This window comes from Gymnoscopelus braueri, assembly GCF_963280865.1.
Source record: "Gymnoscopelus braueri genome assembly, chromosome: 22".
NCBI lineage: Eukaryota > Metazoa > Chordata > Actinopteri > Myctophiformes > Myctophidae > Gymnoscopelus > Gymnoscopelus braueri.
This window is the reverse complement of record NC_137624.1, coordinates 39,109,860-39,254,038: the sequence shown is the minus strand read 5'-3', so window position 1 is coordinate 39,254,038 and position 144,179 is coordinate 39,109,860. Positions and strand designations below refer to the sequence as shown.

Below are 144,179 nucleotides of genomic sequence, written 5' to 3'. Positions count from 1 at the left end.
TAGTTCAACATGCTCGTTGACGTGGAACGTGCGTCTGACGAGCGAAAACAATATTGAAGAAAATATAATGCCTGGGGCTAAATAGAACATGGAACTGGCTGACGAAAATAATTAGTTTTCCCCACAAAGAGCTTTGTTGCTGCAGTTGAAGCCAGCTCAACAGGGATTGTAGCTTTGTAGATTTTGTAGCAGCTACAAAACGTTGGTCATCGCTTTGTACCTTCATGTTGCTGGCTTCCATTCAGTGGTGATGTTGACAGCAAATTTTGATTCAGTTTTAGTCATGGTCTTTTGAATATAATTCCATGTAGTTTCAGTCATATTTTAGTCACCTGAAATGTCGACTAAAGTCGACTAAATCTACAGTTGATTTAGTCGACTAAAATGTAATTTGTGGCGGTGCCTTGATGGCGTCGTAATGGCTGATTTTACACTTGCTGAAATAGCCGATCTACAAGCTTGTAGATCTGCTATTTTCCGAGTGCAACCAAACATAATCGACTTGTCTTTTAGTTCTACTGGATCTCTTCTCCACCATAGTGCCTCCCTAACATTTTCATCTAGTTTTTATTCGTTGACGAAATTGTCAATGTATTTAGTTTTAGTCGTCGTAGCTTAGTTTTTATTTAGTTTTCGTCAGTGAAAAAAAGGTAGTCGACGAACATTTTTCGGCATAGTTTTTAGTCGACAAAATCAACACCGCTTCCATTGAAAATGAATGGTAGACTGTAGCTTTGTGTCTGTCGGTGTGAACGGAGCATTAGGCTTCTGTTTAGTAGAACCTTCTACTTACACAATCTCCCTGCTTGGACACAATGGAGACGCTTCATGTATCTCGGAATCCTTAACGAGACTTGAGTTCATGCTGTCGATTCCTTGATCTGGACATTTGCAGCTATCACGTTGACCTGTTTTTGCATTAAATTAATTAAATGTTAAAACCATTATCTGTTCTAACTAACCAAACTAGCAGAGTGCATATCTCCACCAGGCCTGATTGCCTACGCAGGGCCGTGTTAGTCCAGCCCTGGGGCGGTGCCTCAGGTTAGCTGCGCGCGCGCACACACACACACACACACACACACACACACACACACACACACACACACACACACACACACACACACACACACACACACACACACACACACACACAGGGGCTTCTATAGAGAGCACCTCCAAAACACTTATGCTTTCTGTCGATCTGCCTTTTCTAGCCCATTGAGGCCCGAGGTTCCGATTCTACAAAAAGTCTTCTAAATCCTAACAGTTTAAAAAAAAAAACTAATGTTGCTATGTCAGTGGTTTTCAAACTTTTTAATGTCAAGGAACCCCAAAATGTATGTATTTGGCCGCGGACCCCCATCTCAAAATATTTTGTTCCAGGGACCCCCCCCCCCCCAGAAGCAAAGATTTGAGTTAAAAATGTTTGCTTTAACCCGTTTTGGGCGGGAACCCCTATTTGTAACTATACCTTTCAAGACGGGAACCCCTTTTGGGGTTCATGTTGCTATGTACAGTATATATAGCAACATAATTTTTTTGTAATTTTTAAATACATATTTGAAGTTTTTCAAGGATTTAGAAGGCGTTTTTAGAATCGGCCTCAGGTCTAAATGGGTTAAAACAATATATATTAAAAGATTTGCACACATTTTCACGATTTTTCAAAAATAGCAGATCTACAAGCTCATAGCGCGGCACTCGGTGCCGCGCTATGAGCTTGTAGATCTGCTATTTTTGAATAGCCAAAGTGTAAAATAATGCTTTTTTTTAGCTCAAATCAAAAAGTGACACAGATGCGTTCCAGGTCGTAATGGGCGAGTCTTACCTGTTCTTCTGATATCATAGATGAACTTTCCCAAATTTGACTCTGGATTCACGCATGGCTTCTTGCCGTCAGTTGTTGTCACACTGGAGATGGATAAATAAATATTAATGATGGACATGCAGCGTCTAAAATGAATGGCACCGCACAGGAATATGATATTAAGGCTGTTTAACCCATTGAGACCTGAAGCCGATTTTACATGTCTCCTAAATCTCAACAGTATTCTGAAAAACTTTTCTATATCAGTGGTGCTCAATCTTTTTCATGTCAAGGACCCCCAAAATTATATGTATTTAGCCGCGGACCCCCATCAAAATATTTTGTTCCAGGGACCCCCAGAAGCAAAGATTTGAGTTAAAAATGTTCGCTTTAAAAAAGTATATATTCAAAGATTTGCACACATTTTCACGATTTTTCAAAAATAGCAGATCTACAAGCTCGTAGCGCGGTGCCGCGCTATGAGCTTGTATATCTGCTATTTTTGAATAGCCAAAGTGTAAAATAATGCTTTTTAGCTCAAATCTAAAAATTACACAGTTCCAGGTCTTAAAGGGTTAAAAACATTCTACTTACACGATCTCCCTGCCTGGACAGAACTGAGACACTTTATATATCTTGTAGTTTTTGATGAGACTCGGGTGCATGGAGGCGATTCCTTGAGCTGGACATGTGCAATTACCACGTTCACCTGTGGAATGAAGGGACAAGACACTTGGTTGCATTAAAATAATTAAATATGTTTTTTTTTTAAACTAACAACAGTAGCATAATAAAGAACACAATAAATAATCACATATAACATCTCCTCAGAACTAAAGTAAACCAGCAGAACAAGATACAATGACAAGATTAGAGAGTAAAAATCTGTAATTTGTCTATAAAAATAGATGACAGAATTGTCAAATCTATTGTTTTTCAAACCAATCTAACCATGTTCGAAATTATATGGTATTATCCAATTATTAGAAAATGTTGATGTCTACTTGATGTTCTTCTAGAAAAGTGTGCTCCTCAGAGCACAGATCTCCACCAGGCCTGCTTGCCCTACCCAGGGCTGTGTCAGTCGTGGGCTGCAGCCATCAGGACACAAGGAATTGTTGCGGGGGGGGAATGGAGTTTGTACGACTGATGGTGCAATTGTTCATGTTTGTGGCCATGGGGGCACAAACAAATGCAGAATGTTGTACCGTATGTCATAGAAAGGCTGTTTCCCCAGCTTCCTCGCATCCTGACATCTACACCCCATTACGTACACAACCCTGGCTAGGCAACCCAGCCTGGCACTGATATGCGCTCCACTGAGCGGCCTTTTTTTTTTTTACCTGCTCTTTTGAGAATGATAAACTTTCCCAAGTTTGACTCTGGATTCACACATGGCTTCTTCCCGTCAGTTGTTGTCACACTGGAGATGGATAAAAAAATACGAATGATGTACAGCATGTAAAATGAATGGCATCTCACATGTAACACTGTGTCATCAGTGGCGAATTCGTACACATAATTAATTAACTCTTATATAATGCTTAATACACATTAACTCATACATTAATTCATCATGAATAATTAATGGTTAAGTCACTATGACTTAACCAAAGATAATATACTGTATCATTAGTTAATGGTCACACATGGTGGGTTTGTAGTTTTTTTGGGTCTCTTCTATGCCCAGGATGAGTGCTCATAGGCGGGTAGCAGTAGCGAGGAGAGTCTGTCTCTGGTGGTGGTTGTTGTTTCAAAACTTCCATGTGGTGCATGGCTGTGTGTTAGGCTGACGGGGGTTTCCCAAGTTGGACTGGCTCACTGGAGGGGGACCCCCAGCCTAGGTCATCGTTTTCATCGTTAGTTAATCATTACTTATGCCTCAATTAATTATGAACTAAATGTTAAGTCATTATCAATTAATTAATTATAAATTGTTAAAGCGTTACTGAGCATTCTACTCACGTGATCTCCCTGCGTGGACAGAATCGAGACGCTTCATATATCTGGTCATTCTTAAAGAGTCTTGGATGCATGGAGTTGATTTCTTGACCTGAACATTTGCAGATAGGTGTACCTGTGGCATGAAGGGACGAGCATTTCAAATAATTAAATACTAATACTCTTCCTCAAATGCTGGCGGAGATATATGTGCTCTGCTGAGCAACCTTTTCTAGTCTTACCCCTTGTTTTGAATTGATAAAGAGACTTTCCCAAGTCTGACTCTGGATTCACACATTTCATTTGTTTAGATGTTGTCACACTGGAGATGAATAATATAACATTAGTGATGGACAGCATGTATATTGAATGACACCTCACAGGAATATGACTTAGGCTGCTGTTTAGAACATTCTACTTACGTGATCTCCCTGGCTGGACATGATAGAGACGCTTCGTATACCTTCTCATCCTTAATGAGACTTAAGCTCATGGAGTCGATTCCTTGTTCTGGACATTTGCAGACATCTTTACCTGTGGAATGAAGGGACAAGACGCAATAGTTAGACAGATGGCGCAATTGTTCACGTTTGTGGCCATGGCCTGCTACAGTATGTCACAGAAATACTATTGCCCCAGCGTCTTCACATCCTGACGGCAGCACCCCCCGAATTACACAGCCCTGGCTAGGCAACCCAGCCTGGCGGAGATATGCTCTCCACAAGCTTACCTTTTCTGATACTGAGAAACGTTTCCAAAATTGACCCTGGTTTCACGCATCTCTTGCCGTTAGTTGTTGTCACACTGGAGATGGATAAAATAATATCAGTGATGGACAGTATGTAAAATGAATGTCACCTCACAGGAATATGACTTAGGCTGCTGTTTAGAACATACATGGGCAAGTGATTGATTGGTTGATTTTATTAGGCAAAAAGAATGTAAAACATTTACATTTACATTCACAGTTACATTTATAATACTTTTGTCTAAAAGGTCTGTCCAAAAAAGTCCTTGTGGACTTTTTCCCGTTGGGGTCCTTGGTATTCATTTCATAGACATATATAGCAGCAACCAAACAGTTCAAATATCAACATAAAAATACAGAGAAAAAATAACACTATTTACAAAAAAAGAAGGGGAAAAAAAAGAAAAAAGAAAAAAGCATGAAAAAAGAAATACATATATATATATATATATATATATATATATATATATATATATATATATATATATATATATATATATATATATATATGTACAAAAAAAGGGAGGGGGGGGTCGTCTGTCTGCAGCCTCCACCTTCACTTAATGCGGCCCGCAGGTTAATATAGGATTACTGATATATTATTGATTTCAGCTGTTACAATTCCAAACATGCAAACATGACCCGCTTTAATTACTTCAGTCTATATTATAGTAGCTTAATGACTAGCATTAAAATTCTATTGTCTTTTTTATGTCCAATGTATTTGTATTTAAGTTCAACATAAGTATAACTAAATGCATTTGAAATAAAATGAAAATGTTACTTTTCAGGATTCCAATTTAAAAATAGCAAAAACTGATTCAGGATTCAAATTCAAAAGTAGCAAAAATAGCCGATATACAAGCTCAAAACGCGTCGCACTCAGTGGCGTTCCCAGTAATTACATTTAGGGCAGGCGAGATTCCTCTGGGGAAACAAGTTAACAACAACACTACACTGACTACAAAACTGAAAAACGTTAAAAACAATATGCAAGTATAATCAATCAATCAATTCTTCAGCAGTGGTCTCTTCATGTTGTAGTTTAGTAATGAATGGCTCAAGCTGCTCTCAGAACCCCTTTTATGCCAGGTGAGTAGGTGATGGCCCAGACCCCCACCCCTGGTGGCACTCCTAGCACCCCATGAAGACAAAGGCTACATTTGTATCACTATAGGCGAGGGTCGCTCTGCTCAATGGATACGGTGGTTTAGTTTAGTTTATTAGTTTATTACGGATCCCCATTAGTCCTCACCACAGTGAAGACTATTCTTCCTGGGGTCCAAACATTCACACTTTACAATACAATTAAAACATAATACAATGTAATTCTCCCATTGCATAGTTAAAAACAAACAACAAAAAAAATGATTGAAGATTTTGATCTTCACAAATTCTATAAATGATTACATAGTATAGCACCTTTTAGTTTGCAAATCAAGAAATTAAACAAAACAAAAATAATTTCATTTTTTTTTAAATAAAATAGTATATACAATTAATCATAATTCAAACATTAAACAACTAACTAAATCTAACTGTTTGACTAATCACGGCTTCCTTCAATTTCTTTTTGAAGCTTGATTTATTGTCTATCCGTATTATATGTGGTGGTAGCCCATTCCAATATGTTCCTGCTCTATACATTACTGTTTTTTTAAGTGCATTAGTTCTAGGTATTAAAGCCAAAGTAAATTGACCACCCATAGCCTGTCTTGTGTCATAGCCATGTCTAGTATTGGTGGGTTGTATCTGTGACAACAAATGTGCAGGTTTACCAGTATGATAGATGTTAAATAAAAATGTCACTAGACTACAAGCCAACCTTTGATCCACTCTCATCCAAGACAGTGCAGCATGCATCCACTCAACACTACTCCTCCCAGAGCAGCGCAGAGCGAGACGTGCTGCTCTGTTCTGAGTGAGCTGAAGTTTGTCCAAGTCCTTTTTTGAAGCACTGGACCAAACCGTTGGGCAATAATCAAGACTGGACAAAACTAGTGATTGTAACACAAGTTTAACTGTTGAACCAGTCAACAGATGTACTCCTCTTCTTATCATTGAAATGTTACTACTCATTGTATTCACCATTTTGTTAATTTGCATCGTCCAAGACAGTGTTTCATCAATAATCACGCCCAACAATTTGGCCTCTTTAACCTGTTCAATAACAGCACCTTGTAAAACAAGACTTAGTTCAGGATTAGATCTCAGCATATATCTAGAACCCAGCATAATACTCTTTGTTTTTAAAACATTCAGCTTTAGCCTATTTTCACTAACCCAGTTAGAAACCAGCATTAACTCCTCTTGCAACAACATATTAACAGAAACAGAATTTCCACTTGATACATACATTGTAGTGTCATCTGCATAGATTTCCATACATGCACTGTTTAGTACATGTGGTAAATCATTAACAAAAATTGAATAAAGCAATGGGCCTAGACAACTTCCCTGGGGGACACCACATTGAGGGGTCACCATCTCTGATAATGTACCATTAAACACTACACATTGTTGCCTGTTAACCAAATAACTATTCATTAATTCAATAGCACTTTCTTTAAAATGATATGCTGATAACTTTCTGAGCAGCAACTCATGATCTATTATATCGAATGCTGCGCTAAAGTCCAAAAGCACAGCACCCACCATTGACTTCATGTCAATATTTTTAAGCCAGTTGTCAGTAAGCGCTGTGAGTGCTGTGCTTGTGGAATATCCAACCTTATATGCATGCTGACGCTCAGAGTTAATGCTGTGTTCTTCAAAGTAACATTGCATTTGTTTGTATATAACTTTCTCCATCAATTTACTTAGCACCGGTAGAATACTCACTGGCCTACTATTTGGACCAGTGAATGGTTCCCTACTGCTTTTTGGCAGTGGAGTAACCTTTGCAATTTTCCATAGCTGTGGATAAACACAATTTTCAATACATAAATTAAAAATATGGCATATCGGTGCCACAATACACGTGACTGCCAACTTCAGCAACCCACCATCTAAATGATCAACTCCGCATGGCTTATCACTTTTAATTGAAAATAAAAGCTTTTCTACCTCTTCTATTCCTATTCTCTTGAATTCAAAATTACAGACCTTGTCCTTCATTATCTTATTTTTTATAATTGAATCAGAAAGTCTGCCACTAACTGGTAGCATCTGATCTCGAATTGTGCTTACTTTATTAGTGAAAAAGTTATTCAAGTAATTTGCTATATCAACTGGTCTAGTGATAAACTTACCCTCCACCTCTATAAATGAAGGCACTTTGCCCATTTTATCCCTACCCACCGCTTCATTGAATATTGTCCACAATTTTTTACTGTCATATTTACATTCCTCAAATTTAAATTGATAGTGGTGTTTCTTCTTATGTCTATTCATTTTAGTAATTTTGTTCCGAAGGGCTCGATACTTTTGCCAGGTATCAGGGCAGCCAGATGCAATAGCAGACTGCTTAAGCAAATCTCTCTCTTTCATAAATTGTTTTAACTCATCATCAATCCAGGGGGCTTTGATCCTCCTAACAGTACGCTTTTTAATTGGGGCGTGTTTATCACAAATATTCGAAAATAAGGTTGTAAATATCATTAATGCAGTGTCTGTATCCTTACAGTCAAGAACTAAATCCCAATTCATATTTTTCAAATCTTTAACAAAATTATCCTCAGAAAATGCCTTATACATTCTTTTATTAATGATCTTAGGCCCACTTTTGGGCACCTTCGCTTTCCAAGTTGTTGCAATTATGTTATGATCGCTAAAACCCACATGTACAGAAATTGCTTTAGAGCATTTTTCTGGGGCATTTGTAAAAAAATGATCTATACATGAGGACGAGCGTGAACCGTCTCTATTAAAATGAATTCTAGTAGGCAGGTTCACAATCTGAGACAAATTGTATACAGTGGCTGCATCACTCAACTTTCTTTTCAAAGAACAATTACTAGAAAACCAATCCACATTCATATCTCCTGCAAATAATATTTCATAATTAGAATCGGTCACATTTTGCAACATCGTGCAAATATTATTCAAATAGTCAATACCAGAACTAGGTGGCCTATAGCAACAGCATGTTAAAATAGGCTTCATATGTGGTAAGTGCACTTGTAGCCATAGAGCTTCTACACCATTTATACCTAAGTCTTTTCTAATTTTTACAGGGATATGATCCTGAATGTAAAACGCTGTCCCTCCTCCATATTCATCTCTATCCAATCGAATAATGTCGTATCCTTGAATAGCCAACTCAGAATCCTGTATGTTTTCATCTAAGTGTGTTTCTGTGATAGCCATTACATGAATATTATTTTCATTCAAAATAGGACACAGCTCAGTGACCTTATTTCTTAGACTACATATGTTTAAATGTGCAAACCTTAACCCTTTTTTTGGTAATTTTATAGACATTTAGAAAAACTGAAAATTAAAAAAATAAGAAAAGAAAAACAGCACACAGTTAAAAACCTAAACATGACCTCCTCTAATCAGACCCACTATCTCTCCCCTGCTGGCGACCAGGGCGAATAATTAGCTTGTCACGTCGCAGAACAGCAAAAAGACCATTCTTTCTTGCCTCCATCATCTTTGGTAGTAGCTCTTTCCTCCTAAGTCTGACAGCTTCTGTATAATCTTCATTAATAAATATATTTTTACCTTTGAGTTTGTTTGCCCTTCCTAGCACTGTTTCCCTGTCCTTAAACCTCAGGAGCTTAACAACAATGGAGCGCGGCCTGTCATATTTTTTTCCAGACCCCTGTTCCCTGTTAGCCTCAGCTTGGGTACTGGACCTCGTGACAATTTTTCCTGTACGATGAGCCCTTTCAATCTCTATCTTAGTAGGGTCTAAATGGAGATTTTCTCTGAACATATCCTGCACTTTCAGTTCAGTGTCAGCCCATGTTTCACCATCAGTCTCTGGAATACCATCAATAATTAGGTTATTTCGCCTTGATTGACCCTCAAGATATTCTGATTTAGAATCAGTTGAGATGGAAGATTCCCCAAGTTTCCCAATGTCCTTATCAAATGTTTTGCAGTCCAAGGAAAGCCTGCTGCATGACTCTTTGAGTTGGTCCACATCCTTCTGTGTGAATTGGAGGCTAGTTTTAATCTCCTCCACCTCTTTCAAAATACCATCCAGTCTTTTGCTGGTGTTATCCATAATAGTGTTCACAAAGCACTTATAGCTGTCCTCAAGTTGTTTCAAGGATTCTCTAAAGAAGTCTTTTTGTTGCTCCAATAGCTCATGCACATGAGCCATTGATACATTTTTAGCCATAATGGAACTTCCTGACCTGGTGGCTAGCTGCTGCCTGCTGGTGGTGGCTGCTCCTCAGCCTGGCCAGGTGGTGCTAGCTGCTGCTGGGGTCCAGGTGGTGCTAGCTGCTGCTGGGGTCCAGGTGGTGCTAGCTGCTGCTGGGGTCCAGGTGGTGCTAGCTGCTGCTGGGGTCCAGGTGGTGCTAGCTGCTGCTGGGGTCCAGGTGGTGCTAGCTGCTGCTGGGGTCCAGGTGGTGCTAGCTGCTGCTGGTGGCTCGGCCTGGTGGTGTCGGCTGCTGCTGGTGGCTCGGCCTGGTGGTGTCGGCTGCTGCTGGTGGCTCGGCCTGGTGGTGCCAGCTGCTGCTGGTGGTGGCTCGGCCTGGTGGTGCCAGCTGCTGCTGCTGGTGGCTCGGCCTGGTGGTGTCGGCTGCTGCTGGTGGCTCGGCCTGGTGGTGCCAGCTGCTGCTGGTGGTGGCTCGGCCTGGTGGTGCCGGCTGCTGCTGGTGGCTCGGCCTGGTGGTGCCAGCTGCTGCTGGTGGTGGCTCGGCCTGGTGGTGCCGGCTGCTGCTGGTGGCTCGGCCTGGTGGAGCTAGCTGCTGCTGGTGGCTCAGCCTGGTGGAGCCAGCTGCTGCTGGTGGCTCAGCCTGGATGCTGCTAGCTGCTGTTGCTCCTGCAGAGGCCAGGTGGCCTGGTGCTGCTAGCTGCTGCTCTGCTCTCTGCTCTCTGCTCTGCTCTCTGCTCTCTGCTCTGCTCTGCTCTGCTCGGTGGTGATTAGCTGCCTGCCTGCGTGAATGGACGAGGAGGCGGGCTAATGGTCCGACAGCCACTATTCTGTTTGGATTTTTTTCACTGCCTGTTTTTCGGTCTTTTACTTTTTCTTTTCTAGGGGAGGTGAGATTTTTGCCTCTATGGTGCGTACGCCACTGGTCGCACTGCGACATGTTTTGAGCTTGTAGATTGGCTATTTTTGCTACTTTTGTGTGACATAGAATGGCGAAAAAAGTTAAAATACGGCGAGACAGTGAGTGCAATGTGGCCCTCTGGAGTGAGTGTGGAAATATAGTGGCCCTCTCCATCATCAAAGTTGCATCACCCCTGGTTTAGAACAGTCTACTTACGTGAACTCCCTGCGTGGACAGTATGCAGACGGATGATATTCCTCGGACTCAAATGGTGGATGCAGGGAGTCGAGTGCTTTACCTGAACAGTCAAGTCTGCAGTTAGTTCTAACTGTGGAATGAAGGGACAAGACACTTAGTTGCAGGAACAGTTGCATTAAAATAATGATATTAAAGCCTTTATCTGCGTTTGTTTTCAAACAACATTAGCTGCAAACAAACATAATGACAGCAAATTATTCTAAACAGAACTAAAGTAAACCAGCAGAACAACACACAATGAAAAGATTAGATACCAGCAGTAAAAATGTGTCTTTTGTTTATAAAAATAGAGCTCAAACTCCCCGCAATCTTATGCTGCTGAGTTTTGGACAAAATGTGTAGGAGTAGTGGCAAAAAAAGAAAAACGCTTGTGCTTGTGCTTCTGCCTGTCTGGCAGAAATGGGGGGGACTTTTACGTGGAGTTGCAAAAACGGATTGTCTGACAATACTGTTCAAGAGTTATATAGGTCAAAATGTGAAGTGGCCAGTGGCCTGCACTGATCAGTCCAGCGTTTCCTGTCCGTCTTAGCAGTTGGAATCAGTTCAGAGGCCTTGGTATGGTGTAACCATATGGTGTATTTATTCACCGTCAAACAGGGTAAAACTGACCAGCACAACACATGATTCTCCACTCAACGCACAGACTCTGGTCCACTGGCAGCTTTTTATGCTCAGCTGGACTAATGAGTCTGGACTGTACCATTCTAAGGGGTGTATTCGAGGGTGAGCATCTTACAATAAATGCACCAATGACTCACCTGTTAGAGAGTAGCCCCCACCATTCGTCCGGAATGTCTTCGTTTCTGAGGGGGAGTTTTACTATTAAATTGCGGTGCTATAGATAGACAACCGATATACTGTAGCCAAATACAAATACTCTGTAAAAACCTTTATCACAATACAAATACAAAATACTGAGAAATGTATTTGAGATATTAATATATTAATTTGGGGTGCTATAAATAGACAACCGATATACTGTAGCCACGCATAACCAAATATAACTCTATAATCAATAATAATCAGAGCCTATTCATTAATATGAGTTGGTAGAGATGGGTGAAAATATATCAAAACATATTATGATACAAATGACAAATACTTGGTCCAAAAATGTATCACAATACAAATACAAAATACCTGATTAGATTGCATATTTTGAAAATACATTTCATAAAAATGTATGCAGTGATTTGTCAATTCATAGAATGACTGCCAATTATTAAATTAATTAATCACAGGAGTAGAGCAACACCGCTGACTACAATGCTATATCATTAGGGGAGAACGGGGTAAGATGAGCCACTTCTCACTTTCAACTTGTCCTGGAAGCAAGGCAGAATGAGATGGATGTAGCAATTGAAATTATGAGTAAGCATCTATGAAAAAGAGCCATAAAAATATGACTTAAAAAAAGAAAAGTCATTCAGCATAATTTGAGTAGCAAAGAAATGATAACAAATATGAATAATGATTAATATTAGGACAATTGGCTCACTTTGACCCAGAGCATTTGGTTAATTTTGCCCCACAGCCACCATTTTAGACAGAATCGGCAAGAATAATACTTCAGGTAATTTCTTTGCTAAATTGTTCACATGGTGTTAAACATTGTCAAATCACCAACATGTATATATATATTTTTAGACCTGGGTAAATATGCTTTGATATAACAGTCATTATACCTGACCTGTAGAAATATTACTTTGACCAGAAAATAAAAGAAAGGAAAAAAAGGTTTAAGGTCACAGCCCATAAGACTTGAGGCCAATTCTACAAATGCCTTCTAAATCAGTAGGTCGCACACTTTCAGGATTTATCACAATACAAATACAAAATACCTGTCTGAGAAATGTAATAGATTGCGTATTTTGAAAATGCATTTAATGAAACATGATGCAATGATTAGTCAATTCATAGATTGACTGCCAAATATTAAATTAATTGGCTATGTCAGAATTTCTAAGAATAAATTGATCATACAAGCAGAGTGTTTTTCATGGTGTTCGGAGCAGGCAGTTAAAATGTTTACCACTGTGCGAGAGCGCAGGCCAGAGTGAGCTTTGTTATCGCCCCCCAAAACATTTTTTACAATTAAAAAAAAAACCTTTTTAAAATAGTTCAAATAGCCGGTCTACAAGCTCACAACATGTCGATGTAGATTGGCTAGTTGAACTACTTTAAAATGTTTTTCAAAATAGTAAAATATGGCTTATAAGTTTAGGGATAAGGGGTATGGAGGTGCGCAAGATAGGGCCCTACATGCACAATCCCACACAGAGCTGCCTCTACGGCTGTACTTCACAGTCAGCAAAACTGCTCTGCCAGCTTAATAATAATAATAATTATACTAATAGGCTAATAAGAAGAAGAAGAGGAGGAAGAAAAGTGCAGCAGCTTGATATAAGGTGCCAACTGACATTGAGTATGTGGGTGGCCCTTACATATGACCCTGATTTTTTTTGTGCCGTTTGAAATTTTTGAGCTTTTGAGAGAGACCATATACAAGCAGATGGCAGCATAATCAAAATGAATCTGTACCAATGCACCAGCACCAGCCAGCTGTGTATGGACTGGACTGTCAAGAAAAACAGCTTTTCTGGCCAAGAACTTAATTAATACGTTGATTTATCTTAACTTCTACATGGAGAGCTAGCAGGCAAATGATAAAGGTGATGACAGCTGGTTTCATGATGCTGACCATAGAGAGATGACTTCTGGTTGTTTCCAGTGTCGAGCCTATAATGTTGTGAATGGAGGAAATCACTCCTTTTCATGGTGGAAGGTGGAGCTTCTTCATAGACGTGTCTAGAGAACGCCCAGCCACTCACCAACACTGCTGTAGTCTAAATAAAATCAATGCTCCATTGCTCTTTTGGGAGAACTTAAGATTTCCTGGAAAGTCAGAATCGATCATATTTGAACAATCTTGTTCATAAAATAACTGTATCTTTAGTGTCTGCTTCAGGGGGGGTTTGTGATATCAGTCTGTGCCTGTGATTAGCCTACTCTGTATTACAGTATTACAGGAGTACTTTACATTACATTACATTACAGTCATTTAGCAGACGCTTTTATCCAAAGCGACTTACAATAAGTGCATTCAGCATAGGCAGGGAGCGAAATTACTAATCACCAGAACCACTTGCACAGAGCCACACCACTGAATACAATGCTACTGTATATCATTACAATAAATGTTGTTTTTATATCTTGAAGAGAAACAAATGTATAAAATGTTGCATTGAAAGTAATATTCACATTGATTTAATTCATCGCTGTATGGTTACGGAGCCCGCCTAGGACTCCGGCCTACGACTCCGGAGGTCCCGGAGGTCACAGGTACGATTCCAGCTGTAAATATAAAAAGACAAACAAAACAAGTTTTTACCTCCATCTCAAAATAATTTGTTCCAGGGACCCCCAGAAGCAAAGATTTGAGTTACAAATGTTCGCTTTAAAAATATATGTATTCAAAGATTTGCACAAATTTTCCTAGATTTTTCATAAATATCAGATCTACAAGCTCATAGCGCGGCACTCGGTGCAGCGCTATGAGCTTGTATATATGAGTTTGTATATATACCGCGCTATGAGCATATATCTTGTATGCTTTTTTTTTTGCTCAAATCTAAAAGTGACACAGATGCTTTCCAGGTCTTAATGGGTTAAACGCTGATCAAAGAAGACAAGAATCAATAGGAAGGAGTATAGCACAGTCAGAATCAGAATCAGTTTTTATTGTCACATCACAGGTTTACAAGGTAAAAAAGTGGGTGAAATTCTTTTTTGTACATCGTTCCCATCGCAACGTTAGTTTCCATAGAAAGAAGAGGGGGGGGGGGGAGAAGAAGAGGGTGGGGGGCAGAAGAAGAGGGTGGGGGGCAGGTGGGAAGGAGATCAAAACAAGAGAGCAACAGAAGGCCAGACAAGTTATCTACATATTTACAAATTACCTGAGATAATAAAAAAACTAAACTAAGGTGCCTGAGCATAGCAGCAATGTATTGTATACTGTGCATGTTATACTTATACTGTGCATGATAGACAATGGACGTTAAGGTGCTTAGAGGAAAAGGAGCACAATAAAAAAAAGACCAAAAAAAAAGTCAGTGCGTTATACAAGGGATTAAGGTGCAAAAGGTCAGTGCGTGTCCACCTAGAGTGGACTGACCCTAGTATAATCCGCAAGTAGCTCCATGAGGGAGTGCAACAAAAAGTCATTTGTACCTGGTGTAGTCCACAGGTGTGTCCGAGGGGGGGCTAAAGTCCAAGTCATTGTCCCTGGTATAATCCACAGGTGTGTTCAGGAAGAGCCAGAAAAGTCTGCGCCGCCTGCTGTCAGGCTGCTGAACAAGGCCCATGCCTCATCCAGGTTTATGCCCCATTCAGCATTCTGACAGCAGCTGGATTGAAACTACACCAAAACCTGGTGGTGGAACTCTTGATACTGCGGTAGAGCCCCTTGCCCGGTCGCGGTCGTTGTAGGGGGTTGAACAGTCTGTGACTTGGGTGGTGCTTGTCCTTGATGATGCGCTTGGCTTTGCTTGGCTTTCAGTGGGGCTCATAAACCTTGCTTATAAGCTTGCAATAATGCAGAAGGAATCAAATCACTTTGCTGCATAATGCTGTGTGTGTAAAGCCTGTATTGCTAAAATGACACATCTTGGGGACAGGATGTTACTGCAATACTCGCCCCTCCTCCCGTTTGTATGCGAGAGCTTGCGAAAACAAAGGAGGACAAAACAGAACCAGTGCAAAATGTCAGATATACAAATAAAAAATTATAAAAATAGAAATAAAGATACAAAAGAATCACAGGAATGGCTTGACATCAAACTCTTCATTGAGCCCACAAGGAGACATAGTATTGAGTGTGTATATATAAAAAGATTCTCGTTGGAGGGGTAGACGGCTATGGTCACCACCACGGGGGGGGGGGGGTCAGTCTACTTTTTCTATCCCCCAATAACGGAGAGAAGTAATGCTGTGTCCACATTTTTAAAAAATGTGCTGCAACTGGGTTGCGCTCATCACCACATCTGATGTTACTTCTATGTTCACTAACACGAGTGCGAAGGCCTCTGCTAGTCTTGCCTATGTAAGCAAGCCCACACGGGCATTTGATGAGGTAAACCACATATGTGGTGGAGGCGGAGCATGTGATCGCTCCCCGTATAGTTACTTCTTTACCACTGTGTGGATGTATTATAGTGACCTCTTTACCACTGTGTGGATGTGTTATAGTAACCTCTTTACCACTGTGTGGATGTGTTATAGTAACCTCTTTACCACTGTGTGGATGTGTAAAATATTTACATGTAGTGGTATGTCCACATTGTGCACAATAGGCTCTATGCACAGTGCAGCCATTTTGGAGAAATTGGGCCCCCTGTTACCAATGATACTAATGAAGTCTCTGTTCCATTCTGGCCAAACAGAGGTCAGGGTGCTGATATTGTGCATGTTGGCTCACCGGAAACACTCTGGTACTAGCCTGACACTCAGCCTGAATTTTCATTTCGTTTCACTCCATTATTAAGTCTGAAAGCCCTCTCAATGCAGCCAATTTCTGAGATGGGGGCGTGGCCAAAGTTTTTTTTTCGAAGACTCTTTGGCGATTGGTTCATACTGGATTATCCCGATCCCGATTCGTCGTACAGATTTTCAACCGAGAAACACCCGCCTTCGACAGCGTCACCAGACCCTGAATGTGAGGCAAACGATTCAGGGGGTGGAGCCAGGCTACTCTGGTACACCAGTGTGTCTCAAAGAGTCCTTAAGGGGGTTCCAAATGGCCTCTTATGGGTCTGAAACTCTGAGGGTGTACAAATGGAACCAAATGGTTCCATTTCTACACTCTCAGAGTTATGGCGGTCCTTGAAATTAAAACGTTTGAGAACCACTGTGCTACACTAAATGGAACAGAGCCTTCATTAGAATCATTGGTAAGACCTGTGAAGGAAGTAAGGAAGGGCCCAATTTCTTTCCAATATGGCTGCCTTGGATAGAGCCTATTGGAACACTTGTAGTTACCAGGAGGAATGTCTGATAGGAAAGAAGAAGAATTAGTGGGTGGTGGTGTATAAGAGGTTGGTCCCTTAGATTGGCAGGGCGTATGAACACCAGCCTGGGGGGGCTCCTTGAAAACATGTTTTAATCTGGGATCCGTGTTAATGAAATGCCAATGTTTGTGCAAAATTTCACGGAAATCAAATCCACTTGCTCTTGTTACGAGCCTTCCAATCAGTGTCTGATTCCCACTACACGCACACAGCTGTGTGTGTGTGTGTGTGTGTGTGTGTGTGTGTGTGTGTGTGTGTGTGTGTGTGTGTGTGTGTGTGTGTGTGTGTGTGTGTGTGTGTGTGTGTGTGTGTGTGTGTGTGTGTGTGTGTGTGTGTGTGTGTGTGTGTGCGGCAACATATTCCTAAATACTTCCTAAATGTTAATGAAGTACACGATCATAACACCAGAGGCAGCTCCACAAATCATGTGCAACCCAGATTTGGCTCAACAGAGGGAATGAACTCGTTCTCATGCTATTCATCAAAAATGTGGAATGCCCTACCTAAAGGAGTGTAAAACCCTACTCACTTTCAAAACTGCCCTAAAGATACACCTTCAGGAGGCTGCAATTCGAAAATGGCCCCTGTCTAAGTCTTAAGGCAACTCCGCACCAAACAGACTCGTCCAGACTATTGCAGACTACTCCAGACTGCAACAGACTGGTATTCGGTTGGCAAAAGTTACCATTTAAGTCTGTCAGCCGACTGGCCATTCATGTGCTAATTTGACTTTTAGCGTGCCAGCGTTGCCAGGTCTGCTTATTATAAGCGACTTTGGGCTTGTTTCCCTGCAAAGCCACTTAGGGATGTTCCCAGCGTTTTTTCTTCACTGACGTGCAGTGGTGTAAAGTAACTAGTACATTTACTCAAGTACTGTACTTAAGTACAATTTTGAGGTACTTTTACTTTACTGGAGTATTTCCAATTGTCTATACTTGTACTCCACAACAATTATTTGAAATGTTTAGTTACTAGTTACTTTGCAGATATAAATCATTATGAAACATACATTAACCACTTTAGCCCTATTTTGTACCTATAAGCTATTTGAAAATAGCAGATCTACAAGCTCACAACGTGTTGCGATGCACGCGTTCTGAGCTTGTAGATCTGCTATTTTCAAACATTTTTGTACTTTTACTTTTGGTACTTTAAGTACATTTTTATACCAATACTTTAGTACTTTTACTCAAGTAAATGTTGAATTCCGGACTTTTACTTGTAACAGACTCAGAGTACATCTATTGCATTCAAGCCTGGAATTTCGTCATTTTAGGGGCAAGGCCACTTGGCCTTTGGTGTTGTAATTTTTTGGAGGGCACAAAGGCCCTGCCCGGCCTTCCTGCCAGGGCAGGAAGGCCATCCAAAAAAATAATAACGATTTTTAAGTCCAAAAATGATTTTTAAGTCCACGGAAATAATGCATTTAACTTGAAGGTTAAGGATGATTGTATTTTAATATATTATAAGAATAGTATAACTATCTGTGAAATATTACCCATTTATTTCACAAAATAATGTGTTGGCAAATGACCAATATTTAGTTATATAGGTCTCAATATGTCACATTCAGCCCTGGACTTCACTGACTGAAGTAGGGGTCACATTAATCACATTAGATTCACAGAATGTATTTTACCCACAAGTTATTTTCATTCAAATGAAATGTGAATGAACTTGCACTAATAATGACTTTAGTTGATTTTTCACTCTTTAAAATATAGTATTTCTTAATTATTAATAATTACTGCTTGTAGATTGGCTATTTTCACGATTTTAAATTGTTTTTAAATAATAATAAAAAAGGAACATACAAGATTTCCACCCGACAGCCATAATATATAGCCAATATATGGTTCTGTATCAGTATATGAGTCCGTTTTTGAAGATTTCATTCTAATTGGCTACTATGCCTGAATATGAATTTCATGAGCCTGGGTAGGTCACCCTGGCTTGGCGGAGATATGCCCTGTTGCACACTCCGCACAGCAGCAGCAGCAGCAGGTGAAAGCAATTCACTTAATTGCTCGTTCTCTCTCCCTCTTTCCGTCTCCTCAATCTCTCGCTCGCTCTTTCTCTCTCAATCTTTCACTCTCCCTTTTTTCTCTCCCTCTCTCTTTCCTTCTCTCTCTGCCGCTTTTTACCTCACTCTTTCTCCCTCCCTCCGTCTCTCTCCCTTTCTTTCTCCCTCCCGCTTTCTCCGTTCCTCTCTCTCCCTCCTGGTATCTCTCTCTCTCTCTCTCTCTCTCTCTCTCTCTCTCTCTCTCCCCCGTCACTGGACAAATTTACACACCTGCTCCCAATCACCACAGCGCAAAAGTAGGGCAAATCAATCAATCTCTCTCTCTCTGGGAGCAACAACAAGAAACAGTGAATGTAGGTTTTCATAGACATGGTCGCTTGTTTCTCTCACATAATCTGGCAACACCGACAGCCCTCTGTTGTCACTGCCACTGCGCTACCAGTCGGCTAAAAAGCTGAACATGTTCGGTCGGCTCTGGGTCGGCCGAAAAGGTCCCGACGGACCCCCCGACGGACCCCTAACCGACTGGCCGACGCTTCCCGAAGCCAATTCGGCCCAAAATCGGGCCGACTCAGATTGGTCTGGAGAGGGCTTTAACCTACCCACCCTACCCCCCCCCTTTCTTTTTCTTCTTTTGTAAATTTTTTTTCACTCTTCATACCAGTAACCTGTAAGCTGATTGTATGACATTCTGTATAGTAGTGTGTATCTGTCTGTCTCTTATATGTCATCATGATTTGTGTGCATGGGGATCTTATCTTAAACAAGCTCAGTGCTTAATGAGTCTCCCAGTTTAGTAGACCTTGTATTGTGAATTTGTACTTCCATGTACTGATGTTCTCATGTCTTACTAAATAAAGTACATCAATCAATCAATATTCTAAATGCTGTACAATTCTAGCAGTGGCTAGTCCATCCGTTAAATGGTAAATAGCGACACCTGCTGGTATGATGTGGCATGAAAAGGAACACATCATTTAAATGAACACTCAGGATTGTGGGACTGTGCAGTGATGCAAATTAACAGTGCATTTACTCAAGTACTGTACTTAAGTACACTTTTGAGGAATTTAATTTACTGGAGTATTACCAATTTTCTGTACTTTTACTTCTACTCCACTACATCTCAGAGGCAAATATTGTACTTTCACTCCACTACAATTATTTGAAAACACACATTAACCAATTCAGCCCTGTATACATTTCGGTCATTTGAAAATAGCCGACCTACAAGCTCACAATGCGATGCATTGTGAGCTTGTAGATCAGCTATTTTCAAACGCTTTTTATACATTTGAAAACTTGAAATGGGCCATTCTGCCTAATGAGTAGGCCTACTTTTACTTTTGGTACTGTAAGGACATTTTGATGCCAATACTTTTGTACTTTTACTGAAGTACATTTTGAATTCCGGACTTTTACTTAGAGAGTATTTCTATATTGCAGTATTGATACTTTTACTTAGGTCAAACATTTGAGTATGTTTTCCACCAGTGCAAATTGCAAGCAATGGTGAGCAAAACTGAATTTCAACCTTATCAAAATACACTTTCCCTCGTAAGTCTTGTAAGAAGGATTCAAATTCTGCCCACACTACAAAAACCCTGTGACCAAAGTACTTCCGAAGCCTCCAAAAGTGTCACACCAGGTAGTAGGGCTGTCACGATTACACATTTAAGTTGACGATTAATTATCACTCAAATAATTGGGTTAACAATTTAATTGTGTTTCTGTCGTTGAAAATGAACGGAACATTATGAATAAAAATGACATTTCTGTTTGGCTTTTAGCTTTCGTAAGCAAAAGTTGCACAGGGCAGATATGACAAATAACACCTATTCAATTACTGTATACTTAAAAATAAACATAAATACAATGGAAATAGCCGATCTATAAGCTCAAAACGCGTCCCATTGCGACGCGTTTTGAGCTTATGGCGCTGCTATTTCCACAATTTTTGACATGTTTTGAAAATATATGACATTTTTTAACATGGAATTGATTATGACGATTATGACGATTATGCAAAAAGAAAATGGATTATATAAAATAATTGCGATTAGACGATTATGTAATAATTGTGACAGGCCTAACACCAGGTTGAAAGTGGTTATATATTACATTTAATTTAATAAACTCCACTTCGTAGAATTGTTACAGGTAATCTTAAAAAAAAAAAAAAAAAAACTGGGGACACCCAGCGGTCCTTGAGGGTGTTCCTGTCGGTACCCCAGCCAAATGAGAAAGTTTAATTTCACTATTATTTCACCGGGTAAAGAACTAACTTTCTCTAAAAATGAGATTATGTATAATAAGAATGACTATTCAGGTTTCACTCTCTCTCCACTGTTATCTCCCCACCTGTAGCCTACAGTACAGGCAGTTGTAGAATTCTGCACTAGATCTGACAACAAAGCTCTTCTCTTATGGGGGCCCCCTGGCATAAAGTCTTTTCAAATGGGGGTCTGCACCTGAATAACATAACTCTGGGTGTCCTTGACATTAAACTGTTTGAGAGCCACTGATGATTCAAACCTAGAGACACTGACTGTTCTCAATCACTGTCATCTTGATGGACTTCCTGTTAGTGTTCACAGGTGAATGAATCAAGTCCTGACGGTGGTGTAAAGTAACTAAGTACATTTACTCAAGTACTGTATTTAAGTACAGTTTTGAGGTACTCTTTACTTTAATTGAGTATTTCCAATTACCAGTACTTTTACTTCTACTCCACTATACATCACGGAGTAAAATATTGTACTTTTACTCCACTACAATTACTTGAAAACTTTAGTTACTAGTTACTTTGCAGATATAAATTATTATATTATAAAACACACATTAACCACTTTAGCCCTTTTTTATACATAAGCTATTTTAAAATAGCCGATCTACAAGCTCACAACGCGTTGTGAGTTTATAGATCTGCTATTTTCAAACATTTCTAGTACTTTTACTTTTGGTACTTAAAGTGTATTTTGATGCCAATACTTTTGTACTTTTACTCAAGTAACATTTTTGAACACTGGCCTTTTACCTGTAACAAGAGTATTTTTATATTGTGGTATTGGTAATGCTACTTTTACTTAAGTAAAATATCTGAGTACTTCTTCCACCACTGAGACCTGATTGAATGTGCTAGCATGTCGGAAACTCTGTCCTGTGGGCTTTTGGTGTTATAATGACACCACGGGGGAACTAGACCTGTGTTTAATTAAGTACACACAGGCTCCATGACACCAGAACCACACAGTAATGGGAGACTATAGGATAAACAAGAATACCCAGTTCATTTCACCTCATAAAACTACACACAATCACTGACAAGTGACAATAACAAGCAATTTCCAAAATGTGAGCATAATCTTTTAATAATCAATTGTAAAAAATATAAAAAATATATAAGCAGTTCAAAATCTATTTAAATGTAAAGCCCTTTGTAAAGTAGAGATATGGTAGCTAGACATACATAGGAAGATTTGAAGGTAGCCCAAACTGTCATTTTAAATGAGGTATTCCAATAAAAAAGGTACTGTACTGTAGTTCTCAAAGCCCTGGGCTCAAGGCTCAGAAGGTCCCTATCAGCTCTCTGAAAAACAAAAAACTAAACTGCATTCAATTTGTACCCCCTTTGTAGGATTGCTCACACTGCTGCAATAATGTACACATACTATATATATATAAGTTTATTTGTGTATATAGGACCCTTACTGCATATTCTATAAATACAGACACTAAATTATTCCTGCCCATATTATGCATATTTTCCTTTTGCCGCTTAGTGTCTTATTATATTACATCCAGTATTATCACTATTATCTTGTTGTCATATTGTATCGTTGTTAGCACAGTCTTGCGGAACACGCTACACCAACATTTTGCTGCTTGTACCCGTATGAGTGACAAATCTTGAATCTTGCCATTATGACATGATTCACACATACTGTAATAACAGTATCATGCTAAAACACAATGGACTTAAAGGGATATTTCACTTTAAGAAAATTGGTCATTTATCGTCTACAGTCCGGGAGCACCCCAGACAGTTTTTAAGTTGCTTGATTCAGTATTGAGATATTTGATATTCATTTTATCAGACACGCCCCCTTCCTATACAAACCCATTGTAACTTTCAAACTCCATTTTAACTATGTAAGATTCATCAAAAACACCCGTCCTTGGTTCTGGTGACTGGCATTGTCCTTCTAATACATAAGGAGACCGTGTTTTTTCAATTGCTTTGTTCATTTATTTCTAATAATTCTTTTGGAAAATGAAAAAGGTTAAAGACAATAAAAATAAAAATAAAAAATAAATGAAAAAAGTAACGTATTAGAAGGGCAGGATGAGTCAACAGAACCAAGGACGGGTGTTTTTGATGAATCTAACATGTTAAAAATGGAGTTTGAAGTTATAATGGGTTTGTATAGGAAGGGGGCGTGTCTGATAAAATTAATATCAAATATCTAAATACTGAATCAAGCAACTTAAAAACTGTCTGAGGGGCTCACAAAAGCCTGAGTAGACGATAAACATTTTTTTGAAAATGAAAATATCCTGTCTATAATGCATACGTTCGTGTATTAATGGTTATAAAAAATATGTAGTATTTATTCATTCATTTGTTTGTTTTGGTTTTGTTCTGTAGTGTGAAAATGTTTCATGCAACTCCGCAAATTTTGTTCTAATAGTCTTATTTGACCCAATGAAAAAGAAGAGCAGAGATGCATGACTTCCCCTTTGTCCATCTCAGTCGTTCACTAGCCCTTGAAATTCTGAAAGACCTCGGCAGCCTCGAGCCAGGTTCTGAAGCACGACAGACCCTTGTCTCGGATCTGTTTCCTGCCCTTGTCTGTGATCACCTCACCGTTCTCCTTCACGATCACCAGCCTGGGCACCGCCGTGATCTTATAGCGCTGCTTCAACTCACTGTCACATGGAGAGAGAGACAAATAGAACACACACACGCGCGCGCGCGCACACACACACACACACACACACACACACACACACACACACACACACACACACACACACACACACACACACACACACACACACACACACACACACACACACACACACACTTTGGTCAATTTCGATTGTTGTAAATGTGCTTTATAAATAAAGTTTGATTTGAAGTATAAGTATTGGAAATTGGAAATACTCCAGTAAAGTACAAATACCCCAACATTGTACTTAAGTACAGTACTACTACATGTACTTAGATACTTTCCACCACTGGATATGAACGAAGATTATTTACCCTTTGCCTTCTTACTATAGGCTAAATCGCAAGAACATTATTATTGAGATATATATATATATATTTGACACCTTATACTGTCTGTAATTGGAGTAGTTGGTCTTGTAGGCTATACAATATATTATGTACAGCTTATTACCCTCCAGGTTAGGCCTATAAGATGCTTAGGAGTGTCAGCTTCTAGGATTATGTCCAGTACAGGCCAAAGTGTCCTCCACACTGTCTGTGTGACAGTTGACACAGACTGCTTGACACAGGGATGGCAGGGGGAAATACATCAAAATGTATCTTGTTACTAAGTCATCTTTTGTACTACATCTCAGATCCAAATATTGCACTTTTAACTTCACTACATTTATTTGAAAACTTATGTTTTATAGGCTACTATAACAACAGAGTAGGCTACGTATTTGGTATTTCTACATTGATTGCAGTATTGATACTTTTACTTAACGTAAAATAATGCGAGTACTATTTCCATCACATCTACTACAGCATTGGTTCTCAAAGTGGGGCCCGGGGACCCCCAGGGGTCCTTAAGGCAGTTGGGGGGTACCAGGGGGTCCCCTGCAGCAAAACTAGTTAATATGGCGTCACAATATTTTTAACCACTTTAAACATATTTTATACTTTGGCTATTCAAAAATAGCAGATATATACAAGCTCATAGCGCGGCACTTATCTGCTAATTTAGAAAAATCCTGGCAATTCTTTTTTTAAGACAGGGGGTCCACAGCAAAAAAAAACACATCATTTTGGGGGTCCTTGTCATGAAAAAGTGTGAGAACCAGTGACTTGACTTACAGTTTATACTGATCAGTCCAGGGCAGAGCCAGCCAGTCTCCGTGCATGTCATGGTAATACTCCACCATGTCGTCGGGCGTCTTGTCCGACGACACGAACACGATCTCGAACTGCGCGGGGCTCTGGTCGTCGCTCCCCCCTCCGGATCCCTCCGGATCCACCAGATCCGTGTAGAAGTCGCAGAGGATCGGCGTGAAGTCCCGGCAGGGCGGGCACCAGCCGGCCGAGAAGTAGATCCCCACCACTTTGTTCCTCAGAGCCTCGTCGGGATCCACCAGATCGCCGTCTTTATTCAGGAGAGTTCTCCCCGAAAACACCTCGACCATGGTGGATCCTACTGAAAGATACACGCGTTTCAGATGCGGACAAATCCGATACAATGTTGCCGGTGGTTCAGTTCACAATCACATGTCGCTTGTCGTTCACAGTGTGAACATTCTCTCTCTACGCTTCCTCTTGTTGTGAAGACAAGTGGCTGCTCTGGCTGCCTGGATCCAACGTTGCCAAGTTTCGCGAGAGAAACAAGCAAACTAGGCATTGGTGGAAGTAACTAAGTACATGATGTATGTACTCAAGTAAGTGCAGTAGCCTACTGTACTTAAGTACAATTTTGAGGTATTTGTACCTTACTTGAGTATTTCCAGTTTCCAATGCTTTTTACTTCTACTTAACTACATCTCAGAGGCAAATATTGTACTTTTACTCCACTACAATTATTTGAAAACTTTAGTTACTAGTTATTTTGTAGATTTTGATTATTATTACAAAACCACTTCAGATCTACTTTGGCCATTTGAAAATAGGCGATCTACAAGCTCACAATGGGTCGCGATGCGACACACTGTGAGCTTGTAGATCTGCTATTTTCAAAAGATGTTCAGGATTTGAAAACTTGGGAAATGGGACATTCTGCATAATGAGTACTTTTACTTTTGGTACTTTAAGTACATTTTGATGCCAATACTTTTGTACTTTTAGTACAAAAGTACATTTTGAATTCCGGACTTACTTGTAACAGAGTATTTCTACATTGAAAATAGCTGATCTACAAGCTCATAACGTGTCGCGATGTAGATCTACTATTTTCAAAAAATATATTGAAGAAAATGTGATCAATGTGGAATATTTTTTAAACATTTTAACAACACAAATATTGTATGGGGTCCCTGGCATCAAATATTTTCAGGGGAATCCGCAGACAAATACATATTAATATGGGGGTCCTTGACATGAATTTGTTTGAGAACCACTTTTTTTTAAACAACATTTAGTAAACAAGCCCAAATAAGCAACTACACTTTAGAAACAAGCCCAAAAAAACCCAGCAACTAACCAATATTTACAAGCAACCTTACAGAAAAACAAGCCCAAAGTCGCTTATAATAAGCGGACATGGCAACAATGGTCACTGTCGTTTTGTTTACGTTTCTGAAAAAGCTGTGTCGTCATCATCACCAGCCGACCAATAAGCATACAGGAACTTTGTTGTAATTCATTAGCCACGTGGGTTGGATTCCCCCTCCCCTGGATTGCCTCTGTCACTAGATCATATAAGCTATAACAAGGCTAAGTTTGAACTTAGTGTGAGGTGGTGCAACTGGCTGTGTGTAGTATGTTAGAGTGGTTGGCTCACTGAAAAAAGTCATAAATGTCTGCAAACTTTCAAACTCCTCATCCTTTACCAGAGAACAGTTCATTTTTTCATGTCTTTTATATTGTCATATTATGTAAAGAGAATCCGGCTGCATTGTACATTGATCCTACATGATAGCCTACTGTAGTAGCCTACACAGTAAAATCCTCAGTTACCTCATTACATTTGAAGAAATGATGCCCCTTTACAATGAAGAACAGCTGGTCTGTGACAAGATCAAGGTTCAAGGTGGTCTTTATTGTTACATCTTGTGTACAGGTACATAAGAGAGCAAAACTAGTTTTTGTTCGGCTTCTTCAGACATTGCAGAAGCATAAAGTAAAATAGTAATAAAAAGGAGAAATTAATAATAAAATCAATAAATCAACATATAATATATATATAACATATATAACGTATACAGTATACACAGCGTATATGTCACAGGGAAATTGGCAGTCCAGGGAAATTGACAGGGGAGCGCTAGTTTTATAGGCGCGGGGCGGTGCTGCGAGGCGGGGCTTTGATGCGAGGACGACGACCACAACAACAATATAACAACCAGGAAGCTACGCTAGGGGAACGCTGAAAATAAAATGGATAATATGAGAGAAATACTCAAGTAAAGTACGAATACCTCAAAATTGTACTTGAGTAAATCTACTTTGTTACTTTACACCACTAGTACAAAGCTCAGTGGCGCACTTCGATAATCATTGGACTCCCCACCCACTACCACTGGGAGCCGGGGTTTGACTCCCGCTCGGGACATTACTTTTTCAAACAACCGCGGACTACTTTTTTTCCGCTGATAAAGTATAGTTTTGGACCATGACGGAGGCGCGCCGACTTAGCAGACCTTGAGGCCGAGGAGTCGCGCCCGAGCGCCTCCAGGCGCGAGTGCCCGCGACGACCGGCCGATGGTCTGCTAGTCGACTTAAGCGCCGTCCGAGTTATGTACCGATAGGCACAGAATCGTAAATGATGTTGTGGGGACTGCGTTTGCCCCAAGTGCCACTCACTGCACTAACATAGCCCGCCAGGCCTGCCCCCTTGTGCTTCAACTGCATGGAATGAGGCTGTGTGTGTGTGTGTGTGTGTGTGTGTGTGTGTGTGTGTGTGTGTGTGTGTGTGTGTGTGTGTGTGTGTGTGTGTGTGTGTGTGTGTGTGTGTGTGTGTGTGTGTGTGTGTGTGTGTGTGTGTGTGTGCGCGCGCATGCGTGTGTGCGTGCTCGTTTGTGCATGCGTGCACGTTTGTCCGTGCGTGTGTGGTGTGGGGCTCATGTCAGGCTTGCATTGCCCTCTAGCGTTGATTCTACAGAATTGCCTGAGGGGCGGTGAAAACAAGCGTACCCCTTTCAATTTCCCTGGAATGCCAATTTCTCTGTAACATATACACAATCGTTAATGGTGGTTAAGTGGTTAATGGTAATGACTACTACATGACCGCAGTACCCCATTAAAGTGGTGAAAAAAGTACTTGCATGTTTTACTTAAGTAAAAGTATCAATACCACCATGTAGAAATAAGTCTTGTATAAAAAAAATACTTGAGTAAAAGTACAAAAGTTCACATGTTTAAAAATGTATAAAAATCCTTTGAAAATAGCAGATCTACAAGCTCACAACGTGTCGCAAAAGAGACGCGTTGTGAGCTTGTAGATCTGCTATTTTTCAAATAGCCATGGCTGAAGTGGTTCATGTATGTTTTACAAAGTGACTAGTAACTAACGTTTTCAAATAATTGTAGTGGAGTAAAAGTACAATATTTGCCTCTGAGACGTAGTGGAGTAGAGGTAAAAGTATTGGAAATTGGTAGTACTCCAGTCAGGTAAAAGTACCTCAAAATTGTACTTAAGTACAGTACTTGAGTAAATGTACTTAGTTACTTTGCCCCACTGTTGGTTGGCGCTTTGAATGTTTCTCTTCCAAAACCTCTTTCAGTTTGTGAAGATCCTGAAGAAACTCTGTTACATTACGTAGTGGCCAGACCTCACAGGGACAGTGTTCAGTCTGTGTTGGTCCCTGTAGAGAAGAGTTATTGCATTATTTCCAGCAAACGATGAGTAAAAGTATCTAATAACACAATATAAAAATACTCTGTTACAAGTAAAAGGCCTGTGTTCAAAATGTTACTTGAGTAAAAGTATAAAAGTATTGGCACCAAAATATACTAAGTCTTAAAGTACCAAAAGTAAAAGAACTAGTTTGTAGATCGGCTATTTTATAAAATAGGGCTAAAGGGATTCATGTATGTTTTAAAACATAATAACTTATATCTAGTAATCAGTAGTAACTAGTAATTAAAGTTTTCAAATAATTGTAGTGGAATAAAAGTACAATATTTGCCTCTGAGATGTTATGGAGTAGAAGTAAAAGTATTGCAAATTGGAAATACTCTAGTAAAGTAAAAAGTAACTCAAAATTGTACTTAATAAAGTAACTAAGTACATGTACTCAAGTACTGCACTTAGTTACTTTACACTAGTGAAAGTAGGCCTAAGTGATATATCTTTGTTACGGTAAGTGTCAAACAGCTCTATAATCTGATCATTGCTATAGTTGCTGTAGTTTGTTCCCTGTCTCTCCGGCTCTTTAATAAACAGAAAATACATTTCAGGTCGGGATACCAATTTTATTTCCAGTCAGGAGAGAGAGCCCATACACAGTATACAGGATAAATATGTGAAATTGGATGTGATCAAACAAAAACAATAAAAAAAAAAATACAAAAATAAAACAAGCAGACAAATAGACATTTGGACACTACTGTATGAGTTGATAAAACAGTTCTCCCTCCAATAGAAACAACAGAAAGATTGTCTCTGCTCTGGTTGCATAATGCAGTGGACCCCCAAAATGATATGTGTTTGGCCGCGGACCCCCATCTCAAAATATTTTGTTCCAGGGACCCCCAGAGGCAAAGATTTGAGTTACAAATGCTCTCTTTAAAAAATATATATATTCAAAGACTTGCACAAATTTTCACGATCTTTCAAAAATAGCAGATCTACAAGCTCATAGCGGCACAGAGTGCTGCGCTATGAGCTTGTAGATCTGCTATTTTTGAATAGCCAGATTATGATATGGAAATGATTGTGACGCTTTATCAACACATTTTGCTGGGGACCCCCTGCTACCCCCCAAGGCCCCTGGGGGTCCCCGAACTCCACTTTGAGAACCAACGGCATAATGCATTGTGCTTATGTTCCAGCCAGTTCAGGAGCCATTCTATATTCTTAATCGTTTTGCAGTAAAATGTAATACTTACATCTTGTGTTTTATTCAAGTAATGCCTCGTCAGGTCTATGTGGAAACGTTGTCCCTCTGTGGTCTCACATGTATCCTTTATGGTGCCCAATTCAACCTCGAAACACCTGAATACGTCATGAACGCAGGAGTCCTGTGAGCAAAAGAAAGAGATAGTTAGGGCGCGGTCCCACCGCACTTTTATTTTACCTCTGGGGCGGGATTTCTGCCAATGCTTTGTCAATGTAAATGCGTGGATTCACGCAAGAGCGCATCTTTCCGCCTGTCGCGCAGACCTTGCGTTTATCTGCTCTACACGACTTGTCCATTTGAAGCATATAACTGCTGGAGGCAGGAGCTGCTTTTCCTCCTCTGTCCAATCGGATGAGTCGAAGGCGGACAGTCCCAAGACTCAGGAAGCACCATGGTGCTCAAGGCAGAAGGCGGTGCGGGGCGGGCTACAGGGAGGGTCCTGAAAGTGAGTGACAGGTGCGACACCGGACCCTTAGGGCACGGTCACACCAACATATGGTTGCCTGCTGATAAACTCATGTTGTGCGCGGCCGACATTTTTTTGCAGCCAGCGCATTCTAAAGTACCTTGCAGCGCATTCTGTCCCAATGACCAGTGACGCACCTGTCACTCACTTTCAGGACCCTCCCCGTTGCCACCTTTGACTCACCCGATTGGACAGACAGAGGGGGGAAAAGCAGCATCTGTCTCGAGCATTTATCTCAAATAATAAAAATAAACACAAGGTGTGCGCAACATGCGGAAAAATGCGCAAGACCATCAAACCACGCGATTCTCATTGAAAAAGCATTGGCAGATTCAGCCCCATAGGTAAAATAAAAGTGCGGTGTGACCGTGCCCTTAGTGATGAAAACAAATTTCACAAATTAAAGTGTGCAAAACAGAGAGCTGTGTACAATTACTAGGATTTTTAAACCCATTTAGCCCATGAGGCTGATTTTTAAAACGGCCTCTAAATCCTAACCTAAGTTTTCAGAAAAAAATACTTTTTTCATTCAAAACATAAAAAATAAAAATCTGTTGCTATATACATAGCAACATCTAAAATGACACAGATGCTTTCCCGGTTTTAAAGGTATAACAACGTCATAGGCTTTCCAGGTCTTTTTTAATAGAGGTTAACAGAATGGTTCACCCAAGAAATTACTATTTCCATTGTTTACCTACTGATGTCTGATGTCTTTCAGTCAGGGATAGTTTTTGTTTAATAAAATATTTCCTACCAGTAAATCCCGAATCCAAAAATGAAGAAAAAGCTTGATGAATGAAATGAATGGAATTAATCAGAGACTTGATTTAACAACAGCAAAGAGATATGAAAATCCGGCCATGAACTCCAAAACACTGCTATAGTGTGTCCGAACTTTAATTCTACCTATGCGGTTTGTTGCCATCGGCGGATTTCTGCAAAAACGCTCAGTTCCCATTGAAAAGCATTGGCAGAATCCGCCCTCATAGGTAGAATTAAAGTTCGGTGTGACCGCGCCATTAAAGTTAGGGTAAGGGCGCGGACCGGACGCGCGGTCCCACCGCACTTTTATTTTACCTCTAGGTCTGGGGTGGAATCTATCAATGCAAATGCGTGAATTCATGGTCTTTCTTGCGCATTTTTTTCATGAATCCACGTATTTGCATTGAAAAAGCATTGGCAGATTCCGCCCCAGAGGTAAAATAAAAGTGCAGTGGGACCGTGCCCTAAGTGAAATTTTTTGGTAAACTTTTTTTTTTTGTTAAAAAGGTTAGAGTATATTCTGCTCTGAGAGAGCACTGAAAATGCATTTTCTGTTTAATAAAGAGCTGGAGAGACATGGGAGACTCCTTTTACCGAACAAACACTCTATAGCAATGAGTACTATCAGAATAAAGAGCTATTTAACACTTATTTTAACCAAAGTAAATCACTTACCCTACCTTTTAAGGAATATTTTACAAACGAAAACTATCCGTGTTAAAGACATCACCGGGTAGGTAAACGATAGAAATATAGTCATTTCTTAGGTGAACCATTCCTTTAACTGGTTAAGTCATAATGTATTGTAAGTTTGGATCCCGGGGTCCATTCCTAGAAATGTAGGAGTTAAATATATATACTTTACTTGAGTTAATACTCAAGTAAAGTACAGTAAAGTACAGATACCCCAAAAATGCTTAAATACTTAAAGGGAGGGTAAGTGATTTACTTTGGTTAATATAAGTGTTAAATAGCTCTATATTCTGATAGTACTCATTGCTATAGAGTGTTTGTTCAGTAAAAGGAGTCTCCATGTCTCTCCAGCTCTTTATTAAACAGAAAATGCATTTTCAGTGCTCTCTCCTGATTGGCTTAAATGTGTCACCTACCTGAAAATGTACTATATTCTGTTTCCTAAAGAGCTGGAGAGACACCTGTGACTGAACAAACGCTCTGTAGCAATGATTACTATCAGAATATAGTAGTAATATATAGTAGTAATATATAGTTACTACTATATATTAGTAGTAACTATATATAGTAGTAATATAATAAAGTAACCTTTTTCACAAAACAAAAAAAAGTTTGCCGAATAATATCACTTACCCTACCTTTAAGTACAGTAGTAAATGTACTTTGTTAATGTCCACCACTGACAATGTAAAGCAGGTAATAAAACGTACTCTTACCTTCACATTGGGAGTGTAGAATACGTGTGAATCCTGTTTGTGTGGAAGAAATCAGATTATATTACTGAGAATTAAAAAATAAATGAGTTAAAAATGCAGAAGGACAAACAAATTATAATTTTAACTTACACATAAGGGCATCCCAATTAATTCAGGTGTGAAATCAGACAGAGGGTTTGCTAGAAGGCAGCCTGAGAGGGTAAAAATCCAAAATGCAATCCAAAAAATGCAAAGGGTGGAATGATGCTCCATGATCAACTGTCAGATTTATGTTCAGCTTCCAGAATGGTTGAAGAATACAGGATTGATATTAGTTTTTATTACTTCACCTGCCAGATTTATATACCTCACCTGCCAGAGACAACCGGCAGGCACTGAGTCACTCACATATATAGCCTCGGAAACCCAGGCTTTTTTTTTTGTTACAATGAGTCATTAATTCAGCTGAAGGAGGCGCGCCACACACACACACACACACACACACACACACACACACACACACACACACACACACACACACACACACACACACACACACACACATATATACATATATACATACATATATACATATATACATATACATATGCATATATATATATATATATATATATATATATATATATATATATATATATATATATATGCGCGGATCGCGGTTTTAGCCGCGGTTGCCGCAGTTAACCGCAGTTTGGGTGGATTTGGGTCAATCAAATATAATTATTAATTCATATTGGATAAACCGCGGGTGAAATAACGCGGGAATTAAATTAATGATATCAATCTATAGGCCTATAATAGCTTTTAAAAAGCACTAAATTTCACCGTGTGTGCGTTTGTAGTATTTTAATATTACGTCATTTTACACCAGGCACAAAATAGCCGCTCACGACATGTTGCTTTAGGCAGCCAGTGTTGCCAGGTTGCGAGAGAAATAAGTAGCCAGGTCTATGAAAACAAGCCCAAAACAAGTGCCAAACAAGCCCAAAAGTCGCAACACAGAGCATTGTTTTTGCTCTGTGTTTTGTTTTCACTTTTTCTTTCTTTTTCTGTAAAGCACTTTGAGCTGCATTTATGTCATGAAAGGTGCTATATAAATAAAGTTTATTATATTAAAAGTCGCTTATAAAAAGCCGACATGGCAACAAAGTGGTTGAAAGCGAAAGTAACTTAATGAAGACGTGCGCTTGTTGTTACCATGGTTGTGGATTGTATACAGTCACTGCATCGCGACAGTGGTGAGTAACACTGTTTATAAGAAAACTAACGTCAGGAAAATAACAATTATTTGGTGCGGTTGGTGCGGATCTATAAATAGGATGATATAAGTACCGCGGGTGGATGGCGGATGGATAATGAACTTGTTAACGCGGATTTGGGTGACAAAAAAACCCATCCGCGCATCTCTAATACATACATACATACATACATACATACATACATACATACAGACTCGTCAGTCACACTGTGACAGATTGTCACACAGACTCATGGGACTCGATCATGGGACACTGTGACTGTCACAGATTCCTGTGGTATTGTTGGTTGGGCACTCACCTTTGGATCATAAGGTTCTGGGTTCGATTGAATGATTGTTATAAGGATAACACAAAAAAGGCTCGTTTCCACTGTGGTCCTCTGGGACTGAGGTCAGAGCTCCATTCCAGCTCTGGACGCTACACTATTCGTTACAATATTGAGCATTTTAGGCTATTAGCAATTCAGATGATTCCCTAATGTTAGGTTTCTGTTCTACTTACAGTTTGTGATCTGTATTTAAAATTGTTGTATTGTTGTTACTGTTATAGTAGGCCAGTGGTTCCCAAACTTGGGATCGGGACCCTCAGAGGGGGTCCCCAGATTAGCTTAATGGGCAACATTGTTTTCTCTCTCAACAATAAACAAACCAACCTATACAGTATAAGTGTATACAGGGTAACACATTTCTAAAGTGACAATTTAATGACTTTTAAGACCTTTTTAAGGCATTTTGGGCTTGTCGTTCGGTTATTTTCACAATATTTATCTGTGGAACCGAGTCAAACTAAATCTAATGCTTGGGTCAGGGTGGGTGGTCCCCAGTTCAAGTATGATTATTTTGGGGGGTCCCCAGTTCAAATATGATTATTCTAGGGATTCACAGCCTGAAACATTTGGGAACCCTTTGAAATTATAAAATAAAGCTACATTATTTTATGTTATATTCGTTATTCTAATTAAGGCAAGGCTGAAGTGACTGGCCTATTGGCCAGGCCCATTCCAGATAGACTGCTTTGGAAACGTTTCGTCTGATAGTGTGCTTCAGGCTGTGAATCCCTAAAATAATCATATTTGAACTGGGGACCCCCCAAAATAATCATACTTGAACTGGGGACCACCCACCCTGACAAGCACTTGAAATTGTAGGCATTAGATTTAGTTTGACTCGGTTCCACAGATAAATATTGTGAAAATAGCCGAACTACAAGCGCACAATGCCTTAAAAAGGTCTTAAAAGTCATTAAATTGTCACTTTAGAAATGTGTTACCCTGTATACACTTATACTGTATAGGTTGGTTTGTTTATTGTTGAGAGAGAAAACAATGTTGCCCATTAAGCTAATCTGGGGACCCCCTCTGAGGGTCCCGATCCCAAGTTTGGGAACCACTGGCCTACTATAACAGTAACAACAATACAACAATTTTAAATACAGATCACAAACTGTAAGTAGAACAGAAACCTAACATTAGGGAATCATCTGAATTGCTAATAGCCTAAAATGCTCAATATTATATCATATCCCAGAGGACCACAATGGAAACGAGCCTTTTTTGTGTTATCCTTATAACAATCATTGTACAATTGTACCTCTGTATCCTACTGTTAATAAAGTATTCCATCAATCTGTTTACTCAAACTGCATGTTTACTGTACATATTTTTTTTGTTTTTGTTTTTATGATGTTTTGCATAGTAGTGTATATCTGTCTGTCATTAAATGTCTCTATGAATTGAGTACAAAGGACCCCAATGGAAACAAGTCATCTTTCTTGGGTTTTAAATACTCTTAGCTGACCTTGCACTATACTTTCATGTTTTTTAGTTTTTTTTTGCAAACTGCTAATAATTCAATCAATCAAAAAACCATGCTGGCCGTAACACACCTCCGCGCATCTCTAATACATACATACATACATACATACATACATACATACATACATACATACATACATACATACATACAGACTCGTCAGTCACACTGTGACAGATTGTCACACAGACTCATGGGACTCGATCATGGGACACTGTGACTGTCACAGATTCCTGTGGTATTGTTGGTTGGGCACTCACCTTTGGATCATAAGGTTCTGGGTTCGATTGAATGATTGTTATAAGGATAACACAAAAAAGGCTCGTTTCCACTGTGGTCCTCTGGGACTGAGGTCAGAGCTCCATTCCAGCTCTGGACGCTACACTATTCGTTACAATATTGAGCATTTTAGGCTATTAGCAATTCAGATGATTCCCTAATGTTAGGTTTCTGTTCTACTTACAGTTTGTGATCTGTATTTAAAATTGTTGTATTGTTGTTACTGTTATAGTAGGCCAGTGGTTCCCAAACTTGGGATCGGGACCCTCAGAGGGGGTCCCCAGATTAGCTTAATGGGCAACATTGTTTTCTCTCTCAACAATAAACAAACCAACCTATACAGTATAAGTGTATACAGGGTAACACATTTCTAAAGTGACAATTTAATGACTTTTAAGACCTTTTTAAGGCATTGTGGGCTTGTCGTTCGGTTATTTTCACAATATTTATCTGTGGAACCGAGTCAAACTAAATCTAATGCTTGGGTCAGGGTGGGTGGTCCCCAGTTCAAGTATGATTATTTTGGGGGGTCTCCAGTTCAAATATGATTATTCTAGGGATTCACAGCCTGAAACATTTGGGAACCCTTTGAAATTATAAAATAAAGCTACATTATTTTATGTTATATTCGTTATTCTAATTAAGGCAAGGCTGAAGTGACTGGCCTATTGGCCAGGCCCATTCCAGATAGACTGCTTTGGAAACGTTTCGTCTGATAGTGTGCTTCAGGCTGTGAATCCCTAAAATAATCATATTTGAACTGGGGACCCCCCAAAATAATCATACTTGAACTGGGGACCACCCACCCTGACAAGCACTTGAAATTGTAGGCATTAGATTTAGTTTGACTCGGTTCCACAGATAAATATTGTGAAAATAGCCGAACTACAAGCGCACAATGCCTTAAAAAGGTCTTAAAAGTCATTAAATTGTCACTTTAGAAATGTGTTACCCTGTATACACTTATACTGTATAGGTTGGTTTGTTTATTGTTGAGAGAGAAAACAATGTTGCCCATTAAGCTAATCTGGGGACCCCCTCTGAGGGTCCCGATCCCAAGTTTGGGAACCACTGGCCTACTATAACAGTAACAACAATACAACAATTTTAAATACAGATCACAAACTGTAAGTAGAACAGAAACCTAACATTAGGGAATCATCTGAATTGCTAATAGCCTAAAATGCTCAATATTATATCATATCCCAGAGGACCACAATGGAAACGAGCCTTTTTTGTGTTATCCTTATAACAATCATTGTACAATTGTACCTCTGTATCCTACTGTTAATAAAGTATTCCATCAATCTGTTTACTCAAACTGCATGTTTACTGTACATATTTTTTTTGTTTTTGTTTTTATGATGTTTTGCATAGTAGTGTATATCTGTCTGTCATTAAATGTCTCTATGAATTGAGTACAAAGGACCCCAATGGAAACAAGTCATCTTTCTTGGGTTTTAAATACTCTTAGCTGACCTTGCACTATACTTTCATGTTTTTTAGTTTTTTTTTGCAAACTGCTAATAATTCAATCAATCAAAAAACCATGCTGGCCGTAACACACCTCCGCGCATCTCTAATACATACATACATACATACATACATACATACATACATACATACATACATACATACATACATACAGACTCGTCAGTCACACTGTGACAGATTGTCACACAGACTCATGGGACTCGATCATGGGACACTGTGACTGTCACAGATTCCTGTGGTATTGTTGGTTGGGCACTCACCTTTGGATCATAAGGTTCTGGGTTCGATTGAATGATTGTTATAAGGATAACACAAAAAAGGCTCGTTTCCACTGTGGTCCTCTGGGACTGAGGTCAGAGCTCCATTCCAGCTCTGGACGCTACACTATTCGTTACAATATTGAGCATTTTAGGCTATTAGCAATTCAGATGATTCCCTAATGTTAGGTTTCTGTTCTACTTACAGTTTGTGATCTGTATTTAAAATTGTTGTATTGTTGTTACTGTTATAGTAGGCCAGTGGTTCCCAAACTTGGGATCGGGACCCTCAGAGGGGGTCCCCAGATTAGCTTAATGGGCAACATTGTTTTCTCTCTCAACAATAAACAAACCAACCTATACAGTATAAGTGTATACAGGGTAACACATTTCTAAAGTGACAATTTAATGACTTTTAAGACCTTTTTAAGGCATTGTGGGCTTGTCGTTCGGTTATTTTCACAATATTTATCTGTGGAACCGAGTCAAACTAAATCTAATGCTTGGGTCAGGGTGGGTGGTCCCCAGTTCAAGTATGATTATTTTGGGGGGTCTCCAGTTCAAATATGATTATTCTAGGGATTCACAGCCTGAAACATTTGGGAACCCTTTGAAATTATAAAATAAAGCTACATTATTTTATGTTATATTCGTTATTCTAATTAAGGCAAGGCTGAAGTGACTGGCCTATTGGCCAGGCCCATTCCAGATAGACTGCTTTGGAAACGTTTCGTCTGATAGTGTGCTTCAGGCTGTGAATCCCTAAAATAATCATATTTGAACTGGGGACCCCCCAAAATAATCATACTTGAACTGGGGACCACCCACCCTGACAAGCACTTGAAATTGTAGGCATTAGATTTAGTTTGACTCGGTTCCACAGATAAATATTGTGAAAATAGCCGAACTACAAGCGCACAATGCCTTAAAAAGGTCTTAAAAGTCATTAAATTGTCACTTTAGAAATGTGTTACCCTGTATACACTTATACTGTATAGGTTGGTTTGTTTATTGTTGAGAGAGAAAACAATGTTGCCCATTAAGCTAATCTGGGGACCCCCTCTGAGGGTCCCGATCCCAAGTTTGGGAACCACTGGCCTACTATAACAGTAACAACAATACAACAATTTTAAATACAGATCACAAACTGTAAGTAGAACAGAAACCTAACATTAGGGAATCATCTGAATTGCTAATAGCCTAAAATGCTCAATATTATATCATATCCCAGAGGACCACAATGGAAACGAGCCTTTTTTGTGTTATCCTTATAACAATCATTGTACAATTGTACCTCTGTATCCTACTGTTAATAAAGTATTCCATCAATCTGTTTACTCAAACTGCATGTTTACTGTACATATTTTTTTTGTTTTTGTTTTTATGATGTTTTGCATAGTAGTGTATATCTGTCTGTCATTAAATGTCTCTATGAATTGAGTACAAAGGACCCCAATGGAAACAAGTCATCTTTCTTGGGTTTTAAATACTCTTAGCTGACCTTGCACTATACTTTCATGTTTTTTAGTTTTTTTTTGCAAACTGCTAATAATTCAATCAATCAAAAAACCATGCTGGCCGTAACACACCTCCGCGCATCTCTAATACATACATACATACATACATACATACATACATACATACATACATACATACATACATACATACATACATACATACATACATACAGACTCGTCAGTCACACTGTGACAGATTGTCACACAGACTCATGGGACTCGATCATGGGACACTGTGACTGTCACAGATTCCTGTGGTATTGTTGGTTGGGCACTCACCTTTGGATCATAAGGTTCTGGGTTCGATTGAATGATTGTTATAAGGATAACACAAAAAAGGCTCGTTTCCACTGTGGTCCTCTGGGACTGAGGTCAGAGCTCCATTCCAGCTCTGGACGCTACACTATTCGTTACAATATTGAGCATTTTAGGCTATTAGCAATTCAGATGATTCCCTAATGTTAGGTTTCTGTTCTACTTACAGTTTGTGATCTGTATTTAAAATTGTTGTATTGTTGTTACTGTTATAGTAGGCCAGTGGTTCCCAAACTTGGGATCGGGACCCTCAGAGGGGGTCCCCAGATTAGCTTAATGGGCAACATTGTTTTCTCTCTCAACAATAAACAAACCAACCTATACAGTATAAGTGTATACAGGGTAACACATTTCTAAAGTGACAATTTAATGACTTTTAAGACCTTTTTAAGGCATTGTGGGCTTGTCGTTCGGTTATTTTCACAATATTTATCTGTGGAACCGAGTCAAACTAAATCTAATGCTTGGGTCAGGGTGGGTGGTCCCCAGTTCAAGTATGATTATTTTGGGGGGTCTCCAGTTCAAATATGATTATTCTAGGGATTCACAGCCTGAAACATTTGGGAACCCTTTGAAATTATAAAATAAAGCTACATTATTTTATGTTATATTCGTTATTCTAATTAAGGCAAGGCTGAAGTGACTGGCCTATTGGCCAGGCCCATTCCAGATAGACTGCTTTGGAAACGTTTCGTCTGATAGTGTGCTTCAGGCTGTGAATCCCTAAAATAATCATATTTGAACTGGGGACCCCCCAAAATAATCATACTTGAACTGGGGACCACCCACCCTGACAAGCACTTGAAATTGTAGGCATTAGATTTAGTTTGACTCGGTTCCACAGATAAATATTGTGAAAATAGCCGAACTACAAGCGCACAATGCCTTAAAAAGGTCTTAAAAGTCATTAAATTGTCACTTTAGAAATGTGTTACCCTGTATACACTTATACTGTATAGGTTGGTTTGTTTATTGTTGAGAGAGAAAACAATGTTGCCCATTAAGCTAATCTGGGGACCCCCTCTGAGGGTCCCGATCCCAAGTTTGGGAACCACTGGCCTACTATAACAGTAACAACAATACAACAATTTTAAATACAGATCACAAACTGTAAGTAGAACAGAAACCTAACATTAGGGAATCATCTGAATTGCTAATAGCCTAAAATGCTCAATATTATATCATATCCCAGAGGACCACAATGGAAACGAGCCTTTTTTGTGTTATCCTTATAACAATCATTGTACAATTGTACCTCTGTATCCTACTGTTAATAAAGTATTCCATCAATCTGTTTACTCAAACTGCATGTTTACTGTACATATTTTTTTTGTTTTTGTTTTTATGATGTTTTGCATAGTAGTGTATATCTGTCTGTCATTAAATGTCTCTATGAATTGAGTACAAAGGACCCCAATGGAAACAAGTCATCTTTCTTGGGTTTTAAATACTCTTAGCTGACCTTGCACTATACTTTCATGTTTTTTAGTTTTTTTTTGCAAACTGCTAATAATTCAATCAATCAAAAAACCATGCTGGCCGTAACACACCTCCGCGCATCTCTAATACATACATACATACATACATACATACATACATACATACATACATACATACATACATACAGACTCGTCAGTCACACTGTGACAGATTGTCACACAGACTCATGGGACTCGATCATGGGACACTGTGACTGTCACAGATTCCTGTGGTATTGTTGGTTGGGCACTCACCTTTGGATCATAAGGTTCTGGGTTCGATTGAATGATTGTTATAAGGATAACACAAAAAAGGCTCGTTTCCACTGTGGTCCTCTGGGACTGAGGTCAGAGCTCCATTCCAGCTCTGGACGCTACACTATTCGTTACAATATTGAGCATTTTAGGCTATTAGCAATTCAGATGATTCCCTAATGTTAGGTTTCTGTTCTACTTACAGTTTGTGATCTGTATTTAAAATTGTTGTATTGTTGTTACTGTTATAGTAGGCCAGTGGTTCCCAAACTTGGGATCGGGACCCTCAGAGGGGGTCCCCAGATTAGCTTAATGGGCAACATTGTTTTCTCTCTCAACAATAAACAAACCAACCTATACAGTATAAGTGTATACAGGGTAACACATTTCTAAAGTGACAATTTAATGACTTTTAAGACCTTTTTAAGGCATTGTGGGCTTGTCGTTCGGTTATTTTCACAATATTTATCTGTGGAACCGAGTCAAACTAAATCTAATGCTTGGGTCAGGGTGGGTGGTCCCCAGTTCAAGTATGATTATTTTGGGGGGTCTCCAGTTCAAATATGATTATTCTAGGGATTCACAGCCTGAAACATTTGGGAACCCTTTGAAATTATAAAATAAAGCTACATTATTTTATGTTATATTCGTTATTCTAATTAAGGCAAGGCTGAAGTGACTGGCCTATTGGCCAGGCCCATTCCAGATAGACTGCTTTGGAAACGTTTCGTCTGATAGTGTGCTTCAGGCTGTGAATCCCTAAAATAATCATATTTGAACTGGGGACCCCCCAAAATAATCATACTTGAACTGGGGACCACCCACCCTGACAAGCACTTGAAATTGTAGGCATTAGATTTAGTTTGACTCGGTTCCACAGATAAATATTGTGAAAATAGCCGAACTACAAGCGCACAATGCCTTAAAAAGGTCTTAAAAGTCATTAAATTGTCACTTTAGAAATGTGTTACCCTGTATACACTTATACTGTATAGGTTGGTTTGTTTATTGTTGAGAGAGAAAACAATGTTGCCCATTAAGCTAATCTGGGGACCCCCTCTGAGGGTCCCGATCCCAAGTTTGGGAACCACTGGCCTACTATAACAGTAACAACAATACAACAATTTTAAATACAGATCACAAACTGTAAGTAGAACAGAAACCTAACATTAGGGAATCATCTGAATTGCTAATAGCCTAAAATGCTCAATATTATATCATATCCCAGAGGACCACAATGGAAACGAGCCTTTTTTGTGTTATCCTTATAACAATCATTGTACAATTGTACCTCTGTATCCTACTGTTAATAAAGTATTCCATCAATCTGTTTACTCAAACTGCATGTTTACTGTACATATTTTTTTTGTTTTTGTTTTTATGATGTTTTGCATAGTAGTGTATATCTGTCTGTCATTAAATGTCTCTATGAATTGAGTACAAAGGACCCCAATGGAAACAAGTCATCTTTCTTGGGTTTTAAATACTCTTAGCTGACCTTGCACTATACTTTCATGTTTTTTAGTTTTTTTTTGCAAACTGCTAATAATTCAATCAATCAAAAAACCATGCTGGCCGTAACACACCTCCGCGCATCTCTAATACATACATACATACATACATACATACATACATACATACATACATACATACAGACTCGTCAGTCACACTGTGACAGATTGTCACACAGACTCATGGGACTCGATCATGGGACACTGTGACTGTCACAGATTCCTGTGGTATTGTTGGTTGGGCACTCACCTTTGGATCATAAGGTTCTGGGTTCGATTGAATGATTGTTATAAGGATAACACAAAAAAGGCTCGTTTCCACTGTGGTCCTCTGGGACTGAGGTCAGAGCTCCATTCCAGCTCTGGACGCTACACTATTCGTTACAATATTGAGCATTTTAGGCTATTAGCAATTCAGATGATTCCCTAATGTTAGGTTTCTGTTCTACTTACAGTTTGTGATCTGTATTTAAAATTGTTGTATTGTTGTTACTGTTATAGTAGGCCAGTGGTTCCCAAACTTGGGATCGGGACCCTCAGAGGGGGTCCCCAGATTAGCTTAATGGGCAACATTGTTTTCTCTCTCAACAATAAACAAACCAACCTATACAGTATAAGTGTATACAGGGTAACACATTTCTAAAGTGACAATTTAATGACTTTTAAGACCTTTTTAAGGCATTGTGGGCTTGTCGTTCGGTTATTTTCACAATATTTATCTGTGGAACCGAGTCAAACTAAATCTAATGCTTGGGTCAGGGTGGGTGGTCCCCAGTTCAAGTATGATTATTTTGGGGGGTCTCCAGTTCAAATATGATTATTCTAGGGATTCACAGCCTGAAACATTTGGGAACCCTTTGAAATTATAAAATAAAGCTACATTATTTTATGTTATATTCGTTATTCTAATTAAGGCAAGGCTGAAGTGACTGGCCTATTGGCCAGGCCCATTCCAGATAGACTGCTTTGGAAACGTTTCGTCTGATAGTGTGCTTCAGGCTGTGAATCCCTAAAATAATCATATTTGAACTGGGGACCCCCCAAAATAATCATACTTGAACTGGGGACCACCCACCCTGACAAGCACTTGAAATTGTAGGCATTAGATTTAGTTTGACTCGGTTCCACAGATAAATATTGTGAAAATAGCCGAACTACAAGCGCACAATGCCTTAAAAAGGTCTTAAAAGTCATTAAATTGTCACTTTAGAAATGTGTTACCCTGTATACACTTATACTGTATAGGTTGGTTTGTTTATTGTTGAGAGAGAAAACAATGTTGCCCATTAAGCTAATCTGGGGACCCCCTCTGAGGGTCCCGATCCCAAGTTTGGGAACCACTGGCCTACTATAACAGTAACAACAATACAACAATTTTAAATACAGATCACAAACTGTAAGTAGAACAGAAACCTAACATTAGGGAATCATCTGAATTGCTAATAGCCTAAAATGCTCAATATTATATCATATCCCAGAGGACCACAATGGAAACGAGCCTTTTTTGTGTTATCCTTATAACAATCATTGTACAATTGTACCTCTGTATCCTACTGTTAATAAAGTATTCCATCAATCTGTTTACTCAAACTGCATGTTTACTGTACATATTTTTTTTGTTTTTGTTTTTATGATGTTTTGCATAGTAGTGTATATCTGTCTGTCATTAAATGTCTCTATGAATTGAGTACAAAGGACCCCAATGGAAACAAGTCATCTTTCTTGGGTTTTAAATACTCTTAGCTGACCTTGCACTATACTTTCATGTTTTTTAGGTTTTTTTTGCAAACTGCTAATAATTCAATCAATCAAAAAACCATGCTGGCCGTAACACACCTCCATCCCTGCATTCAACAAGCTACATAAGGAAGGGGGAGTTGTCACTCAGATTCCAAGTGACCAATGGAGAGGTGTCTTACATCTATCAGCGTAGGACCCGCCTTCTGAACTTTAACCCCTCACACAAACAAATCCAAGAGAGAGAAAAAAAAATCGAGACCAAAGACATAGGTTTTGAGAGAGAAGGCATTTTGCAATCAGAAAAAACAACTTTCATTCGCAAATGAGGAAAAAAACATTAAAAACATTTTATTTCCCAAACATTTTACTAAGTATTTTGTTTTATGTAGTTTAAACAGTTTTTCCTTATTTCTTTACTCTTGAATTTTAAAAGTTTTGTTCTAAATTTTTTTTATTTTCTTTCAAATCTTATATTATTTTGCTTGTAAATATATTTTTTTGATTGCGTTTTTAATTTGTTTTAATTAAAAAAAAAATTGTTCTGTTTATATAATTTTCTTTGCTCACAAATTATTATTTTTTGCTTGCTGTTTTAATTTGTTTTCATTCAAAACTATTCTTTGCTCTGTTTATATTTTTTCTCTCTCAAATGTTTTTCTTTTGTTTGGTTAATAAAGACACAAATGTAACTCCATACTGTTCAAGTGTTAAAAGAACAGTGGTGTAAAGTAACTAAGTACATTTACTCAAGTACTATACTTAAGTACACTTTTGAGGAACTTTTACTTTACTGGAGTATTTCCAATTTTCAGTACTCTTACTTCTACTCCACTACATCTCAGAGGCAAATATTGTACTTTTACTCCACTACAATTATTTGAAAACTTTAGTTACTAGTTACTTAGATGTAGATTTTGATTATTATTACAAAACTTACACAGTAACCACTCTTCAGCCCTATATATCGGCCATTTGAAAATAGCCGATCTACAAGCTCACAATGTGTCGGGATGCGACGCGAAGCTTGTAGATCTGCTATTTTCAAAAGATTTTTATTCATTTGAAAACTTGAAATGGGACATTCTGCATAATGAGTACTTTTACCTTTGGTACTTTAAGTACATTTTGATGCCAATTGTACTTGTACTTTTTTTTCAAGTACATTTTGAATTCCGGACTTTTAGCCTACTTGTAACAGAGCATTTCTATATTGCAGTATTGATACTTTTACTTTGGTGTCAAAATTGGTGTCAAAATATACTTATAAGTACTAAAAGTAAAAGTACTCATTATGCACAATATCCCATTTCACATGTTTCAAAATGTATAAAAAATGTATACAAATGTATAGTTTTTTAATAAAAATAGATCTATAATCAATACAAGCTCTTGTGAGCTTGTATTGTAATACTGCAGTATAGTAAAAGTACCTCAAAATTGCACTTAAGTACAGTACTTGAGTAAAAGTTACTTTACACCACTGTTGGTCGGCGCTTTGAATTTTTCTCTTCCAAAACCTCTTTCAGTTTGTGAAGATTCTGAAGAAACTCTTGTACAGGACGTAGTGGCCAGATCTCACAGGGACAGTGTTCAGTCTTTGTTGGTCCCTGTAGAGAAGAGTTATTGCATTATTTCCAGCAAACGATGAGCTCTTGTCTTGATCACTCTTTAAAGTAAGTAAAGTAAGCAGTGGTGGAAGAAGTACACAGATATCTTACGTAACAATATAAAAATACTCTGTTACAAGTAAAAGGCCTGTGTTCAAAATGTTACTTGAGTAAAAGTATACAAGTATTGGCATGAAAATAGTAGTACCAAAAGTAAAAGTACTCAAATGTTTGAAAATAGCAGATCTACAAGCTCACAACGCGCGATGCGACGTGTTGTGAGCTTGTAGATCGGCTATTTTCAAATAGCCTATTTATAAAATTTGGCTAAAGTGGTTAATGTATGTTTTATAATATAATGATTGATATCTACAAAGTAACTAGTAACTAAAGTTTTCAAATAATTGTAGTGGAGTAAAAGTACAATATTTGCCTCTGAGATGTAGTGGAGAAGAAGTAAAAGTATTGCAAATTGGAAATTCTCTAGTAAAGTAAAAAAGTAACTCAAAATTGTGTACTTAGTTACTTTACACTACTGAAAGTAAGTGATATATCTTTGTTACGTGTCAAACAGCTCTATAATCTGATCATTGCTATAGTTGCTGTAGTTTGTTCAGTAAGGGAGTCTCCCTGTCTCTCCGGCTCTTTAGTAAACAGAATATACATTTCAGGTCGGGATACCAATTTTTTTCCAGTCAGGAGAGAGAGCCCATACAGTATACAGGATAAATATGTGGAATTATAGAAGTGATCAAACAAAAACAATAACAAATAATGATGATAAAAAGAAAACAAGCAGACAAATAGACATTTGGACACTACTGTATAAGTTGATAAAATGGTTCTCACTCTAATAGAAAAAAACGGAAAGATTGTTTCGGCTCTAGTTTTCATGTCAAGGACCCCCAAAATAATATGTATTTGGCCGCTGACCCCCATCTCAAAATATTTTGTTCCAGGGACCCCCAGAAGCAAAGATTTCAGTTACAAACGTTCGCTTTAAAAATATATATATATTCAAAGACTTGCACACATTTTCACGATCTTTCAAAAATAGCAGATCTAGATACTAGTGATGCGCGGGTCGGGTTTTTTCATGACCCGCCCCGGAACCCAACCCGCCTCGCGAACCCATATAAATCTATGGGGTCGCGGGGCGGGTCGAGCCCCGCGGGTCGTACCTATAAATCTAGTATACACCCCAAGTGTATTCAAACTGTTTTATTATTATTATTATTATTATTACCCTTAGGAATAAAGACAAAACAAGAGCATATGATTTTTCTTCTTCTTTTGCGTGTGAGAGCGGCTGACCCGCTCACCCGCAGCCCGCATAATTGCCTCTGAAATCCTGACTCGACCCACCCACGCCGCCGGTTGACCCGCGGGACCTGCGGGTTACGGGTCGGCCCGCGCATCACTAAGATCTACTGTACAAGCTCATAGCGCGGCAAAGAGTGCGCTATGAGCTTGTAGATCTGCTATTTTTGAATAGCCAAAAAAATAATATGGAAAAAGGGGTTAAAAACACTTTGAGAACCAATGGCATAATGCATTGTGCTTATGTTCCAGCCAGTTCAGGAGCCATTCTATATTCTTAATCGTTTTGCAGTCAAATGTAATACTTACATATTGTGCTTTATTCAAGTAATGCCTCGTCCGGCCTATGTGGAAACGTTGTCCCTCTGTGGTATTACATGTATACTTTATGGTGCCCAATTCAACCTCGAAACACCTGTATACGTCATTAATACGACATGTTGTGCGCGGCCGAGTTTTTTGCAACCAGTGCATTCTAAAAAACGGAGTAGCTTGCAGCGCATGATGTCCCAATAACCAGTGACCCACCTGTAACTCACTTTCAGGACCCTCCCCGTTGCCACCTTCGACTCACCCGATTGGACAGAGGGGGGAAAAGCAGCATCTGTCTCGAGCATTTATCTGCTTCAAATAAACGCAAGGTGTGAGCGACACGCGGAACGATGCGCAAGACCATCAAACCACACAATTCTCATTGAAAAAGCATTGGCAGATTCCGCCCCTTAGGTAAAATAAAAGTGCGGTGTGACCGCGCCCTTAGTGATGAAAACAAGTTTAACAAATTAAAGTGTGTTTTTTTTAATTCAAAACATAAAAAAGATAATCTGTTGCTATATGCATAGCAACATCTAAAATGACACAGATTTGAAAGGTATAACAACGTATAGGCTTTCCCGGTCTTTTTTAATAGAGGTTAACGGAATGGTTTACCCAAGAAATTACTATTATTATTAAATCCTGAATCCAAAAATTAAGAAAAAACTTGATGAATGAAATGAATGGAATTAATCAGAGACTTGATTTAACAACAGCAAAACTGGGCATTTGGCTAGATGCCAAACTCTCATTTAAGGTTCATGTGGAGAACCTAATAAAAAAATTAAGAGGTCAAATTGGCTTCCTTTATAGAAACAGGTCCTGTTTTTCTTTTACCAGCAGAAAGACTATTGTTCAATCTGTAATAATGTCTGTATTTGATTATGGGGATACACTCTCCACACTGAAGCCTCTGGATGCAGTCTACCACAGTGCTTTGCGTTTTATTACTGGTGATGATTATCTCACCCATCACTGTATTTTATATGATAAAGTGGGTTGGCCATCTCTCGCAGTTCGTAGAGAGCAACATTGTAATTTATTTATTTATAAGGCCTTGTGTGGTAAACTTCCTTTATACCTATCCTCGCTTTTGGAACAAAATGTTACTGGTCACTCTACACGTTCACAAACACACATTAGATATACCAGTCCACGTAAGAGCAGTGAACAAGGAAAAACTGCATTCATGTATTATGCTCCACACAAATGGAACAAACTTCAGGACTCTCTGAAACTGGTGCGATTGGTCTCAATAGAGACATTCAGGGTGCTTCTTGAGGACACACTACATAGTGACTGCACCTGTTTCATGTAACACTGTTTATTTGCATCTGATTTTTAAATCTCTGTGTTGTTATCCATGTCCTCACTGTATTGTCTGATTCACCGCCCTTTGCGATAATTTTAATGTCGTTTTATCCTTCTGCTTTTTTTTTTTGCTTTATTGTTAAATTAGTTGTGACATTGTAATGTGATTCAAATGTTTGTTATCAGGGCTTCCTTGAGAAAGAGAGCTTGCTCTCAATAAAAAAGAAAAAAGAAAGAAAATAAAACAACGTAAGTTTGGATCCCGGGGTCCATTCCTAGAAATGTAGGAGTTAAATATTTACGGGGCCAGGCTTCCAGCATGGACCCGTTTTGATATTGGCATTATTCTTCCGATTCTTCTTCTTCTGCCACTTTTCGCAGTTCTGGCTGAACCGTGCATACGCTTTTTACGAAACTCTGCCATATGATAGATGGCCATGAAAAACTATCAAGAAATAAATCTCACAATCTTTCGTCCAAAGGTGGCGCTATAGCACTCAATTGAAAATGCCAACTTTGAACAGGTACAACTCATGCCCTGTTTGACCTACAGCCATGAAACTTCGATACACATATCTCCTCCTGGGATGTTTGAGTAATCTGCACGAAACCTTTTACACATGAACTTTGGACCTATGCCGACTCAACGATGCAGCGGATTTAATGAGCCAATGAATATTGCTGTTTTATGACAATTATTCATCTGCCCCATCACATACATGCAGACTCACATTTCTTTGAAACTTTACGGTAATGTTGAGGGTCATTCCAAATATCACTGAAACCAATCTTACTCCAATTGGTCAAAGGGGGGCGCTATGCGATTTTTTTGAAAATGCAAACTTTAAACAGGCAAAAGTCATGCCTCGTTTGGCCGACAGCCATTAAACCTGCTTACACATGTGCCTTGACTCATGAGGAACACATCTATCACGTTGACCAGTAGCGCCGCCCTTAGATTGTCCGCAATTTTGAGCAGTTTGAAAAACACTTAAACCCAGGATATTTCAGCTATTTGCGTGAAACTGTATAATCTGTTTGATCTCTTTTATCACAGGTCTTGTCTGTTGGTCCAATGGCTTCTCCCTTAAGTGAGTGCCTCACGACCGCAAGGTTTCCGGTTCAAGCCTCACTTGATGCAGAATTCATTTAAGTTGCATTGCACACAACATGATTGTGTCAATTAATGCATGTGCAATTGTTAAAGATAACCTGAAATGCTTATTTGAGAGGGTATGTTTTTGCAATGTATGACATACTTCATTCTGAAAATAGCTACAATCTCAAAACTTTTCAGATAGCAACGTGTTTCTGAGCTTGTAGATCGGCTGCTTTCACTGGTTCAGTTTTATCTTCAACAGACAACCTCAGCCTGGACAAAGCTATAGCACTATAGGTAGTGTTGCAGCCTATTGATCCGGAGGTTGAGGGTTCGATTCCTGTCAATGGCAATAGGTTGAGATGTCCAATCAACCCATTCTGCTTCCATCTCTCTCTCTCTTCAATCTATTATGTTTCCATCTCTCTCTCTCTTCAATCTATTATGTTTCCATGTGTCTCTCTCTTCAATCTATTCCGTTTCCATGTCTCTCTCTCTCTGCCTAGGTTGTCCTAAATTTTGAGCAGTTTGAAAAACACTTAAACCCAGGATTTTTCAGCTATTTGCGTGAAACTGTAAAGGTAACATGAAATGCTTCTTTGAGAGAGTATGTTTTTGCAATGTATGACAAACTTCATTGTGAAAATAGCCGATCTACAATCTCACAACTTTTCAGATAGCAACGTTTTGAGAGCTTGTAGATCGGCTACTTTCAGTCAGAGGCAGCCTTTCAGTCCGTAGGGCGCTGGTTCAATCCCCGTCCCGACAATGTATTGAGGTGATCATGATTTGGCATTCTTAGGTTTACACGTAGTGTTTCTTGAGGATAGGCTTAGGCGTTGTTTTACTGAGGTTAGGGTTAGTGAGGGTTTAAAATGCTCATGTTAACTGCATGGTCTTCTTTCTCTCAAGTTCAGTCTTCTATGTTTCTATGGCTTATTGTGCATATTACTTATCATTGCTTCTTTCTTATTTATTTCGGCATTCCCTGGCCCCGTATTATCGCTGCTTGCAGCTATATTTGTCTTTGAAATTTAGTGGAGTGAAAATCAGCTTCATAATACTCAAGTAAAGTACAGATACCCGAACAATGTACTTAAAGGTAGGGTAAGTGATTTACTTTGGTTAAAATAAGTGTTAAATAACTCTATATTCTGATCATTGCTATAGAGTGTTTGTTCAGTAAAAGGAGTCTCCCATGTCTCTCCAGCTCTTTATTAAACAGAAAATGCATTTTCAGTGCTCTCTCCTGATCGGCTTACACTTTGTCACCTACCTGAAAATGTACTATATTCTGTTTACTAAAGAGCTGGAGAGACCCCTGTGACAGGCCCGGATTGGACGGTCTGGCACTTCTGGCAGATGCCAGAACGGCCGGGCAGTCTGGGGCCGCGGCCAACCCTAAAACTGAAATTAAGTCACAAAAAAACGCAAAAAAATTTCGGCGCCCGTGCGCGCGGCCGACCCCCGCTATGGGCCGGTGAAGATCACAAATGCCAGGGCCGATTTTCTGTGCCAGTCCGTGCCTGCCCTGTGACCAAACAAACGCTTTGTAGCAATGATTACTATCAGAATATAGTACTTTAACCTTTTTAACAAAACAAAAACAAAGTTTACCCAAAAATATCACTTACCCTACCTTTAAGTACAGTAGTAAATGTACTTTATTACTGTCCGCCACTGACAATGTAAAGCAGGTAATACCTTACCTTCACATTGGGAGTGTAGAATACGTGTGAATCCTGTTTGTGTGGAAGAAATCAGACTATATTACTGAGAATAAAATAAAAAATAAAAAAAATGCAGAAGGACAAACAAATTACAATGTTAACCTACACATAAGGGCATCCCAATGAATTCAGGTGTGAAATCAGACAGATTGTTTGCTTGGAGGCAGCCTGAGAGGGTAAAAATCCAATCCAAAAAATGCAAAGGGTGGAACGATGCTCCATGATCAACTGTCAGATTTATCTTGAGCATCCAGAATTGTTGAAGAATACAGGATTGACATTTATGTGCTGAACTTAAATATGGCATTGTGGAGTGGAGCCACTGCCTACTGCCACCCAGGACAGTTATATGACTACTTCACAACCCCTCCTTCACACATGCACGCTCACGCTCACTTCTTACAGATTCGAGCACCTGATGCAACCCAGAGGCATATTTACTACCGGTACTTCTCTCTATTCTCAAAGATCTAAACAGTAGACAGAAGTTGAAAGTGAAATATCCCTTTAAACCTCAACTTCATCTTAACCATTATCTGATGGTGTGGTGACTAATGACACCAGATGTAGATTTGGTAACTCTGTCCTTGTCCTATATTTTTGCCGGACCCAGGGGGTCTGGCTTACATGAGGCTTTGTACCTGTTTCGTCCATACATGGGCATGGTCACTTTGTCCTTAAGCCCCAGCCATAAATGTTTGTCCCCCTTTCGTCCATACATGGGCATGTTTTGTACCTGTTTTCTCCATACATGGGCAAAAAAATGGTTTTGGTCACTTTGTCCTTAGGCCCCAGCCATAAAAGTCTGTCCCCCTTTCGTCCATACATGGGCATGTTTTGTACCTGTTTTCTCCATACATGGGCAAAAAAATGGTTTTGGTCACTTTGTCCTTAGGCCCCAGCCATAAAAGTCTGTCCCCCTTTCGTCCATACATGGGCATGTTTTGTACCTGTTTTCTCCATACATGGGCAAAAAACAGGTTTTGGTCACTTTGTCCTTAGGCCCCAGCCATAAAAGTCTGTCCCCCTTTCGTCCATACATGGGCATAGACACAGGCTGACACGTCATGTGAAGTCTGGGTCTGGCAGAACCAGGTCTCCTGGTCTTGTTATTATATTATTATTCAAAGCCTATATTTATAGGTCTTCTGACAATTGTGCAAATATATTTTGTACAGAAGATCTGACGTCACTCGTTCATCCCCTGGTTCGTAAAGTAATTTCTCTATGAGAATACAATTGGGTCATCTTAGAATCGTCTCATATAAGAATTGAGGTCCAAAAATAAACAAACTGTCTCGGCGATATTGTCAGGGAGGAGGTGGCTCTGTATCGTTTATGATAGTCAGTCACTTATATTTGATACAGTCTGTTTCTGGCGAAAATGTAACTAATTCGGCGGAAGTAACATTAGCGTTTTCTCACCGTCAGTTGATGCTTCATATCCATAAGAGTCAAACCGCCGGGATCATTTGTTTATTTTTGGAACACAGTTCTTATTTGACGCGATATTAAAGACGTCTATGGGAATTCAGAACGGGGGTGGAAAACCGCGAACCAGGTAGGATGCGTAAATTACGTCAGACTTTGGTGCGCTATACTAGACAGGTTACAAGTGTGACAACCCTGAGGTTGTTAGGTCTACTAATATATATATGTAATATGTAATATGTAATATGGTTGTTGCCTTGTTCTACAGAGGGTGGAAAGATGCTCCATGGTCAGTGTTTAAAAGGCCAGGATATGTATGGGTGCATCATGTCTCTTTAATGCTCAAGTGGTGTACCTCGAGCCCTCAGAACCCAGATGTTGCATTGAAGCACATTGGACATGCTGGCCATTCATAGGTACTGCATCTTAAAACGGCTTTAAAAAATTAATATTGGGGCTCCCTTCCAGGGCAGCTGTTGTCTCAGTTACAGCCTGGTCCTGGGTTCAGACCAGGACAAAGACAAAAGAAACGGAAGGAAAATAAGTGACTATTAAAGTTAAGTGACTAACAATGTACGAGATTAGTCACTTTAAATAATAGGCTACTCCCTGTTATTTTTTGTACATTTTGTCCATATGTATGAGTACGGCAACAACAGTGATTGTACTGTATGTGATATTGCAACACAAAGATGCAACCAGTTAGACGGACAGATAGGAGACAGTGCAACACACACACACACACACACACACACACGCCCGCGCACACGCACGCACGCACACGCACACACACACACACACACACACACACACGTCCAGTTGCTCTAAACTGTAAATGCTACAGCATATACACAGCAATAAGCTTCTTGAACATGTTCAACATAAATACAGGTAAGAGCGCAAGAGGCATGGCCGAGACTATGTTTTGCACCCTATCCGTCTCACTAGGCCGAGGAAGAAATGCAAATAAGAGGCCAAGGAACAACTTTGCCCTGCATTTTTCACATCTGCCTTAAATAGTGCCACCAGGAGGCCGACTTCTGTAAAACACATTTTGGACATTACTCCTTCAGATTATATATAATAATAATAATAATAATAATGGATTTTATTTATAATGCACTTTACATTTGAAAATCTCAAAGTGCTACAATAGGCAGTTGCATAAAAAGAAACATCACACCATTAAAAACATCTGAGAAACTGAAACAAAACAATGAAAACATGGGGCATAAAGCCTAGAGGTAAAACCAGTGTAGCTTAAAAAATGCTTTGTTAAAAAGGTAGGTCTTTAGTCCTCTGTTAAAGCAGTCAACCGACTGTGGTGCTCTCAGGTGGACAGGGAGGGCGTTCCACAGTTCGGGGGCGACCGAGCAAAAAGCCCGGTCGCCCATGGTACGTAGCTTGGCCTTGTGGGTGTTGAGGAGGTTGGTGTTTGACGAGCGGAGGTCGAGGGTTGTAGGGAGACTAGTTCCTTGAGGTAGGAGGGAAAAATATCAAAGTATATCAAAGTTTCACGCAAATCGATACACATGATCTCTATAGTCATGTGATCAAGACGGATCTGTTAGATTTTTTATATTCCATCCTGATTGGCTAAGATTGACAGCTAAAGTTTGCAGGAGTGGCCCGTTTTGAACAAAATGCCGCAAACCATGAACGCAGCGTCCGATTGCGGTGAAACTTTGCAAGCACATTCGCACAACGCTGAGGAACAAATGCCACCCTTTCAACGTTGCCCTATTATAGCGTCACCAGGAGGCCGATTTTATTTTTGCTAAACACATTTTTTATATTACTCCTACAAATGTTGTCCAAACATCACGCAAATCGGTACATATTATCTCTAGAGTCAAGTGACTCCAGCCTGATTGGCGAATTCCGAACATTGCTGGCCCACACTAACCTACCTGACCTGGCGGAGACCTGTGCTCCGAAGAGCACTTTTTCTAGTTTGATGTGTTTTGATGTTTGATGACACAATCATCAAACAGTAGGAATCACAAATCCTACTGTTATGCAACTAATACAACATGAGCTTGAACTTGAACTAGACAGCCAGGGTATTCCTCTTCTTACTAATATATTTGTCATGGTTACTAATTATGGGCCAGGCTCAGCTCACTGGAAGCACTCTATCCTTTTGTTTTGTTGTGCTTGGAACTATGCTTTGCACACACACACTACATAATACACTCATCCACTCACTGCATACACCACTGATTCTACTGATATGACAAACACATAGCTGTTCTGCAAGTTGTTTCCAGGTGGATTTCAGCAGTCTCATTGTCTCAGAGAGAGACACAATTCCATTCACAATTCCAACTCAAATACATAATCACCCTCGACGCGTCCATTTTCAGTGTATTTCTGCTCCACTTCCACTGTGGTTTCCCTCACTTTCTTTGTGAACAAAGAGAAGCAATTTCTCGTAAGTTACCCCACCGATCACCAGATGTGAATAGGAGATAAGAAGCCTGTTGTGTTTGACATAATCTTACATCCAGAGTGTACCCCGAACATATGTAATAATTTCCGATGCGGAGAGGCTTAAACACAAACCAAACAAACACCTAACTAGAAAAGGAACACAGCTTTTCGGATTACCGCTCGGTATAAGAGGCCATGACAGAGGCAGAGGCCGTGCCGGAAGCGGAAGCTCCTCCGGGAGGTAGTCTGGTAGATCTGCGGTGAGCTGGACCTCCACTCCAGCAGACTTCAGGGGGACGAGAACCTCTTCTCCTGCCTCGTTCTCCACCACCTGCTCGGCTGACATCACCTTGGTGGCAGCGATGACCGATGCCAGGCTCTCGGCGGGCAGGTCTGAGCGAACGCAGACCGCGCATCTCTTAGAGGCCGTCTGGAACGTGAAGCTGATCACTCCTTTGACTCTCAGAAGAGCTTGCTCACATAAGGCTCGCCGGTCTGGGCTGTCCAGCCCCTGGATGTGTAGAGTAACGGACTTGGCGTTCTTGTTGGCGGAGCTGAAGAACTGGGGCGTCTTCCTCCTCCTCTGCATCTCTGATGTGTGCGGCACAGGGTTGGCGGGTGCATTCAGGATACTGTACACCTCTTTAGCCAGGGCCACAATGCCAACGGACATACTGGTGCTCTCCATCAGGTTCTCCAGGCTCACCATCATACCCAACTCATTCGTCATGGTGGCAACGTTGGGGGCCGATTCGGCTAAGTATCGTAGGGTCTGCAGGGTGGCAAACAGTACTTCAGGGTCCTTCTGGTCCAAGAACAAAACCAGACCGGGCAGACAGCCCTCCTCCTGGACTATCACCTGTCTGTTCCGTGGGTCAGAAACCAGGTCCCGCATCTGAGAGACCACATTCAGAGTAGTATTCATCATCTCTAACACACGTTGGATCCGATTCTGAAACGCATGCCTCTGTGCTAATCGCTTCTTGTTCTAACAGTCAAGAGACAACTAACATAAAAGTATTCTACCATGGATGAAATGATAAATTTAAAAACTACTGGTTGACAGGAACTGGCCTGCAGCAGCGGTGTCCAATCAGAACCTAATCGGCTATTTCTTTCCGTCTTTACAATTCGGGAATTGCTATGGTCTCACTTACCAGCAGAATATTGCGTATGGATGGGCCTGACGCAATTGTGTTGAGAAGCTATTTCTGGAACACCTGCGGGTGTAGAAAAGTCTTGCTCAGGTGTGAGTCAGATGTTCTTTAAGATAGACTGGTAGAGAGATCTAAAAATCTGATTGCCAGAGGTCAGTGTAAGCAACTCATGGGAAGTGTAGACTGCAGTGGGTTATAAGCTGGGTATGACGCTCTCAACATGATGAGGACACAATGAATCGGTCATGCCCAAATATGGCATTTCGAGACTTATATACAGTGGCGTAAAGTTACTAAGTACATTTACTCAAGTACTGTACTTAAGTACAATTCTTAGGTATTTTTTTTACTTTGGTGGAGTATTGCCAATTTTCAATACTTTTACTTCTACTCCACTATGTCTCTGAGGAAAATATTGTATTTTTACTACACTACCATTATTTGAGAACTTTAGTTACTAGTTACTTTGTAGATATAAATTATTATATTATTATAAAACGTACATTAACCACTTTAGCCCTATTTCATACATAGGCTATTTTCAAACATTTTAGTACTTTTACTTTTGGTACTTGAGGTATATTTTGAAGCCAGTACTTTTGTACTTTTACTCAAGTAACATTTTGAACACAGGCCTTTTACTTGTAACAGAGTATTTCTACATTGAGGTATTGATACTTTCACTCAAGTAAAACATTTTTACTTTTTCCACCACTGCTTATAAAGTTCCATAGTGTCAGACTGGCCTCTGGGTCAGTTCAGACGGACACAGCCTGCACCGAGGGGAGCTGAGTGGTACGAGGAGAGATTTCAGCACCATGGACAATGCCTAGCCCATACATGAGCAACTGGCGGCCCGGGGGCCACATGCGGCCCGACCTTCACTTAATGCGGCCGGCAGGTTAATATTCAGAATACTGATATATTATTGATTTCAGCTGTTACAATTCCTAACATGCAAACATGAGCCGCTTTAATTACTTCGGTCTTTATTAAAGGTAGGGTAAGTGATATTTTTGGGTTAAAACAAAAAGTATTTTGTTAAAAGGTTAAAGCACTATATTCTGATAGTAATCATTGCTATAGAGTGTTTGTTCAGTAACAGGAGTCTCCCCGTCTCTCCAGCTCTTTAATAAACAGAAAATACATTTTTCCGTAGGTGTCAAAATCTCAGCCAATCAGGAGAAAGTACCCATTTTTAAGCTTCATTTTTATAGTGTTCCAGTTCAAATTTTGCCTGCTCATTTCTTAGTGTCATCACTTCCAATTTCACTTGTTTAATCTGTATCCTGATTGAGTTCTCTATCCTGATTGGATTAAAATTGGAAATGAAACTGAAACGAAAATGCTTTTTCTGTTTTATAAAGAGCTGGAGAGACAAGGAGACTCCTTTTACTGAACAAACACTCTATAGCAATGAGTACTATCAGAATATAGAGCTATTTAACACTTATTTTAACCAAAGTAAATCACTTACCCTACCTTTAAGTAGCTTAATAATGACTAGTGTTAAAATTATATTCTACTCTAGTCTTTTTTTTATGTCCAATGTATTTGTATTTAAGCTCATAATGTTAACAACATTTGACTTTTCAGGATTCCAATTAAAAAATAGTTTAAAAAAAATCTGGATTCCAATTACAAAGTAGCAAAAATAGCAGATCTACAAGCTCAAAACGCGGTCTGCGACGCGTTTTGAGCTTGTAGATCTGCTATTTTGCTACTTTTGTGTGACATAGAATGGCGAAGTATGGCATTAATTTATGAAAATAGGTTTCTGCCCGACAGTATATGCAATGTGGCCCTCTGGAGTGAGTGTGGAAATGTAGTGGCCCTCTCCATCATCAAAGTTGCCCCATTGCCCACCTCAGCCCTTATCCCCAACCACACTAGACCACAAAAACCTGATCCTTCTCCCTTTCACCTGTAGGAGGCCCAGTTTGAGGCCTGGGGACCCGGCAGCTAATGTTAGATGTTGTGATGTCATTGTGGACATCATCAATGACGTCCATATAGGGTCCACCATAACCATTCATATAGCGTCCACCACCACCCCGATCACGTCATTACTCCACGATGGCAGCGGAAATGCTTCAGGTGAAACAGAGCTCCTCTTTCATGGACCCGTTTAAAGATTTTTTGGTGACGTACTTCATGCCGAAGTCGTGCTACGACAAGTTCTTCCTCAACTTCGACTTCCTCAACGTGCCGTGCTTGAAGATCGTCATAAGCAAAGGCCTGGGGATTGGCATCATCCTGGGCTCTGTGCTCGTGAAACTACCTCAGATCCTGAAGCTAATCAGGGCTAAGAGTGCCGAGGGCCTGAGCTTTAACTCTGTGCTTCTGGAGCTGTATGCGACCACAGGGACCATGGCCTACAGTATGGCTAACGGCTTTCCTTTCAGTGCATGGGGCGAGGCGCTCTTCCTCGCGCTGCAGACGGTGACCATCGGGTTCCTCATCCAGCACTACGCGGGGAAGTCCGCCCGGGGTCTTCTGTTCCTGGTTGTGTATTTTGTCCTGCTTGTCGTGCTCTTGTCCCCCGTCACGCCCGTGTCGGCGATCACCGGCATACAGGCCTCTAACATGCCGGCCATAATCGTCGGCAGGCTGATCCAGGCGGCCGCTAACTTCCGAAACGGCCACACGGGCCAGCTGTCGGCCATTTCCGTGTTCCTGCTTTTTGCGGGATCTCTCGCTCGCGTCTTCACCTCGGTGCAGGAAACGGGAGACGCGTTGATGGCCCTCACCTACGTCATATCCTCTGCCTGTAACGGCATCGTCGCCTTCCAAGTACTGTACTACTCGAACAGAAATCCAAAACTGAAGAAGCAGGGGTAGACGGATACGGACAGGATGCTAAATGATGAAGATACTGTCAGGCACATCTTACATTCCAGGTTAATATGGCCAGTGACAAAGCAACAGACCACTGCAATAGCGGTGGTGTAAAGTAACTAAGTACATTTACTCAAGTACTGTACTTAAGTACAATTTTGAGGTACTTTTACTTTACTGGAGTATTTCCAATTGTCAGTATTTGCCAGACCCAAGGGGTCGGGCTTACATGAGGCTTTGTATCTGTTTCGTCCATACATGGGCCCCAGCCAAAAAAAAGTTTGTGACGTCCCCTTTCGTCATACATGGGCAGGGGTCATTTGTCCTCCGGCCCCAGCCAAAACAAATTCGTGACGTCCCCTTTCGTCACGAACTATTCATGACATCATGAACTTCAGTTATAAAGTGGTTTGTAGGTGTGTTACATACTAGGACTTCATTTTGGGTCTGGCAGAACCAGGTCTCCTGGTCTTGTTTTAATTCTACTTCACTACAGTATACCTTTCAAGACGGGAACCCCTTTTGGGGTTGTTGATGCCTATATAGCAAGAATTGTGAAAATAGTAGATCTTAAGTGGTTGATCAGACTAATCGATTAGATTAGTTTTTTTGTTTTGGAGTTGATGTGTTGATATACTGTATAATACACTAAAACATTTCCCCCCCCCCCAAAAAAAATGATAATCCTGCCTCTCGATTAATGGATGAACCTACATGAGCAACATTAACTGGTTCTAAATGTCGGTTTGGGTATATTTTCAGTTAATTGGCCCACCCTTCTGACAATGTCACTTCCTCCTTCCCAGTGGTTCTCAAAAGTGGGGTCCAGGGACCGCCCAGGGGTCCTTGAGGGCGGCTTCCAGGGGGTCCCCAGCACAATATTAGTTAACATAGCATCAAAATGCAGTTTAACCACTTTAACTCCCTATACACATCGGCCGATCTACAAGCTCGTAGAGTTTGTAGTTTGGCTGTTTTTCATACACACTCACATAACAAACTTTCTTTTAACAACACAAATCTTGTACGGGTGAGGGTGGGGTGGGGGGGTCCCTGGGTCGGGGGGTCCCTGGTGGGGTCCCTGGCTGGCACAAGATATTTTCTAATATCAAGATATTTTCAATAATTACGTATTAACCACTAACTTTGTTGAGTGGAGTCCCTCAGGGTTCTCTACTAGTATTGTTTCTGTTTTCAAGCCACATTAAAGAAAATAGCCGATCGACAAGCTTCACAACGCGTTGCCACGCGTTGTGAAGCTTGTCGATTGGCTATATTCAGCGAAAGCCTTACCCCAGAATACGGACACCATTTTGAGGACCCCCCCCCCCCCACCCCCCCCACAACAACAACAGCAACACCGCGGCCCCCGCGTCCCGTCCTGTCCCGTCTACCCGGCCAGGATGTGCTTGACGAACTCGTGTAGTTGATGTGGCCGTTGGCGTCCTCCTGCCCCGCCATCAGCCGGTCCACCTCGTCCTCGGTCATCTTCTCGCCCAGCGTGGCGAGCACGTGGCGCAGCTCGGCGCCCATCACCGTGCCGTTGCCCTCCTTGTCGAAGACACACAGGCCCTCCACGAAGTCCTCGAAGCTGCCCGTCTCCTTGGAGCGGGCGATGTGCTGCAGCATGGGCAGGAAGCTGTCGAAGTCCAGCAGCTTGGCGTTCATCTCCTCCGCCTTGGGCCGGCCCAGCAGCTTCAGCACCTCGTCGTTGGTGTGGTTGTGGCCCAGAGCGCGCATCACGTCGCCGCACTGCGCAAAGCGGATCTTCATCTCGCCGGCCGGCGTCTCGTCGAACAGCGTGAAGGCGTCGCGGAACTCCTCGATCTGCCAGGGGGGGAGGATCACTCTAGAAACTTCTCTTAACTTGATTGCCTCGTTAAATAAAAATGAATAAATAAAAACTAATCTAACTTAAACATGGTCTCTGTCGGGGGGGAAACCCTCATTATGTCCAGAACTGTTACTTTTCAGGATTCAAATAGAGAAATAGCAAAAGTAGCAGATCTACAAGTTCAAAACGCGCCGCGATGCCTTCATGTGACGCAGGGGAGGGTCAAGTAGGGCGTTCATTTACAAAAAAAAACACAAAGTTAAAGTATGGAGATAAGTGGTTTCTGCCCGACAACAACGATATGGAAACAATTTAACACAGTGGTTTTCAACCCTTTTCATATCAAGGTCCATTATTTATTCTGCATTTGAGCCACAGAACCGTTTGATGACATTTAGACTCTCAGACCCAAAACTTACAATATTTTGTAATCGTTGGATAAGATTTCATCCACAATTCCATCCATTGATTGATTGATTGATTGATTGATTGATGTACTTTATTTAGTAAGACATGAGAACATCAGTACATGGAAGTACAAAAAATTCACAATACAAGGTCTACTAAACTGGGAGACTCATTAAGCACTGAGCTTGTTTAAGATGAGATCCCCATGCAGACAGATATACACAACTACTATACAGAATGTCATACAATCAGCTTACAGGTTACTGGTATGAAGAGGGGAAAAAAATGTACAAGGGAAGAAAAGAAATAGAGGGGGGGGGGGTAGGGGGGGTAGGTTAAGACTTAGACGGGGGCCATTTTCGAATTGCAGCCTCCTGAAGGTGTATCTTTAGGGCAGTTTTGAAAGTGAGTAGGGTTTTACACTCCTTTACTCCTTTTGGTAGGGCATTCCACATTTTTGATGAATAGCATGAGAACGAGTTCAATCCCTTTTGTTGAGCCAAATCTGGGTTGAACATGATTTGTGGAGCTGCCTCTGGTGTTATGATCATGGACTTCATTAACATTTAGGAAGTATTTAGACAAATACAGGGGGATCCCAATGTTGTGGTGTATCTTGAAGACCAGGCCCATAGCAAGTTGCTCTACTCTGTCCTCAACCCTAAGCCATCCGATCCTAGCAAAATGAGCAGGGGTTAGATGGGTTTTGTGATTGAGGCCAAGAAGTAGCCTTACTAGTTTTTTTTGGGATGTTTGGAGCCTTGTTTTTAAGGCCTTGGAGGTGTTGTGATACCATGAAGTGCATGCATAATCATAATAACCTTGTATGAGATGTATGTGATTGTAGGCTAAATGTTATGTTAAAAAGTGCGTAACTCTGTTTCTTGTATTTGGTGTTGCACGTTGTGCTGAGGATGATGCGAGACAAATTTCGGACCGGTCCAACAAGAAATTATCCTCAATCAATCAATTAATCAATCAATCGATCAATCAGAGATTTCTGATTGGACCTCACAACAGTTACATACTGTACATGTACTGTACTGTACAACCTCAGGTTCAGAACATATCAAACTCCAAAATGATTAATTCACTTTTTTTGTTTGTTAATACTGTATATGGCCATCTTTGCCCATCACTAGGCACTCGGCAGGCACGCAAGCAGACAGACAGAGAGACAGAGAGAGAGACAGACAGACAGACAGACAGACAGACAGACAGACAGTGGATCTCAAAGTTTTTCATGTCAAGGACCCCCAAAATGATATGCATTTGGCCGTGGACCCCCATCTCAAAAACTTTTGTTCCAGGGACCACCAGAAGAAAAGATTTGAGTTAAAAATGTTTGCTTTAAAAATATATATATGTTCAAAGATTCGCACAAATTTTCACAGATTTAGCAGATCTACAAGCTCATAGCGCTGCACTTGGTGCCGTGCTATGAGCTTGTAGATCTGCTATTTTTGAATAGCCGAAGTATACAATAATGGTTAAAGTGGTTAAAATGATTGATATGATAACTTTTTTAGCTGGGGAGAAATCTTTTAAAAATAGCAGATCTACAAGCTCACAATGTGTCTCATTGCGACACATTGAGCATGTAGATCGGCTATTTTCAAATAGCCTAAATGTATATAGGGCTGAAGTGGGTAATAATGCATGTTTTTTAATGATAATGCAACTCTACAAAGTAACTGTCTTCAGCCCTTTGGCTATTTATTTGAAAAATAGCCGATCTACAAGCTCACAACGTTGTGACTCAGTCAGTAGGTGGCGGTATGCAGCCAAAAGCAATGGTTGCCACCCGGCATGAAAGTAAAAGAAGAAGAATCCACTTCCTGTCTGCCGCACAGAGCAACCACATGACAACAACAACAGAACTACAATAATGTCATTAAACTACATAACAGAGCAGAAGCCTGTTACAGTCCAGTTGGAACCAGATGGAGAGTTTTTCATGGTGGGATCAGAGGTAATGTAAATAATGAACTGCTTTATAGAGCCTTAGATCAAGACTCTCGTAGATTTGATCGATTTTGACTTTAAAAAAAAAAAATCTCTACACGAATCCTAGCTTCACCCCCCCAGATTGCCCTGAAATGTCAGCTCCAAAGCCCATATTTCTCCAAACATGTACAAATGCAATATATAAGGTGTTTACCCGTTTGTCCCAAATGTTAACTAGGTGTACGGAGTGTTTGTGTAATGTATTAGTCCATATTATTCAATAAAGAAGTGTTTTAATCCCGTCTGTGGCCGATTCTGTCGGAAGTTCTCAATGGGTGGTAGTGACGGGGCGCATCCGGTGAAAGCCCGAATTACACTCAATGTAAACAGGAAGTAAACGAGAGGGACAAAATGGCGTTCGGCCACAGACGGGATTAAAACACATGTTTATTGACACATATGGACTAATACATTACACAAATACTTCGGACACCTAGGTAACATTTGGGGCAAGCGGGTAAAGCACCTTTTATTTTGCATTTCTACATGTTTGGAGAAATACGGCCTTTGGAGCTTACATTCCAGGGCAGTCTGGGGGGATGGAGCTAAGACTCTTGTAGAGATAAAAAAAAAAGAATCTATACAAATACATCTACGAGTCTTTATCTAAGGCTATAGGTTTCTAGTAGCTATGTGTGTATGATTTACTGTAGCATTGTACTTCCAGATGCTAAACTGCTAATGTTAGCAATGCCACAATCATTCAATGTTTGATACACAAATAGTCCAGCTAACAAAACACAAAAGTAACAACAGTAATGAAATGTAACAACAGTAATGAAATGGAACTATTTATCTATTTCATGTTACTGGTCCTTGACTCTGGAAAAATGAAGATAGTGAATGTTAACTATGTTAATTCGCTGTAGCCTTGATACAAGACTTATATATGATCGATATCCTCCTTGATCCAAGGCTAGGCGCTGCAACTATCGATGGTCTTAGTGATTATTTTCCATATAATCATATAATAAATCTGATTAACTTCAGCCCTATTTTATACTGTTGTGGAAAATAGCTGATCTACAAGTATAGTATTTTTTTCCAGGCATTAGAGTCCATGTGGTATATGCTCTAGCCCAGTGGTTCTCAAACTTTTTCATATCAAGGACCCCCAAATTGACAAATATTAGCCCGCGGTTGATTGATTGATGTACTTTATTTAGTGAGACATGAGAACAACAGTACATGGAAGTACAAATTCACAAAACAAGGTCTACTAAACTGGAAGACTCATTAAGCACTGAGCTTGTTTAAGCTCATAACGTATTGTGATGTGATGCGTTGTGAGCTTGTAGATCTACTAATACTTTTTGCCATTTATGAAGACATGTGAAAGTGATATTCTTTCTGTGGGTTTTATGAATATTGAATCAATGAAAACTGTTCCAGTTCCCTGAAAAGTAACCGTTTGGGACATTCAGTACCAGGTGTTTCCACCTGACAGTGACATTAAGTTTGTCCCTGTGTCCTCCAGGTGGGAAACTACCTGTGTCTGTCCAGAGGGTCTCTGTAGTGACATTAAGTTTGTCCCTGTGTCCTCCAGGTGGGAAACTACCTGCGTCTGTCCAGAGGGTCTCTGTAGTGACATTAAGTTTGTCCCTGTGTCCTCCAGGTGGGAAACTATCTGCATCTGTCCAGAGGGTCTCTGTAGTGACATTAAGTTTGTCCCTGTGTCCTCCAGGTGGGAAACTACCTGTGTCTGTCCAGAGGGTCTCTGTACAAACACTACCCGCTCTTATGGAGGAGGCTGGCCTCAGTGCAGGAGAGGAAGAAGATTGTTGCTTCATCACAAAGTGAGTTTATGTCTGGAGCTTTGTTTTCATTAGATGTAATTAAAACAAAAACATTATATGAATAGATTTCATATATCTACTAAATAATATGACAGTAATAGGTCAGTCTTGACAAAGAAAGACCGCTGCGAGGCAAATGTCATATGCTCAATATCTGGCCTGGCCGAGCAGTATTTCCCTGTTAGCAGAGCACTAGTCTCACGTGGCCAGACTGTTGCCTCCCACAATTTTCAAATGTTTCCGGTCATACAGTCTGGGACTCAGAAGTGTATCCTAATATAAATACAAATCATCTAAGTATATTTAGCTTGCTGCTTAGCAGAAATGGAAATTAAAAAATAAAATGTAAAGATATTTTAAAATATATTTTCGTGCCAGTTTCCTCTCTCGGATTTGGGGAGTTGTAGTTCCAGACTCTATATAGCGTTCAGAGATTGTGGAATAGTTGTCTGGCTACGCGAGACTAGCAGAGCCCTAAAGACCCGGTTTTGAATCCTTGGTAGGACATTAAACTTATGGATTTCAGCTTTAACTAATATTATACAGAGAGTGGTATTAGAGTTCTCAACGGGCTTGAAAATTAAGGCCCGACCCTAACTGGGCCCTACTGGGCCTACCCGAAGCTCGGCCCGGCCCAAACAATTACCATACTTTTAGGCTAAAAAAAACCCCCAAAAAACCAACAAAACATCCAACAAGCTGTTGGACAGAGCAGATTGGATCTTCCATTCCAGAGATAATGCCCAAAACATCTTAAAAACTACCACTTTCGCCAATTTTCGATTGAGTTTTGGCCATTGTCGCCCGTTTATCTTTAATAACTAGGAAGGTCGGACGGTGCCTTGCATGGTGTCCTCTGCCATTGGATAAGCGTTTGTGGATAAAATCGCTATATAAATGCACAATTTACCATTTTCTTTGATCCACTGTCATTTCCGTCGGCCTTACTGTTCACTTTTATAGCCAACCGTAGTTTTCTGCTTTGTGCAGAGTTAAACAACGGTTACTAAACCCAAATGAAAGGGTAGAGAGAGGAGTGAGTCTCAGGCATTACTCGAACCAAATGTCTATTAAGGTGATTTATTTTACTAATAACACATACAACACATTTAAAGGTTAGGTAATAAAACCTGGTAAGAGAGAAAACAAGCACAGAACATTCACAGTATTAAGATATGACTTCATCCCATTATGAACACATCAAACATACAATCATTTACAATGCTTTACTTACTATTGACTTCCCACTCTCTTCCAGATGATCAATGGGTCACTCAAGAACCCATATTCGAGGGACAACCCATGGCATAGTTACTTATTAGAATCTGAGTCTCTGTTCTGAGATCTTCCTAATTTATCAACTTCCCGCCTAATGCCCGCCTCCAAGGAGGTTCCAGCCAACAGGAAGTCCTGATTACCCACAAGGCCTAGCTTTTGCTGCCATTTCCTGTCACAGTGGAGCAGACGGCATTATGCAGTCAAATCAGTTGCTTTGTTCTCACACAAAGCTTTTGTCTCTTATCTAGAAAGCTACCCCCGCCTAAGAATGCAGAGTTCTCTTTGAGGCTCTCCGCACAGCAGGGAGTCTACTGTGGCCTTTTGGTCAGACTTAAATAGAACATTTCGGTAACTCCTGCAGGAACAATAACAGCACCTTATTTTAGCACCAATAATAATACACAGTTATCTTTCATAATCATGGATTATTCCACACTTACCGTTAGGGGCAGTTGAAAATTCTTTTTTTGGGTGTAGGGCCTAATAGGAAGATTTTCCTTTCTTTTTCTTTTCTTTTTCTTCACGGAACGCAAGGCTCGGCCCGACTAATTAGCATAGATTTTGGGCCCGGCCCGAAAACGTCGGGTCGGGTTCGGGCAGAGAAGTGAAAATGTTTGAAACAAAAATATCTGATTAATTGGAGCGCTGAATAATGTTGCTGCCGTTGCAGCCTGTTGCTTTGTCACCACTCATGTGAACACTCCAGGAAATGGAAAGATTCATAGTCACTATAACAACAAAGTAGAACTTGTACTGTTGTTAAAATAGAAACAAAAATGAACATTAAATATGAACCTACAATAATCATTTTTTCTTTCCTATTGCCAATCTACAGGCCCTAGAGTTATTCTGCTGAAGGCATCAGAATGTGAAGAGATCTTTGAGGGCAATGATGAGAAATACAAAGCCTTTTCCATCAGAACAGAACCTCCAGCGTACCTCAGGTAAGCTCTACCTTCTCTTCCCAGCAGTAGGGTGGCTGTCAGAAGGGGGGCGCCAAGATAAAAAATTGACTAAAGAGCACCGAAGTGTGACGCAATTTACGCATCCTACCTGAGTCGCGGTCCCCCCCCCCCCCATTGAATTCCCATAGACGTCTTTAATATCGCATTAAATAAGAACTGTGTTCCAAACATAAACAAATGATCCCGGCGAATTGACTCTTATGGATATGAAGCATCAACTTTTTGATGCTTCATATCCATTACATCCGCCAAATTAGTTACATTTTTGCCAGAAACAGACTTTATCAAATATGAGTGACTGACTATCATAAACGATACAGAGCCACCTCCCTGACAATATCGCAGATACAGTTTGTTTATTTTTGTACCACAACTCTTTATATGAGACGATTCTATGATGACCCAATGTTATTGTCCATAGAGAAATTACTTCCGAAACCCAGGGGTCTTCTGTACTCTATTACTGTTCTAAAATACCTAGCATATAATCCTGCAGGATCCCAGTCAACTAAGTATATAGGTTTTAAGTGTCTAAAGTTATTGTCTCCGCCAGTATGGTGGAGAGTATGTTTTCGTCTCCGTCCTTCCGTGTGTGTGTCCGTCTCAGCCAAGCTAACATTGGTCAAGCTTCGCGTGACACGTGACAATATTGTTGTCACCAATGCTCTTTTTTGCTAGTTTTAAGTGTGACTGTTCCATTTCTAAATCATTTATACCTCAGCTTTGATGATCATGACCCTGCAATGAACCGTGAGAATCCCTCCCGAACAGAAGTGCTGGAGATAGATGAACAGAAACTTCCAGATGCCTTCACATGGAAGATGAACGGTATAAACACTCAATATCACTGCTTCAACAAGTTTCACAACAACCAATTCATAGTCTCTACTTTTTGTCTCCGCCAGAGGTGGAGAGTATGTTTTCGTTCTTGTCCTTCCGCGTGTCCCCCCGTCTCAGCCAAGCTAACATTGGTCAAGCTTCGCGTGACACGTGACAATATTGTTGTCACCAATGCTCTGATTGGCTAGCGAGACGCATGATGACATAGAAACCTATAAATAGGTGACGCACTTCAAAAAATAATATATATTTTTTGAAGTGAGCTTCCATCAGCCAAGCTAACATTAGTCAAGTGACACTTGACAATATGTAATATAAATAGGTAAGACAGGATTAATCAGGAACAGTACTGGCGGAGACCTGTGCTCCGAGGAGCACATTTTCTAGTTATAATTACAATTATATGCCAAATCTGATTGGGAATTTCTAAAGCCTGATTTATACTTAGTTGCAAGTCAGTTGTGTGCGCCCAAATTATTTCTCCAAAGCCTGGACACACCAAACTGGCTTGTCCTCTTGAATACTACAGATTGATCACATTTTAGATGGCGATTAATTGTCATTAATGATAATGAATTAATGGCATGAACTGTGATTATCTCACTTTTGAGGGGACATGCATACGTATAAACATACTGTACACACAGTACAGACAGTTTTCAATTTAGGCATTTAGCAGACACACTTAATCCAGATACAGTAAGCAAGGTAAATACAAGGTAATACATCAAATGCGTAGACATAGTAATCTAGGATTATAGGTAAACCAAGAACTCGGCATCAGTCCAAACAGTTCAATATAAAAAAATCACACCCAGTGTGAAGTGAGCGGTGTGGTCATCACAGTGGTCATCACAGTGATGAAGCTCACTTAAAAAAAAAAGTTTTTTTGAAGTGCATAGTCCTATTTATAGGTTATTAATTTCATCATGTGTCTCGCTAGCCAATCACAGTGCTGAATAGAGTCAGCCAATAGAGTCAGCCAATCACAGTAAAGCTAGGGGTGTACTATTATGAGCCAATCACAGTGCAGCAAAGGGTGTACTAATGAGGTGTCCCAACCCCACTTATAGGGGCGGCTACACCGCCCCAAAAAAAATAAAAATGTATACATTGAAACTACGGTATACAAACTATAGGATGCCAGGTCAACAAATTAACCTGCCATCTGTCTACATAACATGATATCTAAATTACATTTTAACCTTTGCATAAGCCTGCAAGTTGGTTTGTCAAGGCTAGGGCAAGAGCTACAGGCTGAGGTGGAGTATGAAGAGGTCGAGTCTTCAGATTACGGCAGAAGATTGGAAGTGAGTCTGCAGTTCTAACTGCAATGGGGAGTTCGTTCCACAGTTGGGGAGCCAGAAGGGAGAAGAGTCTTGGACGTGTGGAGCGTTGTCCAGGGTGTTTTAGGGAAGGTTCAGACAGCTTCCCTGTGTTAGCTGATCTGAGAGAGCGGGAGGGGTTGGATCAGGCTTTGAAGATATGGGGGTGTTTTTGTTTCCGGTGATCCATTTGGCCTATCCTTCTTAGGATCACAATGGGTACTCCCAGAGCTGCTCCAGCCCCGCCCGTGTGGAGAAAAACAAAAAAAACAAAAAGACAGCAAAACCGAATACCCTTCGGTTTTGGCACTCCGCGTAATTATTAGCAAAACCGAATACCCTTCGGTTTTGGCACCCCATGTGTTAATATATAATAATATATATATAATTTATATATATTATAGACAGCTTGATATGTCACGGCTTTGGAGAGCTGTTTTTGGGGCACGGAACTGACAAGAAATTAAGTGTAAATTAGGCTTTAGAAACTACCAATATTTGATGTTGCAATATTGTTCACATGTTGGGTAAAGTAACACAATAAACTAATTCAAATTCCTTTTCCAAATATGCATTTTGAGCTGAGAAGGTTTCTTGCTAAAATGTTGAAGCCTGATTTATCAGAATTTCAGAAACCCCTCAATAATTCCAAGTTAGTAACTGTTTGGTGAATGTAAGTAATGATACCTCATTTTGTACATGGAACATGGAAAAAAATAATGGTCATTATCATGTTATTTTTCTGGTCATAGACACCCTAAACATGGATGTGTGTAAAGCAGAGGTTTCCCCTGAACAGGAGAGCGGCCCCAGTCTGGTGAAGGAGGAACCAGAACCTCCACACATTAAAGAGGAACAGGAGGAGATGAGCCCCAGTCTGGTCAAGGAGGAACCAGAGCCTCCACACATTAAAGAGGAACAGGAGGAGAGCGGCCCCAGTCTGGTCAAGGAGGAACCAGAACCTCCACACATTAAAGAGGATCAGGATGAGAGGAGCCCCAGTCTGGTCAAGGAGGAACCAGAGCCTCCACACATTAAAGAGGAACAGGAGGAGAGGAGCCCCAGTCTGATCAAAGAGGAACCAGAGCCTCCACACATTAAAGAGGAACAGGAGGAGAGGAGCCCCAGTCTGGTCAAAGAGGAACCAGAACCTCCACACATTAAAGAGGAACAGGAGGAGTTACTTCATAGACCAGAGACACCTGATGGATCAATGATGACATTACTAGCAGTGAAACATGAAGATGATGAAGAAGACGTCTCTTCACACTGTTCTACGGTTGAAATTGAAGTTGAATCTGACTCTGAAGTCACTGAAGACAGTGATGAGTGGGAGGAGACCAGTGGAGGTCAGTCAGCTTTAAACACTGAAATCAACACGAGACACATCAAGGCCCTATTTTCGCCGGTGCCTTACCCATTATCCCTAAATTTCTTTGCCATTTGTTACTATTGTTATGATTTATGTTTTAAAAAATAGTTCAAATAGCCACTCTACAAGCTCACAACGTGTCGTATGTATGCGATGTATGATGCTGGTTGAACTATTTGAAAATGTTTAAAAAAATAGTCAAAAATGTTAAAGAAGTTTAGGGATAATGGGTAAGGCGAAAATAGGGCCCTATATGTGGAAGGACAAATATTATCATTGAGCAACAAGCTGTCCCTTGACATGAAATCATCAAAACAAACTAAATGTAATTGTACAGAGTGTGGCTAAACTAAACCTTAAATAGTGAATGTTATGTTAATACATATAGGGGACAAATATTTTAGTTGTACAGTTTGCATCAAAAGCTCTAATGAAAACGACCTGAATCAGTTGGTTAACAAGAAATGGTAATCTGAAGAAACACTTGATGAGTCATAAAGGAAAGAAATCCCTTAGTTGAGCATTTTGTAGCAAAACATCATTCATACAGGGAAGACATCTTTTAGGCCCCGTTTAGACTGGCAGCCAAATCCAGCCTAAATCAGATCTATGTCATATCCAGATTGGAATCCGATCAGTTTTATGACATCTGAACAGAGACAGGTCACATGGAATCTGATTTTCACTAATCCGACTTGAGCCACATCCAGAGGTGGTTTCAAATCTGATTTCTAAAGATGCGTCTCAGTCTGAACGCAGTAACCTGCTCTAAACACCCAAGTCACATATCAAACTGTCCAAAACGTCACTCTGAGCGCCACTGACGTCATTACAGAGCGTGAGAATTTACGAGAGAGCAAGGGGTAATCGTAATGAAAACAAAACAATAGTGCAGCATAAGTTTCCAGAATAAATGGTGAGCAGCATTCAGTGGACAGACGGAGAAATTCAATGTCTCCTAGCACTTTTATCATACATGCATGTATTGTTTTTGTTGTTGTCGCTTTTCTGTTATGTCACATTTCCTGAACGTAATCAACTAGCGCCTATGTCATAAGTAAGTAAGTACCACGGTAACTAAGGCACATAATGTCGACCCAGGGTGGCTTTGGGTTGACATTGTTTAAATCAGTCTGAGCACACAGATCTGTGAAGGATCCGATCTGGTCACTTGCAAATGTAGTGTGAACAGTCGGGCCAAAAGATCGGATTTGACTGCAGTCTAAACTAGGGCTGTCAACAGCTAACCGGTTAGCCGGTTAGCCGCTCGTTAATAAACATCCGAATATGCTTATCAGCTTCATGGTTAATTTTCATAATAATAAATGTATGTTCCGCATTTTCCTGATGGTTTATTTGGTTATCATTATGTTAAACAGACTCAGGGAGACGCAAGAGAGTATTTTATGTTCAAGAGAAGTAGAATGAGAGAGAGATTATTTCCGCCTTTGAGCAGCACCGGGTGCTTTTAAATGCCGTAATGTAAAGAGCGAGTGACAACGAGAGAGTACACAATGTCTAAACGTATCAAGCGTAGCATCTGGGAGCATTTCAAAAAGAAAGGAGACGACAAAGTTGTTTGCAGTCTTTGTGAAACAGAGCTCGCATACAGCAGTGGTACGAGCAGCATGGGGAATCATTTAAAAGCAAAACATCCGTTCGTCGTAGTCGATGAGAAGGGCACGGGCAGACAACAGCAATCATCAATGACGTCTTTTGTGCACGGCCCAGCAAGAAGATGTGATGCTCGTCGGTCGGAGGAAATCACACAAAAAGTCTGCAAAATGATTGAGGTGGACATGCTGCCTATCAGCACTGTTGAGGGAACAGGCTTCTGTGACTTAATGAGCTACCTCGAACCTGAATACCACATTCCAGCCAGATCAACAGTCACCAAACGAATAGAAGAGCGTTATAAAGAGATGTCACTTAAAATGAAAAAAAATCTGTCCACAGCCAAGTATGTTGCTCTCACAACAGACTGCTGGACAGCATTGACCACAGAAAGTTACATAACAATAACGTGCCATTACATCGACCCAGATTGGAAGCTTCAATCTCATGTGTTGGTGACACAAAGTCTAACAGTTAGACACACCGCTGAAAATTTGGCAGAAAAGATGAAGAGTGCCTTTGATGACTGGGGACTGACTGGGCGTGTCACAGCTTGTGTCCACGACAATGCAAGCAATATTACCAAGGCAATGTCTCCGGATTATGTGGTGTGGGATTCTGTTCCCTGTTATGCACACACGTTACAGTTAGCTATTAACGATGGGTTTGCCTTACATCTACACCGAGTCATTAAGCATTTCAATCACAGCACACCTGCAACAAAGGCGCTGGAAACTAAGCAGACCGGCATGGGCTGGGCCACCAATAAAAAGCTGATCCAATCCTGCAAAACCCGCTGGAATTCAGTGTATGATATGTTTGAGCGACTGATCGAGTGCAGGTGGGCAGTAACAGCCGTGCTGTCAGACCGCACAATCACTAAACTGGCGGACGCCAGATCCCTTGATCTCTCCAGCGAGCACTGGAAACTAATGGAGGAGATCATACCAGTGTTATCCAAACTTAAATGTGCCACCACAGTCATGTCTGCGGAGCAGAATGTCTCGGTCTCAAACTCCTACCCAATTACCTTCAGTTTCCTCCAGAAACACCTCATTCCCGAAGAGGATGAAAGCAGAAGAGTGGTAGAGTTCAAAGAGAAAGTCAGCACATCACTGGCAAAACGCATGAAGGTATATATTATTAACAGTAACAATATTATTATTATTTTACAAACAAAAACATAGGCTTTGTTTTCCTAATATAAATTATATTTTACTAATACTTTATTTTTATTTTTATTCATCCATTGTATGCAGGTCATCTCTGATCAATTAATCTCCCAAGTTCCTCTGATCGCATCTGCGCTGGACCCCCGACACAAGAGCCTGCCGTTTCTTTCGCCAGCAGAAAGGGCTGACGTTACAGTAAAGTTGCATGAAATGGCATCGAGTGTTTCACTCGAAAGCAGTGGGGCTGGGGCCGCTGCTACCAGTGGAGATGAAGATGATGTGCGAGTTGTGGGCCACGGAGATGGGGGCACAGACGAGAACGCAAACAGCAGCGCAATGCGACTGCTCCTTGGACATAATTACGTTACGTCCACGGACAATGGGTCAGCAAACGAAGTGGAGAGTTACTTAAGAGAGAGTTCTGCTCCCTTGGAATCAGATCCATTGGACTGGTGGAAAGTACACAGCCTCCGTTTCCCCAGACTGGCTACCCTAGCCAGGCGCTATCTCTGTGTACCAGGGACCTCGGTTCCGTCCGAGAGGGTTTTCTCCGCAGCGAATTTGACGGTCAATAGACTGCGCACTCGGTTAACACCAGAACATGTCGACATGTTAATCTTCCTAAATAAAAATGGTTAGCCTAAGTAAGCGGCCAGTGTGGCCTTATAGGTAGGTTGCTCTGATTTTCTTTTGTTTTATAGAACAGCGTCGTATATATTTTTTATTTTTTGGAGTCAGTGGACCCATAGAACTGTTTCTGTTTGTCTCTCTCTCTCTCTCTCTCTCTCTCTCTCTCTCTCTCTCTCTCTCTCTCTCTCTCTCGGGTAGACAGGCAGCAGCGCACTTGTTGAGAGACGCGTGCAGATCACGAGTAACTAAGGACGCGTTAATGGATGAAGCTTATATACAATTACAATTTATTTGTATTGTTAAATGCTGCTTTTTTTGTTTGGAGCATAAATAAATGTCTACCATTTGCCACCAATGTTAACCCTGTGTATGTGCATATTTCATTTTGAGTTGGGTATTAAAAAATAAATAAATAAATAAATGACTATCCGTTGATTAACCGGATAATCCTATCGGGTAACCGGCTGGGAAAATAACCGTTACTGACATCCCTAGTCTAAACGGGCTTAGTTCAAGAAGTGAGGTGATCGATCTTGTTTTCGGGACGTTTTTCCAATAGCTGCACTAGAATGAATCAGAAGCTAAGCTACAAAACAGTGACAGCATGTAGGGTTTACAAAAACGTCAATAAAAGAAAATGAAAATGACCAACGGGCATAATTTATTTCGGTAACATAAATGAAGTGATATCAAGTAATTATCAAACCTATTATCACCCTTTTCTATTCTTAGGTGATATATCTTCATCTCTTGTGGCATCTAACAAGGCACAACAACACCCTCAGACCAGAAGGGCTCAGGATTCACACAAACACCCAGATGAACCTTCTTCCACTTCTCTTCTGGCTCATATGAATCCAGCGGTGGTGGTCCTTCACAGACTCCCTCTGAACATGGTTCACCGGGCTCTCCATCCACCAGCAGCCCTGCAGCAATGCAGCAGTGATGAGGAGGACAATGTTAGTCATTCTGACACGCCGTGGGAACCAAAAGACGACAGTGGCAACGACTCCGATTGGTCGTACTCCCACTCGAAGTCCCGGTCAAAAAAGAAGAGAAAGGAGCCGAAGAAAGGCAGAAAACTCAACAAAGATGTCACTTCAAAGACACAGACGTCACAAGCCAACAGCAATGGTAATTAACCCTTTCAATCCGGGAGCGCATCTGTGTCATTTTAGATTTATTTGGCTATTCTTTTAAAAACAATCGTGAAAATGTGTGCAAATCTTTGAATACATTTATATCTGCTGTCGGGCAGAAACCAGCTAACTCCAAAATGTACATTTTTCAGGAAATGACAAAAACAAAACAAAAAGTGGAGTTAGGAGGTTTTGTTCGTCATTGATAAGAACAGCTGAATGGACCTCCAAGCTCACAATGAGGTTGGAGGTCAAAAGGGGGTGGAGCCTGGAGTCAGCAAAACCAGCTAACTCCACCCCCCTTTGGTGGAGTTTAGCAGAAAGTTTGAGTATCCAATGGAGTTAGCTGGTTTTGTAACTAATGTTTTTAACGTGTACCTTAGCAATAGACCAGTGGCGTCCCCAGGATTTACATTTACGGCAGGCGAGATCCCCCCCCCTCTATTACCCCCCCCCAAAAAAGAAAACATCAACTAAAATTGGCGAAGATGGCCGTTTTCAAGATGTTTTGACCATTATCTCTGGAGCGGAAGGTCCAATCTGCTCAGTTCAAAGCTTGTTGGATGTGTGACATTGAGGGCATTAAGCACGCATTGACACCTTTTCGGGTTATTTGGGTTTTTTAGGGGAGGCGAAATCTTAGTTGGGCAGGCGACCGCCTGCCCTGCCTCTACAGTGGGTACGCCACTGCAATAGACACGAGAGGGAGTGCTATATTGAGGTTATTGCAGAATCTAAAAATAATCTGGACAAAGGGAACAGTGACGTTACCCATCGGTTTCAACAGACCCGATTTGAAGACCCTTTTTGGCGAATTCAAATCCACCACGTTAGAACTTCAGATTCAGAAACGCAACTAGTTTAACATATAATAGAACATATATACATATATATTTATTTATTTTTGTTGGGCAATTCACTCAAACTAAGCCACTTATTGTGCGTGATCTGCGTTTCCTTGTAAAAACACAGTCTGACTGAGTCAATAAGTTGTCCCTGTTGCTTCAACCAGCCAATTGAGTTTATAATGAGATAAACAGAGATTGTCATTGTATTATTACCACACATAGAAAGACCAAACTTCAGTGTTGGCTCAGAATTACCTACTGACAGTGCAATTAGTCTATTTTATCCATTTATTTTATATTTTATTGTCATTATTTTTTTTTCCTGGCACCATTGTTAATTGTTAAACAGACAAGACTGGTTGCTTAAAAAAATAAAAAACACCAGCTATAACATGATTAGTTCAAATTAATGCCTGGATGATCCTCTTCGTCTCCAGTGGTACATTATTTTAATTTATTTGGGAACATACCCTACCCTAGTTGGCCCGGTTAAACGGGCATCATTGAGGTTTTTGTGACCAGTGGTTAAACCACTTTTGTCAGCTTTGACCAGCTCGGACTCTGGCCAACCGGTTATTTCATTGAATTTAATTACCTGGTTATTGAATGGAAGAACCAATTAAAAATGCATTCATTATTATCCCACAGTGACAACAGTACCGCCTACAGAAAACAAATAAGGTTATCATATTCAATTATGCATGGCCTGAGGATTCTGGTTTACACGTACAGTATTTAGCATTACATATTATCTGACACTTTTCTGTCCAAAAATCATATTTAACACAGACTTCCACGTGTTTCACACTGAAGTCTACACACTTAAAGGAGAATTTTGGACTAAAGTTTTCTTACCTTTTCTATGACGTTATATCTTAGGATGAATGGTACAGTAGAACATTTTCATAACTCCACCCCTGAGCCGCCACAGCTTAAAAGGTGCGCGGATAGGCCTTAGGTTAGATCACATATTTTAATAGCTTTTTTTTTTTTTTTTTTTTAGATCTTACGTTCATAGTGACAGAACAGCTGTGGCGGCTCAGGGGTGGAGTTATGAAATTACTGTACAGTACCATTCATCCTAAGATATCATAACGTCATAGAAAAGGTAAGAAAACTTTAGTCCAAAATTCTCCTTTAAGTCGTCTGGTTGTGCAGAGGAGGCTGTGAACATTCAAGTTGTCTGGAAATTACTATTCATGAATGACATTGAGACATGCTGAATTGGGTTGGTACTCAACAGTACAGTACCAGTTCTGCTGTATTTCTCCCACCTGAGCACCCATGTTATTGCTTACCATTGCACGTACCGTCGGCAATTGTTGTGCTTTGGCTGCCCTACGCCCACAGTTACCTTGACTGAAAATAAATCCTGCACAGTTGTGGACTTTAGGACTAAACTGTCACCCGAGTTTCAAAGTGGGATACTGTTATTGACTCTTACATACTGTATCCCTATACAGTATCTCTTACCTTTTCAAGTAGTCACAGAATATTTATCTCCAGTATGATCGATCCCCTGATGGTTGCTAATCACGGAGGGTTTCACTGTGCTCCCGCGAAAAAAAAAAAATGTCATCACGATTCCCGTTCGCTTGTAATACCCAGTTGAAAATAGCATGTTTCGCTCAAAAATACTTAGTAAAACACAGGAAAACAGGGATTTTTTTCTCCATTTTTATTTTATGTGAAGTGAATGGAGCAGTAAAACAAATGTTTTTCAACACAATGGGTGCCATAGGTTTATTAAAACAGTTTACGTTGAGTGCCAGAAATCTCACCGTTTGCAACGCTGCGCTGTTTAGAGCTGTAGACTCCACGGCGAGCACACGCACGTAAACAATGCATGCTTGCACAACAATGGATGGTCCTGGTTAACGCCTGGAACAACAACATGTCTCACGCGAGTCACCATTGTGGAGCAATCGCGCATCGAGAATGACTCGTTTTGACCACTGTAAAAAGTTAAGGGGATGGAATGGAAGTGGATGGGAGCCAGATTTTTTGGCGCGGTGATCCATCTGTCCCTTACTTCTTAGAGTGTTCATGGGTGATTCCAAAGCTGCGCTAGCCACCCCCTTGTCGAAAATTTTTTTTTTTTTAAAAAGACTGATCGGCACCAAAGCGCTACTCTTTGAAAACATGGTTTTAACCGTGTTTGGCACCCGATGGGTTAAGAGACGTCAAAAGACGTCATTTGCGGCGTGGGCTTACTAAAAAAGCTGTTAAAATATTTCATTGGCAGGAAATGAGTTAATTAATGGACCAGCAAATTGCACACGTCATTCATGAAAAGTAGGTGAGTAGCTATTATGAGATGATCTTATTACGAGCTTGACTCAAAGCCTGACTGGACTCAAATTGAAAATAGTTGGCCCTCCCTTACTAACATTTTAAAAATCCAATCCAATCCACTTTATTTATAGAGCACATTTAAAAACAACAGTGTTGAACCAAAGTGCTGTACACTCAGTAAAATACTAAAATAAACAAGAGAACACACACAATGAACAAGATAACGATTGACACAATGCCTGGGGGAAGCAGCCGCTTCTCAATTTGAATTTTCAAACGCCAAGGAGAACAAGTGAGTTTTCAAACGTGATTTAAACACAGGCAGGGTTTGAGACACTCTAACATGGGGTGGCAGCTTGTTCCACAGTGTGGGCGCTATGGAGGAAAATGATCTATCTCCCCGTGTTTTCAACTTAAAAAAAGCATGACCCTCTCCTCTTTTGCTCCTGTGAACCCCTCCATCAAACATCGAACAAAATCGCCAAGCGCTCCCGATCCGCCTCGATCGGGGAAATGCCCTGACTCAAAATTACCCTGATTATCCTGCAGTGTGATCCAAGCTTTAGCGTGTAGACTATAGAGGGTCAAATGCTTTCCTTCAAATGGCCTACTCTGCTCTGATTTTGATGTTGAACAGATCATTATCTGACTATAAATGTTTGCTCCATAGTTTTCATGTAATTATAATTAATCTGTTGCATAGATGGAGTGTTTACAAGTACTCACCATTTTGAATCTCTCTCTCTCTCTCTCTCTCTCTCTCTCTCTCTCTCTCTCTCTCTCTCTCTCAGAAATGAGTTCCCAGTCCTCCCAGAGTCAGGTCCTCTCTTGTTCTGAGTGTCCATACACCTTCACATCTCAGGTCGCCCTCCATAAACACATCGAACAAAGCCACAACGCCCTTTACTGCCAAATGTGGAGGAATGGACCGGTCACCTCAGCAGCCTTTGAGCAAATAACAAACTCAGTCACCAGCAAGAAGAATAGAGGCACAGATGAACCAAGACCCTACAGTTTCAGTCGGTCAAAAAACGGAGGAGAAAAAACATTCCATTGTGACAAGACTTTCAGTCGGTCAGATGCTCTGAAGACACACCTTCATGTCCACTCAGGAGAAAAAACGTTCCCCTGTAAACATTGTGACTCAAGTTTTAGTAGCTCAGAGTATCTTAAGAAACACCAGCTTGTCCACACAGGAGAAAAACCTTTCCTCTGTAAACATTGTGACAAGAGTTTCAGTCGGTCACATACCCTGAAGACACACCTTCGTGTCCACACAGGAGAAAAACCTTTCCTCTGTAAACATTGTGACAAGAGTTTCAATCAGTCAAATAGCCTGAAGACACACCTTCGTGTCCACACAGGAGAAAAACCTTTCCCCTGTAAACATTGTGACAAGAGTTTCAATCAGTCAAATAACCTGAAGACACACCTTCGTGTCCACACAGGAGAAAAACCTTTCTCCTGTAAACATTGTAACAAAAATTTCAGTCTGTCAGGTAACCTGAAGACACACCTTCGTGTCCACACAGAAGGAAACACATTTCAATGTAAACATTGTGACAAGAGTTTCAGTTGGTCATTTGACCTGAAGACACACCTTCGTGTCCACACAGGAGAAAAAACATTCCATTGTAAACATTGTGACAAGAGTTTCAGTCGGTCAAATGACCTGAAGACACACCTTCGTGTCCACACAGGAGAAAAACCTTTCCTCTGTAAACATTGTGACAAGAGTTTCAATCAGTTAAATACCCTGAAGACACACCTTCGTGTCCACACAGGAGAAAAACCTTTCCCCTGTAAACATTGTGACAAGAGTTTCAATCAGTCAAATAACCTGAAGACACACCTTCGTGTCCACACAGGAGAAAAACCTTTCCCCTGTAAACATTGTGACAAGAGTTTCAGTCGGTCAAATACCCTGAAGACACACCTTCGTGTCCACACAGGAGAAAAACCTTTCTCCTGTAAACATTGTAACAAAAATTTCAGTCTGTCATGTAACCTGAAGACACACCTTCGTGTCCACACAGAAGGAAACACATTTCAATGTAAACATTGTGACAAGAGTTTCAGTTGGTCATTTGACCTGAAGACACACCTTCGTGTCCACACAGGAGAAAAAACATTCCATTGTAAACATTGTGACAAGAGTTTCAATCAGTCAAATAACCTGAAGACACACCTTCGTGTCCACACAGGAGAAAAACCTTTCCCCTGTAAACATTGTGAAAAGAGTTTCAATCAGTCAAATAACCTGAAGACACACCTTCGTGTCCACACAGGAGAAAAACCTTTCTCCTGTAAACATTGTGACAAGAGTTTCAATCAGTCAAATAACCTGAGGTTACACCTTCGTGTCCACACAGGAGAAAAACCTTTCTCCTGTAAACATTGTAACAAAAATTTCAGTCTGTCATGTAACCTGAAGACACACCTTCGTGTCCACACAGGAGAAAAACACATTTCAATGTTAACATTGTGACAAGAGTTTCAGTCGGTCATTTGACCTGAAGACACACCTTCGTGTCCACACTGGAGAGAAAAACATTTCATTGTGAACATTGTGACAAGAGTAAGTAACCTGTAGCCACACAGGCAACAGACCTTTCCACAGTAAACACTGTGACAAGAGTTTTAGTGACTCAGATTATTTTAACACATTCGCTGCCATTTATTAATGCATTAATAAATGCTGCTGCCAGCGTTTTTTGGGCGGTGAAACCGCCCCTATATGTGAGGTTTGGACATTGCACCCCCCCAACCCTGCGCTGTGATTGGCCACCAGTGTACCCTCCTAACCCTGCACCGTGATTGGCCAATCACAGTCTATTCAGGACTGTGATTGGCTAGTGAAACATGACACATGTGCATAGCCCTATAAATAGGACTATGCACTTTGAAAAAAACACATTTATGTTTTTTTTTAAATTAGGGGTGTACAATGGCTGGTCCACAATATTACTTTTCTTTAAGTGAACTTCCATCACTGTGATGACCACTGTGACCACACCGCCCACTTCACACTGGGTGTGATTTTTACCTTATTTTGACGATCCACTGAGAGCCACGGAAGCCACTATGACGACATGGATGTAAACAAAGGCTGTCTGGAGGGAGGGAGGCTCTCGTCTATCCACCCTAACAAAAACATTTCACCGCGATCGTCCATTCTGTTGTAATCGGCTGTTGAAAACATAGATATTAGAAACCTAGATACCTCATTGGCCTCTGCAGTTCATTGGGGCGACTTGTATCGCAATACACGGCGGCTCTTCCGTCTTCCGCAGGGAACCTGTCACTCAAAGTGACTACTGGCCAATCACAGCGCTCACAGTGCGTTGACTACTGGCCAATCACAGTGCGTCTTTTCCGGGACTTGTCAGTGCAATTGTTCTCAACCAGTGGTCCGGGAACCACCAGTGGTCATTGAGGGGGTTCCAGGTGGTACCCAGCTAAATGATGGAGAGTTGATAATAACCAAATGGACCCTTATAGATCTTTAAATCTTGAGTATAACATTTCACACTGTCAAGAGTCAAATTGTTAAACATCTGCATTACTTACTAAACAAGTACACAATTAGAGGACGTAAACAATTGTTATTTTGACAACAGCTTATCGAACGATAACATATTCTACGTTTTGGGTGTGAGAGGCTAAAGCTTATCAAACGGTGTTCCGTGACTCAAATGCTGAATAAATAATGGACCTTGTTATGAAAAAGGACCAGTCTCTTATTTGAATTTCACAAATAGAGTGTGGAGTTTGCCAAGTTCCAACTAACTAGATGCTGCGCACAGCTGTCAGCTGCTGCCTCTCAAAGGGTTAAGAGCTGGGTTAAGAGCTGGGTTACAAAAAGACCCGCCCCCACCTGCCTCTGATTGGCCTACCGAACTTCCGCGTGTGTGACGCACACGGCAGCCCTGCGGAAGCAGGAAGCGCGCCCGAGATACAGACGCTTCAGAGCCGAATGAGGCGTCTACCTTTATATGTCTATGGTTGAAAAGGGTTCTTTTTCACACATTAACATGGAAGTTAATGGACTGAATGACGTCATCTCTGCTTCTATGATTCTCTTAGAGTCAAGGGATCATTCATAGGTTAGGGAAGAGCGGCCTCTAGCGTAATTCTTTTTTAATGTTTTTTTTTTTGGCAAGTGTTGGATTTGAAATGACCGACATTTCCGTCAGTGGCAGGGCATGTGTAAAGAGACACCAGCTTGTCCACACAGGAGAAAAACATTTCAATTGTAAATATTGTGACAAGAGTTTCAGTCGGTCATTTAATGTGAAGAGACACCAGCGTGTACATGCTGTCAAGGTAAAAACATTCCACAGTTACCAGTGTTAGTTAGTCATTACTGTAGGTGACCTGAAGAGACACCAGTGTGTCCACATTGTTGAGAAGAATACCCATATAAATCCTCTTTTTTTTGGTCAACTTTCTGAACATTTTAGAATTTGTTTACCCCTCACCATAAATGTATTATTTTATTTCAATCAATTATATTTGAGAGACTTGTTGTGTGTGTATACGTATATATAATATATGTATAATTGCATATTTGTTATACTTCAAAATAAATATTTCAGTTTCAGACAGTATTTCAAAGTTGTCCAGCACATCTTAACTTAAGAACAGGACCGAAACATATGAGAAAGTGTTACAGGTGAATCTTTTCAGCAGTCGCACAATTTATCAATGTTCGGATCCATGTTTTAATTTATATTTGGTCTAGTAGGTTCGGTATAATAGTGTGAAATGCTCCAATGAGCATCAGTGAGCATTGAATTGAATAGTGTATGCATAGGGCTGAAGTGGTTGATGTATGTTTTGTAATAACAATCAAAATCTACAAAGTAAACTAGTAACTAAAGTTTTCAAATCATTGTAGTGGAGTAAAAGTACAATATTTGCCTCTGAGGTGTAGTGGAGTGGAAAAGTATCCAAAATTGGAAATACTCCAGTAAAGTAAAAAAAATTTTTTTTTACATAAGTATAGTACATTACTCAAGTACAGGTTACTAGAGTGGCTAAAGATGAAGGTGTGTAGGAGGACTCATCAATCTGCACCCATGAAGGACATGTCTGAAGTTTATGACAATTGAACCAGTAGGCTACATGTCATGTTTCTGACTAGTAATGTAACTACATCTTTGCTTTGTAAGAAAACCTTTCGTTATCGTGGCGTTTTCTTATTCCAAATGAAGGAAGTTACAAGTTAAGCTTTATGTTAAACACACACTTCTAATCTCAACCGTCATCCCTTTAAAGGAGTAGTTCATCCCAAAATAATACTTGTTTTCTATCAATTACACACCCCATGAAGCATTGAATTTATGGAGATTTTTTATCGCATTCCTAAGCCAATAATTTGATTACTGGCGGAAAGATGCTAATGTATCCGGCAGGAGACTCAAAGGAGACTCTTTGAGTCTCCGACCACCGGTCATTTTTTGGGTGAACTATTCCTTTAAAGGGCAAGACCACTTTGGTAGAGGTTTGCGTTGTGTAGTTACCTTGCCATGATGTAAAGATGTCTAAAATAATTGCTCCATTGATTATAAATTGATAGTGCTGTTCCTCTTTAATGTGTGGAGGCTCAGGCTATGGTTCCTCCTTGACCAGACTGGGACTCCTCTCCTGTTCAGGGGAAACCTCCGCTTTACACACAACCATGTGCAGGGTGTCTAGGATGATAAAGACCACTTAAAAATATGCTCCTCATTGACTTACATTGTACGGTGAAACGGCTCTAAAAGTCACTCATTTAGCACTTAAACAGACACAAACAAACGCAAACAAAGCTGATTCAGACAATATAGAACTTCACCAAACCAAGTATAAATATAACAATTGCGTCGTGCGATCACTATAGATAGATATATACATATATTTAGCCTGTTTTCATAGCAACCGTGCAGGGCGTGTTTGTGTGGACGCTCTGTCACTCAAGACAGGACGTGTTTGTGTTCAAGGGGCGTGGCCTCCAGATAGAGTGCGGTGAGATTCTGAAGCACGCGTCAACGCGACGCCAACACCTAGAACAATATTCCCTCTACCTGGCTGCTTTGCAAAACATTAGGCTACACCTAGAACAAGTAGGTCGCTAGCTGATATATTGCACTTTTACCTTAGCGCTAGGTATACTCTTAGTTGCTTGTTTTAGCAGAAAATGCACTTAAGACTTCTGAATAAAAGCGTCTGCTAGATGACTGTAATGTAATGTAATTTAATGTAATGTAGAACAATATTCCCTCTACCTGGCTGCTTTGCAAAACATTAGGCTACTCGAGAAAAGCCATGGGGGGGGGGGGGTGTGTGTGTGTGTGTGTGTGTGTGTTAGGGCTTTCACGACTAGAGATTTTTACAGGTCGACTAATTTGACCCAGTGGTAGTCGACTAGTCGAAATTTGCATTACATTTTTTTTAGGGGGGCATTCTACCATCCTACCATGCCATCCTACTACTATATATTACTATTATTATTATCCTCCTGCCCTTATTTTTATGGCGTTTTAAGGGAAGCGCTTCTGGCACAGCACCACAGCAGCGTCTCCAAGGATCCCCATTGCCCAATAATAGGCTTTTATTGGGCATACTTTTGACCCCCTTTTGATAAAAAAAATAAAGTCAGGAGGATAATAATAATAGTAAGATGGGCCATTACTATGGCATTAAAACAAATTAAAAATAAATAAATTTAAAAAAAACGTTTTTTTTGTTCAACTATTCGACTAGTACCAACAAGGTCGACTAGTGGTTATACTAGTCGACTAGTTGGTGAAAGCCCTTTATGTGACGCAGGGGAGGGTCAAGTAGGGCGTTCATTTACAAATAAAAACACAAAGTTAAAGTATGGAGATACTGTACATCTCAGAGGCAAATACTGTACTTTTACTCCATTACTATATTATTTGACCACTTTAGTTACTAGTTACTTTGTCGATTCAGCTTACAAAACATACACAACTTCATCCCTTAAACTTTTGCTATTTGAAAATAGCCGATCTACAAGCTCACAACGCGTCACGATGCGACGCGTTGTGAGCTTGTAGATCTGCTATTTTCAAAGGAATTTTGTACGTCCTAATCCAGAAGCAGGGGTAGACGGATACAGACAGGATGCTAAATAATGAAGATACTGTCAGGCACATCTTACATTCCAGTTTAATATGACCAGTGACAAAGCAACGGCAATGGGCAGTCGCAGTTTTTTCCCCCCCCAAAAAAATAACAATTTAATCAATTAAAAACAAAATCCATCTAGTAAAAAAAAAAACTTTTAAGAAATAGTGAAAATAGCAGATCTACAATCTCACAATTCGTCACAAGCTTGTTGATCTGCTATTTTCACTATTAAATAGGGCTTAATTCATACTGCTAAAGGACTTGAGTTTGCTCTCCAGCAATAGGATACACGTTTTTTACAGAAAGCATTTGTAACTCAAATCTTTGCTTCTGGGGGTCCCTGGAACAAAATAGTTTACAAATGTTTGCTTAAAAATATATATTTTCAAAGATTTGCACACATTTTCCACTATTAACAAAAATTGCCAAAGAAATCTAAAATGACACAGATGCGTTCCCGGATTGAATAGGTTAAAATGAGGCTAAACAGGACTGTCTGTTGCTGTGTCAATACTGTTGGATCGTGTTTCATTTCCACCATTGCCTCTGTGTCACTGTGCTAAAGTGAAGTGGACCAAAGCAGGGGTCATTTGGAAAGAAACCCAGCCAGCCAGCCAGCCAGCCAGCCTGGGGAAGCATTTATTTGTGAAGTCAGCCAGTGTTTCTGGCAGAGCAAAGCCAAGAGTACCCACAGCGTGTTCCCTCTATTTATTCTTTTACTATAAAGAAATTGCTACTACCATGACCTCTAATTCCAATCTGTCCAACATGCGGAGACTTGTAGAACAACTGAAGCTTGAGGCCAGTGTGGACAGAATCAAGGTAAAATAAACCAAACTGAAAACGTTATCTTATATACTGTAAGTATAGATAGAGACTTGATTTTCATAGGATGTACTTGTGTGAGGGGTATGCTATATTTTATCTTTAATGTAGCTGTGCTGAATGTTTACAGTATATACAATATTGTATAATGCACTGTATATCGGTTTACTGTATGTACAGTATTAGTAAGAAAGTAGTCGTCTTTTTTGCTGCTATATATAGGTGGATTTGTTGACACAGCAAAATATGATTTGTTTCAGATCCAAACTTTTGTATAGCCTATAGCATACATATCCCTCCAAAGAAAAATAATGGAGCATTTCAGTTAGAGCTTAACCAACCACTTAAGCCCCATGTGTCGCATTGTGAAAATAGCCATATTGTTAGATATAACAATATCTTTGTGAGCTATTTAAAAACAAAAGAGAATCTCACACCTATAATGACGACATGCCCGAAACAGATGCCACGTTGAAAGTGGTTAACTTGTTACATTATAGTGCAACCTAAACAGTTTGTATCAGATATGTGTGTATAGTTGTCCAACTTGTTCATGTCAAGGACCCCCAAATTAATATGTATTTGGCCGCAGACACCCATCTGAAAATAACTTGTGCGTAGGGACTCCCATCCATACAACAATTTGGAAACGTTGGTAAAAATCATTTCCAAATGTTCCAATCATTTTCAAAAAGCTGACCTATATTCTGTAGGGTTAAAGTGGTTAAACTGATTTTGATGCTGTATCAACCAATTTAGCTGGGGAGCGGTGTTGATTTCGTCGACTAAAACCTTTCGTCTACTACCTTTTTTCACTGACAAACTAAATAAAAACTAAGCTATGATGACTAAATCTATGACTAAATGTATTGACAATATCGTCAACGAATACAAACTAGACTAAAATGTTAGTGAGGGACTAGTGGAGAAGAGATCCAGTAGAACTAAAAGACAAGTCATTTTATGTTTGGTTGCGCTCAGGTGTTGCACTCTGAAAATAGCAGATCTACAAGCTCACACCGCGCTTGTAGATCTGCTATTTTCAGCATGCAACCAAGTGTAAAATCATACATTACGGCCCCATCAAGGCACCGGCGAAATACATTTTAGTCGACTAAATCAACTGTAGATTTAGTCGACTATAATCTTATGATATTTAGTGTATTAAAACTAGACTAACAGTAAAACATTTCAGATGACTAAAATATGACTAAAACTAAATGGAATTTGATTCAAAAGACTACGACTAAAACTGAATCAAAATTTGCTGTCAAAATCAACACTAGACCACTGCAATACAGTATGTAGTATTAGCAGCTTTTCCAGTGTTTCTCCTCCCCAGTGGTGGAAAAAGTACTCAAATATTTTACTTACGTAAAAGTACCAAAACTGCAATGTAGAAATACTCTGTTACAAGTAAAAGTCCAGAATTCCAAATTTACTTGAGTAAAAGTACAAAAGTATTGGCATCAAAATGTACTTAAAGTACCAAAAGTAAAAGTACAAAAATATTTGAAAATAGCGATCTACAAGCTCAGATCTACAAGATCACAACTACTATATATTTGGCCTCTGAGATGTAGTGGAGTAGAAGTAAAAGTATTGGAAATTGGAAATACTCAAGTAAAGTACAAATGTACCTCAAAATTGTACTTAAGTGCAGTACTTAAGTAAATGTACTTAGTTACTTTCCACCACTGCTCCTCCCCCCCTCCCCTCCAGGTGTCCCAGGCTGCTGCAGAGCTGCAACAGTACTGTCTGCAGAACGCGGGCAAGGATGCCCTGCTGGTGGGCATGCCCGCCGGCAGCAACCCCTTCAGAGAACCCCGGTCCTGCCACGTTCTGTAGAGAGCCGTGGTTCTCTAACGTTTTCGTGCCAAAAGGAGGACCCCCAAATTGATAGGTATGTGGCCGCGGACCCCCCACCTGAAAAATATATTGTGCCAGGGACCCCCAGAAGCAAATTTTGTGTTAAAAATGTTCGTCTTTAAAGAGGTGGTGCCATGGTTTTGCACTTTTTCAGTTTTTCATGTGTCTATGAGGTTGATAGAACTTCATTAAGCCCCCTGGTGGTGTTTTTATGGTATTTTATGTCTTCTCTGACTATTTTGAGTTTCTACCTGGAGGCTGAAACCTTGAGGGTCAAACGTGCCAATAGAAAAACAGCGCTTTAATGACAGAGTAGAATATACCCTCTCCCTCATTATCATAACACAACAGGTGTGGGCATGAGGAGGAGGAGGAGGGACTAGGACAGGTGGGTGGTGCTAAGGTGGTGGAGGAGGTGCTAAGGTGAGAACCAGGTATACTTAATGAACTGGAGGCGTGTCCACATAAAAACATAATTTTAACAATTTCTGTACACTTTTTTGAAAAAAATCTTCCTCCTAGTATAACCATAATACCTGATGATTTTGTTTTAGGGGGAGGGGGAATCACTGAAAATCACGGCACCCCGTCTTTAAAAAAAGATTTTCATTTTCAAGATTTTTCAAAAATAGCAGATCTACAAGCTCGTAGCGCGGCACTCGGTGCCGCGCTATGAGCTTGTAGACCAAATTTTGAATAGCCAAAGTATAAAATATTGGAAAAGTGGTTAAAATTATTGTGATGCTTTATTAAGTAATTTTGCTGGGGATCCCCTGGTATCCCCTCAAGGACCCCTGGGGGTCCCCGGACCCCACTTTGAGAACTAATTCTGTATAGCTGCACATCAGCAAAGGTTCACAAGACCTTTTATAATACCTGTTGTTTAGCTTTTCTTTCGGCATTGAATACTGAAATGACAAAATATTTGTTTGCAGGAGAATGTGAGCAAAACATGCATTCAGCCAGAAGCAACTTACTGAAGATGAAGAGTTTTTCCTCCCATATCAAGAAGGCATTTTCATTTTTGTGGACTTGATGGAAATGTTTATTTTTATTTTTTTTGTAACATGACTAATTTTGTACTAAAAACGTGTTATTGATGATGATGATGATGATGATGATGATGATGATAATATTAATATATTATGTGGTTAACTGGTGCCAAGTATCTGTTTCCAATTTGTTACATTCTATCAATTCAGTAAGCGGACTTGTTCTAATTTAGCTTTTTATAATCCACAATAAATATTTTGTAACTTTCACTTGATCAAAAATGTTGCCTTTATTATAATCTTTTATTATTATTCATATCACTTTGACTAATTTGCAGTGGTGGGAAGTAACTAGGTAATTTTCCTCAAGTACTGTACTTGATGTATTTTTACTTTACTGGAGTAATTCCAATGTAATACTTCTATATATATACTTCTACTCCACTACACCTCAGAGGCAAATATTGTACTTTTACTCCACTACAATTATTTGCAAACTTTAGTTACAAGTTACTACTTGCAGATTTGGATTATTATTACAAAACTATATAGGCCTACTTTGGCTATTTGAAAATAGTAGATCTACATGCTCGCAATGCGATGCGTTGTGAGCTTGTTGATCTGCTATTTTCAAAGGATGTTCATACATTTAAAAAATAACTTGATGACAATACTTTTGTACTTTTACTCAAGTACATTTTGAATACTGGCCTTTCACTTGTAACATTTCTACTTGATGGTATTGACACTTTTACTTAAGTACAAATGGCAATGGGACTTTCACAGAGTGGATATCTATGGATCAGACAGGGAGGATGTTTATAGCAGGAGCTCTAAATTGCCAAATTTGAGCTTCCTGATGTTGAGACTAAAGTTAGGAGCACATGCCAGCGAGAGAGGAAGCTGTGTCTTCCTGTTGGAAACTGCAGCACAAACTCCCATGTTGAAATTACACTTCAAGCCATGTTCATTTATTCACCAGAAACACATAGTTCACAATGCAAAAGAAATAAACAAATACATATTACTGACAGCTATGTTACATAGAATCGAATTGACTTGGTTCTGTCTGTTTGCTACTTTTTGCTTTTTATTTCTATCTTTATTATTCTTTTCGTGTTAGGAAGTTTACCACTTAACCACGTCATCCTATAGCGTCCCTATTATACGTTATATGCCTTTATTTTGCTTTGTGAACAGACTACGGTCTATTTTTTTGCTCATGTTTTAGAAAGCACCTTGGCTCAACCGCTGTTGTTTTTTAAATGTGCTATATAAATACATTTAACTTGACTTGACTTGACTTATTCTGCAGGAGAACATTAGGCCAAAAATGGCAGATCTGTTATTTTTGAACATTGACAATGACACCTATAAAGAAACATATGGACGACATGTTGAACGTGGTTAAGATTAGAGAACTTCAACAGAAACAAAGAAGCTCAAACTGGGTTTGAGTTGTTATAAGCCCCCCCATCCAGCCCCCCTCTGATCATGAGATGGATGTCTCTGCTGTGGTCACTTCCCTTTCCTTTCCTCTGACCGCTGGGCTGGGCTGCGTCTCAATCCAGCTGCTCACATCCTTTCCAACAGGGGTTTTCAACCTTTTCATGCCAAGGACCCCCTAGCTGAGAGAGAGAGATGAAGCAGGGACCCCCAATACATGTTGTATAAAATTGTGTTGCAGATTAAAAGAAGCAAAAGTACAGAAAGAACTCCAGTAAAGTATAAATGCCACAACATTGTACTTAAGTACAGTATTTGAGTAAATGTACTTAGTTACTTTACACCACTGGGTGTTCCAAACCTTTCCTTTGGAGCCCCCAACAGCAGAGGCACTGTTTTTTCCTTTTGTTTGACGATGGGTTCCCAGATTGGATGACTCAGCATGGCCATGGATTAGCTTCAGGTGAGTTCATTCCTGGTTAGGCTGCTACTCCTAAAGCAGTCAGTGAATCTGAAAGTGTGGTCCTTGAGGGTACTCCGGGGGGGGATAAATTAGGCTAAATTAACGTGTACAATGTAACCAAATGGAATGAGAACTACTGACCTAAAGAATGTAAAATGCTTTTGTCCATGCTCAGAGTGAATGACATGCAGGCACACAATTCAGGCAGCAGGGGGCAGTGTCGCACAGAACCCCTCAGTGCAATGGATAGGATGTTGCGGACACAATGGAGTTGAAATGATGAAACCAAAGCAGGTAGGATGAAATGAACACGTCACAGGCCTAGTTGTTTTTTTTTCATTTTTATTTGAATGCTCTGTTTTCACTGACAACTTTCCTATTTAGACTTGTGGATACAAATCTTGAAAACAAACAAGCAAACAAACAAAGTTAACTATTATGCCTTAAAGGAATAGTTCACCCAAAAAAAATTACACACCCCATGAAGCACTGAATTCATGAAGATTTTGTTTTGTTTTTGATGAATTCCTAAGCCAATAATATGATTGTGTATTTCCGGTCAGTGGCGGACTTAACTGTAGGCAAGGTTAGGCGACCGCCTGGGGCCTCAAGAGTTAGGGGGCCTCATGAAAAAAATATAATACATATCTGTAGCCCTACTTTTAGCTTTTTAATGGATCCCATGTTAGTAAAGTCTGATAAAAGTATCAAACTCCCAAAATGCACCAGAATACTGGAAATTACATCTATTCTGTTAAAAAATTATCTGTGGAGGGGGTCTCATACTACCGTTCGCCTGGGGCCTCCAGATCCTTAAGTCCGCCCCTGTTTCCGGTAGGAGACTCAAAGAGACTACTTTGAGTCTCCTACCGGATACATACTGTATCATCTTTCCACAGATAATCAAATTATTGCTTCAGGAATGCGACAAAAACAAAAAGATATCCATGAATTCAATGCTTCAGTTCATGGGGTGTGTAATTGATAGAAAATAAGTAAAACATTTTGGTGAACTACTCCTTTAAAATGTGGCTTAATACACAGTTTCTCTCTGAAGGCCGTGAACAATGAAAGTTGTTGTTCTGAACTGAGCTGAGTTCTGAGCCCTTGTTTATCTCTTCACAGAGAGGAGTGTGACTCTCTGTGTCCAGATAAAACATTGTCCTTTCCCACTTTAATGAACTAAATGACCTCCAGCATTATCTGCACCTGTAAGCAGCTTTGTGGATCAGTAACAGGGTAGCAAAATGTTGGGAGAGGAGGAGGAGGAGGAAGTAGCATCCATGGAAGAATTTGGGGAGGTTGAAGTTTGAAGATGGTGTTGAGAACATTGTTGTGTCTTGAAACAACAAGGCTTTTGATTAAATTTGGAACACTGATGCTGGCAATAGAGCATTCTGTTCTTGGAATACAACATGGATATCTTTCCTAGGTGCTGCTTGGTATTGTTGTTTAGTTTAGTTTAGTTTAGTTTAGTTTAGTTTTGTTTTGCATTTATGTATGGATCAGATGTGTGAGAAGTAAAAAAGAATTATGATCTCAACTTTATTTGAGTTTTATTTAGCAGAAATAATAAAACAAATATACAAATAAACATGTAATAAAATGTATATTCAAAGAAAATCAGAGTTAGAAGATTTATACCAAAAGATAACACAAACAACAATAGTATACAAATATACATGTAGATTATATATGAGAGCACAAAATATAATAAATTGAAAAGAAAAGAAGAGAAGGATTGACAAGATAAAAAATAAAACCCATAGTTTTCACGACCAATAATGCAGCATCATCTAGATCTACCGTATTATATGTATGTAAAAGAATTCAGCGAACAATCAAAAGGGCATTACCTGACCACAGATCTCATCAAGGGCCAGCAATATGACTAAGGTACACATTCCACTTCAAATCATATTTATCCAACTGGTTATTCATCCTAAAAGATAACTTCTCTAAAGCAGCCACAATTCCAAGCTGAGAGAACCATAATGTGCTGGAGGCAAATCCTCAGACTTCTATTCTTTGTGAGAAGTACATAGCTTAGAAGAACTTTCTGCAGGTAACTTCACATCTAAACAGCAAACTGAGAGAAATTGTAATTGCTATGGAATCTTCAACCCACTTTATCCCTATTTTTGGCATGTGATTATAGACAAACCATTTCAATTTCAATTTCCCCAAAACACAACAGATCTTCGCTGTGAGCTTGTAGATCAGCTAAAAATAGTCAAATTTCCTCCATTACATCTACTTTACTTATATCCTTTTCTAACAATGAATTAAAAATCTTTGGTAACACAAGCCCTTTAACATTTTTCTTTTAATATCCCGGTCCATTTCATTGTCAGCACTTCCTAGAAATGCTGAGCTTTTCATTGGCTGTCTGAACCTATTGTCCTCTAGAATGGCTGCCGCCTTTCAGCGCTGTCTGCTTCCTCAGTGACAGAGGGACACTGGTGTAAAGTAGCTAAGTATATTTACTCAAGTACTGTACTTAAGTACAATTTTGAGGTATTTTTACTTTACTGGAGTATTTCCAATTTTCTGTACTTTTCTACTCCACTACATCTCAGAAGCAAATATTGTACTTTTACTCCACTACAATTATTTGAAAACTTTAGTTACTAGTTACTTTCTAGATTTAGATTATTATTACAAAACATGCATTAACCACTTCAGCCCTATATACATTTCGGCCATTTGAAAATAGCCGATCCACAAGCTTGTAGATCTGCTATTTTTTTAAAGATTTTTGTACATTTTATATATTTGAAAACTTGTGAAATGGGACATTCTGCACATTGAGTACTTTCTACTTTTGCTACTTTAAGTACATTTTGATACCAATACTTTTGTTCTTTTACTCAAGTAAATTTGGAATTTCCGGACTTTTACTTGTAACAAGTGTATTTTTGCAGTATTGATACTTTTACTTCAAAGTAAAAGATGTGAGTACTTTTTCCACCACTGCAGAGGGACACGGTGTGCTTCTTCAGTGACACAGGGGGACACGGTGAGCCCAGGGCGTTATTCGTCTGACTTAAATCATGTTTCAAGACGTTCCAAAGGCCCAAGAATTCCGCAGTCAATCATTCAATCAGCTTCTTTTAAGTCTGTTACTTCCCGCAAGTTCCCGGCAGTCTAAATCACTGATTCTCGGTGGGGTCTGGGGTTACCCTCCCCCCCAGGGGTCCTTGGGGGAATTCCAAGGGGTCCCCAGCTAAATTATTGATAGTTAGGAACCAAATGGATGGTTACAGGACCACCTGGACCACTGGTGGTCCCTGGAACCACTGGTTGAGAACCACTGACTTAATTGATCTAAATTCCATCTAATTATTTACTTCATGTTTTCCTTCTTCCCTTCAAACAGTTACTGTACATGTCATGAGGCTTACCACTTGTTTAATTAGTTTTTTTGCGGTTACCCATCCTCCTCCTTTTCATAAAATGTGCTTACTGAAGGATTTCAAGGTGCTTTGGGTACATTTTCACTTACACCGGAAACCCATAGCAGTCCTGAATCAGCATATATATCACATATCTCTATAATTCGAAATTATACTGAATGATTGTCTGATGTATACCTGATTGATTGATTGAATACTTTATTAACAGTTTGAGCACAGGACAGTACAGTTCAATACAAGGTCAGCTAATAGGATTTAAAACCCAAGAAAGCCTAATGGCTTGTTTCCATTGGGGTCCTTTGTACTCAATTCATAGAGACATTAAATGACAGACAGTTATACACTACCATGCAGAACATCATAAAAACAGTTAAAAAATACGAAAAACAAAAAATATGTACAGTAAACAGTTTGAGGAGGGGGGGGGGGGGCGGGGGGTAAGCTTTGACTTTTACAGGGGCCAGTTTCGAATTGCAGCCCCCTGTAGGTACTCTTTTAGGGCGATTTTGAAGGAGAGTAGGGTTTTACACTCCTTCACGGCTTTTGGTAGGGCGTTCCACATTTTAGTGGCATACTGTACGTAGCAGGAAGTGAAAAGGCCATTTAAGGCCCCTCCTATATGTGGCCATTTGACTAACAGAGCCCCAGGTATACTGTGTTTCATTTAAATCCATTAAGACCAGGAACGCATCTGTGTCATTTTAAGATTTCTTTGGCTATTTCAAAAATAGCAGATCTACAAGCTCATGGCGCAGCATGAGCTTGTAGATCTGCTATTTTTTTAATTTGTGAAAGTTTGTGAAAATCTTTGAATGTATATATTCTTAAAGTGATCATTTTTAACTCAATCTTTGCTTCATGGGGGTCCCTGGAACAAAGCATTTTGAGATGGGGGTCCGTGGCCAAATACTTATAATTCTGGGGGTCCTTGACATGAAAGAGTTTGAGATATAGATTTTTTATTTATTTTTTACTGTTATGATTTAGAAGACATTTGTAGAATCCCCCAGAAGCAAAGATTTGAGTTACAAATGTTTGCTTTAAAATATATATATATTCAAAGATTTGCACAAAATGTCCCCGATTTTTTAACAGCCCAAAGAAATCTAAAAATGACACAGATGCGTTCCCGGCCTTAATGGGTTAATAGAGCCAGGGGGGGCCTAAAAGATAGCTGGCCCAAGGCCCTCTGTGAGTCTAATCCCTGCTTTATTCCCAGTTCTACTGTTGTCTCATTAGCTGTGATTGAAAAGTAGTAGTAGCCGAATATTTAAAAGGTTCACACACCTGCACCATTCATATGCTGACTGGGTCATTCCTGTGTTAATTAGCGCCGTGCCGCTCCCCTGATAACAATCACTGGGGTTCTCATTCAAACCTGCCTGAGTATGATTGGACGGTGGATGGCGTGGAAGGGTGTTTTTGTATTAAAGACCTTGTCTGTGACCTGCGTGAGTCCTCCATATAGAAGAGGTCCACCTTTCTCCCTCCTTGTGTAGATGCCATCCAGGGCTTTTTGTCTCCGCCAGGCCGAAGGCATGGCCAAGACTATACGTTTTGCACCCTGTCCGTCCAAAAACATGCAAAAAAAACGTCCGCAAAACATGAATTACTCCTACAGACAAACAAACAAACATCACACAAATCGGTACACAGTATCTCTATAGTCATTAAACCAAAAGGGTCTTTCAGATTTTTCATATTCCATCCTGATTGGCTAAGATTGGCTTTCAAAGTTTGCAGGAGCGCTCCGTTTTGAACAAAATGCCTCAAATCATGAACACAGCGTGCGATTGCCGTGAAACTTTGCACACACATTGCCACTAGGCCAAGGAAGAAATGCCACCTTACATTTTTCAAATCGGCCTTGTGGTGGCTTTATAGCAAGCCGGTTCGCGTTTCATATGTGTGTGTGTGTGTGTGTGTGTGTGTGTGTGTGTGTGTGTGTGTGTGTGTGTGTGTGTGTGTGTGTGTGTGTGTGTGTGTGTGTGTGTGCAGTCTTAATATACAAATTGTATATTAAGACCATTTGTATATGTGCCAATGTGCATGGTAGTGTGTCTAGGTATTGATGCAGGTGTGTGAGGGGTGCTATGTGTTATTGTCTGTGTGGCTCTGTATTTGTATGAGTGAAGTAGACAGACAGGCAGGCAGCAGGCCTATGGCATCAATCGTTCGTAACCTGACTGCCTTGGGGGAAGTAGCTTTTCCGGCGCTTACCGCTCTTGGTCCTATAGTCTTTCAGTCATTCAGAGAATCAAAAGACCTGATCACACGCAGAGAATCAAAAGACCTGATCACAAGGCTTGTCTGCCTCTGTATAAGACCATCAGGTTGTGTCTAAATTGTATATGGTGTGTGAACATCCGCCACCTGCACATCCTCTTCACAAGCAACGAAACGTGTCTGGTCATGATTTGAAACATCAGACGGTTTTGTGTGTCTCACTTTGTCATGCTGCAGTACATGGTGCATTTCCAGTCTGTTTACTTGGTGTAGGGAGCACATTTTTTATTTTAACCACTTGTCTAACCAACCAGTGGTGGAAAAAGTGTTTTACTTAAGTAAAAGTATCAATACTGCAATTTAAAAGTACTCTGTTACAAGTAAAAGTCTGCAATAAAAAAATGCACTTGAGTAAAAGTACAAAAGTATTGGTGAAATGTTTGAAAATAGCAGATCTACAAGCTCACATGCGAGGCGTTGTGAGCTTGTAGATCTGCTATTTTCAAATAGCCTAGGTATAAAATAGGGCTAAAGTGGTTAATGTATGTTTTATAATGTAATCATTTATATCTGCAAAGTAAATAGTAACTAAAGTTTTCAAATAATTGCTGTGGAGTAAAAGTACAATATTTGCCTCTGAGATGTAGTGGAGTAGTAGTAAAAGTATAGACAATTTGAAATGCTCCAGTAAAGTAAAAGTACCTCAAAATTGAACAGTACTTGTAAATGTACTTAGTTACTTTACACCACTGCCAACATATTCTATTATTCAGAGGCTGACTAATACTATTATTATTATCAATATGGCATCTGGCCTTGGGTTTTGTGTGTGTGCACTGTGTTCACATCTTCACACACAATAACTCATCTATGCCACCGGAATAACATGCCTTAAAAATGAAGTGGCATTCTCCTTTAAACTTGTGGGCGGGGAAGTGGTAGCAGAGGTTTATGGGTGATCAGCATTAGGTTTCAGTTCCACCCCTTTCAGTATTTCTCTCTCTCTCTCTCCACTGCAGTGCACAGTCCAGGACTCCAGGCAGTGTGAGGGCAGGCACCTTGGGGCTTCATGTCTGCTTTGGAGGACAGCAAACTTGGCCGGCTTGACTATGAACCCGACTGCTGTCCGTGACGGACCACAACCTACCACTGGACAACTCCTACTACAACACAGACACATGGATTTGGCTCTTGACTTTATTTTGAGACAATAAGGACCGGATCAGGTTGACCTACATTAGTTACAGACTGTGTATCTTTTTTATGTCTTGGACAAGTGGTTGTATTTAAGTGTGGAGATGGCAAAGGCATGCAGACTGTATTTGGGCATGCTATCAGGTAAGTCAAACGATTCTATACACAACATTTGGGAAATCGATTCAAAAGTTCACCTTGCCCTATCTATCCCACTGAGTGTTAACGGAATTTACATCTGTTTGTGATTATTATAGAAGCTTGGATGTCCAGTCCAACACATATTCTTTTAATCACGTTCACAGGAGGAATGTTGTTCTATTAAGAGATGAAGTACATTCTCTTTAGTAGAGATCACTCGCAAGTTTCATGTAACATTATGTCACTGTGTATCCATTAAGTTCAACATTGTTTAGTTTGAATCTTGACCCACTTTCTACTAAATCTATACATAATATGCTTTTAAAGACAATAATGGGCTTAACCATTTGATGTAATAATGCTATATCTAGTGTGCTGCTGATAAAGTTCTGGACTAAAATGCTAGTTAACGATTGAATAAATGCCGTACATGACAGGAATACTGTATATGTTGCCTGTAATTGGTAATAAATAATGGCAGAATCTGTAGAGTTTAGTTGTGAAAGCCGAATCAAACTAATATGAGTGACCACAGCAATTAGTGGGCGTGGTGGTCAGTACTGTCTGTGTGTGCGTGTGCGTGCGCGCGTGTATGTGTGAACTGTGTGTGTGTGTGTATGTGTGTGCATGCGTGTATGTGTGAACTGTGTGTGTGTGTGTGTGTGTGTGCACGCGTGTGTTGTGTGTGTGTGTGTGTTGTGTGTGTGAACAAGAGGGAAAGATAGAAGTCTGCAACTGAGATGAAATGTAATATTTTTGTGCAAGAGAGAGAGAGCATAGGTTAGTGTGTGTTGCACAGGTATTTTCCTATTGTGTGTGTGTGTGTGTGTGTGTGTGTGTGTGTGTGTGTGTGTGTGTGTGTGTGTGTGTGTGTGTGTGTGTGTGTGTGTGTGTGTGTGTGTGTGTGTGTGTGTGTGTGTGTGTGTGTGTGTGTGTGTGTGTGTGTGTGTGTGTGTGTTTGTTTATTGTGTGACCCAGAGCTTTGTGTGTGTTGTTTCTGGCTGCAGCTTTGGCCCTATGCAAATACTCTCTGGAAGAATGGAATGCCACTGAGGAGCCGGCCAATCCAACTGTGTCTCCCTGTCATCACCATGGCAACAGAAACAATTGCACAGGTAGATATGTGTGTGCCGGAGGAGGAGGGGCCAGTTCACTTTTTGCTGTGTCATAAAAGTTTGCTTTGAAGTCTGAATCTAGCATACCACTTGAACGCTATAGTGTCTGGGACAAACATTCAGTGAAAATATGCCGATATGCAAGCTCACAACATGTTGCAACACGATGCGCTGTGTGAGCTTGTAGATCGGCTATTTTAGGCGAAGAGATTTGGTGCAGAGCGAAAGGTATATGGAGCAGACCCCCAGTCAACTAAAGTAGTAGTTTGCTAAGTATAGAGGGTTTTAAGTGGTTAATGAAAGAGTGATAATGTGTTCTGTAAACACACGCACGCACACGCACGCACGCACGCGCGCACACGCACACACACGCGTAAAGTGAAAATGACAGTACAGAAGTGGGAAATACAGGCAAGAGCAGTGGTGTAAAGTAACTAAGTACATTTACTCAAGTACTGTACTTAAGTACAGTTTTGAGGTACTTTTACTTTACTGGAGTATATGGCAAATGTAGTTACTAGTTACTATAAATTATTACATTATAAAACATGAATTAACCACTTCAGCCCTATTTTATACCTAGGCTATTTGAAAATAGCCGATCTACAAGCTCACAACGCGTCGCATTGCGACGCGTTGTGAGCTTGTAGATCGGCTATTTTCAAACATGTTAGTACTTTTACTTTTGGTACTTCAAGTACATTTTGATACCAATACCATTGTACTTTTACTCAAGTAAACTTTGAATTACGGATACTTGTAACAGAGTACTTTTACATATTGCAGTATTGATACTTTTAAGTAAAACATTTTGAGTACTTTTTCCACCACTGGGTAAGAGAAACAGACAGGCAAAAAGAGAGCGAACAAGAGAAAAAAAAAACTGTTAATGAAGGAAAGGGACAGAGGTGTCATATTCCACTATGTTCAGGGAGCCCAGTGCTAATTAAAGTGGCCTTCATGCCAACGAGGGGCCCGGCCTATGGCATGGTCACCACTCACTGCTCTGTGCAAATGGAGAAATACAACACCCACTCTTTATGAAGACAGCCTGGGCCAAATTACTTTGTTGTTTCATACCGGGGGCCTGTTTCCATCATTGGCCTGGCATTTTAATTCCCCTGTGTTTTTTTTTTCTTCTCCTCTTCTCTTTACTGATCTGCCGCACTGAGGAAGGGTGGGTTGTTGTTACTTTAAGACATGCATCAATGATTCCTGTCCATTGCCATTCCACGGACATTCTTTTTGTAATGAGATACTTTTCCTTTTCAGGACTAAAGGTCCATTATAAAGGCCCTGTTCTCATTGTGCTCATGTTTCAGCGTTACAATGGAGGCTATAGTCGCTTTGATGCGAGTTAAAACGGCACATTCTTTTACGAGCTCATATACAAATATAAAACTCCTGGGACGAGGTAGTAAAAAGCACGGCGGTAGCCTTGAGCGTTGGTTCTCAAAGTGGGGTCCGGGGACCCCCAGGGGTCCTTGAGGGAGTTCCAGGGGGTCCCCAGCTAAATGATAGATTAGGTACCAAATGGACCCTTATGGGTCTGTAACTCTGAGAGTGTACAAATGGAACCAAATGGACCCTAACGGGTCCATTTGGTTCCATTTGTACACTCTCAGAGTTAAATTGACATAGATTTTACAATATAAATTGCGGTCCAAGTGATAGAAATGCCATTAAATGTGGGTCCGTAGCCCTAATGCATGTCAAACTGGGGGTCCAATAAAAATGGTTGAGAATCACTTCTAGAGCCGTAAAAAATCTTTTCTTATGGGGGGTCCCTGGCATATCTTTTCAAATGGGGGTCCGCATGCTAATAAGTGTCAATTTGGGGGTCCTTGACATGAAAAGGTTTGAGAACCACTGCTGTAGAGCACCCTGATTGGCTGTTTAGCTTGATTGGTCAGACAGGCTCCGTACAGTAGACCTCTCATCATCTGCTACTACTGGTGCAGAAGCAAGCCTAAATAAGCCAGAGAGATTTGCCCGTCGCACATTTGAACTAGATACCATTATTCTCAATCTCAACTCTCAATTCCCAGACCAATCGATCAACTCCAAAGCAAAGCAGTATAGTCTACGACAGCGCAAAAAATGCTCTGTGTATGTTTTGGTCGAGCAGATTCTCTGAGAGAAACAAGCGACGCGGTCTATGAAAACGAGCCCAAAAGAAGCGACCATGCAGTTTCATCACTTGAGCCCTATTGCATCAGCTATTTAAAAAAATAACCTTGAAAGCCAGCCCAAATAAGCAACACTTCAGAAACGAGCCCAAACAAAAGCAACCAGCTGCTATGAATCGACAAGCGACTTTACAGGGAAACAAGCCCAAAGTCGCTTATAATAAGCAGACCTGGCAACACATTGGCAGGCCAGCCTGCCAATGTGTTACGTGTTACGCCCTCCAATTTGCACAACAATGTGCGCATCGGCCGACTGCTTCTGCTGAACTGAATGCCAACTTTTAGTTGGCATTCAGTGTAGACTACCAGTCTGTTGCAGTCTGTTGTAGTCTGATGTAGTCTGATTGGTGGAGAGTCACCTTCAGGCTAGCCTCGATCTCCAGGCTTTTATTTTCCGTCGCGTTTTGCTCAAAAATAAAGCCTGGACCAAGCCGTTGACATTTCTGGCATAGGAAGTGGGAGTCAACCTTTCATTTCCCCAACCAACCAGAGTGCAGTGGGCGTCGCTCCAAACGCAGTGACTTCGGGGCTCTGGGCTGCACATTGGCGGAGGTGGAGGGGTGCGGGGCGGGGGCGGGCGCACATATCGGTGAACCAATGGGAGCCCTCGGATGTTTTCTCCGGATATTTTGAATCCGCCCCTCTAGACCAGATATCTAGATGCGCTGGGGCAGGCTACCTTCAGGCTTACAATCAGTCAGATTCAGGCTGGGGTTAGGCTTATTAGAGTTATGCCTCATTTATACTTAGTTACTTACAGTAGCTGCGACGCGGTGTCAGCTTGTAGAACGGCTATTTTCTGCTTGTGACACAACTAAGTATAACTCAGGCTTCACGCTGAGGGTTAAAAAATGGCAAAAGAATGAGTAAAGATAGCATTGATAAATGTGTGTGTGTGCGTGTGTGTGTGTGTGTGTGTGTGTGTGTGTGTGGTGTGTGTGGTGTGTGTGTGTGTGTGTTTGTGTGTGCTGTTAATTGACACACACGTATTACACCCTCACAGCACGGTGACAGCAGGCCTTTCCAGGCAGTGTGTAATTGGTCTTCCCCCATGCAGGTCTATTTATATATCAGGGGCTATTCCAGTGTATGAGGCTCAGGGAGGTCAAGGAGGTCAACAGAGAGAGAGAGAGAGAGAGAGAGGAGCATGAGAAGTTATGGGGCGTCCGGGGGGCACGGGGGTAAAGTTCCATCATGCCGACCACCACCAGCATGGAGACTTCTGGCTTGGCCGTGTTTCAGGGGTTGGAAAGCGAGCAGGGAGGGTGATCTCTGTCACTGCATTACAGGGGTGGAAAAAGTACTAAATTTAGTTTACTTAATTAAAAATATCAATACTCCAATGTAGAAATACTCTGTTACAAGTGAATGTCCAGAATTCAACATTTACTTGAGTAAAAAGTTCAAAAGTACTGGTATCAAAATGTACTTAAAGTACCAAAAGTAGAAAGTACTCATTATGCAGAATGTCCTTTTGAAAATAGCGGATCTACAAGCTCACAATGCGACGCAGCTTGTAGATCGGCTATTTTCAAATGGCCGAAATGTATATAGGGGTGAAGTGGTTGATTTTTTTCTTTTTATTGTTTTGTATTAATAATCAAAATCTACAAAGTAACTAGTAACTAAAGTTTTCAAATTATTGTAGTGGAGTAAAAAGTACAATATTTGCCTCTGAGATGTAGTGGAGTAGAAGTAAAAGTACTGAAAATTAGAAATACTCCAGTCACGTAAAAGAATACCTGAAAATTGTACTTAAGTACAGTACTTTTGTAGTACGGGCTTTGGCCGTGTTTCAGGGGTTGGAGAGAAGGGCAGGGAGGGTGATCTCTGTCACTGCATCACATTATCTCCTACTAGGTTGTTGGCTGGGACACCAGAGAGAGGTAGTGATGAGTTCATCCGGATGTGTTCCGCCCTCCAGGTGAAACTCTACCCTGTAAAGTGAAAAGAAGCCACCGGTGACGTGGCGTGTTATTTGGAGGAGACACGTGGTTGTGTCTCCAGGCCAGTGGTTCTCAACCTGTGGGTCGGGACCCACAACGCCTCGCGTTGTGACCCCCTGGTGGTCCCCAGACACCACGTTGAGAACCAGTGGTCTACTCTACACCAGTGATTCTCAAACTTTTTTCATGTCAAGGACCCCCAAATTGACACTTATTAGCTCGCGGACCCCCATTTGAAAAGATATGCCTCAGGGACCCCCATAAGAGAAGATTTTTTTACGGCTCTAGCAGTGATTCTCAACCATTTAAAATTTCAAAGACCCCCAGTTTGACATGCATTAGGCTACGGACCCCCATTTAATGGCATTTCTATCACTTGGACCGCAATTTATATTGTAAAATTGATGTCAATTTAACTCTGAGAGTGTACAAATGGAACCAAATGGACCCGTTAGGGTCCATTTGGTTCCATTTGTACACTCTTCAGAGTTACAGACCCATAAGGGTCCATTTGGTGCCTAATCTATCATTTAGCTGGGGACCCCCTGGAACTCCCTCAAGGACCCCTGGGGGTCCCCGGACCCCACTTTGAGAACCAATGCTGTACACGTCCCCAAGACCAACCAGTAGGGGCCGGCAGTGACAGGGACTAGTACACGGGAGGAAAACGTGTGGAATAGAGACCCCTTTTATCAGACCATATGTCACACTGACATCATGCAGGCGTGCCATGCGCATGCAGGCAGGTTGCAAAAGAACCCAACCAACCACTCATATAAGACGCAATGGAAAAAAAGAAGAATGTAAAAAAAATGCATTCCATCAGACCTTTGGCAGCAGTTTGCTGCCCAGTGCGGAGGTAGAAAGAAGGCTTACTGTGAGTGAACCCTTCTTCATACTCCTTGCTTTCTTTCGTGTGTAAGCGATTCCCAAACCAGTTGTCCTCAAAACCCCCCCCCCCCCCCATTCACCCCCATTCGCTGTGGTCGGGCCGAGACGCATAGAGGGAGCGCTTGCCGACGCGCAGTGGTGTATAGTAACTAAGTACATTTACTCAAGGACTGTACTTAAGTACAATTCTGAGGTATTTTTTACTTTACTGGAGTATTTCCAATTTTCAGTAGTTGTACTTTTACTCCACTACAATTATTTGAAAAATTCGGTGTAGCGTTAGTTCATGTAGACACGGAAGGCAGGAGGTTTATGCTACGTTCACTCTCCCCCCCCCCCCCCCCATTCATTTCGTTAACAAGTTAATTCATACGCACACCCACAAGTCAGTATGTTTAACCTCTCGTCATTCTCATTCGCTACAAGCTAACTCCCTCACGCCCTCATACCCACAGTGCGTCTCAGGCGGTTCATTTAAGCAGCCTCTGTTCGCTGTTCATTCTACGTGCTTCGCTGTCTCAGCTGGTTGTACAGCTGTTGGTTTTCAAATTCCCTCCACCGCCCCGGCCTCCTCCCTGTGGCATTTAGTTCATATTGTTAATAGGTTGATTCTGTGGATTGTACTGTGGTTCTATGGATTGTACTACGATAATATGTGGTAGTGTAATTATGCATTGAAGGTTTAATGTTATGTTCATGTAAAACTGTATTTTATGGTCTGCTCTGGGGGTTTGTGATTTCAAATCTGTTGTCCTGCTTGTGCAGGAAATCTGTAATATCACATGAGCAGAGTCACACCGCCAAACTGAATGCAATATCATTGCAGTAAATGGTTAATATTGGGGTAAATGGTTATATGCAATACATGGTAAATGGTTAATAAATGGTAATGTTTCATCCTGAGCTGAAGTGTCTAAATGAACTTTAGTTACGAGTTACTTTGTAGATTTTGATTATCATTACAAAACATACATTACCCACTTCAGCCCTATATACATTTTGGCAATTTGAAAATAGCCAATCTACAAGCTCACAATGCGTCGCATCGTAATAGGGCGACAGAAAATAACAGGGCATTGATTTCAATGGAGAAGTGACGCCATGTTCTATTTGGTTCCTCAAGCTCCGTACCAAATCTCTTTGCCAAAAATAGCCGATCTACAAGCTCACAACACTTCGCAAAATTGTGAGATCGTAGATTTCACCGAATGTTCGCCCCCAGAATAGGTACCCTAAGGTTCATGAGGTTCAAGGTTCAAGCTAAAAATGCCTAAGAATTGTTGTTATAGAAATATTTGCCTTGAGTGTGTTACTATACTCCTGAAAGAAATTAAATGCAGTTTTGTCTCCACAGCAGACCCTAATAAAGAGACAGGCGAGTGGAGTGGCCATTTCACCAAATGTCCCAAAGCACTGAAGCACTACTGCATCCACGGGGACTGTCGTTACATCGAAGAGCAGAAGGTTCCCTCATGCAGGTACCACACACTACTGCACCATGTAGGACAGGTACCACACTACTGCACCATGTAGGACAGGTACCACACTACTGCACCATGTAGGACAGGTACCACACTACTGCACCATGTAGGACAGGTACCACACACTACTGCACCATGTAGCTTCTAAAAATATTCAAAATCCCAACAGTTTTTCGGGAAAAAATATTTAAAAAATCTCTTTCACGATTTTTCAAAAATAGCAGATCTACAAGCTCGTAGCGCGGCACTCGGTGCCGCGCTATGAGCTTGTATATCTGCTATTTTTGAATAGGCAAAGAAATCTAAAGTGACACAGATGCGTTCCCGGTCTTAATGGGTTAAAAGAAATCTAAATTCTAAATCCTAACAGTTTTCTGAAAAAAAATGTTGTTGGTACAGTGGTGTGTTCAAAACCTTTTCATGTCAAGGACCTCCAAAATTATATGTATTTGGCCACGGACCCCCATCTCCAAATATTCAGTTCCAGGGACCCCCAGAAGCAAAGATTTGAGTAAAAAAAAAACGCTTTAAAAACAAATAAATTCAAAGATTTGCACACATTTTCACGATATTTCGAAAATAGCAGATCTACAAAGCTCATAGCGCGGCACTCGGTGCAGCGCTATGGCCTTTCGGTGAAAATAGCCTTTGGCCTGGAGGAGACAATCACACAAGAAATATTTAAAAACAAATATTTTTTCAAGAAATCTCAGGATGCTTTGAATGCAATACTACTAAATACTTAAAAAAGAAAACAAAAGGACAATTATTCTACATCTCTCTGTTCCCAAGATATGACTCAGAGCTGTTGATATTACTATTCGCTATTTTTTAAATAGTGCATACGTGGTTAAAGTTGTGTCCCTGAGCAAGACACTCATCTGCTCTCCCAATCGTTTATCATCTGCAGCTGGGTGGAACTGAAACTTAATTCCCCCCACGAGATTAATAAAGGTCTAACTTTAAAAATGACTAAGGATTGAACAATGGATGATGGATGGATGAATGACAAGACGGAAGGAGTGGTTCAAATTTCTCTGGAATCATATCTACTTTGTACTATGTATCAGCCTACCATAACAACGTGCATTCTAAGGGCTGGCTCGCCAACAAAATATTGTCTCTGACTGCGATCATGTTCCGAACAGGAGATACACAGAGTTCCATGATGCACTGAACCGAAGCATTTCTTTGTCTAATGTGATTGATGTTATGTTAAAGGGATACTTCACTTTCGGGTCGGGGAAACATTTAAAAAATATATTAAAAATAAATGAAAAAAGTAATGGAAAATTCATGGCCCCCTCACGCATTAGAGTGTCCTACTAATGTGTGAGGGGGCCTTTATTTTGCCATAACTTCTTTCATTTTTTTTTATATATATTTTTAATGTTTATTTTATGTGAAAGTGAAGTATCCCTTTAAGTGTGTAACTCTGTTTCTTGTATTTGGTGTTGCACGTTGTGCTGAGGATGATGCGAGACAAATTTCGGACCAGTCCAACAAGAAATGATCCTCAATCAATTAATCAATCAATCAATAAATCAATCAATCAGAGATTTCTGATTGGACCTCACAACAGTTACATACATGTACTGTACTGTACAACCTCAGGTTCAGAACCTATCAAACTCCAAAATGATTAATTCACTTGTTTTGTTTGTTAATACTGTAATTATGGCCATTTTTGCCCATCACTAGGCACTAGGCAGGCACGCAAGCAGACAGACAGAGAGACAGACAGACAGACAGTGGTGGAAAAAGTGCTTAAATGTTTTACTTAAGTAAAAGTATCAATACTGCAATATAGAACTACTCTGTTACAAGTAAAAGTCCGGAATTCAAAATGTACTTGAGTAAAAGTACAAAATGATTGGCATCAAAATGTACTAAAAGTACGCAAAGTAAAAGTACTCATTAGGCTCATAATGTCCTATTTCAAGTTTTCAAATGTATAAAAATCTTTTGAAAATGGCAGATCTACAAGCTCACAATGATCGGCTATTTTCAAATGGTCGAAATGTATATACTGTAGGGTTGAAGTGGTTAATGTATGTTTTGTGATAATAATCAAAATCTACAAAGTAACCTAGTAACTAAGGTTTTAAAATAATTGTAGTGGAGTAAAAGTACAATATTTGCCTCTGAGATGTAGTGGAGTAGAAGTAAAAGTATTGGAAATGGGAAATACTCAAGGTAAAGTACAAATACTTCAAAATTGTACTTAAGTACAGTACTTAAGTAAATGTACTTAGTTAGTTTCCACCACTGCAGACAGACAGACAGACATCCACCGATTTGCAGATTTTTGGTGTTTCTAGATTGGAATCAGATTGTTTTTTATCTGAGCAGCAACAAAACACAATGCTATGTGTTGTGACCAAAATATTTGGGACCCCTTCTGTACAGACCACCTGGGATCCACCCTTCTTCATTTGTGTCACTAGTATACAGATACAGTCATAGTGACAGTGTTGATTTCGTCGACTAAAACTACGATGAAAAATGTTTGTCGACTACCTTTTTTCACTGACGAAAACTAACTAAAAACTAAGCTATGATGACTAAAACTAAGACTAAATATATCGACAATTTCCTCAACAAATAAAAACTAGACGTTAGTGAGGGACGAGTGGAGAAGAGATCCAGTAGAACTAAAAGACAAGTCATTTTATGCTTGGGTGCGCTTTAGGTGTTGCGCTCTGAAAATAGCAGATCTACAAGCTCACAATGCGTCGCGCTGCGACACGTTGTGAGCTTGCAGATCTGCAAAAAAATACGCCAAAATACATTTTAGTCGACTAAATCAACTGTCGATTTAGTCGACTATAATCTTATGATATTTAGTACGACTAAAACTAGACTAACAGTAAAGCATTTCAGATGATTAAAATAAAACTAAATGGAATTTGATTCAAAAGACTAAAACTAAATCAAAATTAGCTGTCAAAATCAACACTGCATGTGGAAGTGATGTTTTTCCAGAGTGAGAGTCTTTTTGTTTATGTTTTTTTTTCATCCCGTAGGTGTGAACATGGTTTCATAGGCTCCAGGTGTCAGTATTATGACCTGGGCTTGCAGATCGGAGAGCAGCGCCAGATCATCATCGCTTGCGTCATCACGGGCCTCGTCTTCCTCATCCTCCTCATCGTCTTCATCTGCATGTGTTCACAGTGAGTGGAAAGAAACCAGTGTCGTGCAATGAGATCAATGCCTTCGTTTTATTACATGGCTGTTGCCGACTCGCCATGTTGAGCGGCTCGATATGATGTGATATGTTTGATATTTATGCTTGAGAATATCACAGTAACAAGATATTATCTCATAATAGCACGTTTCTTTTAGTGCAGTGCAGATCCATGACCAGTGGTGTAAAGTAACTAAGTACATTTACTCAAGTACTGTACTTAAGTACAATTTTGAGGTGCTTTTACTTTACTGGAGTGTTTCCAATTGTCTCTACTTTTACTTCTACTCCACTACATCTCAGAGGCAAATGTTGTACTTTTACTCCACTACAATTATTTGAAAATTTTAGTTACTTTGCAGATATAAATTAAATATAAATATTACATTATAAAACATACATTAACCAATTCAGCCCTATTCTATACCTAAGCTATTTGAAAATAGCCGATCTACAAGCTCACAATGCGTTGCATTGTGACGTGTTGTGAGCTTGTAGATTGGCTATTTTCTAACATTTTAGTACTTTTACATTTTGATACCAATACCTTTGTACTTTTACTCAAGTAAACTTTGAGTTCCGGACTTCTACTTGTAACAGAGTATTTCTACATTGCAGTATTGATACTTTTACTTGAGTAAAACATTTGAGTGCTCAGTTTCCATGTGGCGTCAATCATGTGACTGTCCCTTCGCCCCGAGTGTCACTAGTACAGCTGTGGTGCAAACTTTGCACTTGGATATTGTGGAGCAAAAGTGATATGCAGAGAAAATGCCTGTAATTATTGCAATCCACATCCAGCATCTCTAGCAAAACAGACAACATATAGTAACAGGGGACATTTATCAAAAAAGAAAACCTTCAAAAATAGCAGATATACAGAAAAGGTTTTGGAAGTTTTCAAAGATGTCAGACAATGTTTTGAAATCATTTCAATTTTTTATTTTTATTTCACAGAAATAGGGCTTGTGTGGTTAAGCAAGTCAAGGGCAGACCACGATATTTTACTTATGTCTCTGCGTTGCTCACCTGGCATTGTTGGCAATTGGGTTCCATTTTACACACTTTGATGAAAGTGATGTCTTTAACCTTTTCATTGAACAGAAACATTTTTTCACGTTTCTTTTCTATTGTTTTGAATGCCGTATATTTGGCTCAGGAATCAGCCAAAAGTGAAGTACAGATATGGTGGCAGTCTAATCAAAGAACAGCAAGGCATGAATAGAGCTATCATATTTATGCGATTAACTTTTGTACTTTACGCATTTGGACCGTTTTACAGAAGCTGTGAAAATTGCAGGTTCTTTTTTTTTTTAAATCTTGCTCCAAAACGTGTCCTGAGCAAAACTCCTGCTATAAAAATCCTGCTGGAAATTGTCGTTAATTTATTACTTTTATTTATTCTATGGAAAATGACATGCCGTGATTTGTTTTCTGAACTATTTCTCGACCACTACAGATTTTTGTATCACGTGAATGCATGTGATGGTTTCTGATTGACGTATTGATTGACATAATAAATGTCTAAATGTGTTTCAGTCGAAGGTACGCGCTCTGTAAGCGGAGGCCGAGGAGGACGGAGGAAGAACCTCGGAACGGAACAGAAAAGTTGAATATGATAGATACTGGTGAAGCACACAGAACACTGATGCCAGATTCAACAGAACACACCAACGATTTATGAGGTGACTGCATGTTTGGGTGTGGGTGAGTGTGTGTGTGTGTGTGTGTGTGTGTGTGGGTGTGTACTTGTATCACTATACTTGTGAGGGCCAAGTGTCTCCGCAAGAAGGGGCGAATCTACGGGTGGGCCTGGGTGAGCCCCAGCCAGATTGAATCTGGGCCCACCCGGAATGACCAGCTTTTTCCCACCATATATGAGATCCATAAAAACTACAGATTCCACTGGGCACAGTAGCGTCACAATGCTTGTGATTCCATCAGACGAGTTTCAGACCCATAAGTCAACCTTTTCAACCTGTGACCACCCAAAAAGAATCATATTTGAACTGGGGACCCCCACCCTGATAAGCACTTGGAATGTGTAGAGTTGAGGCATTCAATTTAGATGCCTCAACAGATAGATATTGTGAAAATAGCCGATCTACAAGCTCACAACGCCTCGCGTTGCGAGGGGTTGTGAGCTTGTAGATCTATTTTCACAATTGTTGCCTCTTTCTTATATTATTTGACAATTTGGTCAAGGTTTGACCAGTTTTTTTAGTGTAGTTTGTTGATTATTTTGATGCCATAATCTGGACGCCCCCAAAGGGTCCCGACCCACAGGTTGAGAACCACTGCCATGTGGCAAGCGTGCGGAAAATATGCGCCTGGTCTCTTTTTTTTTTTTTGCGTGTCGTTCGCAGAAAGCAGCCAAATAGACAGTGAGAATAATTGTCATATTGACATCATGCACTATTCATTATAATGTTGAAGCTTAAAAACTCAGGCCCACCCAGATTTTTCCAGGCCCAGTCATTATAAACGTTCTGTATCCACCACTGCGCACAAGTATACTGTAGTAGAATTAGAGAAATAGACTTTAGTGAGGACTATGAATAAAAACGTGAGGATTTTACTACAGTAGTCCTCAAAAGATAACTGGTTGGTTTTTAATCGTTACAAAAGCTTTTTAGAGTTAAAGGCCATTCATGGCAAGCACTATGAATAAAAACGAAGGCCGGAGAGGCCAAAACGTTCTCTTTTAATACATTATTTTGGGAGCATTAACTATTTCACTGCCAGACTTATTTCAGACTGTGTCGTCCCAGTGCCAGGAAAAAGGTGCATTTTTCCTCTGTTTGTTTTTTAACATTGAAGTGAATGGAGCAGCAATTTTTTGGATAGCGTTATCTCCTAGTTCCTTTGAGATAAACCCCAAAAAAATTCAGAAAAATTCAAAAAAATTATAATAATAATAAATTTTCAAATAAAAATTGTTTTCATATTTTCGTCATTCCGTCATTGGCCATGATAGCCATAGAGCCATCGGACAGGAATTCCCGTCCGGGGCAGTCAAAGAGTTAAGACGGTGTGGCCCTATTTTAGTCCAGAGATCGTAAACCCACTATTTGGGGATTTAGGAGTGTGCAAGCTAGGGGCGTTCCTGTGTTCAAAAGTTGCTATTTTGGGACACCAGCCTTATCTGCAAAACACCTGCACTATTACATTATGCATAGGTGTGGTTTGGGCGTTACAATAATAAAACCAATCACCCTGCCAGATGCCATTGCCTTTAACAGAAGACTGCACAAGCCATTATCCCCAATGCAATCTTACCTCTCCTCTCTCCCTGTCTGCAGTGTTGCCAGGTCTGCGTACAGACATAAGTATCACCTACATGTCACTGATTAGAGAGAATTTAATATTGTTGTAATCAGTTCATTATTTCCTGTGTAATCGATAAATAAAACTGAAGTGTGTAATTTGGAGAGCATTGCGCGCAGCACAAATTATCTATTTTGAATAGACTATCATCTTATATAGACACAATTGACACAAGGAATTGACACTCTCACTTCTGATGATTATAGGAACATTTGAATCACAGAGATTCGTTGAGAATCAGGAGAGAGGGAGCCTTTGAATGTTGTGCCGTTGTGCGCCCCGGCCGACTCCCGACATATCCATTGCAGGCAGGCTCTACCAAACCAATTTGGCACAGCGGGTGGTTTTAGAATCCGCTATGTGCTTTTACAAACGTGTGTGGGCAAGATAGCAATTTTAGGGAAAGCGCAACAACACGCCCACAAATAACGGAGTCGGCATAATGAATAGCGTGTATAGCGGCCACAAGATACCGTTTAGGGACAGTGTCAGCTCCCTTATGCGTAATTCACAGGTAGCGGGCAGCGGGTGCGGGTAAAGCAGTGGCAAGAATAGAGACCCTTCTCTTTTTATTTACACTTTGTGGTCAGGATTAGGCATTGAGTTTAGCTTGATAGGCTGATTTATACCTGGTTGATAGGCTATTTTTCACCGGCAGTGTGTACAGTATACGAAAATGTTGATGTCCTCACAAGTATAGTAATACAAACGTGTGTGTGTGTGTGTGTGTGTGTGTGTGTGTGTGTGTGTGTGTGTGTGTGTGTGTGTGTGTGTGTGTGTGTGTGTGTGTGTGTGTGTGTGTGTGTGTGTGTGTGTGTGTGTGTGTGTGTGTGTGTGTGTGTGTGTGTGTGTGTGTGTGTGTGCGCGCGCGCGCGTAATATTAAGTGTAAAGCTCTGCGATTGTCTCATAACTCAACTCACATGAATCCAGATCAGACGGAGACATTCCAAACCGTTTCCACACCCTATATAGAGTTCTGTGGGCATATGTGTGTGTGTGTGTTAGATCTCTAGCAGACAGGGAATTGTTTGGGTATGAGAGATACTATTCTTCCTGTGGCAGCTGTTGCTCTTTGTCTTTGCAGCGATGGTGAGATGTGATCCAGAACACGGGGCAGAGCGTTCTGCTGGACAGAACTGAGGCCTGCATGCTGCAGCAGAGAGCAAAACCCTCTCTGGAAAGGAGATCAGTATTGGACTCTGGGATGGATGGATGGATCTATCCAAAGTGATTGGAAACCAAAATGAAAGCAGTTTCTTTTTCATACAACAGCAGCACACCTAAAAGAACAATTACAAAATGTGACGAGTGGGAGTTTAAATCTTCCATCTGGTTACTTGCTGGAGAAAGAGCTTTATCTTCATGTATAGAGGAATAACCTACACCCTTCACTCACCCAAAGTCTGACTGCTCAGAACCAAAGAATGATGATGGGGAAAAAAGTAATTTTGTACTACCAGTGGACTAATTCAACCAGACAGCCCACTGTCACGGCCGATTATCAATCTCCCTGTTCAATTATGAAGTTAACCACTTAAGCTTTTTTATTATTATCATTATTATTATTATTTGGAAAATAGCCAGTCTACAAGCTCAAATTATTTCGGAAATATACGATCTTACAAGCTCATAATGCGCATCGTGGCACGTTGTGAGCTTGTAGAGCGTCTATTTTGGAAATACTTTTCACCTTAAAGTATAATGACATCATGACCACAATAGGGACCCCAGGGTTAAAGGGATAGTTCACCCAAAAAAAAAAACGTTTTTTTCTATCGATTAGTCACCCCATGGAGACCCGCCATATCTTTTGTTTTTGTCTCATTCCTAAGCCAATAGTTTGATGACCAGCGGACCGGTAGGCAGCCGTTCCCGGTAGGAGACACAAAGGAGACTCTTTGTGTCTCCTACCGGAACCGCTGCTGGTCATAAAATTATTGTCTTAGGAATGAGACAAAAACAAAAAAATATCCATGAATTCAAGTCTCCATGGGGTGACTAATGGATAGAAAAAAGTGCATTTTGGGGGTGAACTATCCCTTTTATGTGGTTAAATACTAAGTAGGTTAGAATCTCAACATCCTCAAAGATGAGAGGAGAGAAAAAGAGATTCTGAAACAACCATAGACAACAATTATATCCTGGTTTTAAGGTTCACATGATCACATTACATTATGTATTGAACGTCCTGCTAAATATTACATGTAAAAAAAAAGCTTATGATATTTCAGTATATCCTATTTATACTTGTTCTGTTGTTATAACTAATATATACGCCACGGTTTGCAACGAGTTTCACATTCCTCACATCCGTTTTGACCCTTATAGCAGTGGTGGGTTCTCAAATTGGCCCCTCAGGGGTCCTTGACGGAGTTCCAGGGGGTCCCTGGAAATGATTGGTATAGTTTTGGTACAACCAAATGGACACTTATGGGTCTGTAACTCTGAGAGTCAACCCCATTAAAAACCAGGAAAGCATCTGTGTCATTTTTTGATTTTAGCGTTGGCTATTAAAAAAATAGCAGATCTACAAGCTCACAGCGCGTCACTTCGTGCCGCGCTGCGAGCTTGTAGATCTGCTATTTTTTTACATTTTTGAAAAAAATCTATCAATCAATTACTCAACGTGAAACACTTCTAATTGACAAAATCAGGTCTTAATGGTTTGTCGACTAATGACCAAACTTGGGTCCTTTAAGTTAAAAAAAAAAAAAAGTTTGAGAACACCACATCATGCCTTATAGAATATTGTTACTCATCAATGTCAGGCAAATGCAAGCAAACCCTTCCACACTATACTGTGTGGTGCTGCTGCAGCAGCTCTGCAGGATCGACGGCTGGCTGGCTGCGGAAGAGAGAGAGGAGGCACAAGGTTGAACTTGTACTAAAAAGAGACTTTTTGATCTGTATATTTGGAGCCCGGCGTGCAGCCTCTGGGCTCCGGAGGAGGACGAACAGCCCTGCCTGTGTGTGCAGGACAGGACTGGGGTGAAAGTGCTCCACTGTTGTCCCAGACACTTTCCAGACTAACCAGCCTTTCACGAGGTGTAATGTGTATCTATATATTAACTTCTCTAACTCTAAATGGGGGAGTGAGTGGCAGAAGTTGGCAAGAGGGTAAAAAGTCAGTGAAGTTTTGGTGGTTTTTCAGGCTCGTGCTATTTAAATGTCACCCATTTTTTTTTCAATAAAAGATTCTGTGTATTCACGACGTCTGCAATCCTGAAATTGCGTAACGAAAATCTATCTGTTTACCAATGACCGCGACCTTCACCGGCAGGTAAATTATGAAGCTGCAATCTTTACGTATTTTAGTGAATAAAGCATTATTTTTTGACCAATCTGTACGGGAGAGTATGTTAAGTAAGTAATATAATCTACACCAGTGGTTTTCAACCCTTTTCACATCAAGGTCCATTATTTATTCGACATTTGAGCAACTAACCACCATTTGATGAGATTTAGACTCAGACCCAAGACTTAGAATATTTTGTTGGATACGATTTTGTCAACTAAATAGGATTATTATTTTTATTTTTTTCATGTCAAGGACCCCAGATTAATATGTACTGTATGTCTGCGGACCCCCATCTGAAAATATTTTGTGCCAGGGACCCCCATACAAGATTTGTGTTGTTAAAATGTTTCAAAAATATTCAAGAAATCTCACCTTTTTCCCCAATAGTTTTTGAAAATAGCAGATCTGCAAGCTCACAACATGTCGCGATGTGACGCGTTGTTAACTTGTAGATCTGCTATTTTCAAATAGCTGATGTAAAGTGGTAAAACTTAGCCTAGTCGCTTTTTTGGGGGCTTGTTTTCATAGACCTGGCCACTTGTTTCTCTTGCAAAATCTGGCAACACACTGATTACCTGCATTACACCTGGAGGAGGACTGGGGAGGAAGTGGACAGATATTGAATGAAGCAGCAGAAAAGGGCAATGGCGCCGCCCGGAGAAGGTCCAAGAATAAGGTGAATACAAGATTGGTTCCTTATGTTTCTGTTAAAGCTGCAATCTGTAACTTTTACCCAGGATTGGAACCCATGGTCTCCCGCATTAGAGAGACAACATTTCTACCTCTCAGATGAGAGGTATAATCCTTTTCCAGTGGGACTCGGGAGCATAGTGTGCTTATGAGTTTCAGGCAGTACTACTTGTCAAACTATGTCCTACCTCAGTGGTTCTCAACCTTTTCAGGCCGTGACCCCCCCCCCCCATATTTGAACTGGGGACCCCCCCCCCCCCAAAATAATCATATTTGAACTGGGGACCCCCCAAAATAATCATATTTGAACTGGGGACCCCCCCCCCCCCAAATAATCATATTTGAACTGGGGACCCCCCAAAATAATCATATTTGAACTGGGGACCCCCCCAAATAATCATATTTGAACTGGGGACCCCCCAAAATAATCATATTTGAACTGGGGACCCCCCCAAAATAATCATATTTGAATTGGGGACCCCCCAAAATAATCATATTTGAACTGGGGACCCCACCAAAATAATCATATGTGAACTCGGGACCCCCCCCAAAATAATCATATTTGAACTGGGGACCCCCCAAAATAATCATATTTGAACTGGGGACCCCCCCAAAATAATCATATTTGAATTGGGGACCCCCCAAAATAATCATATTTGAACTGGGGACCCCACCAAAATAATCATATTTGAACTGGGGACCCCCCCAAAATAATCATATTTGAATTGGGGACCCCCCAAAATAATCATATTTGAACTGGGGACCCCACCAAAATAATCATATGTGAACTCGGGACCCCCCCCAAAATAATCATATTTGAACTGGGGACCCCCCAAAATAATCATATTTGAACTGGGGACCCCCCCAAAATAATCATATTTGAATTGGGGACCCCCCAAAATAATCATATTTGAACTGGGGACCCCACCAAAATAATCATATGTGAACTCGGGACCCCCCCTAAAATAATCATATTTGAACTGGGGACCCCCCCTAAAATAATCATATTTGAACTGGGGACCCCCCCAAAATAATCATATGTGAACTGGGGACCCCCCAAAATAATCATATTTGAACTGGGGACCCCCCAAAAAAATTGGCCGATCTACAAGCTCATAGCACGGCGCCAAGTGCCGTGCTATGAGCTTGTAGATCTGCTTTTTTAAAAAAAAATCCTGAACATTTTTGCAAATATTTGAATATATATTTTTAAGGAAACATTTCTAACTCAAATCTTTGCTTCACGGGGGTCCCTGGAACTAAATATTTTTTGGGTGGTCCTTGACATGAAAAAGTTTGAGCACCAGTGATATAGCAACATAAGTTTTTCAGAAAAACTGATTTAGAAGACCTTTGTAGAATCCCCCAGAAGCAAAGATTTGAGTTACAAGTGTTTGCTTTAAAAAGTATATAATTATATTCAAAGATTTGCACAAATGTTCAAGATTTTTCAAAAATAGCAGATCTACAAGCTCGTAGCGCGGCACTCTGTGCCGCGCTACGAGCTTGTAGATTTGCTATTTTTGAAAAGCCAAAATAATCCAAAAATGACACAGATGCGTTCCCGGTCTTAATGGGTTAACATACTGCATACTTTGCAGAACATTGCGGATCACAGCTTTAAAGCTGGAGTCAGCAGTGTAGCAGGTGGTCAGAGATATCAGAGAGCATGAAACAAAATGATGCTCTGTTCCCCTCCAATTCATCCCATTTCCACGTTCACATGCTTTTTTAACCTTTGTATTAAAGGTTAGCACAGTGGTTCTCAAACTTTTTCCTGTCAAGGACCCCCAGAATGATATGTATTTGACTGCGGACCCCCATCATCTTAAAAAAGAATAATGTGCCGGGGACCTCCAGAAGCAAAAATGATGCCAATGGCTTAGCAGACTGATAAAACCCAATACAATGTCTAGGGGTTCACCTTCATCACTATTCATAAACAACTTCAGCAATATCGTTTGTTCACTCCATTCCTTTAAATCATTAGTGCTGAATAAAAAGGCATAATAGGTAAGGAATGGAAAAGAGACAAACATTTGACAAATAGCTCTTTCTCAATTATTTTCCTTAGCATTGATGCGTGGATAATATCATTTTAACCCATTAAGGCCTGAGGCGATTCTTAAAAATGTTTTGTAATCCTAACAATTTTTTGAAAAAAAATCTAAAAAAGATGTTTCAAGAAAAAAAAGAAAAAATAGCAGATCTACATAAAAAATAGCAGATCTACAAGCTCATATGAGCTTGTATATCTGCTATTTTTGAATAGCCAAAGAAATCTTAAGTGACACAGATGGGTTCCAGGTCTTAATAATGTATTGATCATTTAAAATATTGGTCATCTGAAATTCGTGTGTGGTGAAAGTAGCAGATCTACAAGCTCACAGCACATCCCCATGCGATGTTTTGGGACCTTTTACATCAGCTTTAGTCCTCTGAGATATGAGTAAACCTCTCTGTGATAGAACTGCCATTAATTCACTTGCTTATACACAAGTAGGCAGGGCCTCCATTCTCTGGTATAGTTTTTTTTATGAATGTCTTGTGATCTTTGACCTCATTCCAGGTGGTGTGTGTGTGTGTGTGTGTGTGTGTGTGTGTGTGTGTGTGTGTGTGTGTGTGTGTGTGTGTGTGTGTGTGTGTGTGTGTGTGTGTGTGTGTGTGTGTGTGTGTGTGTGTGTGTGTGTGTGTGTGTGTCCAGCGGTCTTCAAAAAGAGCCACCGTGTGTGTGACATCACGCCATGGAATGCAGTTTCTATATGAGGGGCGTGTCTGGAGGTAGGAATGGAAACAGATAAGGACAGATACCAGATATAACTGTTACACTGGGTTGAGTTCAAATGTGAGACAATGTGGACTAATCCTTGTTCTCACAGACAATGCTGCAAGAGTTAAAGGGATAGTTCACCCCCAAAATGACTTTTTTTCTATCGATTACTCACCCCATCGAGTTTTTTTAATACATTCTTTTAGTTTTTGTCGCATTCCTAAGCCAATAATTTGATGACGAGCAGTGGGTTCCGGTAGGAGACACAAAGGGTCTCCTTTGTGATACAACATAACATTGTATCACAATGTTATACAATGTGATACAATGTATAACATTGTATACATGTTATATAAAATGTTTCTCTGTCTCTCACCCAAGTCTGGGTCCGGTAGAGGACACAGAGTCTCCTTTGTGTCCCCTACAGGAACCCACTGCTCGTCATGAAATTATTGTCTTAGGAATGAGACAAAAACTAAACATTATCCATGAATTCAAGTCTCCATGGGATGAGTAATCGATAGAAAACAAGTTATCTTTTGGGTGAACGGATAGTTCCAGAACTACTTCTTATGTCGTATAATTATTGGCTTGGTTGGTGAGGATGTACGTAAAGATGTGGCACTGCTTGGTATACAGTATCTTGTACTCAAGATACTGTATACTTTTGGCATTATGTTATACTTTGGCTATTCAGTGTCTTTGACTATCTTGTACTCAAAGTCAAACAAAGTCTGTTTTCATCTCGTATGTGCTCAGGTGTGTATTGGAGTATTAGATTGATAGATAGACCTTTATCCGTCCAGTGGGGGAAATTCAGTGGTCAAAGGCGCATATAGTAACTGCAAAGTGCAGCCTGTTTGAAAACCAACATCCTTTTGAGTAACACATCAGTACTAGTGGTCTGGTGGTCCTCTGTCTTTGAGTGTAGACGTTCCTGGTTTGATTTCCAGACCTTCCAAAGTCATATGCTGGACCATGTGTGTTGTGGGCCAAGCCTAAGGAACATTTCAGAAGTGCTAGGGAAAACAATGCCTCGCGATGCGACGCATTGTGAGCTTGTAGATCTGCTATTTTCAAAAGATTTGTATATGTTTTATACATTTGAAAAGTTGTGAAATGGGACATTCTGCATTATGAGTACTTTCTACTTTTGGTACTTTAAGTACATTTTGATACCAATACTTTTGTACTTTTACTCAAGTAATTTTACTTTTAACAGAGTATTTCTATTTCTACATTGCAGTATTGATACTTTTACTTGAGTAAAACGTTTTTAAAAGAGTACTTTTTCCATCACTGGAAAACTCTGGTGTCCAAAGGTACTGTGGTGCAATGGTATGGTCCGCTAGATAAGGACCGCAGGGTCAATTCCTGACATTAACCTCTAATACCGGCCCCTAAACCTGTTAAGTTCCACTTCACTTTTCAACTTGAAGAGAAGTTTGCAAAAACATCAAAGAGAACACAATGTTATTATGACAACATGCTGTGGCAGAGTGTTTTGAAAGCCCATTTGTGGATCAAAGATTGAAAATCTCACACAGTGAAGCTGTGTGGTGTGATGGATCCTGGGTTCACACCCATGCATGGTCATCACACACCCTAATTTTTGCTCTTAAATTCTTAATACAGTGTGTGGTATAGCCTACTGTAATTGATTTACTTAAAGGGATAGTTCACCCCAAAAAAATCTTATTTCCTATCAATTACAAGCAGTGATTTGCTCATAGCAAGCTCAACACGTGGCACAGAGTGCCGCACTATGAGCTTGTAGATCTGCTATTTTTGAAAAATCCCTGGCACAAAATATTTTTTAGGTGGTGGGGGGGGGGGGAGCCAAATACATATCATTTTGGGCAGTGGTGGAAAAAGTACTCAAATATTTTACTTAAGTAAAAGTACCAATACTGCAATATAAAAATACTCTGTTACAAGTAAAAGGCCAGAATTAAAAATGTACTTGAGTAAAAGTACAAAAGTATTGGTATCAAAATGTACTTAAAGTACCAAAAGTAAAAGTACAAAATATTTGAAAATAGCCGATCTACAAGCTCACAACGCGTCGCGCTGCGACGCGTTGTGAGCTTGTAGATCGGCTATTTTCAAATAGCCTAGGTATAAAATAGTAATTGTGGTTTAATGTATGTTTTATAATGTAATAATTTACATCTGCAAAGTAACTAGTAACTAAAGTTTTCAAATAATTGTAATGGAGTAAAAGTACAATACCTATTTACCTCTGAGATGTAGTGGAGTAGAAGTAAAAGTACTGAAAATTGGAAATACTCCAGTAAAGTAAAAATACCTCAAAACTGTACTTAAGTACAGTACTTGAGTAAATGTTTTAGTTACTTTCCACCACTGATTTTGGGGGTCCTTGACATGAAAGGGTTAGAGAACCACTTGGTTGGAGAAGGTCAAAATGCTCTCTGAATGGGCACATTGCTCAATGCTGACACCATGTGGTGTGCGTGTGAATAGCTGCTGCAAATCAGAAGGGAGCTCTGCCTCCATCTGTCCAGTTGGCTTGAACCATTATTCTATACTTTGGCTATTCAAACATTGCAGATCTACAAGCTCATAGCACCGAGTGCCGCACTATGAGCTTGTAGATCTGCTATTTTTAGAAAAATCTTCGAACATTTGTGCAAATCTTATACTTTTTGAAAAAGCATTTTTAACTCAAATCTTTGCTTCTGGGGGTCTATGAGCTTGTAGATCTGCTATTTTTGAATAGCCAAAGAAATCTTAAAATGACACAGATACATTCCCGGTCTTAATAAGTTCAATGACCTACACTAAATCTCTGTCTGTGTAACCTTCCCCCGCATATCAAGAACCGTCCGACCGATCGACTTCAAACATGGTATGTGTATTGCTGAGGACCCCTGGGAGGGGATTTGGTGTGTGTGTGTATCCCATTTAAATGGCCAGTGCATGAGCCAGCAGGGGGCCCCTGCAAACTAGTTTTTTTACACAAAACATTATCTTACTTTTAATAATAATAATAATAAACTTTATTTGTATAGCACCTTTCATGACATGAAATGCAGCTCAAAGTGCTTTACAGAGCAAGAATACAATTACAGTTACAACCAATTTAACAATAAAGAAAAAAAAGAAGAGCAAAAGCATAAAACAACATTAAAATAATAGCAAAAGGCAGTGAATCAGGCAATACAGTGAAGACGTGGGTAACAACAGAGATTTAAAAATCAACCAAAAAATCAGCTAAAAGCAAGAGTGAAGAAGTAGGTCTTGAGCTGTGCTTTAAAGCTATCCACAGAGGCTCTCTGTCTTAGGTGTAATGGGAGTTTATTCCACGCTGTCGGACCGTAGAAGCAGAATGCTGCTTCTCCGTGTTTTTTATATGTCATTGTAGGCACCTCGAGCAGGTCAGCACTTGAAGACCTGAGACGCCGGTTTGGAACATATCCCTCTAGGCAGTCATAGAGGTAGGAAGGTGCCAGACCATTTAGAGCTTTATAAACTAGTAAAATACTTTTAAAATCAATCCTAAAAACAACCGGGAGCCAGTGTAGTGAAGCTCGAACTGGAGTAATATGTTCTCTCATCTTGGTTTTAGTTAAGTGTGGGAATTCAGAATACGAAAATCTTTTTTTGAGGTAGAAGCTGTATTGAAATAATGGAAAACACAATCCTCCATCCCATCTCACTTGTACCAATGTTTCAGCTACAGACATTTGTTGGGTTTTGTTGCCAAAATGAAATGTCAGTGGTTCGAAGTTAGAGGGCTGATAGTTAGGAACCAAATGGACTCTTACAGGTCTGCAACTTTGGGGGTCCATTCATAATTCCGACATCCCATTATTCCGACCATTAGGTTAGTGTGATGTTAGGGATAGGGTTAGTTATAATGGGGCCAGTCTTGAAAGGTTACAAATGGAACCCCATAACTCCTACCATAACGTTGTAGGTTTTGGGGATCCGAGGCCTAATGCACACCAAAACGTGGGGGCTTGAAATTATCACGTTTGGGGGCCACTGAAATGCATCAACCTGCTACCACACCACCTGCTATCCAGCAACCTGACCAATAACAAAACTCCTTCAATAGCGAGTATGCACACAGCCCCTTCATCTAGACTGAGTGGCAAAACATTGAGCAGCATGGAGCATTGGAGTTGGACATGAGTTAACGTTGTTTAATACAATCAGAAAGGACTTATCTGTTTGGATGTATGGGCTGTCAAGGCCAGAAAGTTGTTTTTTTGCCACTCAGTAGGCGTTCCCTCATAACTTCCGGGTACGATGATGTCACGTGCATAGCCTCTTAAAAGTCTCTGCAGCTGGAATGCCCAGGTGGGAACAGTCTCTCAATTTGGGCCGCTCAGAGAGGGGAGGGGGTGAGCAGTACGAGGGGCAATGAAATGTAGAATAAACTAGAAAAAGTGCTCCTCGGAGCACTGCCAGACCCCTAGTGGTTGAAATCTGAAGATCAGAGCACTACGTCACGCTAAGCTTGGCCAATCAAAAAGAGGGACAGGGAGGAAAAGAGGGTCAGACCGGGAGGAAAAACGTTGAACCGGGAGGACAAACGTTGACCGGGAGGAAAAACGTTGACCGGGAGGAAAAGAGGGACAGACCGACAAAGCCTCATGGCTCTGTCAAAAATTACAAACTCATAATGAAAGCACAAAAGTAACACAAAATGTCAACCAAACAATCAATATTTAATATACGTAAATATTTAATATTAGTAAGCATCTGTCTCCTTCACACAATAAATCAAAGCAATGCAATCAAAATATGTAAACCAAAAGATAAGAAAACAAAATAGTTGAAACTTGTAGAAAATAATATTTTCAGATTGGTGACCACCCATGTAGTTTCAGGTATCCAGGTGACTTTCTCCTCTTTCTGTCTTGAGAGCATTGTGGACAATACCATCTGCCTCTTGGTGTGGTCACCAGGCCCACGCAGGCAAAATGGAACCATTCAATGGAACAAGCGGCATTGTCACAGCCTATCATCTCGCCATAGGAGACCTGGTGACACAGACAGAAGGTGGGCTCATTGGGGTCCACCGGCATTTCCAGAACATTAGAGAGGTGCACGTTCCCAAAGTCGGCAGTTGGGATGTTGTCGATCTCTCCTGGTTGAAGGAGTTTGACCTTCTTCCGTCTGCTCTTGGGGCTGCAGCCACCTGCATCTGAACTCTTCACTTTAGGCTTGGTTTTAGCCACCTTCCTCTCCTTCTGCCTGAAGCCACCTTTTATTCCCTTACTGGACGAGGAATCATAGTCGATGCGGCCCTCATTCTGCTTCTCCTTCAGGTCAGCCTCAAACCGGGCCACGTCTGTGTCCAGACGCTTGATGTGCTTGTCGACCATCTCATAGGTCTGTGTGGCCAGGCGTACTTTATCGTCTCCAAACTCCTTGCATTTGCTGTAGGACTGCTGAATCTGCCTGAGTATGGAGACTTTCCGCTCCGAGGACAGTGTCCAAGCGTTGGACGTGAACTCTTTAACCAGGGTGTCTATCTGGCACTTCAGATCCTCCGTGTGCTGATCCAGGTCCCTGATCAGATTCAAGTCTCGTCGCAGTTCGAACGGCATATTCTCTATGCTGTGTAAATAATACTCCAAATACGTTCCCGCCGCCATTGTGGAAAATTAAAAACAAACTAACAACACAACTAGAACCTTATGTTGTGCTGTCATTCAGTATGATACGTTGTCCAGAAATCCTCCAAGGTTACGGGGTGTCAGAGCCCCCGGATTATGCCCAGATGTGGACATGCCTCAGCACATATATGGACATGCCTGACATCAGCGCAAATCGGTTTGTGTTGTGTGTGTGATGTCAGACCAGAGCTCGATCAGCAAGAAAGAGATGGAGAGAGGGAGAGGGAGGGGAGAGAGAACCTAAACAAGATGATCAATGCATCGTGAAGACCATGAGTTCGATCAGTGAGAGAGAGAGAGGGTGGAGAAGGGGAGGGAGGTTGACACTTTGATTCTCCTACCGGAGCTGCCGCAGGTCATCAAATTATTGGCCTAGGAATGCAACAAAAACTAAAAAAATCTTCATGAATTCAAGTCTCCGTGGGGTGAGTAATTGATAGGAAAAAAATCATTTTGGGGGTGAACTATATCCCTTAATAAGGAACCTGGGCAATGCATGGGTACAGAACCTCAACAAGCTGGATCGACGCGTTGCCTCATGTTTCAAACAAGGTTTCAAAGTTGTTTTTATTTTTTATGGATGCAAGAACGATGGCCTCTATTTCAACATGTTAAAGACGGGGTGCCGTGATTTTCAGTGATCCCCCCCCCCTAAAACATAATCATCAGGTATTATGGTTATACTAACGGGAAGATTTTTTTCAAAAAAGTGTACAGAAATTGTTAAAATTATGTTTTATGTGGACACGCCTCCAGTTCATTAAGTATACCTGGTTCTCACCTTAGCACCTCCTCCACCACCTTAGCACCACCCACCTGTCCTAGTCCCTCCTCCTCCTCATGCCCACACCTGTTGTGTTATGATAATGAGGGGGAGGGTATGTTTTTACTATGTCACTAAAGCGCTGTTTCTCTATTGGCACGTTTGACCCTCAAGGTTTCAGCCTCCAGGTAGAAACTCAAAATAGTCAGAGAAGACATAAAACACCATAAAAACACCACCAGGGGGCTTAACAAAGTTCTATCAACCTCATAGACACATGAAAAACAGAAAAAGTACAACACCATGGCACCACCCCTTTAACTTTCCAGGAAGAGAAAGAAGGCTGTCGTTTCTTATGGAATCCCCTTCATAGGGGATGATGATCATCATAGATGATGATCATCATCGATGATGTAATTGGTAGGTATGTTTCTGAAATGTCCCTAGCCCCTCCAATGAGACGCAGAGCGAGCAATGAGCATTAGTGAAGGATCAAATACCTTGAAGATAAGGCTGAGTTATGGGTGTAGTGCTCCTTTAAATGAACGCTGAGGATTGTGGTCCCAGAGATAACGATTGTATCAAACAGTTTCAGGAGGAGCCCTGCATGGCCTATAATGTGTCTAATGGGGGGGGTCCTTGAAATTCAATAGGTTGAGAATCACTGGTGTTACAGTAAAACATGGAACCTGACCTTTTCTTCCTCTGTTGTTGCTCCTAAGCCCCCCCCCTCAAGCCCCCCCCTCAAGCCCCCCACCCCCCTCACTAGGAGTCACATGCGCTTTCACTTGATCAGTTTAAAGTGAAGTCACAGCACACCACAATAGAGCTCTTATGTGAAGCTCTCTACGCTATGATGACGAGCTCATCCTGCAGGACCACTGGTTGTACGTAGTAGAGATTATAAAACCTCCTCCACTGCACTGCTTCTCTCAAAACCTTTTCATGTCAAGGACCCCCCACATTAATAGTGTTGATTTTTTTTATTTAGTTTTAGCCATAGTCTTTTGAATCAAATTCCATTTAGTTTTAGTCATATTTTAGTCATCTGAAATGTTTTACTTTTAGTCTAGTTCTAGTTGACTCAATATCATAAGATTATAGTCGACTAAATCTACAGTTGATTTAGTCGACTAAAATGTATTTTGGTGGTGCCTTGATGGCGTCGTAATGGCTGATTTTACACTTGGTTGCGTGCTGAAAATAGCAGATCTACAAGCTCACAACGGGTCGCGCTTGAAAATATTTTGTGCCAGGAACCCCCATACAAGATTTGTCTTGTTAAAATGTTATATTAACTTTTTTCGCTGGGGACCCCCTGGAAGCCCCTCAAGGACCCCTGGGGTCCCCCAGACCCCACTTTGAGAACCACTGCTCTACTGTACTTTTATTCATGTAATACAATACAGCATACTGTAAACAAAGTTGTTCTAGATCTAGAGCATCTCTGTTTTTTTGTATACCCTGATTGGTGTTGAAAAAGCACCACATTATCAAGACTGGCCGTCTTTGCCGATGTTATTGCGTTGACAACGCGTTGCCAATGTCTCTGTGCCCCCCTTTGAATAGAGGGGTCCTCCAGCGGGTCCCCATTTTAAAATGATTTAAAGTACTTAAAGGTAGGGTAAGTGATTTTCTTTGGTTAAAATAAGTGTTAAATAGCTCTATATTCTGATAGTACTCATTGCTAAAGAGTGTTTGTTCAGTAAAAGGAGTCTCCTTGTCTCTCCAGCTCTTTATTAAACAGAAAATGCATTTTCGTTTCATTTCCAATTGTATCCAATCAGGATAGAGAACTCAATCAGGATACAGATTAAACAAGTGAAATTGGAAGTGATGACACTAAGAAATGAGCAGGCAAAATTGGAACTGGAACACTATAAAAATGAAGCTTAAAAATGGGTACTTTCTCCTGATTGGCTGAGATGTTGACACCTACCGGAAAATTGATTTTCTGTTTATTAAAGAGCTGGAGAGACGGGGAGACTCCTGTTACTGAACAAACACTCTATAGCAATGATTACTATCAGAATATAGTGCTTTAACCTTTTAACAAAATACTTTTTGTTTTAACCAAAAAATATCTTAAGTTACCCTACCTTTAAGTACAGTACTTGAGTAAATGTACTTAGTTACTTTCCACCACTGATAGTGGAATGCCTGTCTGATTCATTCCGTGTTTCTTGAAGGCAACAATTGTAAAACTGTGCAACGTTCTAATCTAATGCTTTGTTCTCGTCCTCACGGACAGGCCAGACCCCAGAGGCAGAAACATGCGAGCTGTTTTAACTACCACATGATGGTCTGCTGATTTGTGCCCCTTCATTAAGGAAGGTAATGAGCATAGAACTTTCACTTTTTTGTACACGGTATCTTTGTCCGTATAGCTCGGTCTACAGCAGCGCTTTCCAAACGGTGTGCCGGGCACACCGGTGAGCCACGAGGCAATGTCTAAGGTGTCCTCGGGAATCCTTGGGATTCAGTAACAACCACACATTATCAATGCAATAGGCATATATACTGTTCTGAACTATAACAAACGGTTATGAATGATCTTTTAATGTTACTATATCAGTACTTTGTGTGCACTCGTATCGCAACCTGGCGTCCATGTGTTTGTTGGGCATGTCATTATAGGCAAAAAATATGTTATAATCTGTCTTGTATATCTTTTATTTTCACAATAGGGAAAAGAGCTGATCCACAAGCTCACAACACGTTGCATCACGAAGAATGAAATAGGGTCGAAGTGTTATTATTTTCATTTTATTGCGTTAATAAATATAAATATTTACAGACTGATAAGAATGACAACATGTGTTTATAGAGGCTATTATACAGCTATATATATGAATACAGCTGTGACTCGAGATGTTGACCTATGACCTTTGGTGTGCCTTGGGTACAAAGAGTTTGTTGTGACACACACCATGTTCATGCGGCACACCGGTGCGTGCCGCATGAACAGGGTGTGTGTTTCATTTGACACAGCACATGAGAAAAGGAAAACATACATACAGAGACACACACACACGCACACGCACACACACACATACTCATGTGTCACTTCCACCGTACGGTACGGCGGCTTCCAGGAAGCGCTGCAGGGCCGTGTCTTAGGACCTCACAGACTGGAGGAGGAGGAGGAGGAGGAGGAGAGAAAACACAAGGAATGTTCATTCATGTCTCAGTCGTGCGCACACACACACACACACACACACACACACACACACACACACACACACACACACACACACACACACACACACACACACCCAGTGGTGGAAAGTAACTAAGTACATTTACTTAAGTACTGTACTTGAGTACAATTTTGAGGTATTTGTACTTTACTTGAGTATTTCCAATTTCCAGTACTTTTACTTCTACTCCACTACATCTCAGAGGCAAATATTGTACTTTTACTCTATTACAAATTTTCGAAAACTTTAGTTACAAGTTACTTTGCAGATATAAATGATTACATTATAAAACATACATTAACCCTTTTAGCCCTATTTTATACCTAGGCTATTTGAAAATAGCCGATCTACAAGCTCACAACGCGTCGCATCGCGACGCGTTGTGAGCTTGTAGATCTGCTATTTTCAAACATTTAGTACTTTTACTTTTGGTACTTTAAGTACATTTTGATACCAATACTTTTGTACTTTTACTCAAGTACATTTTTAATTACAGACTTTTACTTGTAACGGAGTACTTCTACATTGCAGTATTGATACTTTTACTTAAGTAAAACACTTGAGTACTTTTTCCACCACTGCACACACCCTTCTCTCTCTTATCCTCCCCTCCTCAGACTCCTTTCTTCATCTCGCCCCTCTCTCTCTCTCTCTCTTTCTGCTTGGTGGTCAGACGCCCGTGAGGTAGGACCAGAGGGATGTGTGTGTGTCAGTGCGTTCTGGCTCTCATTGCTCAGCTATGCAGTAGAACAGAGGATTATCCCGAGCTGAGCATGAGTGGACTTACTTGGCTTTGAGCCTGCTACGATCCGGCCCTGCAGGTCAACCGAGAGAGAGAGACCCTACTACTACTACTACAACTCTCTCTCTCTTTTCTCCCTCTTTTCTCCCTCTATAACCCCTCTCTCTCTCTGTCGTTCCAAAGACCATGACCGTTTTATCAGAGGACCGGTCTTCGAGGCCCCAGCCCTGCCGGCTCTCGGAGCCCGCCGCCGGTTCTACGGACCACTACGGGGGCTCGTCCAATAAGGAGGGCTACGTCATGGACAGCGGCGAGCACCTGTTCGGCGAGGTGGAGCGGCCCCGGCTCTCGCGCGGACGCCTCCTCCTCCACAGCGCGGTCATGTTCGGCCGGGAGTTCTGCTACGCCGTGGAGGCGGCGTTCGTCACGCCGGTGCTGCTGAGCGTGGGCCTGCCGCGCTCCCTCTACAGCCTGGTGTGGCTGATAAGCCCCATCCTGGGCTTCCTGCTGCAGCCCATCATCGGCTCGGCCAGCGACTACTGCCGCTCGCCGTGGGGCCGGCGGAGGCCCTACATCCTGGCGCTGGGCGTCCTCATGCTGATCGGGATCACGCTGTTCCTCAACGGAGACGCCGTTATCTCAGGTGAGACTTTGACTGGTCTGGGATGGGACGTATCTAAGTACTTAAGATACCTGGAACGCATCTGTGTCACTTTAGATTTCTTTAGGCTATTCAAAAATAGCAGATCTACAAGTTCATAGCGCGGCACTCGGTGCCGCGCTATGAACTTGTAGATCTGCTATTTTTGAAAAATCAAGGAAAAAATAATTGGGTTTTTCTTTCAAAAAAAATTTTGGATTTAGAAGACCTTTCTAGAATCTTCTCAGGTCTTAAAGGGTTAAGTAGAATTTTGAGTTACTTTTTTACTCTACTAGAGTATTTCCAATTTGCTACTCCACTACACCTCAGAGGCAAATGTTGTACTTTTACTCCACTACAAGTATTTGAAAACTATAGTTACGAGTTACTTTGCAAATATAAATCACTATATTATAAAACATATATTAACCACTTTAGCCCTATTTTATACCTATAGGCTATTTGAAAATAGCCGATCTACAAGCTCACAACGTGTCGCTGTTTGAACTTGTAGATCTGCTATTTTTTTTAATGTTTGACACATTTTGAAAAGTTTTGAGTACTTTTACTTTGGGAAGTGAAGGAGTGAATGAAGAGATGAACGGACAGAGTATGAGAGGGAGGGAGCTGGTGCTATTATGTCGTGTGGGAAGAGGTGGGTATTGTTTTTTGGAGACAGAACTGATTATCACTAATGAAAGCGTATGAACCACGTAAGTCCCTGTTTACTTTGTTGTACGACCAATAGCGAAAATAGCTCTCACATACAAGCTCACAGCATTGTGAGCTTGTATGAACTATTGAACTATTTGTGATTAAAAAATATATATATAATCACATGGCCAAAATAGGAACGCGAAAGTGGTTAAATTACGCCTATAATTATTTTAATAATAGTTTGTTGAGAATGCCAGTAAACAAAACAGTAACCCTTTGACTACTAGCTGTGAATGACCGTTACAACCGTTCTTGCTAAGGTTTTAACATTGAAGAGCTTTTAGTGTCCACAGAAGCATATCTGCGCTTGATTTTAAATAGGCAAATGACATATTTACAGCAACAATTTGGAGGGGTAGTTGCAGTGGAAATGATATGGTTTTGTAGGTTTTGACTCATTGTATAATCACTTACTGTATCCTAGTCAGATTATCTGTGAAAAATATAGGGGCTGACTCTGTTTGTTTGTTTGTTTGAGGATTTGAATATATCAATCATATTGCCATTGATTATGATTTATTCTACTCATTATATCAGTGGTTCTCAAACTTTTTCACGTCAAGGACCCCCAAATTGATAAATATTTGGCTGCGGACCCCCCATCTGAAAATATGTTGTGCCAGGGATGCTATATCAACTACTTTTGCTGGGGACCCCCCCCCCCCCAAGGACCCCAGGGGTCCCCGGACCCCACTTTGAGAACCAATGCCTTATATGAGTCATTGTCAAGTGGTTTCATTTCAAGGACCCCCAGTTTTATATGCGTTAAGTCCCCCCATTTGATATGATCTTTTTTGTCTGGGACTGGGAACTATCATTGAACTGGGAAACCCCCTGGAACCCCGTCAAGGTCCAGGGGGGTCCCTGGACCTCATGTTGAGAACCAGTGCCAGTGATGCAGAATACTGCATCCCCTAATGAACCTTTATCATCTCTAAGTATCTCTAAAGTCTAAAGCATGACCATGTAAAGCATGAGTGGGTGTTTGTTGAAACAAAAGGTTGAGAGATGATATACTGGTGATGAAATGCATGATGGTTATTGATACCAACTGAACCCCTGGAGGTCTTTTACACACCAGGGGGCGAGATGAATACATTTCCCAAAAGGAGTTACAATAAGGAGCAAATATTGTGCATAAACCATTCATATAGCTGTTGCCTCATGCATATAGGTTGAAGGTTGATGCCTTTATTTGCTGTGAAAAATCGACCTCATATCGAGTAAGAATTGTGTCTCTTTATCCAGTGGCGTCAGTTCAGCAAAAGTTGAGGTATGGCAAGGTTAGGGTTGCCAACTCCCAGAGATTAAAATAAGGGACACCTATCCTGGGCACGTGGCGATTTATTTTGGGAAACTATGCATTATACCTATAACACAATACACAATGGTCTTTCACCTGTATTAGGCTACTATTCATGATTTTTTTTAATACATTTGTTTTTCTCTTTTTTTTTCTTCCTGGAGCCAAGGTATGGCACCTACCTTGCCATACCCAATTGACGCCCCTGTCTTTATCGCCGTGTAATATCCATGATACAAACAACAATTATATACAAACAAATATACTTTATGGCGAATTAATCTCATGAAAGAAATGTCCCCCGGTGTGTGTAAGCACCATAATGCTTCTGTAAGCTGAAAATACAATGTTCTGCTCAAACTGTGAGAACTTTCAAATCTCATATTTAAGCCAGAAGATATTCAGGGGAAAAATGCTGACCGCTGGAAATGTACGTTTTGTGAGATGAATGTTGTGATTGTTATTTCACTTGCTCACCGTTTCACCAGGGCTCTGGAATTTACTATAATAATGGTGTTAGTACTCTATATACTGTACCTACACTAATCCCTCCTTCTTAGAGTACTATGGATAAGCTGATTATCTCCCCGTTTATTAGAATTATTACAAGTGCCACAGGAAACCGCACCAAAACTGATGGGGGGGAAATAATCATTTTCAAAATATTTTAAATCACGATAAAAACCAGAAGCTCTCCAGAGGCTATTTCATCTCCCCTGGTGACAAATAGTTTTAGTGACTTTTTAACCCTAATCCTAACCCATTGAATTAAGAAATCACTGTACTATCTGTTAAACATAATTTCACAGTAATTTCCTTTTAGCAAATACCTTCACCTTCATGTTGTAACAATGTTGTGAAAGACAATGCCATGTCATGCTGTTCTGAATCACTGCACCATTCTGTGGACATTATTTGTTCAGTATACAAGTGTACAAAACAGCACAGGCTGTGGTCGTTGCACTGTTTTCATTTCCATGGGAACCAAATCATTTCAGAATATTTCTTTACCAATTTGAACTATTGCCATGAAACTCAACCAGCCTGCTCCACAGTCATATATTTGGGGAAGACCTTTGGCATAACACTGGATCTTAACAATTTAAAGGGGTATTTCACTTTTAAACACTTCTGGTGTCATTTTAACTTTATCTTCTCAAGCATCTGTGTGCATCACAGACAGTTTTTGAGTTGCTTGATTCAATATGTATATATTTTATATTAATTTGATCAGACACTCGTTAACAATGATGTTAAATGAAGATGGATTATACTTTTCAACCATACAATATTGTTTATTAACTCTTATTCTCTTCCTGAACTGACAAACTGAACATTATGACCATGTATAGTACAACGCATCAAAAACCTTTGTATAGCAAAGTTATCATGAAATGTGTTATCTCATACAGGTGGCATCTCACATCTGCCTAAACGGTGTTTAAATTGCTTTTTTTGTCAGGACTAAACCTTTGCGTATCATGTTGTCTTACAGCAATAGTCAGCGACAAGGGATTGAAGAGTGTGTGGGCCATCGTGGTGGTGATGTTTGGAGTCGTGCTGTTTGACTTTGCGGCGGATTTCATCGACGGGCCCGTCAAAGCCTACCTGTTTGATGTGTGCTCACATCACGACAAGGAGAGAGGCCTGCACTACCATGCTCTACTCACAGGTATGTAGGAATACACACGCGCACGCACGCACGCACGCACGCACGCACGCACGCACACACGCACACACACACAGATATGTGCCCATTTTGCGCTGTCATTTAAAATAAATGTGACAGACCGTGGGAGGCAAGCCTATTCAATATTAGTAACTGACTGACTGACTGACTGTCTGTCTGTCTGTCTGTCTGTCTGACTGACTGACTGACTGACTGACTGACTGACTGACTGCCCATTGTTGAAACGTGCATCCACACTAACATGTCTGCATAGATAGATAGAACAAATGATAAAAGTTCGCACACTGTAGCTCCCTTTTGCAGATTTATTTTGGTACCACCTGAGTGCATGGCTGAGTGACGTTTTGACCACACTTGCACTTCTTCAGACTGCATAGATAGATAGACCTTTATTAATCCAGAGGAAACTTCAGTATCCCACAGCAAGCGGTGTGCAGGCATTTTATATATTATTGCTCATTCACCGACACCTACAACGTGTTGCAATGTGACATATCATGACATGTGAGCTTGTAGATCTGCTTTTTGTTGGTGCCTATAATGACATACCTGAAATAGGGATGCAAGGTTGAAAGTGATTCAATTGTCAAGCTTTTGTAACGGACAAAATGGAGACAGAGCCTTGGAATGAGCTCATTATGACCGATTTTATGTAATGTTTAATCAGACCCCTTTTCTTAGCCATAATAAACCTCTATTATTATACTTATGTTAGAGCTTCACTTGCTCTCTCATTTTAAAAATAGAGTTATTTCAGCAGGCCTCAAAACTGCACAGACACAGAAGTCAAGTCCTTTGTTTTTTCATATTTTGCATTGGTAAGGTTAACGCATGCCAACGGGGTGAAATGTGATTCAATTTGTGGAAAAATGACTCAAATTCAAGTTTACCTATCATTCCAGACCAGAGATTAGATCGCAAAAAAGATAACCACATTAACCACTTAAGTCTGAATTATACTTGATTATGATTATAAATATGCAGGCAGAAAATAGCTGATCAGCTATTTTCACTGCATGACTGCATTGTACAAAATAGGCCTAGGTTATGTTTGAGAATTCTTGCATAACAAAATGCAGTGGTGGAAAGTAACTAAGTACATTTACTTAAGTACTGTACTTAAGTACAATTTTGAGGTATTTGTACTTTACTTGAGCATATCCAATTTCCAATACTTTTACTTCTACTCCACTACATCTCAGAGGCAAATATTGTACTTTTACTCCACTACAACTATTTGAAAACTTTAGTTACTAGTTACTTTTCAGATATAAACTATGATATAATGAAACATACATTAACCACTTCAGCCCTATTTTATACCAAGGCTATTTGAAAATAGCAGATCTACAAGCTCACAACGCGTCGCATCGCGACGCGTTGTGAGCTTGTAGATCTGCTATTTTCAAATATTTAGTAATTTTACTTTTGGTACTTTAAGTACATTTTGATGCCAATACTTTTGTACTTTTACTCAAGTAATTTTTTAATTCTGGACTTTTACTTGTAACAGAGTATTTTTATATTGCAGTATTGGTACTTTTAATTAAGTAATGAATTTGAGTACTTTTTCCACCACTGACAAAATGCCTAAACAGTCAGATTTGAAGATCATTTGAACAAGCTGTGTGTTGTGACTGTGAGTGCATCCATGAGATGATGGATTGAGCGATGGGGGGGGCAGTGCATGCATTTATAGCTGCCTACAGGTCTTTTAAAGCCATCTCCTTCTCAAGAGGAAGATAGATCTATGTACCAGTTTGTCTCGTAGTGTTGGGGCTCATCTGAAAGGAAAAATGCTTTCCGGGAAAGCATTTGTGTCATTTAGTTGGCTTTTCTAAAATAGCAGATGTACCAGCTCACAGCGCGTCACTTCTTCGCGCCGCGCTGCAAGCTTGTACATCTGCTATTTATTTTTTTTGAACAAGTGAGAACTACTGATTTAGAAAGGAAAGATTTGCAAAATGTTCAAGATTTTTCAAAAATAGCAGATCTACAAGCTCGTAGCACGGCATTCGGTGCCGTGCTATGACGCTTGTAGATCTGCTATTTTACCTCCACTTGTGGTCTCCTGATAGATGGATCTTCAGGCCTGTTTTGAAAGAAGCCAGTGATCCACATTTTTTAAGGGGTGGTGTCAGGGCATTCCACATTTTGGTGGCTTCTGTTTCAAAGCCTTAAGCCTTCGTTAAAAGGTCATGGAAGTAACTGTGTCTTCACATCAGATAGTAGATTACTTGGAAGCTTAAAGGTTTCATGACGTTCAGTTTTACCACACATTAAAAGTCTTTGTCATGGTCCTTCAAACGTGTATAGAAAGTTTTAACCAAAAATTCCACTCCATTGATCCATGGCAGGTGTTTTTCTCTCACATTTCTAAAGCCTTTTCAACTGCAATGAAAAAATAAATCTTTGCCTGCGGGTGTCGCTAGTGAGGGATTTTGCCTGTCAATCATCGCCTCTGCTCCGCCCCCCCCAAAGGAAAGGATAGGGGAGGGGAGGGGCAAGGAGGAGAGTGGGCGGGATTAATCGGCTGTGACCTCACTGTCGAAGGGCCAAGCTCAGATTACTTTTCAGCCTAATTATTCAGAAAACCCCAGACCACAGAAAATCCACTGAATGTTCAAAGTTCAGATTTTTTGGGTGTAATTGAGGTCATAAAACCCCCCAAAAAACATAAAAAATAAAAAAAGTGAAAATGAATGTCATAGAACCTTTAATGTAATATTTGGAGTCCAATTGACGTCTAGCCTATAAAATATATATTGGTCTTTGAGAGAATCACTGTCGCGGCAGATCAGAGATCAATGATATCATTTTTGGAAAGTTCGTCGAGGGCATTACGCTCTTTATAAGTCAAATTGGGTTTAGGCCTGTAGTCTGAGGCAAAAGTGTTCAAGAGCGCATATAGGAACACCAATGCATTGTTTGCCAATTTCATCATTAAATATGAAACCATTATTATGAATGATCCAATCTGTAAGTTATACAATAAAATCAGAAGGAGGCAAGGAGGTGTCCATATCAGACAGGAAATATTTCAAAGAAAATAAATCTTCCTTGTGATCAATATTAGTGTGGACTATTGAAATTCTAACAATTCTTTTCAGACTACAGGCCTAAACCCCATATGACTAATAAAAGGCGTATCGCTCTTTATGAACTTTCCAAAACTGGTGATATTATTATTCGACCTGCTGACAAGACCGGTGCGACAGTGATTTTCTCCAAAGACCAATATATTGAATAGGCTAGACGTCAATTTGACTACCAATATTACATTACACTTCCAAACAATCCACTATCTGATAGGAAAACATGGTTCCAGTGACCTTTTAAATAAGGCTAAAGAAGATCAGTGGATTTCATCCCATGTTGGCATCTTTTTATCTTCTTCCTGAAACACACAAAGAACCTTTTGATAGGCTAAACCTCCTGCTGGTTTTACTTATTTAGAATCTCAATATTTTGCTCTATGTTACGATAAATTCTGCTAAAGTGTTTGTTCAGTAATAGGGGTATCTTCTCTCCAGCTAGTTAACACTTAGATTAACAAAAGAACACCACAATAAGTTACAATATGAATGGACAAAGAGTCTGCCATTGAGTCAGTGAAGCTCTGCATGGGGCCAACACTATTGTATGACAAAGTATAAAATAGGCCTTAAGCGGTGAATCATACTAACTCTAAACTCAATTATACTTTTTCAACTCAAATCTTTGCTTCTGGGGGTCCCTGGCGCAAAAAAAATTCAGAGGGGGGTCCACGGCCAATTGTATATCAATTTAGGGGTCCTTGGCATGAACAATGTTGAAAACCACTGATATAAGACAAACTGCCCCTTTTTTTTTTTTTTTAAGCACAGCGAGTCCAGTTACATGTGTCAGTGTGTGTGTATAGTGTAGTATTATGTGAAAGCAAACTGTATACGCTCAGCTGACAGCAGGCCCAGGGTGTGGTGAACGTGTTACCCAGCCAGGCAGGCAGTAATCCAGCCCAGAGCTAATCATGTGCTCATGTCATGGGTCTGGGCTGAGAGGAGAGAGGCCATTCACATGATGCCCAGTGCTACCGTTGGTATGTGAGGCTGGTGAGTGGAGAGAGAGAGAGCCTGGTTTACAATATACTAGGTTGCGTGGCTGCTGTCTAATAGCTGATCCAAAAGGTCAGATTGGCTGTTTTCTTAATAAAGCACATTAAACCGTGGCTTCCCTATTTTGGGCATGTCATTATTTCGCAAACATTTTTTTGTTGGTAAGCTTAAAAAATAGCAGAACTACCAGATCACATATATGGAGATCTCTGTATCTGTCAGTTCTTGTCCCATGCCCATATATGGGTATACCTCCTTTTGTGCCCATATATCAGAGCTATAATATATCTAGAGGGCGGATTGCCCGCCCCCAGCTATTCATCTCTATGAAAGTTGCTCAGTGGCGTTTGAAGCACCCGGAAGTCTGCCGGAAGTTTAACATTGGGTCCATTGGGTCTAATAGAATCTGTCTGCTGGAAGTACCAATATTGGGTCGAATAGGCGTGTCCATAGAGTTATGAACAGGCGCACTAGGGTTTCAAACGGTAGAAGCATGCGCAGTAGCATTTTAAATGCGGAAGTGTTGCATTCTCCATATTTTGGGCGTATCTGCATTGGAAACTCCTTATTATGGTTATGGCTCAGTCATACAGTAGATAGTAACATGAGCGTGATGACGTGGTCCGCCGGCCGGCCGGTCCTCCCATTAGCCAATTTTAATATAAGTATTATAATTATTATGAATTATGTAGATCTCGCGATCAACATAGAGATGGCAGAGCTCCTGTGTGGATCTCTGCCTTCATGCGGCCAGCCCTGTGACATCAGTAATCTATGACGTCAGTCGTCTGTGACATACTGTATATCATTATCTACAGTATGGCATACGACTCCAAATTTGGGCGAGGTTTCAGCGTGATCACAGACCCATTGACTACCCATATCAAATGATTTGATATTATTATCCATTAATAATTTTATGCGTATAAATACTGTACTGTATGTCTGTCCCCACATGATCTTTGGGGGGTCCCCAGATGACAGTGAAGTGACAATTTAAGGACTTTTAATACCTCAAGAAAAGAAAAGAGACTATTACTGCATCAAAAGTAATCAACAGACAATACTATAAAAACTGGTCAAACATTGGCCAATTTGTCAAATCTAAGAAAGAGGCAAACATTCCACAAGCTCACAATGCCTCGCAACACGAGGCATTGTGAGCATGTAGATCGGCTATCTTCACAATATTATCAATATCTGTGGAACCGAGTCAAACTAAATGTAATGCCTCAGCAATTCCAAGTGCTTGTCAGGGTTGGGGGGGGTCCCCAATTCAAATATGATTAATTTTGGGAGGTCGTGGCCTGAAAAGGTTGCGAACCACTGTTATAGACAACTAGCCTCTCAAAATGGAATGGTGTCAAAATGTCCCCAGAGTGTAATAACCTTATGAGTGCAGTGGAACTATAGAGTAGGTTTCACAATGATGGTAAGAGGGGGATTTGACTCGGAAGTCTGTACCATGTGCACGCCGTGTGCTGGATTAATGACAATTCATTTACGTTTCAGTCTTTGCTGTGAGAGAGTGCCATATTTTGACTTTGAAACGTGCTGCTGGCACTCTACCAAAAACCAGGCTAAAACTACTTATTGTAGCTTGATATCGGAGTGAACTGTCAACCTGTTTCCAGCTTTCAGAGGGAAGCAGAGAGGAGAGAAGTGAAGAGTGCAGAGTCTATGGTCTGGACCCAGGCAACATTTATAGACTATTATAAACAAATATTAGATTGAAGAACAAAATGTGGAAACATGGAATGGAACTTAATGTTGTCCTTACACACAAATGTGTGAATTTTATTCATAAAGCACATAAAAAAGAAATTGAAATTGAGCAAAGTGTGCTACAAAATAACACAAATAAACCTGGGATATGGTTTTTGATACATACTGTAGGACAGTGCAAAACACACAGAACAGCACATCATCAGACATAATGCAGGCAGCCCTCATTGTTTCAAACGCTATCGTGCATAAAGTTTTAGTCTTTTATCATCGAGAACATGACATGCATATCACAACAAACACAGAAACAATCATATTCATTGTTTGCTAGTACTGTACATAATGGAAATGGGAAACATTGTCTTGTGTGTACCTTGATTTTACCCACTATCAACCTGGTGTACCTATTTTGGACCTGTCATTATAGGCAAATATTTCCCTATATTTAAAACAAAACCAAAAAACGGCAAGAATTGCAGATTTACAAGCTATTTTTAAAAAGGGGGCTTAACGGTTAAGTCAAGAATGTGTAAGCACGTCAAATCCATTGGCACAAATAGATAAGCACTGTAAAGTAAATCAATTTTCCTCAGCTCCTCTGATTTTACAGGTTTGTCCTTGTCGATTGACAACAGCTCATATCTATTACTTACAAAATAGCGTTTTTATCCTTGATTTATAGCTAATTTAATTGACACGTGAATGCAGGACATAAAGGTGAAAGGACAGAGCAGCTCGGCTGGCAAAACAAATTGTTTATTTTGCAAGTTATATTTAAAAAGCAAGTTATAGTTTATACAATTATTTCCACGTTTAAAATACTTAGTATAGTAGTGATGAATTATTTCTGTCACATGGCACTGGCCTCAGCTTAGTGTAAGCTGTCTCAGAAGTCACCGCTAAACGTCACCATACTTTAGCACATGATTAGGGAAAACTACAAAAACACATTTCCGTCCAATATTATTTGGATGTTATATCCTTAAGCAATGCATTATTTCTCCCAAACAATTGTCATATTGTTAACCTTTTAAATGTCAATTGTGTAAAATCCAAACTGGTGAATCAGGTGAAAAAACATTTTAAATTAAGCGACAGACTAAAATATTAAGAATAGTGTGTTCACTATGTTGTTTTTAGACATATATTAGGTTTGATGTTTACCTGGAGCACTATAGTTTCTTTGAATAACTAAATATTTATCTTTACATTCTACTTATGACTGTTTACCCTGTCGTTTCGTTTGTTGACTGGGGTTCATGCTATTTACTCGGATCCTGCACTTGTAAGACTGCTATAATGCCTAAAAGGCTAAACCTGCCAAAATTGTAATTGATAAAACACAGGAATTACCTTCAGTCAGAGATATCTTTAATGCAGTGGTTCTCAAAGTGGGGTACGGGGACCATGAGGGGGTTCCAGGGGGATCCCCAGCTAAATTAGTCAATAAATAGTAGTATCAAAATCAGTTTAACCACTTTAACCGTAGATACCTTCACTATTTGAAATTAGTGCACCGGGTGCCACGCTATGAGCTTCTAGATGTGGATTTTTTTGAAAACTCTTGAAAATCTGTTTGCTTCTGGGGGTCCCTGCACAAAATATTTGACAAATGTTCGCTTTAAAATACCACATTCGCTGGTAATCCAGCATGACAGTGTGTCGCGGGTTCGACTCCCGATTCCGACGAACTTTGCTGTGTGTCATCCCCCCCCATCTCTCTCCCCATTTCCTGTCAGCCTACTTTAATATCAATAAAAACAGAAAAAGCCCCAAAAAATATCTTTTAAACGATTTTTCAAAAATAGCAGATCTACAAGCTCATAGCGCCGGCACCGAGTGCTTGTAGATCTGCTATTTTTGAATAGCCCAAAGAAATCTTAAAATGACACAGATGCTTTCCCGGTCTTATATGGGTTAATTTGGGGGCTGTTGACATGAAAACGTTTTTGAGAACCACTGGAATAATGCTTCACAAGCCTCTGTCTCCTTGTTGTTTCAGGTCTGGGTGGAGCGTGTGGTTATCTAGTAGGAGCCATGGACTGGGGCCATTCGTCGCTGGGCCAGCTGCTGGGCTCAGAGTACCAGGTCATCTACTTCTTCTCAGCCCTGACGTGGGGCATCTTCCTCACGGTGCATCTGGTCAGCATCCCGGAGGTGCCTCTCGGCAAGATCGAGCACTCGGAACTCTCGCCCCCGAGCGCGCTGCGCTTACTGGGGCCTCATAGCAATGGCTACGGGTCACTGACTAAAGAATCCAGCCCTCCAACCGTACCGGCGCTGGTGTCGGACCTCAGGCCCAGGTCCTTCTCAGCCCTGGGCGAAGCCAACGCCGTGACTTCCAGCAAAACGAAGCAGCCGGTCGGAGAGGTACGTATGTGATGCAGTGGTGGGAAAAGTCCAAGTCCAAGTCAAATTCTTTACTTAAGTAAAAGTATCAATACTGAAATGTAGAAATACTCTGTTACAAGTAAAAGTCCGGAATTCTAAATTTACTTGAGTAAAAGTACAAAAGTATTGGTATCAAAATGTACTTAAAGTAGTAAAGCCACTGATGTTAACAATTTGATAAATAAGTTGAATGAGATACTAAATGTTGTCCAGATGAATAATCTAGTACTCTATCACTGAGACTCATCTTGACAGTTGATATGAAAGGATACAATAAGGAGGGCAGGAACATGAGAGAAGGAGGTGTTGTCCTTATTCTGCTCATATACACGAGAAAACATGCTCTCTGTGAGTCCAACAGTGCTTTCACAGCTCTTTGTTTCCAAAAGCTGTGAAAGCACTGTTCACTCCCCATAAACATGCATACACATGCACACATGTAAACATGCATGCGTGCATACTGTACATGCATGCACACACATACTGTACATAATATAAGCACACACATGCTCACATACATACGTATATATGCACGCACACACACACATCATTGGATTCATAATCCCATTCTCCCCGGAAATACCCCAGGACTAAGAGACAGCTTCTTTCCTAGAAAAAACAGCTTCTTTCCTAGAAAAAACAGCTTCTTTCCTAGAACTGTGACAGCATTGATGGACTCACAACTTCATTTCCTCCCAGACACGCACGCACGCACGCACGCACGCACGCACGCACGCACGCACGCACGCACGCACGCACGCACGCACGCACGCACGCACGCACGCACGCACGCACGCACGCACGCACACACACACAATTGGTGTTTAGCCTCTAAAATATATCGGTCTTTGGAGAAAATCACTATCGTGCCATCTGAATAATAATATAATCATTCTTTGGAAAGTTTATGGAGAGCGATACGCTCCTTATGAGTCAAATTAAGGTTTAGGCCTGAGACAGAATTGCTCTGAAGCTGTTTTTCAATCTCAGAATCAATCTGTTTGGAGAGGGATTGGATGCAAATGGAGCAAAACAAGACTTATATGTCTAAAACTTAACATTTTAGACAGTTTCCTAGGGGGTGGTGGGCATCATATCACTTCCTGTGATTTGATACCTGATACCTGATCAAATCGACAGGAAGTGATGCCCACAACCCACTAGGAAACATTCAGGAGGTGAATCCATTACAGCAGCGGACGTGGTTCTCAAACTTTTTTGGCTCAGGGCACTCCTGTAAATAACTTTTTCATCCACGGCACTCCTGCATTATAGCACCTTACATCTATGTCATATTACAGTACATACATATGTAAATCTTTCCCCCTTAAAATATCC

General features: G+C 40.4%; 10 protein-coding genes across 12 annotated transcripts in view; 5 read left to right on the top strand and 5 right to left on the bottom strand.

The window, feature by feature from the left end:
* Positions 1–11,633, bottom strand: part of LOC308079011 (uncharacterized protein) — a gene marked incomplete at both ends in the record, with an annotated part of 13,410 nt that extends 1,777 nt beyond the window's left edge. The window contains 10 exons of the mRNA XM_080420350.1: positions 794–908; positions 1,832–1,914; positions 2,405–2,519; positions 3,154–3,233; positions 3,776–3,887; positions 3,994–4,073; positions 4,174–4,285; positions 4,482–4,555; positions 10,889–11,000; positions 11,540–11,633. Coding sequence (XP_080276476.1) covers positions 794–908; positions 1,832–1,914; positions 2,405–2,519; positions 3,154–3,233; positions 3,776–3,887; positions 3,994–4,073; positions 4,174–4,285; positions 4,482–4,555; positions 10,889–11,000; positions 11,540–11,633 — 977 coding nt within the window. The remainder of the gene's footprint in view (positions 1–793; positions 909–1,831; positions 1,915–2,404; positions 2,520–3,153; positions 3,234–3,775; positions 3,888–3,993; positions 4,074–4,173; positions 4,286–4,481; positions 4,556–10,888; positions 11,001–11,539) is intronic.
* An 11,724-nt stretch (positions 11,634–23,357) lies between these two features.
* nxnl2 (nucleoredoxin like 2) lies at positions 23,358–25,514 on the bottom strand. The gene is made up of 2 exons (XM_080419100.1): positions 25,089–25,514; positions 23,358–23,947 (listed from the first exon to the last, which is right to left on the bottom strand). The coding sequence occupies exons 1-2, from the start codon at positions 25,412–25,414 to the stop codon at positions 23,779–23,781; spliced, it is 495 nt and encodes a 164-aa protein (XP_080275226.1). The 5' UTR covers positions 25,415–25,514; the 3' UTR covers positions 23,358–23,778.
* A 28,337-nt stretch (positions 25,515–53,851) lies between these two features.
* On the bottom strand, positions 53,852–56,728 carry LOC308079010 (armadillo repeat-containing protein 1-like; the record flags this gene model as incomplete). Its single annotated transcript, XM_080420349.1, has 3 exons — positions 53,852–53,868; positions 54,770–54,844; positions 55,981–56,728. 3 exons carry the CDS (start codon positions 56,726–56,728, stop codon positions 53,852–53,854), a joined length of 840 nt encoding a protein of 279 aa, XP_080276475.1.
* A 2,350-nt stretch (positions 56,729–59,078) lies between these two features.
* On the top strand, positions 59,079–59,801 carry LOC308079009 (mannose-P-dolichol utilization defect 1 protein-like; the record flags this gene model as incomplete). Its single annotated transcript, XM_080420348.1, has 1 exon — positions 59,079–59,801. One exon carries the CDS (start codon positions 59,079–59,081, stop codon positions 59,799–59,801), a length of 723 nt encoding a protein of 240 aa, XP_080276474.1.
* Positions 59,802–61,188: 1,387 nt separating this feature from the next.
* On the bottom strand, positions 61,189–61,838 carry LOC308079008 (myosin light chain 3-like; the record flags this gene model as incomplete). Its single annotated transcript, XM_080420347.1, is given in 3 exon segments — positions 61,189–61,220; positions 61,223–61,625; positions 61,833–61,838. Coding segments are annotated over 3 exon segments (441 nt in total).
* Positions 61,839–63,928: 2,090 nt separating this feature from the next.
* On the top strand, positions 63,929–69,471 carry LOC308079007 (SWI/SNF-related matrix-associated actin-dependent regulator of chromatin subfamily B member 1-like; the record flags this gene model as incomplete). Its single annotated transcript, XM_080420346.1, has 5 exons — positions 63,929–64,012; positions 65,732–65,843; positions 67,957–68,065; positions 68,808–69,000; positions 69,415–69,471. The coding sequence occupies 5 exons, from the start codon at positions 63,929–63,931 to the stop codon at positions 69,469–69,471; spliced, it is 555 nt and encodes a 184-aa protein (XP_080276472.1).
* Positions 69,472–87,010: 17,539 nt separating this feature from the next.
* Positions 87,011–91,437, top strand: gng10 (guanine nucleotide binding protein (G protein), gamma 10). Its single transcript, XM_080420036.1, has 3 exons — positions 87,011–87,280; positions 89,006–89,186; positions 90,088–91,437. The coding sequence occupies exons 1-2, from the start codon at positions 87,200–87,202 to the stop codon at positions 89,129–89,131; spliced, it is 207 nt and encodes a 68-aa protein (XP_080276162.1). The 5' UTR covers positions 87,011–87,199; the 3' UTR covers positions 89,132–89,186; positions 90,088–91,437.
* Positions 91,438–91,903: 466 nt separating this feature from the next.
* Positions 91,904–115,005, top strand: btc (betacellulin, epidermal growth factor family member). Of its 3 annotated transcripts, none has more exons than XM_080420035.1 (8): positions 91,904–92,053; positions 92,229–92,347; positions 98,715–99,033; positions 100,038–100,145; positions 106,529–106,649; positions 109,679–109,825; positions 111,379–111,524; positions 114,252–115,005. In XM_080420035.1, the coding sequence occupies exons 3-7, from the start codon at positions 98,994–98,996 to the stop codon at positions 111,521–111,523; spliced, it is 561 nt and encodes a 186-aa protein (XP_080276161.1). In that variant the 5' UTR covers positions 91,904–92,053; positions 92,229–92,347; positions 98,715–98,993; the 3' UTR covers position 111,524; positions 114,252–115,005. The 3 variants fall into 3 exon arrangements, with proteins under 3 accessions (XP_080276161.1, XP_080276160.1, XP_080276159.1); XM_080420034.1 differs by having other exon boundaries at positions 106,526–106,649; positions 114,230–115,005; XM_080420033.1 differs by having other exon boundaries at positions 91,905–92,053; positions 106,526–106,649.
* A 9,749-nt stretch (positions 115,006–124,754) lies between these two features.
* On the bottom strand, positions 124,755–125,555 carry LOC308079006 (inhibitor of growth protein 4-like; the record flags this gene model as incomplete). The annotated part of the gene is made up of 1 exon (XM_080420345.1): positions 124,755–125,555. One exon carries the CDS (start codon positions 125,553–125,555, stop codon positions 124,755–124,757), a length of 801 nt encoding a protein of 266 aa, XP_080276471.1.
* A 4,912-nt stretch (positions 125,556–130,467) lies between these two features.
* slc45a2 (solute carrier family 45 member 2) overlaps positions 130,468–144,179 on the top strand; it is a gene marked incomplete at its 5' end in the record, with an annotated part of 20,463 nt that continues 6,751 nt past the window's right edge. Inside the window, 3 exons of the mRNA XM_080419649.1 lie at positions 130,468–130,924; positions 134,437–134,613; positions 142,453–142,820. Of these exons, the coding sequence (XP_080275775.1) occupies positions 130,468–130,924; positions 134,437–134,613; positions 142,453–142,820 (1,002 nt within the window). The remainder of the gene's footprint in view (positions 130,925–134,436; positions 134,614–142,452; positions 142,821–144,179) is intronic.

Coding starts and splice junctions, on each gene's coding strand:
- btc (XM_080420034.1), top strand. CDS start 98,994: ATGGCAAAGGCATGCAGACTGTATTTGGGCATGCTATCAG. Junction 99,034..100,037: donor GTATTTGGGCATGCTATCAG/GTAAGTCAAACG, acceptor TTCTGGCTGCAG/CTTTGGCCCTATGCAAATAC. Junction 109,826..111,378: donor TTCATCTGCATGTGTTCACA/GTGAGTGGAAAG, acceptor AATGTGTTTCAG/TCGAAGGTACGCGCTCTGTA.
- nxnl2 (XM_080419100.1), bottom strand. CDS start 25,414: ATGGTCGAGGTGTTTTCGGGGAGAACTCTCCTGAATAAAGACGGCGAT. Junction 23,948..25,088: donor TGGACTGATCAGTATAAACT/GTAAGTCAAGTC, acceptor TCCATGTGACAG/TGAGTTGAAGCAGCGCTATA.
- gng10 (XM_080420036.1), top strand. CDS start 87,200: ATGACCTCTAATTCCAATCTGTCCAACATGCGGAGACTTGTAGAACAA. Junction 87,281..89,005: donor CCAGTGTGGACAGAATCAAG/GTAAAATAAACC, acceptor CCTCCCCTCCAG/GTGTCCCAGGCTGCTGCAGA.